The sequence below is a fragment of the Meles meles genome, chromosome 20 (assembly GCF_922984935.1).
Source record: "Meles meles chromosome 20, mMelMel3.1 paternal haplotype, whole genome shotgun sequence".
Lineage (NCBI taxonomy): Eukaryota > Metazoa > Chordata > Mammalia > Carnivora > Mustelidae > Meles > Meles meles.
Genome location: NC_060085.1, coordinates 8,526,359 through 8,648,254, shown reverse-complemented (window position 1 = coordinate 8,648,254; position 121,896 = coordinate 8,526,359). Strand labels below are relative to the sequence as shown.

Genomic DNA, 121,896 nt, shown 5'->3' with positions numbered 1-121,896 from the left:
CGGGGGCTCAGGTGCTGTCACTCTTGGGTCACTCTTGGGTCTTGGTAGCGCCTCCCGAGAAGTTTCTATGTCCTTTTGTGGAGCTCAGGACCACACAGAGGCTGAATGCACTCCCCCTCCCCCTCTGATGGCCCTAGCCATCCAGGGAGCCATCCAGCGAGTTCCAGACCCAGCCACGGTGACACGCAGGGTCCTAGTCATCACATATGCCACCGGAAATTGTTTCCAAGTCCTCCTCTAAAGGAAGGGAAGCAGCCCGCTGGGTGATGGGCCACTGGGGAGGGTGTGCTGGGCCCAGCAGCCTTCCTGTGCTGCGCTGCGTGGCTACATACGCTTCTCAACAATATTTTTAAGCCCTCTTGGGAGCGGGAAGACTGAGCTGAGATGGCCAGGGAGGCGTGGCCGGCCAGCTTCGGAGAGGGTCTAGTCACTGGGAGCATCTCCTGAAAACGTCTCAATTGTACTCTGGAAGCTGAGAGCAGCCTGGGAGCCCCCGGGAGTTCCGCGGATGGTGCCCTGGGCCCATCAGGCTCCTCCTCGGCTGCTGTGGGCCGAGATAACATCATTTGGGTGAGACCTACCCACGCAAGCTGGGTCCTGGTGGGTCCACGTTCATCCAGGTCGCGCTGGTTGAACTGCGCCACCTGGTGGCTGTTTTTATGTTGTCCCGGAGCTCGGCTGTGCGGGCCTGGGATGGGATCCCACCGTCAATAGCAAGGCCGAGTTCCAGGAAACTGGTGGCAGTGTCACCCTGGCTGCGACAGGCTCCCCTGAGATCGGCACTGCAATACAGAGGAGGGCGACATCCATGCGCGGATGGCCTGACCGGGGCCCAGCTGTCCCCTCCGCTCACGGGGACTCCCTTGAGACGTTGCAGGTAATGGGGTAGTGTCCTGGGCTTGGTCGTGCTCCCACCTGGTGCCTGGTTTCTAGATTCTCCCTCCTGAGGTCGGGATCATGGCCAGGCAGTCCTGGGGGGCGTTCCCCTCACCCGGCTGCAGTCCTGCATCCAGCCGGGTCCCTGGATGCGCACCCTGAAATTTCCCCTTCTGAGGAGGGGGCAGGGAGGCCTGGCGGGCAGCTGTCCTCAGTGGGTTCCAGTCACTCCCTAGCCCTTCTGAAAATGTTTCCCGAGGAAAGGCAGGCCCCGAGTCAACTCCCTGCGCAGCGGAAGAGCCGTCACGTGGGGGTTCATTGGCTGCACCTCCCGAAAATTTTTCTGTGTCTCCATGGTAACAAGCCAACCAGACAGGCCGAGGGAGCGTGCCCAGGTCCCGTCCACAGCCCAGATGGGGCCCACGGGTCCGGAGAAGTGTTTTCAGGGTGCCGGGGTCCTCCCTCCTGCACCCGGGAGAGGAGAGGCCTTCTAAACCAAGGGAGGAGAATCAGCCTGTCTAGAGTCCGTGGTGGCTGGGGAAGGCATCCAGGTCTGGCCACAGGGATTCAAGAGGTCACTGCTGACTCACGCACTTCCTGAAGGAGCGTCTGATTCCCCTTCCTGGAGGGGAGACGCCGTCTTGGGCCCATTAGGGACGCCCTGTGAGGGCACCCTGGACATGAAGGCCGATCTCTGAAATGTGTTCAGTCACCACCAGTGAAAGCAATGGTCTGTGTTGCCAGGCCCCAGGTTAGCTCGCAGAGATATTTCCAATTCCTGGACAGCCTGGCCGGCTCGCAGAGGGCACCCTGGCTAGGCCTCGGTCCACCATGGGTCATGGTCATAGAGGGTGCCTCCCAGAAGTCTTCTTAGTCCCTCTTTGGAGGCTGGGACTGGCTTGGGCTGGATGGGGAGGAATTGGAGGGGGACTCCAACCAGCCATGGTCCCACGTGAGGTCAACTTGAGCATGTTCCAAATTTTCTAAGTCTCCCACCTGAAAATGCGAAGGACACCCTGAGAAAGTTGACTGGGCCCAGCCATTATCCTGCACGAGGCCTTGTGGACTGATGGGCTTTCTGGAAATGTTTCTGAATCTCACTGGTGTCTGGGGCATGGGCCATGTCTGGCTGAGGAAGCCTGGGAAGATGTTTTGGGCAGAGCTGTGGTCTCGTGTGGCTTCCACGTGTTCCTTCAGGCTCTTCCAGACAGGTTAGGACAGACACACACAGTAATTTTGCAGATCAGGTTTGCTCTGCTCCCTTGGGTTCAAGGAAAGAACTGGGAACCAAGGTGTCATTGCTTCAAGATCAAGGCCACTTACATGCTGGGAAGACCAGGCAGCATTAAGTTAAAAAAAAAAAACCCAAACAACAACAACAAAAAAACCAAACATAAAACTTTCCTTCCATTTGAAGATAGCTCCTTTTGTTTCATTTTGTTTTTAAAGATTTTATTTATTTGAGAGAGAGCATGAGAGAGGAGAGGGTCAGCGGGAGAAGCAGACTCCCCGTGGAGCTGGGAGCCCGATGCAGGACTCGACCTGGGACTCCCGCATCACGACCTGAGCCAAAGGCGGCTGCCCAACCCACTGAGCCACCCAGGGGCCCCGAAGAGAGCTATTTCTTGCTCTGGTATTCACTTGGTTGCTGTAAAGCTCTGGCTGTTGACTATTGTCCAATGCTTCTGGGAGGGGGGGCGGCAAGGGCTTCGAGCTTCACAGCCACCATCCTGCTGACGTCGTTCTAATATTTTGCAACTCTGAGTCCTCTGTCCCATTCAGAGAGGACAATGGCAGAACTGAGTAGCTGTGACAGAGCTCAGAGACTGCTCAGGTGAGCGAATCTAGTAGCTGACTCTTTTGCAGAAAGTGTATCTACTTCTGAATGAGGACCCCGGCCCACAGGAGGCTTCAAAGTTAGAACTGCGTTTAGGGCACAGTCTCTGAGCCAAACGCTATGGGTTTGAATTCAATCTTTTATCATTTACTACCTTTTGTGACTAAAATTTATTGCCATCACTTGCTTTTTAAAGAGGAAATAGAGCTATTTTGCAGAATTTGCTCAAGGTTTACTGTATTAATTTGTGGGGACTGAGTAATTTCCGTGAGATGATGGACATGGTGTCTGCCAACGCACGGGCAAGGCGGGAGCTGGACAGATGGCGCTAGAGAGGCGTTGGTGTTGCTAGTTGCCGGCCTGTTGTAACAAGGCTACGTTGTTCTGATGTTGAACATGAACTATCTTCCAGACAAGCTAAATCCCACAGGTTCATTCTCTGACTGATGGAACAAGACCCATATGAGGCCACTATCTTGTCTGTAACTGGATTATACAACGAAATTGTCCAAGCCACAGAAATTACCAAATAGCTCACTATTCTGACACAAATGATTGACAATTACTTCTTTATCATTGGTTTTAGCCCCATTTCTAGATCTAATGATTAAGATTACCTGATTATAGGGGCGCCTGGGTGGCTCAGATGGTTAAGCGTCTGCCTTCGGCTCAGGTCATGATCCCGGGGGCCTGGGATCGAGCCCTACATTGGGCTCCCAAGCTCAGCGGGAAGCCTGCTCCTCCCTCTCCCACTCCCCCTGCTTGTGTTCCCTTTCTCGCTGTATCTCTTTCCGTCAAATAAAATAAATAAAATCTTTAAAAAATTACCTGATCATAGAATTACATTTACCTCCTATATCATTAATCAGAATCCCAATTTCGTGAACTCCCTCCCCCTGCCAACCAACCAGCGTAAGCCCAAATCACAGAATAGGTCCTCTCTTCCTATTACCGTCTACCGAGCTGCATCACGGTTCCTCACGGCGTATGGTCTCCACCACTGCAATGGGTCAGTAACTCAACTATGTTCTACTGTAGCTGTGTTCCTGGTCATCTCTGCCTGCACAGCACTGATGAAAGCAAGATATAAGTTTCTACTAAAATAATAAGTCATTTTCATGGAAAAGATGTTAAATATATGGAAATAAAAGAATTTAACCTTAAAAATTGCTTTGGATCCTCAAAGAAATCAAATAATTCAGACCACAAAAAAAAAAAAAACCCCAACAGATGAATGACATTCACAAACATAAAACCTCTTAATACTGACAAATGAAACATGGCAAGACATCTAAAGGTTTACACGCTATGACGAAGTGGAGTTTGTCCAAGAAGGTAAGAGTGGACTTAATTCTTGTCAAATGCTATTTAGAAGGAAACTTCAGTTTGATGAAACATGGAAAGTCTACAGCTAACACTCTACCCATGTAGAGGTGGAGGCTGAATGCGCTGCCCCTCACAACAGAGACAAAACAAGTGTCCTCTTCCACAACTTCCATTCAACATTGTCCCGGAACGCCTAGCGGATGCAAGGCAAGGAAGAACACTTGCAGGAACAAAGATAAGAAAGAAAGAAGCAAAACTCTTATTTGCAGATGACACAATCTTGTTTGTAAAAGTCACTGTTGACTCTAAGGGGAAAAGACTTAGAATGGCAAGATCGTGGGATCAAAGATCTAAGAACCCACTTTGCTATAAACTAGTAATGAAAAATCCCAAACTGAAATTAAGAAAATCCCATTCCCCACAGCACCAAAGGGAAAGACACTATTCTGGAATGGCAGCATGAGAGGCCAGCTCTGTGGACCCCTTCCCCAGCGAAACAAATATAAAGAGTCACTTTAAAAATGCAATTATTGGGGCTCCTGGATAGCTCAGTGGGTTGAACCTCTGCCTTTGGTTCAGGTCATGATCTCAGGGTCCTGGGATCGAGTCCCGCATCGGGCTCTCTGCTCAGCGGGGAGCCTGCTTCGCCCCTCCCCTGCCTCTCTGCCTACTTGTGATCTCTGTCAAATAAACAAACAAAATCTTAAAAAAATCCAATTATTGTAAGCTTCTGGAAAGTGTCATAATGGGATACAACAAATAAACATGTATTCAGTAAAACCCAAGTAAGAGTAAGGGGAGTGAGAGTCTGTGGCACTGAAACCACACCTTGCTTTCTGTCCCTCTCATGTCAATGATGCAAACCCCACTCCAGGCAGGGGCAGCCAAGAACACAAGGCATCCCCGAGTCCTGCTCTCAGTCCAGGGATCTATCTTCCCGGGAGGGGCAGGCACCAGCCTCTGTCATTCCCTCCCAGCTACAGACTGCCGGAGGCCATTTCCATCTGGCTGCCACTGATAGGCGCGGAGACCCCACTTCAGAAATGGCATGTTAAGAACATTGGAGGCCCAACTGCCCTCGCCCTAGCTCATTTACAGGGCAGAAATTCTATGCCAAAGGACAGGTCAGGAAGAGGTTGCCTCTCACACCTAGTCTTTCCCCTAAAAGGGGAACTGAGCCACCCAGGTGCCCCAAAAAAGGTTTTACTTATTTTTTAAAAGTAGTCTGTACGATGTGGGGCTCAAGCTCACAACCCTGAGATAAAGAATCACACGGTCCACCAACTGAGCCAGCCAGGTGCCCAATATCCATTGTTCTTTATGGTCTGTGGTCATCTTTAATAACTAAAATGCATTCCCCCTCTCTTTTTGACTACAGATGTCATTCTGGTAGTCTCTGGCAAGAAGGCACTGATAAAACCATGATGTAAGTTTTTGGAATTAAGGATGATGACAAACTTGTTTAATTGCCAAAAATTATAACTACAGAATAAAAAAGGTGAGGCAAAAAATACTTTAACTTGTATGCACATGATATTGGCCCAGAATGTATCATGAGGACAAAATTACAGTTGATTTGAAAACCCACAACCGCAACGGCATGTTTTAATATATCCTGTCAGGAAATGGAGAAAATAATATTTGTTAGTATATGGCAGTTAATAAGACACTTTAAAGGAACATGTACAGAAATGTTGGTTTGATTAAGAAAAAGTAAATCACATACAAACGTAACTGAAAATGTACTGAAGAATTAGGTTCAGTTGTGAGTAATGAGAAAAACCCACAGTCTGCCTGTAAGAGGAAGAGGTGTCTATTCTCACAAGGAAGGACTGGCTCACAGAAGTCACTGTACAACGCGGTAGAGAAACAAACTGCCACAGGGTTCCTTTTGACTGCATCGCTGTAGTTGTGCTGGTGGGGTGAGGAGCCCAGGACAAGAAGCTCACTACATGTATCAGACCTTGTGCAAACACAGACCAGAGAAGAAGGATGTCAGCGCTTTAAAGGACATTCTCAACCATGATAGTCTATGTGTGTCGCCTGGTGGACACATGATGGCTCGCAGGAAAATCCAAATGGCATCGATCTCTGCTGTGGAACTTGTGGACACATCTGTGGAAACCTGTGCTCCGAGAAAATGGAGGTCAAGTAGTTGGTGGTACTGAAGACACTCTTGACGGGCAAAGAATGGCCTGGAAGGTGTGTGGAAAAATGCCTCTGGTCTCTATCACTGCCTGTACTGTGACTCCAAAAGTGAAGGCCTTCTTCCCTTCTGCCTTCCAAATCTCATGCAAGTGAGGCTGTTAGTGAATTCGAATAGGAAACTATAAAGAGAACAGATTCTAGAAAATTAGGTCAAAACATTACCCGTGTTGACCTGGCACATTCCAGGAGAGCCATCTCCAATTCTACATTGTTTTTTGTTTGTTTGATCGATCACAGGTCTCTTAAAGTGTAATATCCAACCCACAGGAGAAATGACGGAGAATAAAAGGAAAGTAAGTAAACAGCAATTCTGAAGAGAGGATACTCTATGATAAACTCTGCGTACTTACAAATGCGTGCCAACCACTCATTGGCCAGGAAAATAAGTCTCTTCTGATGCAAGAAAAAGAAGGAAATCTTTTCTCCTATGAAAGGAAGAATATTTATAATGGATAAGGAATATCCAGTACCTGTGACAGGTCAATAGGAAAATCTCAACAAATACCAAAATTCCTTGGCCCCTTCACCTACTGAACAATTAAAAAAATATTAAAAAAATTGCCCTCCTTACATATTAGAAATACACCTTAACTCATCCATTGATCCAACAGACTTCAAAAGGGAAAGACAAAAATTTTATGACCTGATTCAAGGAAAAACACTACCTACGAAGCTTACATATGTACTATTGCTTAAACAGTGGTTACAGAATTGTCTCGACTCCATGTCCAGCTGAAAAGCAACAACTGGAAGGCACAGTCCGGAGACTGAGTTTCAGAATGAAATTCATCATTTTTAATTTTGAAGCATTTCTTTCATGTAGCGAATGCTCTGGGTATTATACTTGAATTATTTTATAGCAGACTTTCCCCTATTGCTATCATTTGTAGCACTTCTCTCCAGTGGTGTTCTTACGTGAGCTTGTATTTGTTAAGACTGAAAACGCTCCTGTATTTTTCAGTTATAATTTACCTATCTAGTGTGCATTCTCATCACATGTTTATGTAAGGATGTGGGCCAATTGAAGGCTTTCCCACAATGTTTACATTCCAGAAGTTTCTCTCCAGTGTGAATTCTTTCATGGCTTCTAAACGAGCTGGGTCGACTGAAGGCTTTCCCACACTCTTTACATTTATAGGGTTTCTCTCCAGTGTGCACTCTCATGTGTCCTCGAAAGGTTGTGCGATAAATAAAGGCTTTCCCACACTCCTTACATTCATAGGGCTTCTCTCCAGTGTGCGTTCTTTCGTGGACTTGAACGTAACTTGAACAGCTGAAGGCTTTGCCACATATTTTACATTCATAGGGCTTCTCTCCTGTGTGAGTCCTTTCGTGTATCCGAAAGGAACTGGGACAATTGAAGGCTTTCCCGCATTCCTTACATTTGTACGGTCCATCTCCAGTGTGCGTCATCATGTGTCTTCGAAAACTGGTGAGAGAAACAAAGGCTTTCCCACATTCCTCACATTTATAGGGCTTCTCTCCAGTGTGCGTTCTTCCATGTATCTGCAAACCTAGAGGGGAACTGAAGGTTTTCCCACACTGTTTACATTCATAGGGTTTCTCTGCAGTGTGAGTCCTTTCATGTCTTCGAAAGGAAGTGGGACAACTGAGGGCTTTCCCACACTGCTTACATATATAGGGCTTTTCTCCAGTGTGAGTTCTCACGTGCACTTGGAACGTGGTCAGCCAGTGGAAGGCTTTTCCACATTCTTTACACTGATAGGGTTTCTCTCCAGTGTGCGTCCTTTCGTGTGTTCGAAAGGAACTTGAACAACTAAAGGCTCTGCCACATTGTTTACATTCATAGGGTTTTTCTCCAGTGTGCGATCGTTCGTGTATTCGATATGAGCTGGGACAGCTGAAGGCTTTCCCACATTCCTTGCATTTGTACGGTCCAACTCCAGTATGTGTTATCATGTGTCTTTGAAAGCTTCCAAGAGAAATGAAGGCTTTCCCACATTCCTTACAGTCATAGGGTTTCTCTCCAGTGTGCGTTCTTTCATGTTTGCGAAGGGAACTGGGACAACTAAAGGCTTTACCACACTTTTTACATTCATAGGGTTTCTCCCCCGTGTGAGTTCTTTCATGACTTCGAAAGGAACTGGGACAACTTAGAGCTTTCCCACACTGCTTGCATTGATAGGGCTTCTCCCCAGTGTGAGTCCTTTCATGTGTCTGAAAGGTCTGATGATATCTGAAGGCTTTCCCACATTCTTTACACTGATAGGGTTTCTCTCCAGTGTGCGTCCTTTCGTGTTTGCGAACAGACTGGCGGTATCTAAAGGATTTCCCACACTCCGTACATTTATAAGATTTCTCTACACTGTGATTCCTTTCATGTTTTTGAAAAGGCTGGAGATAACTGAAAGCTTTTCCACATTCTTTACATTTATAAGGCTTTTTTCCATATTCCTGATACTTGTATGGTTTAGGCGAAGTGTGAGATCGCTTATGCCTATTAAGGGATGAATGGCGCATAAAGACTTTTCCACACACGCTGCATTCCCACGGTTTTACTTCAGTAGTTTTCTTGTTCAGATTAAGATTTGGAACAGGACTGAAGTTTCCTCCATATTGATTACCTTCTTTACTTTGGCAGAGCCTCTCTACCGTATGACTTCTGTAAAACAAAACCAAAAAAACAACCAGAAGTGTATTATTGTGATTTCCCATCTATTAGTAAGTACCAGAATTACATTGTTATCATTTACATATAGGGGAAAGGGTAGGTTTTTCTGTCTTGTCTGAATTGTTTGAAAATGAATATTCTGCAAGAGGGGCTCAACCATAACTATTATATGAAAACAGTGATAGTCGCATATGGAGTTTCTGGATAATATTTCCAAATTTTTGAAAACACTGAAGATGCGTCACATTTAAGAACACACTTTTGGTGAAAATTTTCTAGAAGAAAATACATCTGAAGCTAGGCTTGCTTTTGCATTTTCGTCACATACAAAGATTTCCCAGGATGCTGCTTTCTACCATGAGTGAAACTCACCTTAGTTTTCGTCCCTGGTTTTTGTACTCATCTTCAGTGTTATGGTCTTTCCATTTTTTCCCTACAATGAAAACCCAGAAAAAAAAAACAACAATAAATTACAGAAGAATTATTACAAGTCCATGATGAGTTCTGACCATGCCTGAGTTACCGGAGTATTCCTTTTCCCATTCCAAATCAAAGAATGCTGATGGGCGAGAAACACTTGTCCTCTAATTGACAAGGTGAAAGTAAGGTGTCGTCCTTACCTACTGAGGCCAGGTTCCTCAAGGTTTCGCGCATCACATCTCTGTAGAGTTTCTTCTGGGAAGGATCCAGCAGAGCCCACTCCTCCAGGGTAAAGTTTACAGCCACATCCTCAAAGGCCACTGGGTCCTGAAACATCCCACATATGTGCAGAGGAGGATGGATGAGACAGCACCAGGAATCTACAGTCAACTCGTAAGAAGCTCACATGATTCTGTCATCCCCCCAAATTCTATGACTTGGTCAGCAGACTTCTCACTCTCTGTAGGTAATCATTTCTCATAAATTTAGGAACATCATGAACACACGGAAGTTATTTCTACTTTTTTTTTTTAAAGATTTTATTTATTTATTTGATAGAGAGAGAGATCACAAGTAGGCAGAGAGGCAGGCAGAGAGAGAGGAGGAAGCAGGCTCCCTGCAGAGCAGAGAGCCCGATGCGGGGCTCGATCCCAGGACCCCGAGATCATGACCTGAGCTGAAGGCAGCGGCTTAATCCACTGAGCCACCCAGGCGCCCCTATTTCTACTTTTTTACTATGTTCGAATCTTATTGCGCTCTGACGGTAGCGTCCCAAGCACGGCAGAGAACGCGGGAAATGATTTACAAAGGAAAGAAACATTTGCATTTTGAACCCACCAATTCCTTGTGAGAAAAAAAACTCAGCTCCTTCCTTATTAGCCACCTTATCACACAGCACTCTGCGGAGCGCAGGGTCACATTCTCATGAAGTTTTAATGCGTAAAAACACAGTGAGACATGGGGCGCTTTTCCTTCTATGTCCATCGCCAGACATGTAAGGCCAGAGGGCCCGTGGGGATCCAATGCATAACCAGCACCGGCTGGCCATATTGTCCTGCAGTGCTCCAGGCCATGAGCAGTAGTCGGATGCCACTGGCTGAATGAACACATCTAGCAGAGACTATTAATTTTACCTTGTCTATAAGAAATTTTGTCAGAAACCGAGTTACTCCTTTCTATTTGTCCCGTTTCATGGGGCGAGGGAGTTACACAGAAACTGCAGCTCAAAAAGAAGGCATCACAACTTAGAACTCTACAAAAATCCCTATACTCATGGGCCTCAGAGCTGCTGCTCACCGACTTTTAGCATTTATATGCTCATCCACTGGGATGGTTAAGAGGCTGGAAGAGCTTTTCCAGAACCATTAACGGTGTACTCCAGGCCCTGCTGAGCGTGAACAGTGGGATAAAAGCTGCAACTTGCAAGGAAGTTCATTTGAAAGCCACAGTGCTTTGGTGGCAAGTGTGCCCACTGCTGTAAAACGCACACGGCTCAGCGGAGTTTTCCTCCAAGAGGACAGAGACCTCCCTTCTCCAATTTCAGGAGGCAGTGATTTTCAGCCAGCTGCTCTGGAGGTCGCCCTTCCATTTCTCTCACTTCTGTCCCCTCAGGTACGGCACAGGAGTCTGACTGCCTCACCTCCAGGCCTGCATAGCCCGCAGCTAATTCATTCCCCTAAATGCTGGTCTCTGAAAAAGATGACTGACCCACAGGTGTCTATACGCAGGGGATAACAGCTCCCACACAGTAATTTGGATGGCGGAGTTCACCCACTTGGTTAAGAAAAGAGAGGGGAAACTCACACTTCTTGGTAGATCCACAAAATAAAATGAGCTCCCAGATGGGCTCTAATGACTCTTTCTATAATGGACATGCGCACTGGCTCATAAAACGTCCTACGACCTAGTGTGCAGACGAGAGTGGACACGACTAGCAGGCATGCCACTGCTGATCCTCAGGAACGCCTGCCCACGGTATCTGTCCTTGGTTGGTGGCTGGGAGCCACCAAGAGGTAGGAGGGAGCCCACCAGCCTGATGACAGCGACTCCGTGTGCCATAAGCTGTTTCGGCAAAGAATGTGATACATCCCAAACTCTAGTTTTCGCTCTGGGAGTCTGAACTTCCCTTATGCACAGAAGGGGGTGCCGGTGTGACCCAGGCACTGAGTCTCTGAATAAGCTTCCTGGGAAGACAACATTGACATGTGCTCCCACAACATGGCGCTTGGGGGACCGAACCCTTCCGACAGGGGACAACAGGAGGCAACATCTCCTTAAAGCCTGCACCTGGTTTCCTCCAGAACAAATCTACTTATAGTTTTTAAAGTTTATTTGTTTTCAAGTAAGCTCGACACCCAGTGTGGGGCTCAGACTGATGACTCGGGATCAAGAGGCGCACGCTGTTCCAACTGAGCCAGCCAGGCGCTCCCGCCACCCCCCTGCCAAACCAATTTAATTAAATGCTGAACAAGACAAATGGATGATATTTAATGATCCTAATAGAAAAAGATTTACATTTTAAAAAAGATTTTATTTGACAAAAGAGAGAACAAGCAGGTGGAGAAGAAGGCTCCCCACTGAGCAGGGAGTCCAATGTGGGTCTCCATCCCAGGACCTTGGGACCATGACCTGAGCCAAAGGCAGAGGCTTAACCGACTGAGCCACCCAGGTGCCCAAAAAGATTTACATTTTTACTGAGCATCAAAGAATGAAAAAAGTGAAAATATGGTACATGTTCTTAGAAACAACTCCATTTCCCAAGATGTTTCCTTTCCCAAATGTTTTTTTATAAAATCCCATCAATCCCCAAAACAGACCTTTTAGGGGTCAACAAAAACTATTCCTCCAAACCTAGTATGAGGAAAAAAGGTCTTCCAAAGAACAAAGGGGTGGATTGCCTAATACACATGAAAGTTTCTCAAACTATAGCATTCCAGGCAACACAGTATTAGCAAAGGGAAAAACAGACCAAGAGAAAGGAAAAGCATCTTCCATGGGCCAGCATTAAATTCTGGAAGCTGATCAAGGGCAGATCAGTCATTGCAGTACAGTGGCAGACATCAGAAGCCCTTTTTATTTTTTTAAAGATTTTATTTATTTATTTAAAAGTGTGGGGGGGGGGGAGAGAATGAGCTGGGGGAGGAGCAGATGGAGAGGGAGAATCAGGCTCCCTGTTGAGCAGAGAGCCCAATGCGGGGCTTGATCCCAGGATCCTGGGATCATGACTTGAGCTGAAGGCAGAGGCTTTAACCCACTGAGCCACCCAGGCGCTCCCAGAAAGACAAACTGTTATCTACCTGGAAAAATGCATTGTATTCACTTCTATTCCATGGAAAATAGCCAATTCATTATAGATTTAAATGTTGAAAGATAAAACTAGGACACTTGTAGAAGTCATAGATAAATGCTTCACTGACCCAAAAATAGGGAGGATTTTCTCATAAGAGGGAAAGAGTAAGACCTGAAACAAGAGACTGAAAAATTCATAATCAAACTAAGGAAATTAAAAAACAAGGTAGAAGAAAATATCCATAATAACACGCAATACTAAAGAGGTAGGGGCGCCTGCGTGGCTCAGTTGGCTGGGTGTGTGGCTTCAGCTCAGGTCACGATCCCACGGTCCTGGGATCAAGCCCTGTATTAGGCTCCTTGTTCAGTGGGGAGCCTGCTTCTCCCTCGGCCTCCTGCTGCCCCCTGCTTGTGCTCTGTCAAATGGATAAATAAAATCTTAAAAAACTACATTAAAAATAGTTTGCAGGGCACCTGGGTGGCTCAGTGGTTTAAGCCTCTGCCTTCGGCTCAGGTCATGATCCCAGGGTCCTGGGATCGAGCCCCGCATCGGGTTCTCTGCTCGGCAGGGAGCCTGCTTCCTCCTCTCTCTCTCTCTCTCTGCCGGCCTCTCTGCCTACTTGTGATCTCTCTCTGTCAAATAAATAAATAAAATCTTAAAAATCTTAAAAAAATAGTTTGCAGAGTAAGACTGAAATAAATTGATTATTAGAAAATAATCAAAACATATTTAACAGGAAGAGGAAAGAAACATATATTAAAAAAAAAGTCCATCTGGGGGCGCCTCCATAGTACAGCTGGCTAAGCATCTGACTCTTGGTTTTGGCTCAGGTCGTGATCTTGGGGTCCTGGGATCGAGCCCCATGCAGGGCTCCACGCTCAGTGCGGAGTCTGCTTGGGATTCTCTTTCCTTCCCTCTCTCTGCCCCTGCCGCTTGTGCCATCTCTCTCTCAAAAAATAAGTCTAAAAAAAAAAAAAAGTCTTTCTGCTAAGTAATAAGGAAAAAAAAAAAAAGGCCAAGCACATTACATTTCCTACCGATTAGGATAAAAATTAGTCAATTTAACAACGCCGGGTGTGGACGAGCAGTCAACAAATACATAAATGATGCGCGGACCGAGGAAACCATCAACTGATACGCTCCACGGCCATTTCCTGTCAATCTGAATTTGATCACGAGCTACTATATTCCTCCAATGTCCAGAGAATTTATTGTGTACTTGCACTTGGCAGTCTGACACAAGAAAGAAAGGAGCTGTATTTTTAACGAGAGCAAAAATGAAATTTGAAAAAGTCCAAATACCAAAAGCAAAGCAGTGGGTGAGTGAGTTGGACGGCTCGCGGCCTCCAGATACAAGCGCTTACGAGACATACCATTGCAAAGAACCAACCAAAACACATTTTGAATGTGATTTCATTAATATCTATTTATTTATTTATCTAATAATCTATTATTTTTATTTATTTGACAGAGAGAGTGAGAGAGCACAAGCGGGGAGGCGGGGGATAGTAGAAGGAGGGAGAAGGAAGGAGAAGAATCAGGCTCGGCAGGAAGCCTGATGCGGGGCTCGATTGCAGGACCCTGAGACCATGACCCCAGGTGACACCCAACCATCTGAGCCACCCAGGCGCCCCTCTACTCATAGATCTAAAGGTAAAACTAAAAGAATGCCATTTAGTGGAGAAACAAAAAAGATGGCAAAGGTTAGGGAGAATAAAACATCGAGACAGAGGTCATTCATGGCGCAGGATGGAGAGAAGTCAGGTCAGGAGCCTGAGGAGACAAAACCTGTCCAAGGCCCACTTATAAATTATGATGATCACAAAGATGTTATTATTACTATTATATTGTTATTACTATAAAATCTTCTCATAAAGCATTATACATACCATTTTCTGAATATATTTGATAAACATTTAAAGAACTAAGTTTGGAGAAGTATGAAGTTCTTATTTTTTTTTTAAGATTTTACTTATTTACTTGACAGAAAGATCACAAGTAGGCAGAGAGGCAGGAAGAGAGAGAGAGAGAGAGGGAAGCAGGCCCCCTGCTGAGCAGAGAGCCCGATGTGGGACTCGATCCCAGGACCCTGAGATCATGACCTGAGCCGAAGGCAGAGGCTTAACCCACTGAGCCACCCAGGCGCCCCTGAAGTTCTTATTTTTTATTCCTGGCTCTGTAATATAGAAATCTGAATTCTAGATCACAGATTTGGGCAGCAAAAACTGGTAACAAGTGTTTATTTTGAAAGAATTGGTTACACAGCTCTTAAAAACAAAGGGTGAGACATACTGGTATGGAAAAATGTGAAGGATTTACCAACAGAATAAGTAAGTAAAATGCACTGCAATATATACACCAGGTTACCTTTTCTGTAGCTCTAATAGCCACCCGCAGAGGAAGGTAGATGTCCACCCACGATCTGACTCAGATCAGACTGACCACACACACAGGCCAAGAGGGTATGAAAAGATTTCTTCCATAATGCAAGTGCCCAGTGGAGGTAGGGCAGGACAGGCCTCTCGATCAGGGGAGAAATGCCTTGAGAGAGCAAGGAAAGGAACCTGGTTGGATTTTTTATGGAGGTTTGGGAGTCGGCTAGGGTGAGACTTCGGGTACAGGGACAGGGCCTTCGGTGAACTGAGTATCTTGCCAGCACCAAAGCAGTGAATAGTTAGGCTGTCTTGTCCCCTTGTACGGAGATGGAGTGCAAGGGGAGGAAAGGAGAGATGAAGGTTGAAAGCTGTCAGCAGACAAACATCAAAAAATGTCAGAGACTCCTGGTTTCGGGTCAGCCATGTAAGGAGTGTAGACGCTGGTATTCTTGTCCTCATAGGAAAAAAAAACCACTCATGTTAAAATCAACAACTCTTCTTAGATCCATCAGAGAACTGAGGTCACAGGGAAACTGCTGTTTCCAAAGTCAGAGAGACAAAAAGTAGCCAATTAAAAATATATCCAAAATATTCTGTTCTTTACCAGGCCTTTCCTCTCAAAATCTATTTTTTAAAAAGATTTTATTTATTTATTTGACAGAAAGACAGTGAGAGAGGGAACACAAGCAGTGGGAATGGGAGAGGGAGAAGCAGGCCTCCCACTGAACCGGGAGACCGATGCAGGGCTAGATCCTAGGATCCCAGAACCATGACCCGAGCCAAAGGCAGACGCTTAACGGCTGAGCCACCCAGGCACCCCTCGAAATCTATTTTATGAGAGCATGACTGACTGGGATTTTCTTGGCACCTGGTGGACCTGAGGAGGTGGAGGACAGAGAAATACTTGTGATAGTGACAGGATTCTTCCTTCCTGACATGAAGTACGTGACGGTTCCTCTAACACCATGGCTCCAACTCTGATTCCCCCAGTATGTGGCCATTAGTTCAACTCAGTACTAACACTAGGCGCCAGAGTCACAGCTTAAGCATTCACTACAGCAAAACTGCCCCATTTCAGATGCCAGCCTAAATGGGGTGCCTCATCTGCTGACATTTCCACCCAGATGACTACAAATTCACAGATGCCTTTGAAACCCCTGAGGTTTGATAATTTGTTAAAACAATTCTGAGAACTCAAGAAAGCAGTGACTGGGGAGCCTGGGTGGCTCAGGGGGTTAAGCCTTTGCTTTCAGCTCAGGTCATGATCCCAGAGTCCTGGGATCGAGCCCCAGAACAGGTTTTCTGTTCCGCAGGGAGCCTGCTTCCCCCCTCTCTCTGCCTACCTACTTGTGATAGAAAGATGTATGTATGTGTGTATACTTGTATACATGTATGTATACAAGTCAGATAAATCTGCCAAATAAATAAAATCTTTAAAAAAAAAACCTGACTTACAATTATTGGTTTATGACAAGAGATAACTTAACAGCCCAATGGAAGAGATACATGGGGAAAAGAATGGGAGCAGGGGTGAGGGGGGCAGGATCATTTGGAGCTTCCATGTTCTCTCCCCACAAGCTGTCCCCACCTCCCCTGCCTCCAGCACCTTCACGGGTTCACCAACCTGGAAGTTCTCAAAGTCCCATCTTTTTTTTTGTTTGTTTTTGTTTAAGATTTTATTTATTTATTTGAGAGAGAGAGAGAATGAAGCACGAGAGAGAGCATGAGAAGGGGAGGGTCAGAGGGTGAAGCAGATTCTCTGCTGAGTAGGGAGCCCAAAGCAGGACTCGATCGCAGGACTCCAGGATCACGACCTGAGCCAAAGGCAGTTGCTTAACCAACTGAGCCATCCAGGTGCCCCTCGAAGTCCCATCTTTAAGGGTTTTGACAGAAGTTTCATTATGTAGGCAGGAGTGATTAACTCATGGCCTTCAGTGATTAACTCAATCTGTAACCACTCTTCCCTTTCCAGAGGCTGGGAACTGGGGCTGAAAGTTCTAAACTTCCCATCGAGGCCTGGTGTTTCTGGTGTCCAATCCCCATCCTGAAGCTATGCAGGAGTCCACCAAGAAATGCCTCATTAGAACAAAACACGTTCTCTCACCCTTATCGCTCGGGATTCCAAGGGCTTCAAGAATCTTTGCCAGGAAGTGTGCTCAAGACCAAATGTCTTCCTTGTATTTACCCCAGGTGGCTCAGCTGGTTAAGCTTCCAACTCTTGATTTCAGCTCAGGTCATGGTCTCAGGGTTGTGAGACTGAGCCCCGCATCGGACTCCGTGCTGGGCGTGAGGCCTGCTTGGGATTCTCTCTCTCTCTCCCTCTGCCCATCCCCGCAACTCCCTCTGCTAACTCAGGCTCTCTCTTAAAAAAAAAAAAAAAGTCTCCAAGGAGACACAGCATTCCATGCTGCTTACGTGAATAATAACGTGGCAACGTACATGAGGGAAAATGGACAGAACAGCAAGGAGAAACTGACGAACCCACTATTAGAGGTGAATACGTCCACACCCGCTATTAGTAATCAGATCAGCAGGAAGAGTATCAGAGAAGTCGCAGTTTAACTGGGCAGCGCCATCACTGGATTTAGTTGAAAACTGTAGGATACGTCATCAAAGAGAATACATATTCCTCTCAAGTTCACATGGAAAATTCACAAAGACTGCAATGGTGCACTCTGGTCATCTGAATGGCCAAATATATTTTGCATACATATTTGGTCTTATTCCACAGTTCCGGCCTCAAAACCTACCCCAAACCTTGGAGTTTGCTAAGGGCTGGAAGTGATGAAAGGGCTGGTGCTGTGTTAGTGCAGGGACTTTGGGAAAGCACCTAAGGAAGGGGCTGGGTTGCCAATGCAGCGGAACATGTGACTGGAAAGTTGTAACTTTCAGTCCCCAGGGGGGCCAGGGGCTGGAACTGAATCAGTGGCCAATGGCCAGTGATTTAACCAATCAAGCCTATGTAAAGCAGTCTCCACAGAAACCCAAAAGGATGGGGGCATGAGAGCACATGAAGGTGACGGGATAATGGTGCATCCAGGCAACATGGAAGGTCTGAGCCCTTTCCCTATACTATACCTCACCCCCCTCCATCTGGCCATTCCTAGTTGTAACTTTTTATACTAAGTGGCAATCTAGTAAGTACAATGTTTCACTGAGTTCTGTGAGCTGCTCTAGCAAATTAGTATTCATCAAACCAGAGCCAAGGAGGAGGTGGTGGGAAGCTCTAATTTATCACCAGTCAGAAGAGGTCACAACCTGGACTTGTGCCAGCCCCCCTGAGCTGGAGGGGGTTGACAGAAATTCTAATCTGTAGGTCAGAAGCACGGGTAACAGCCTGGGTGTGTGCGTGCGGTCTCGGAGGACCTCAACCTCGACCTCTGGAAGAGGACACGATCTCTAGAAGTCAAAGCTAATATAAGGAGTCAAGAAAAAGAAATAAAAGGCATACAGGGGTGCCTGGGTGGCTCAGTGGGTTAAAGCCTCTGCCTTCAGCTCAGGTCATGATCTCAGGGTCCTGGGATTGAGCCCCGCATCGGGCTCTCTGCTCAGCGAGGAGCTTGCTTCCTCCTCTCTCTCTGCCTGCCTCCCTGCCTACTTGTGATCTCTCTCTGTCAAATAAAGAAAATCTTAAAAAAAAAAAAAGGCATACAGAATGGGAAGTAAAAAACAAAAACTGTCTTTGACACATATAAAAATGACTATCTAAGGAGCAAATGTCAAACAATCCACAACAACAAGGAAAGGCCTTTGAACTAGAAGACAGCAGAGTAAGGCTGAAGGGATAAAAGGTTAATATAGCGGGGCACTTGGGTGGCTCAGTTGGTTAAGCGACTGCCTTCAGCTCAGGTCACGATCCTGGAGTCCTGGGATCGAGTCCCACATTGGGGTCCCTGCTCCTCGGGGAGTCTGTTCTCCCCCTGACCTCTCTACTCTCAAGCTCGCTCTCTCTCTCAAATAAATAAATAAAAATTAAAAAAAAAGGTTAATATAGAAAAGGAAAAATTGTGCCTTCCTATAGATCAACAAATCTAGTCAACTGATCTATGACAAAAGACAAAGGCCATTCAATATAGAAGATAGTCTTTTCAACAAAAAGTGCCAGGAAAAGCAGAATCCATACGGAAAAAAAATCTATGGATACAGAGCTTACAGCTTTCGTAAAAATTAACTCGAAATGGACTCAGAGATATACAAAAATTCCCGTAAGATAACATAGGAGAAAATTTAGATGACCTGGGGTTTGGTAATTATTTCTCAGACAGAACATCAAAATCAAAATCCATGAAAGGAAAAAAAATAGTTGAGTTTAGCTTCGTTAAAATGAAAACCCAATCTGTGAAAATTAAGAGATGGAAAACAGAAGCCACAGACTGGGAGAAAATCTTCACAAAACATTTCTCTGATAAAGGGTTAGTATCCAAAATGTCCAAAGAACTCTTAAGACAAGAACAATAAGACAAGCAACACAATTAAAAAATGGGAGGAAGATGGGGCACCTGGGTGGCTCAGTGGGTTAAAGCCTCTGCCTTTGGCTCAGGTCACGATCCCAGGGTCCTGGGATCGAGCCCCGCATCGGGCTCTCTGCTCCGCGGGGAGCCTGCTTCCTCCTCTCTCTCTGCCTGCCTCTCTGCTTAGTTGTGATTTCTGTCAAATAAATAAAATATTAAAAAAAAAGAAATTGTGAATGAGAGAATGATTTACAGCCAGACATTTATTACAACAGCAAAAATTAGACATTGAAAAAAAAAAAACAAATACAAGTGAAGATGTGGGGCAATAGGAGCCTTCATTCATGGCCGATGGGAATGGAAAATATATGCCTATTTTGGGAGGTGGGCAGTTTCTTTTTTTTTTTTAATTTTATTTATTTATTTGACAGAGAGAGATCACAAGTAGGCAGAGGCAGGCAGAGAGAGGGGGGAAGCAGGCTCCCCGCTGAGCAGAGAGCCCAACCTACAGTTGCCAGGGATCTCGGGGGTGGGAAGGAGGAATGACTAAATGGATGACAGGGAGTGTTTAGGGAAGGGAAGGGAAAGTAGACTACATGATCCATAAATGACAGACACACACCATTTGATGCTGCCAAAGCCCAGAGACTGTGTGACACGGAGACTGGCTATTGTAAACCAAGGACTTTACTGCAGCCATACTGGCTCACAGAATGTAACAACTATACCACAGTGATGCGAGACATAAAAAACAGGGCAAACTATATGAAGGCAAGGGGGTTATGTGGGAACTCTGTCCTTTTTTTTTTTTTTTAAGATTTTATTTACTCATTTGGGAGAGAGAGAGAACGTGTGCATACACAAGCACACAAATGAGGAGAGGGGCAGAGGGAGAGGGAGAAGCAGGCTCCCCACCGAGCAGGGAGTCCCATGCAGGGCTCCATCCCAGGACCCCTGGACCATGACCTAAGCCGAAGGCAGATGCGTAACCGAAGGAGCCACCCAGACGCCCCCTCTCCGTACTTTCTGATTAAGTTTTCTATAAACCTAAAACTGCTGAAGAGAAGTCCGCCTGGGAAAAAAGAAAAAAGAAGACAGAAGTGTTCATATTCATCCCTGATGACGGACGACTGAAAGAGGCCATCGTTCATTCAACTGATCTGAATTTATTTCAGTGACCTATATGGCACCCTATGACGCCTAAACCCGGAGACGTGGGAGAACAGAAATTTCCACTGAATGCCTTCCGGACAGCCCACCACTGTGTGTTCGGAGAAGCGACATCAGTGCCTCCGTCGCTCTCAGCAGCGTTTAGGACTCTGGTGTGGTAAGGCGTGTCCAGGCAAGGACTCACACTGAGACCTCAGCGCACGTGGAGACGAATGTTACCTTGGCTGGTATGTTGGACAGGTCTGGGAGGAGAGTCCCCGAATTTTTACCATGAAGGAGCATCTCTTGACAATCACCCAGGAGTCTACAAACATAGCTGAAGCCATTGCTGGTCAGTGCTAAGGTGACAGACTGATGACGGACGGGCACACAGTTGGGGGCCTGGGGTTGCCCGTGACGGCCTGGCCTTGTCCGTGGGTCGTGAACAGTGTCGGGGGCACTCACAGGTGTGCCTGCTGTGTGGCAACTGGACCAGAGCCCAGAGCCTTCCACGTTGTCGTGGGGGTTCCTCGTCAGGGTGGACCGTTTTACAAGTAATAGCGGCAATGGGCCCAAGTAGAATTTTAAGCCAAGAGTACGTTGCAGCCACAGCACCAAAGGAATCTAGCCAGTGTGGTGGCTGCCGAGAGGGACAGCAGTTACTTCACGGTGTCAAGGAGGGAACAGGCTCCAGATTACCAAATAATTTTTTTTTAAAGATTTTATTTATTTATTTGACAGAGATCACAAGTAGGCAGAGAGACAAGCAGAGAGAGTGAGAGGGAAGCAGGCTCCCTGCCGAGCAGAGAGCCCGATGCGGGACTCGATCCCAGGACCCTGAGATCATGACCCGAGCCGAAGGCAGTGGCCTAAACCACTAAGCCACCCAGGCGCCCCTACCAAATAATTTTTAAGATTTTTAAAAAAAGATTTTATTTCTTTGAGAGACAGAGCACAAGGGGAGGGGCGACACGGGGCAGCACGGGTCACAGCACGCGCTCCCCAGCCCCGAGCGCCCGCGGAACATGCCGGCATCAGGCGTCAGCGCAGGTGAGCAGGTCAGAGCAAGAGAAGCGGACCCGCAGCCGAGCGGTCCTGCCCGGACGCGGCTGGCGGTGCCGGTGATTATGGTCACCTGCGCAGATGTGGTTCCCACGTCCAGACTGAGGTCCGTGTGGCACCGGGACACACAAACACAGAGCAAGAAGGTAGGAAAAGGTTTACAAATCACATAACGAAGGTCTCCGGGGAGCGGAGGGCCCTTCAAGCAGCTCTGATTGGGCTTTAGAAAGCAGTGAAAAGAGCCTGGTCTGGGGTTCGTTGTGGCTGGGGGGTGGGGCCGGGGCAAGAACTCTTGCCCGGGGCAAGGGCCTGTGTGATCTGAATCTCTTGCCATCTCCAGAGGAGATACCACTTAGACTTTCTCATCAGCCTGATCAAGTGGGAGGCATAAGACAAAGAGAGAGGGAGGAGGCTTAAACTGTGAGCAAACATCCAAAATATGGAACCTGACTGCTCCTACAAGGAGAAAATCGTGGTTGGGAAAAATCCGCAACTGCAAGAGCTTGTCTTCATGTAAAGACTATATGTATATTGTATACATATTACATATGTTATATATAGTCTTTATATATATTTTTATATATTTAAATTTATATAATATATTATAAACATAATACATAATATTTAAATAATATATTAAATAATATAAATATATATTATGTAAGTATAATATATTATATGTAATTTATATACTATAATATTTATAATATATATTTAAATTTAAACATATCTAAATATATAGAAAGACTATATATGTATATTTTATGTCATTTATATGTCATATAAAGACATATAAAGAAACACTAATAGGATGCTCAAGAAATGATCAACACTTATTTTTGGGGGTGGCTGAAGCCAGAGTTCCAGAGTGGACCAGGATGTTCTGGCACTGCATCTCCTTAGACTATATTTTACATATTTTTGCTAACCCTTGCATATATTATTATTTAAGGTAAATTTATTTAAGGTAAAAAATAAGGTAATATATATAAACCATAGTTTTTCTTTTTAATACCCTTTCTTTTGAGTAAGCTTACTATGCTTTTTAAAATTTAATGAAAAATTTTTTCTACATAGGAAACCATTCTAAGATTTCATCCTTTAAACATGAACACTTATAGGGTGTCTGGGGGGCTCAGTCAGCCGAGTGTCCGGTTCTTGATTTCAGCTCATGTAGTGATTTCCAGGCTGTGGGACTGAGCCCTGTGCTGGGCTCCGTGCTCAGCAGGGAGTCTGTTTGAGATTTTCTCTCTCCCTCTGCCCCTCCCCCCTGCTCGTGTGCGCCGGTGCTCTCCCTCTTTAAAATAAATACATATTAAAAAAATAAACATGGGGGCGCCTGGGTGGCTCAGTCGTCAAGCATCTGCCTTCAGCTCAGGTCATGATCTCAGGGTCCTGGGACTGAGCCCTGCATTGGGCTCCCTGCTCAGCTGGAAGCCTGCTTTCTCCTTCTCCCACTCCCCCTGCTTGTGTTCCCTCTCTTACTGCGTCTGTCAAATAAATAAATAAAATCTTAAAAAAAAAAAAAAACCACATGAACACTTACAAAAGTTAAAGCCATAAGAAACAAAGAATTTCAAATCTCTTTGCATAATAAAAGGCACCACAGTTGGTGGGAAAATTGGACAGCTATGTACAGAAGAATGAAACTTAACCATTCTCTTACACCATACACAAAGATAAACTCAAAATGGGTAAAAGACCTCAACATGAGGCAGGAATCTATCAGAACCCTATAGTAGAACATAGGCAGTAACCTCTTTGACATCAGCCACACCACATTCTTTAAAGACATGTCTCCAAAGGCAAAGGAAACAAAAGCGAAAATGAACTTTTGGGACTTCACCAAGATCAAAAGCTTCTGTACAGCAAAGGAAACAGTCAACAAAACAAAGAGACAACCCATGGAACGGGAGAAGATATTCGCAAATAACACTATAGACAAAGGGCTGATATCCAAGATCTATAAAGAACTCATCACTCAACACTCAAAAAACAGATAATCATGTCAAAAAATGGGCAGAAGACATGAACAGACACTTCTCCAATGAAGACATACAGATGGCTAATAGACGCATAAAAAAATGTTCATCATCATTAGCCATCAGGGAGATTCAAACCAAAACCACATTGAGATACCACCTCACACTAGTTAGAACGGCCAAAATTAACAAGCCAGTAAACAAGTGTTGGAGACGATGTGGAGAAAGGGGAACCCTCTTACACTGTTGGTGCAGCCAATTTGGAAAACAGTGTGGAGATACCTTAAAATTTCTTAAAATTAAAAATAGAGTTACCCTATGACCCTGCAATTGCACTACTGGGTATTTAACCCAAAGATACAGATGGAGTGAAAAGAAGGGCCATCTGTACCCCAATGTTCACAGCAGCAATAGCCATGATCTCCAAACTATGGAAAGAACCAAGATGCCCTTCAACGGACAAATGGATAAAGAAGATATGGTCCATACATACTATGCAGTATTATGCCTCCATCAGAAAGAATGAATACCCAACTTTTGTATCAACATGGATGGGACTGGAGGAGATTATGCTGAGTGAAATAAGTCAAGCAGAGAGAGTCAATTATCATATGGTTTCACTTACTTGTGGAGCATAAGGAATTACACGCAGGACATTGGAAGAAGGAGAGGAGAAGGGAGTTGGGGGAAATTAGAGGGGGGAGACGAACCATGAGAGACTGTGGACTCTGAGAAACAAACTGAGGGTTTTGGAGGGGAGGGGGTGGGGGCTGGGAGAGCCTGGTGGTGGGTATTAAGGAGGGCAGGTATTGCATGGAGCACTGGGTGTGATGCATAAACAATGAATCTTAGAACACTGAAAAAATAAAATAAAATTTTAAAAAATGAAAAAGAAAAAAAGGGCACCATAATTTTTCCTTTCAACTCTCACCAGGGGGTTAAGTTTAAGTAGCATATTATAATGCACTAGGGATTTGGCCTTCATCCATGAAATGTATTGGAATGATCAAAGATTTATGCAAGTTTTGAGTAGTTTTCCTTGTATAAATTAAAAGAGGAATTAATTTGCCCTAACCTTTAACAGTATTACAGCATTCAAATTTCCAAAGCTTCCTCTACACAAACACACAAAACCTACCCGAGAACCTCAAATACACCCATCTCGACTCTTGAGAACCTTTTGTCTAAAAGGAACAAACACTGCTTGGTTCAAGGATTCTTTGCATTACTTCCATTGTATCTTTAAATCGACCTGTTTATTCGAAGTCCAAGAACCAAAAATTTCATGCTCTCACAAAGCAAACAGTCTCACACATGTCTGAGGGAAGCTACCTAAAGTTAAAGGCTACAAAATGCAATATACAAACATATACAAGGAAAGAAATGCAAATATTTGAATCAGGTGAGATAAGCAGCCTGCTGCCACAGTTCAGAAGGAAAATTCGTATTCCCAGCTTGTGGTCCAGACGGCCCCTGTTGGAATACGACCTCGAGAGTCAGCGCGGATGTTTGGGGGGGAACACTTGGAGCCCCAGGAATGAAGTCTGGGAGCTACGTACACAGCTCTCTTAGGGCTTAATGGAAACATTCCTCTCTCAGGGTTCCATTCGCATAAGTTAGGAAACCACTGGCCAGATTTGGTATAAGGATCTATCCAAAAGAACTCCCCAATTCACAAACACTTGGTCCAGAAGACCTACCTCCTGACCTTCACAGACTTTCTCAATGTACAAAATTACTCTGAGTGCACCTCCACTGCACATGCAAAGCTCAAGCATACGTCTAGAAACAGGTGCAAGGAAACCACAATTTCTACCTCAGGAAGAGCAGCACTGCCCTGTCCTCTAATCCCACGCCCCATGTACACAGGCATCCCAGCTTTCCTTGGCTCTGTAGCTTCTCTCAGCTCTTTCTGTGGTGTCTTCCAGGAAAAACCAGCTGGGCCTTCAAATACCTCCCTTCTCAGGCTCAAGGGGGAGGCCTTACCTTAGAAACACTGACCTCAGGCTTTTGCTTCCTACCAAGTTGCTCTGAACCACCACTAATACCTCAAAAGTGATTAGCCCAGTGTTTGCACAAAATCAAACCCAGTATTTATGTGTAAGGGAGGAAAGAAAACTGTAAGGATTCTTTTAGTAAAACAAAAAGAACACACCAACATCTACTTCTTTCAAAAAATATAAATATGCCAGTTAATTACAATTTCCATGGCAAGAGACTGTTTGGAAACAATCATAATTGAACAGACTTCTAGGTACTGCAAGTCTAAGTCCTGATACTGCATTTCAAATCACCTAAAAGGACAAATCTCTGGGCCTTAACACACCCGCTCATGGGAAGGAAAAAAAAAGGAAACAAAATTTGTAATAAATGTAACAATGGGATTTTTCCCCCCTGAAATTCACCCCTTTCTTGCCTCTTTGTAAAATTTCATACTCTGGAGATCTACTGGTTAAATACGTTCTAACTTCACTGAAAATGAAGGCTTAAAGTTGAATAAAGTCACAAACTCATGGAGGGTCAATACTGACAGGAGACAACACTCAGGAAGTCTCCAAGGAGGAACCGCCAACCAAAAACGACTTCCCATAGGATGCCGATGCCCAGGGAAGACCCTGGGAGGAGAGGCAAAGGGATTTCATGTGACGTATTCCGGGTGGTTAGTCTTGGCTCTCCTCTTACGTAAAATATTCATAGGCCAAAAAGATAAATCTTTCAAAAGAGCCATCCATGGCTCTGTGGATAAATGGTAAAATACTGCGTAATACGAAATGCATCCCGGAGAACAAATAGTTAATAATGATGCTCTGAACCGGAGAGGAAAGATGGCGTTTCAGAAAACATGGAAAGATCTGGAAATTGAGGCATTTACTGCCAGTCCCATGAAGAGCTAGGCTGGGGGCACAGGGTCGTGGCTTTGAGACTCTACTCCCCAAATGTTTGCAAAAGTGTGGGGAAACGGGGTCCCCTCAGGGGGAGAGGGAAGGGGACCCCACAGACCTCCCGCGCACGAACCCGGGAGACTGAGGCATGACTGTCCCCTGATGACCCTCCCTGTGGTCATCGCCGGATCTGAGACGCGGCCACGCAGGGACCGGAGAGGATGGCACGGGTCCCGGCGGCCGGGCCGACCCCGCGCTACGTGCCGCGCCATCCGCGGCCTCGGGTCCCCAGACTCCGGAGTTCACCGCGGGAAGCCAGGTCCCCCCGCGGCCGGTTCCAGCCGGTCCACCGCCCCCCTTTCCCGAATCCCGGCCCCGCACACTCACCATTGCCCGCTCTCTCGGGTACCGGGTCGACCACCATGCGATTGCCGCGGCCGGCGGCGCTCACGGCGACAGAGGATGTGGCGGAAGCCCCCGAAGCCTTTCAGGACAGCGCGAGGTGATGCGAGCCTCGGCCGGACAGCGGCGACGGCACCCAGTCCCCGCCGTCCACAGCGCGTCGCCCGCACGTACGGTTCCAGCGACTCCCCCGATTGGACCGTTCGCGAGGCCCCGCCCCCGCCCGCCTGAGCGACAGCAGGCCGGAGGTCACGTCTTTGAGTCGACCTTGCTCGGGCGGCGGGCTGCAACCTGGTCTCTCCGAGGACGTCGCTCTGAACCGTGAGGCCGCCAGGCCACTCACGGAGCCGTGACCCTTCTTCACTAACACGGACCCGAGTGACCTCCCCGTAGGTAGTGCGGAGTCTGGTTCTGTTTGGATCCTGGACCATCTGCCATCAGGGAGTCTAATGCCCACCACGCCCCCCAACTGCACTCATTTGTATGGTAGCTTGCTGGGAGGTTTGAACCCCACAGGCCTAGACCAGCCCCAAGCCTCAGGGGCTCGCAGGTCAGAAACATACTGAGGCAAAAACCCACTGGAAAACCTTTCGGCGTCATTCCGTGGATACTTACCTGCTGAAAGGTCAAAGGAGGAAAACGGAAAGAACGCTGCTTAGGGAAAATAAGAGACGGTAAAGGTATCAACAAAGCAAGGGGACAACGGTCATCGAAGGGGCAGGACAGAGGTGAGCCAGGGAGGGGAACATGAGACTCTCACTACTGCCCACAGTTAGCAATCTGGATGACGACTTTGGGGATGTTTATATTATTAGCAAATCCTACCGCAAAACATTTTGTACGTTCTTTCCTCAATATATGTGATGATAAATAATTTTAAGAAGTAATTAAGGTTGAAAAAAGAACATAATTTGTATGTTTGTTTTTTCTGTAATGTGGCAATGTGAGCTTTCATTTCCAGCTTTAGCAGAAACCCCCACGGTTTGGTCGAAAAGTAGAAACTAAAACATACCTACTAGGAATATATGAAAGGGTTTATTACTTTCATAATGGAAGTTTCTGGGGAGGACAAGGCAGGCCTCTCAAGCAGGTGGGAATGCCTTGACAGAGCAAGGAAAGGAGACAGGCATGCATTTTTTTAAAAAAATTTCTTTTATTTATTTTTTTAAAAAGATTTTATTTATTTATTTGACAGAGATCACAAGGAGGCGGAGAGGCAGGTGGGGGGAGGGGGGGGAAGCAGTCTCCCCGCCAGGCAGAGAGCCTGATGCAGGGCTCTATCCCAGGACCCCGGGATCACAACCCAAGCCGAAGACAGAGGCTTAACCCACTGAGCCACCCAGGCGCCCCGACAGGCATGTTTTTACTGAAGGTGGTTGGAGGGTGGCTAGGTGAGAGTTTGTGCACACGGGTAGGGACTTACTGACTCTCTTGCCGGGGCCAAAGCTGAGCACCCAGGCTTTCTTATTACCTTGTACAGATGTGGAGCACAGAGGGGCGAGGGAGAGGTAAAACTCTAATGCAGTCAGCTGTCAGATAGTAGAAAATATATACATGTTGCTCTGTTCCAAGTTCCTGGAGCTTGTAAATTCCTAGATATAAGAGTACTAGGAGCCAGTCTTGTTCTAATATTTGGTCTTTGACTCTGTCCCTGACGTAGGGCTCCTGATACCATGTAAAGTCCCAAGTGATAAGAGCACTAGAAGCATCTTTTGTTCTAATGAGGTGACTCTGGGTGGGCTCCTGGGTGGGGACGGGTCATCAGAAAGTCCAAGCCATGCTTAGAAGTTTCGAATTTTTAGCTCAGCTCTTCATCCTCCAGAAGTGGGGGAGGAGCTAGAAATGAGTTAATAACTGATCAGGGCGCCTGGGTGGCTCAGTGGTTTAGGCCTCTGCCTTCCGCTCAGGTCATGGTCCCAGGGTCCTGGGATCGAGTCCCGCATCGGGCTCTCTGCTTGACGGGGAGCCTGCCTCCCTTCCTCTCTCTCTGCCTACTTGTGATCTCTCTCTGCCTACTTGTGATCTCTCTCTGTCAAATAAATAAATAAAATCTTAAAAAAAAATAACTGATCATGTTTAGGGAGGGATGCCTGGGTGGCTCAGCCCGTCAAACACCTGACTCTTGATTTCAACTCAGGTCATACTCTCAGGGTACTGGGATCAAGCCCCGCATTGTGCTCCATGCTTAGCAGGGAGTCTGGTTGAGGATTCTCTCTCTCCCTCTCCCCCTCCCCCACTTCTCTCTTTCTAAAAATAAAGAATTCAGTCTTTAAAAAAAAAACTATCATGTCTACTTTAGTAAGCCTCCATAAAATCCCAATGGTATGGGGTTTGGAGACTTTGCAGGTTGGGGAACACATCCACATACTAGGAGGGTAACACACCCCAACTCCATAGGGGCCCTTCAAGAACTCTCTCAACATATGTTTTCTTTTTTTATTTTTTTTAAGGATTTCATTTATTTCTTTGACAGACAGAGATCACAAGTAGTAAGAGAGGCAGACAGAAAGAGAGGGGGAAGCAGGCTCCCTGTGCAGCAGAGAGCCGGATGTAGAGCTCGGCCCAGGACCCTGGGATCATGACCTGAGCCCAGAGCAGAGGCTTTAACCCACTGAGCCACCCAGGCACCGCTCAACATATGTTTTCCTCTGGCTGTTTGTCTGTATCCTTTATCCCTTTAATAAACTAAAGTAAATCTATTAAGTAAGTGTTTCCCTGAGTTCTGGAACCTGCCGTAACAAATTAATTGAACCTAAGGAAGGGATTGCGGGAACCTCTGATTTGTAGCAGACTGAAGTTGTGGGTAACTTTATTGGCACCTACTACAAGTGATTGGCACCTGAAGGGGGGGTGGTCTGGTGGGACTGAGCCCTTAACCTGTGGGATCTGCACTATCTACAGGTAGATAGTGTAAGGACCGACACCCTGCTGGCATCACAGCTGTGGGGGAAAAAACCCTCACACGTTTGGAGACCAGAATTGTCAGAAGGAAAGTGTTCTGGGTGAATACAAAGGAGATACATGGAAGAAAAGAACTGGGTTCTCTCTACTCAGGAATAATACTGGATTTTCTCAACATATCAATAGTCAAATATTTAAAAATGGAGTCAGAGGCTTATGGTTTCTTCCCGGGCATGGAAGGAGTTTAGAAGGTGACATTTCTATCCTTACCAGAAAAAGCTATAGCCAAGTAAAGTCAACGATTCTTCTTAGACCTGTAGAAGAATTGAGATCACAGTACAAACTGCTGTCTCCAAAAATGGAGACATAGAATAGTTGCCATTTTGAAATATTCCTACAATATTCTGTTCTTCTGAACAAGATCTGTCCTCAAGATTGTTTCTCAAAAAAAAAAAAAAATTGTTTCTCAAGAATCCCATGGGGTCAGCGAAGGAAGTAGCCACTTGATTCCCCTCTGGCCTTCCTTTCTGCCTGACCTAAGTTGAGGGTGTGGGGGGAACTTAGATGCCCTCGTGGGATTCATAGGTCATTTTTCACTGCTCACAGTCAATGTGTTGGGTTTTCCAACGCATTGGAACAAAAAACAAAGTGGTTTTCCAAAACCATTTCTCCAACTCTCAACTGGGTGGCCTACAATTCAATTCAATTCTAACACTAACCAGATTTAACATCAGACTCTACAGTTTAAGGGTATACTCCCACTAAATGGTCCCCATGTTTGATGCCAGCTCCAAGTGGGAGACCCAGCCCTTGGAGGGTCCCTAGACACACTCCCATGTTTGTTAATTCAGTAGAAACACTATTAGAATAAAATTTACTTATTACTGATTTATTTTAAAAGGCACAAGTCAGAAACAGCCAAGTGGAAGGGGTGTACAAGACAAAGTAGGTGGGGGAGGAAGGGACCTTCCATGTCTTCACCAGATACAATACCCTCCTGCCACACTGATGTCTTCATCAACTTAGAATCTCTCTGAATCCTGAGGTGTCGGGGTTTTGATGGAGTTTCCTTACATAGATAGGCATGACTGATGAAATCATTGGCGGTTGGTGAATAACTCAATCTCTATCTAGCTCCTTCCCACTCCCCAGAGGTTGGGGGCTGGGCTGAAAATTCTAAGCCTCTAATCAGATCTTGGTCTTCCTGGTGACCAACCCCAATCTTGAAGCATTACAAATGCTTGAAGGCTTACAAATAGTGGCCTCTTTGAAAATAAGATGCTCCTATCACCTTTCTCACCCAGAAAGTCCAAGGGCTTTGATGGTATTTACCAGGAACTATGGACAAAACCCAGACATTTTGGGGGAGTGCCTGGCTGGCTCAGTCAGTGGAGCATGTGACTCTTGATCTCAGGGTCATGAGTTCAAGCCCCATGTTGGGTGTGGAGCCTACTTTAATTAAAACAAACAATAGGGGCGCCTGGGTGGCTCAGTGGGTTAAAGCCTCTACCTTCAGCTCAGGTCATGATTCCAGGGTCCTGGGATCAAGCCCCACATCGGGCTCTCTGCTCAGCAGGGAGCCTGCTTCCCCCTCTCTCTCTGCCGGCCTCTCTGCCTACTTGTGCTCTCTCTCTCTAAATAAATAAATAAATAAAAATCTTAAAAAAAAACCAAACAATAAACCAGACATTTTTCTTATTATACTAAAGGTCACAGCCCAGAGACACATGCTCATTAAAATACTGAGACCAACACCGAACACTTCCTCTCCATGCACAACATGCCATTACATCAGGATGACACCCATTTAATAACAGCGGAATAAACTGAAAGAAATATACATTTCAGAACTTATTGTAAGAAGTCTTTTCAGTACTCCCAAAAATGACATGGATGACAAAAGCAAGGACACCTTGGGTATTTTAGCCTTTGACAGCTACAGAGAGTAAACACAGACTAAACCCTCGTCATATAAACATGAACCCTCAAGCTAAGGACCTATTTATCCCAGTTCTTTTTTCACAGTACATCATGACTGGCATTCAACACCAACAACAAAAATATTAAAATACACAGTTTGAAGAAATAGTACAAGTGAAATAAAAAATAGTACAAGTAAAATTAAAAAAGTAAAAATAAAAATATTAAAATACACAGTTTGAAGAAATAGTAAAAGCACTTGATTCAGACGTAGCAGATATGTTGCAATTATTAGACAAGAGATGTAAAGCAATCACGATCAATATGCTAAGTACTTTAATGGATATAGTGGATAATGTGCAAAAACAGGTAGGTAATTTACCCAGAGATGGAAACTAAGAAAGAACCAAAAGAGATAGGCAAGAAATGAAAAAAACAATAGAAGAAAAATGAAGAATTCCTTTGGGGGGTCTCATCAATACAGTGAAAATACGTGACAAAAGATTCAGTGAGCTTGAGGAAATGTCAATAGAAACTTCCAAAACTGAGATGCAAAGAGAATAAACAAAAAAGGCAAAACAAATCTAAGAAATTTGGGCCAATCACACAAAGTGTAACATAATTGGGCTACACGGAGGAAAATAAAAACAAAAAGGAATAGGAGATATAAGTGAAAGAACAATGACTGAGATACTCCCAAATTAATGTTAGACACCGAACTACAGATCCAGGAAGCTCAAAGATCACCAAAGAAGATAAAAACCTACAAATGCACACCGAGCAATGTCATAGTCAAAGTTGAGGTAAAAAGACAAAGAAAATCTTGAAAGAAACTAGGGGGAGAAAATATAGTTATATAGAAAGAAAAAAAATGAAGTCAGGGTTCTTTTCAGAAACATATAAGCAGGAAGAGAGTTTTGTTAAATTGTAAAAGTGTTGAAAGAAAAAAACTCCAACTACAGTTTTGTGTTAAACAAAATAATCCTTCAAAAGTACGAGGAAAAAAAAGACTTTCGGAGACAAACAAAATTTGAGGGAATTTGTCACCAGTAAAACCTGCTTCCCAAGAAATGTTAAAAGAAACTCAGTAGGAGGAAGATAATAATCAAGAAAGGAAGAGTGTCAGAGAACAAAACAATGAAGGTAAAATACAATGATTTGTTTTTGGTATTTTTATTTAATCTGACAACACTTTGTTCAAAGTCATAATAGCAATGTTTTCAGTAATTGTAGCTTATAGATAAACAAAATGAATGACCGCAGTGTTACAAGGGACAGGGAGGGAGGAACTGTGAAATTCTTCACAATGAAAGAATCTGTGAACTTGAAGACCAATCATTTGAAATTATACAGATGAAATTATACAGATGAAGGAATAAAAAAGAAAAATGAATGAAAAGGAATGAAGAGGGGTGCCTGGGTGGCTCAGTTGGTTGGGCCTCTGCCTTCAGCTTGGATCATGATCTCAGGGTCCTGGCGTTGGGTCCTACATTGGGCTCTCTATTCAGTGGGGAGCCTGCTTCCCCACCGCCCAACCTGCCTCTCTGCCTGCTTGTATCTCTGTCAAATAAATAAATAAAATATTTTTTAAAAAAAAGGAACAAAGAAAGCTTATGAGAATTTGAAGACACCAGTAAAATAATAATGTGCACATTATAGAAATTCCAAAAGAAGAGAGAAAGGTAGAAAGGTTATTTAAAGAAATATTGGTTAGGGGTGCCTGGGTGGTGCAGTCAGTTAAGCATCTGACTCTTGGTTTTGGCTCTGGTCTTGGGGCTGTGGGATTGAGCCCCCCATCGTGCTCCATGCTCAGCAAGGAGTCTGCTCGAGATTCTCTCTTCTTCTCCCTCTGCCCCTCCCACTCATGCTCTCTCTAAAATAAGTTAATAAATCTTAAAAAAAATAATAAACAGGAACACTTGGGTGGCTCAGTCAATTAAGCCTCTGCCTTCTCCTCAGGTTGTGATCCCAGGGTTCTGGGATCAAGTCCCGCATTGGGCTCCTTGCTCAGTGGGGAGCCTGCTTCTCGCTCTGCCTGCCCCTCCCCCTGCTTGTGCTCTTTTTCTCACTCTCTGACAAGTAAATAAAATCTTTAAAAATTATAATTATTTAAATAAAAAATTTATTTAATTTTATTTAAATAAAAATTATTTAAAAAAAATAATAAACAAATAATGGCCAGAAACTTTCCAAATCTTAGGAGAGATGTGGACACTCAGGTACCTGAAACTCAAAAATCCCTAAATAGGTTGAACCTAAAGACCTCATGAAGATGCATTAACATTGGTTTATCAAAAATCAAAGACAGAGAATTTTGGAAGTAGCAAGAGGAAAGCAAAACATCACATACAAGGAAATCCCAGTTAGACTATTAGCCGATTTCTTGACAGAAACCTTGAGGACATGAGACAATGAAATTATTTATGCTAGGTGCTGAAAGAAACTGTCAACCAAGAATGCTTTACTTGGCGAAGCTATCCTTGAGAAAGAAAGGAAAGAGAAAGACTCCCTGATAAACAAAACTGAGGGAATTTCATCACCACTAGATCTTCCTTATAAGAAATGCTACTTGAGGGCGCCTGGGTGGCTCAGTGGGTTAAGCCACTGCCTTCGGCTCAGGTCATGATCTCGGGGTCCTGGGATCGAGTCCCGCATCGGGTTCTCTGCTCAGCAGGGAGCCTGCTTCCCTCTCTCTCTCTCTGCCTACCTCTCTGTCTACTTGTGATCTCTCTCTGTCAAATAAATAAATAAAATCTTTAAAAAAAAAAAAAAAAAGAAATGCTACTTGAGGGGGGGGCGGTGCTGGGTGCCACAATTGGTTAAGTGTCTGCCTTCGGCTCAGATCCTGGGACAGAGTCCCTTGTAGAGCTCCCCGCTCAGTGGGGAGTCTGCTTCTCCCTCTCCCTCTGCTCCTCCCCCCCACTTGTGCACACTCTCCCTCTCTCGAATAAATAAAATCTTAAAAAAAGGAAAGAAATGCTACAGGAATTTTATTAAGCTGAAATGAAAGGATACTAATTAGTAACATGAAAACATATGAAAGCATAAACTATCTGGTCAAAGCAACTAGGAGTTGGTTGTTTGAAAAGATAAACAAAACTGGCAAACCTTTACCTAGACTAAGAAAAAAGAGAAAGGATTAGGGACGCCTGGATGGCTTAGTTGGTTAAGCATCTGTCTTCAGCTCAGGTCATGATCCCAGGGTCCTGGGATCGAGTCCTACATCGGGCTCCTTGCTCAGCAGGGAGTCTGCTTCTCCCTCTGCCGGCCACTCCTCCTGCTGGAACTCTCATTCTCTCTCTCTCTCTTGCCCTCTCTCTAGCAAATAAATAAATAGAATCCTTAAAAAAGAGAGAAAAGATTAAATTAATAAAATCAGAAATTAAAAAGGACAAATGATAACTGATAGCACAGAAATATAAAGGATCATAAGAGATTACTATGAATAAATATATGTCAACTAATTTGATAACCTACAAGTACTGGATAAATTCTTATATATATATAACCTACCAAGACTGAATCATGAAATAGGAAATGAAAAGCTCAGTAATAAGTAAGGAAATTGAATCAGCAAACAGAAAACTCCCAACAAAGGAAAGCTCAGCACCAGATGGCTTCACTGGTGAATTCTACCAAACACTTAAAAAAAAAAATCCAAACCAATCCTTCTCAAATGCTTGCAACAAATCAGAGAGGAAGAAACACTTGCAAAACCATTTTATAAGGCCAGCATTACAATGATAACACAGTCAGACAAGCACACTCCAAGAAAAGAAAATTACAAGCCAATATCCCTGGGAAACATAGATGCAAAACTTTTCTACGAAATACTAGGACATCAAATTCAACAGCACATTACAAGGCTTAGACAACATGATCAAGTTAGCTTTATCCCTGGGATGCAAGGATGGTTCAACTTCTGCAAATCCAAAAATGGGTTACACCAAATTAACAAAAGGAAAGATAAAAGTCATATGATCATTTTGACAGGTGCAGAAGAGGCATTTGACAAAAATCCAACACCCTTTAATGATGAAAAGAAACAAATTAGGTATAGAAAGAATGTATCTCAATACAATAAAAGCCATAAACAACAAATGCATGGTTAACATCATACCAAATGCAGAAAAGTTACTTCTTGCAGAACAATGGTACCCAGCAAGAGACTGCGAAGAGCGTTAAGGTGAGGCATACCTATTTGTCCCCTATTTTATATTAACTACCTACATTATCAGGGGTAACTTGCTGAAATTTTCTGGAATCCCAATATAACTATGATTTGAACCCTTGTCTTATTTGCATGAAGGTTTCCGAATGAGTGCATTGAAACAGATAGCAAAATTAATTCAGAATCTCTGTTGTAGAGGCCCCAAATCCTTTGTCTTTTAAAGATTTTATTTATTCATTCAAGATGGAGAGAGGGTGCATGATCAGGGGGAGTGGCAGGCAGAGGGAGAGGGAGAGGGAGAAGCAAGTTCCCTGCTGAGCAGGGAACCCGATTCCAGGACCCTGGGATCATGACCTGAGCCAAAGGCAGAAACTTAACTGACTAAGCCACCCAGGTGCCCCTGGTTTTTAAAGGGTTTAAACAGTGTCCTGTACTCTTTTTCTGTTGTGTGGATTCCTTTAGTATATTTTGGATTTCCAGTTGGGTGAAATTGTGGACCTTTTTTTCAGTGTTTTTCTCTTTTCTTCTTTTCTTCCTGTCCTTCTCTATTTTGAGTTGTTTTGCTTCTTTTTGTTTTTGGTCACTGGATCAACTTCAGGGAAAGGAGTGTCCTTTCTACCTAGGTATTTATATATAATTTTTCCTTCAGTGAGCTTCAAATCAATGCCATCAGGGACAGGAGACTCTTCTTGACAAATGTTTTGCTTTATAGGATCTGAAGATCCCGGACTTAAGTCAGCTTAAACGAATACTTTTGCTGTGCTGTGTGTATTGGCCTCTGTGACCCTGAGGGTTAGAATCATTGCCACAGTCAGGCAGAGAAGCAGCCCCATAGGTATTTCAGGATCCTGATGGTCCTTTGGTATTTGGGGTCAGGACTCAGCCTGCATTCTAATGACCTGCCTTTCCCCTCTCTTCTCTTCTTCTTCTTCTTTTTTTAAAAGATTTTATTTATTTATTTGACAGACCGAGATCACAGGTAGGCAGAGAGGCAGCCAGAGAGAGAGGAAGGGAAGCAGGCTCCCCGCTGAGCAGAGAGCCAGATGCCAGGCTTGGGATCATGACCTGAGCGGAAAGCAGAGGCTTTAACCCACTGAGCCACCCAGGTGCCCCTCTTCCCTTCTTCTTTTAAAATGACAGCTGTTTCAGGGGTGACCCCTTGATACACCCTCCTCTTGTATAGTCCTCTCCCCCAGCCCCGCCCCTGGGCTATCTCAGGGCCAACCCAGCCTTTACTGCAGTTTCATTATAACACACAGATAAATCCCTGCAAATGTATCAACCCAGAACCACTGTAAGGAGGGCCCCAGTCCCATACTCTTGCTCTGAGAGGCCCAAGAATCCTAGAGCTACCACCTCTGGGCAATTGATTCTAGAACTTAGGCTTCGTAGGGTCCCCAGCACAGGGCTGCACAGCACACAACACAACACGAACTCCCGAGGACTGGGCAGCCCACAGTGCACCCCACCATCAGGCAGAGCAGGTGAGCAGGTCAGAGTAAAAGAAGACAGACCCATGGGTGGTGGCTTCGTCTGGACATGCTGTTCACAGATAAGAGTTAACGGTCACCAGCTGATATGTGGTTCCGGTGTTAAGACGGATGCCTCCTCCCCACCCCAACACACACCCCAAGTCGGGGGAGGAACTTGGTCAAATATCAAGGGTGATCAGATATGGAGGGAATGGGGAGGATTCTGGATCAATTGACTTAGCAGGGTTCTTGCTAAAACCGGATTTTACAAGGAGCCACCCTGACAGACTTAGGAGAAGGTTCAGGAGCCTGACTCCAGTTTGGCCAAGCAAAGAATCTCTGTCAGGGGTGGGGCCAGGGCAAGAATTCTGCACACAGGGGGCTTGTGTGCTGGGAATCTGAAGCCAGTACCATATAAGGGAGTCTCCAGACTTTCTTGTCTGTTTGTCTAAGTGTGGAGATAAGGGAAGGAGGGAGAGGTGAGGGGTAAGCTGCCAGCAAACATCAAAAGATGTGGAGTCTGGTGCTCGTTACAAGCACACGCATGGATAAGAAAAATATGCATTTGAAATGGCTTGGTTTCTATCTAAAGAAACACAAAAGCTGGCCGGAAGCTTACAGCTTATGAAATGATCAAGACTGTGGATTGGAAGATGGCTGGAGCTACGGCGCTGGAAGGGAGTGGGATGTGTGGGCAGTGAGTTTTCTTTCTTTCTTTCTTTTTTTTTAAAAAGATTTTATTTATTTATTTGACAGTCAGAGATCACAAGTAGGCAGAGAGGCAGACAGAGAGAGAGGAGGAAGCAGGCTCCCCACTGAGCAGAGAGCCCCATGCGGGGCTCAATTCTAGGACCCTGGGATCCCCACCCCAGCCAAAGGCAGAGGCTTAACCCACTGAGCCACCCAGGTGCCCCAGCAGTGAGTTTTCTTAAGTCAGACTTTCTATTTCATGGTTTTACTTCAAATCAACAGAAGTTTGTATATACCAAGTTTTACTATATAGCAATCTTTATTTAATTTTAACTTTTGTACATAGGAAACCATTCTCATATTTAATTCCTTTTTAAAAAAAGATCTTATTTTTAAGTAATCTCTACCCAGTATAGGGCTCGAACCCACAACCCTGAGATTGAGTCTCATGTTCCATGGATGGAGCCAGCCAAGTGTTCCAGATTTAATGCCTTTAAACACTAAGAGTTACAGGGGCGCCTGGGTGGCTCAGTGGTTTAAGCCTCTGCCTTTGGCTCAGGTCATGATCTCAGGGTCCTGGGATCGAGCCCCGCATCAGGCTCTCTGCTCAGTGGGGAGCCTGTTTCTCCCTCTCTCTCTGTCTGCCTCTCTGCCTACTTGTGACCTCTCTCTCTCTCTGTCAAATAAATAAATAAAATACTTAAAAAAAACACCAAGAGTTACAAAAGTGAAAACCATAGAAAGTGAATATTTTCAAATATTTTCTAACTAGAAGGACATGGGGCATCACAGTTTGCCCTTCCGAGTTCAACACTGGGGTATTTTCAGAAAGTGTTCTGCTGCAGTAGGGGTTTGAATTTAGCTCCTTAAATGGACTGGATTTTCAAGGACTTAATTAATAAGTTACAAGTACATTTCCTCATGTCAATCAAAATAGGAATTCACTTTCTTTACCCTTTCAAATGTCAGAGGCCTCTAGAGACATGCGCATAAAAGCACTGATGTAAAAATGAAAACATGTACCTGAAAACTGAAGCAAGTTCATCTCAAATCTTGAAGTTCTGTCGCCTAAAAGGAACAAAAATTCTACTGAGTTCCATAGTTTTCTTACCTTATGCCACCATCTTCCTCAATCAACTTACATTTGCAAGCCCGAGATACAAAAAATGTTATTTCTCCCACAGGGAATAAAATTACAAAGTACTGGGTCACCTGGGTGGCTCAGTTGGTTAAGCCTCCAACTCTTGATTTCGGCTCAGGTCATGAGCTCGGGGTTGTGAGATGGAGCCCTGGGTCAGGCGCCACTGGGGTCGGCTTGGATTCTCTCTCTCCCTCTGCACCTCCCCCACCTCCCTCCCTCTCTAAAAAAAATTTTAAAAAATTACAAAGTATAAGGGAGCCTAGTACCAAAGGGCTCTAGTACTCAATCCATAAAGGAATCCAGAGAAAAGAAATGTAAACATTGGATTCAGCACAGAGGAGAGGCCTGCTTCTCATAGGACATTAGGAGAGCCACGTTCAAATTGCTGAACACACTCCAGACTCTCCCAGTGGAGGGGCGCCTGGGTGGCTCAGTGGGATAAAGCCTCTGCCTTCGGCTTAGGTCATGATCTTGGGGTCTTGGGATCCTGCCCCAAATTGGGCTCTCTGGTCTGCTTCCTCCTCTCTCTCTGCCTGCCTCTCTGCCTGCTTGTGATCTCTGTCTATCAAATATATAAATAAAATCTTTTTTTAAAAAAATAGACTCTCCCAGTGGAGACAAAAGCCCTGGAGTTGGTAGATCCCCAAGAAAGTGGGGGAGGGGAGAAAGGGACACCTGAGCAGCCACAAGAATGAATCCTGGGAGCCCTGCACGCCCTCCCCTCCCTGGGGCACAATGGAACTCCTCTCTCCCTAAGCCTTCCATTCTCGTAAGCAGGGAAACCCTCCGCTGGATTCAGGTTTAGGCTGTTACCAAAATGAGCTCCCAAATTCGTGAGCCCTAACCCAGACATGGAACTCCTGACTTTCACAGACTTTTTCAATCCAAATTACACTGAGTGCACCTGCACAAGGATGCAAAACTCCAAACTATGTCCAGACACAGGCACAAGGTACCACAGTTGCCTCGGAAGGGGATGACCTCCCTTCCGCTTTGTGCACATGCATCCCTAGCTTTCCAGGCTCTGTAGTTTCTCTTCATATAAAGCCTCCTTCTGTGGTGGGTATGAGCAGGTAGGACACCTGCAGAGGCTCTCAAGAAGAACCATCTGGGGTCTTGAAGGTATTTCTTGTTGCAGGCTCAGTGGGGCAGAGAGTGGGGAGCCTAGCTTGGGTCACTAGTCATAGCCTTCTCTTCCCAGTCACATAGCTTTGGACTATATTGATATTTTTAATGACACAAACCCAGGCTATGAAGAATCTAGGAAAATAACACACACCCAATGTTTACGTAGAAAAGGTGGAAGAAAATTGTAAGGCCTTTTTATAGTTCAACAAGAAAATCCACAAGTATTTATTACTTTCAGAAATAAAGATAGTAAATAATTATTTCCATGGCAAGAAATTGTCTATAATCAATCACTGAATACACTAACTGGTGGAATTACATTGGAAATTGCTCCCCTTCACCCTCACACACACACACACTCACTTCAGAATATTACTACACCTTCTCAGGGATTAGAAAAATGAGAAATTTTAACACATACCATGTGATATTAGAGTTTTTTTCTTTCTCTTTCTCTTCCCTCTTTGGAAATATTTAATACTGTGTTTCTCAATCCATCGATTAAATACATTTCACATTTAATTGAAAACTGGAAACTAAAAATGAATAAATTTTATCAAGGTGACAAACCTAGGCATGGGCAGTGCTGGCAGGAGAGATCACCCAGGAAACTTTCCAGAGGAACCTCCCCCGAAAGGACTTCCCATTGGATGTCCGTGCCCAGGAAAAGATCCTGGGAGGAGAGGCACAGGATTTCATAAAAACGTAGTTCCAGCTTTGCGCAGTGGCAGTATCGTAGCCAATGAGGTTTATCCGAGGCGCGATTATTGCTAATTGAAAAACGTAGTTCCAGGTGGTTATTCTCTGCTTGCCTCTCATGTAAAATATCCAGACAAAAATTAAAAACGTTTAAAATGAGCCACCTATTGACTGTGTGAAAACGATAAAGAGTTAAAATACTGAGCTGTGTGAATTGCACCACCGAGGACAAATGGTTGCTACTGATGCTGTGAACTGAAGAGGGGAAGCTGGCGTCTGGGCAGGCGGGGCGGGATTTGGAAACAAGCATTTATTTCCAGGCCAAGGAAAGGATAGGCTGAGGGACAGGATCGTGGATTGGACCCTCTGCTTCCCAAATCCGAACCACAGCACCTCCTGCGCACGAATCCTGGAGACCGAGTCACGACTGTTCCCTGACGACCCTCCTGGTGGTCACCGCACGATTGGGGGAGACGCGGCCGCGCGCAGGGACGGGACAGGACGCCGGGGTCCCGACTGCCAGCCCAGCCCGCACACCGCGCGCGGGAGGGGACTGAGGTCGGAGAGGTGCCACCGGGGACTCGGCTCCGCAGACTCGGGGGCTCCCGCGGGAGGGTGGGTCCCCGCCACCGCCCGTCGCCAGCCCCTCCGCCCCTTCCTGGCACACCCGGCCCCGCACACTCACCATTTCCCGGCTTCTCGGTCCGCCGGCGTCGTCCCTATGGCTCCCGCAACCGGTGCAGCTCTCCGCGCTGTAGACGCTGCAGCAGAGCCACCAGGAACCGTTAAGCGCAGGTGAGACTTCACCTGGAGCAACATCACAAGCGTCCACTTGGCTGCGGAGCGTCGCCACACCCACCTGCCCTGGCGGCGCCCCTGATTGGACAGCTCGCAAGGACCCGCCCCTCCGCTCCTGAGTGACAGCAGGGCAGGAGGTCCAGATCTCCCAGGCGCTGGGGTCTCTGCTGGGGGTGGGGAACCCGCCCCCTCCTTGGACGTCGGCTTTTAGACAACACTTGGTCCAGGCCCTGGAGGGACAGTGGCGTCTTCCTGCAGCTCCTAAACGTGGGGACGCAGGTGTGTGCAGGGAGTTCGAGAGTCCGCTCCAGGGGAGCGACGCCCTTGCTCAGAGCAAGAGGGGCGCCCGACCAGGCTAGAACAGGCCAGGCCAGACGGGAACTAGAGGGTGTTCTGGGGTTGGCATGAGGCTGAGAAATCAATGTCAGAACTGGAATAAACGTCTAATTTTGAGATCACTTCCACGTTACCAAATGTCACTTTCTTCTCTGATTGACATTATTACCAACTATCTGTGCTCCGTGGGGTATTTCGAACAGACTCAGTGTTTTAATTGGGCAGGACAACATTCAATATCCTGGATGAAATCCATGTGACTTCTGTAAGTATTTCCTGGGCGCAGACATCCTATGGGAAGTCTTTTGGTAGAATTTCCTCTTTGAAACTTTCCCAGGGGAAGCTGTCCTGTTAGAACTGCCCCACGCAGGGTTTGTCACCTTGAAAAGATGCACTAATTTATTTATCTTTTTCCAATAAGGATAAAATTTAATTAATAGAACTTGGGGCGCCTGGGTGGCTCAGTGGGTTAAAGCCTCTGCCTTCAGCTTGGGTCATGATCCCGGGGTGCTGGGATACAGCCCCGCATTGGGCTCTCTGCTCAGCGGGGAGCCTGCTTCCCCCTCTCTCTCTGCCTGCCTCTCTGCCTACTTGTGATCTCTGTCTGTCAAATAAATAAATAAAATCTTTTTTAAAATAGAGCTTGAAAAAGTATGAAACGAGAAAGCGGTGAATTTCAGAAAAAAATAAGATATTCCAATATTACATTCCATTTGTTAAGGATTTTGATTTCACTTTGTCTTCTCCTGAGAGTGTCTTGTAACTTTCTGAAACCTATTCTTTAATTCTGGGTGATTTCAAATCTGCTTAGATTTGCAGAGTGAAAGTATTCAAGCAGGACTAATTATTTGTCTTGCCATAAAAAATAATTAGTTGATATTTTCCCCCAAAAGGAATAGATATTTGATGTTTTCTGGTTGAACTATTAAATGTGCATTACAGTTTCTTTACTCCTTTCCACATAAACACTGAGTTTGAGTGACTTTGTTCAAACACTTGGTTTGTATTGTTTAGAACATAGTATATAATGGTTGTGTTGTTTAGAACATAGAATATAAGCAACTCCAGTGGGGCATAGACCCCTGTGGTCAATGACCAAGTAAGGCTGTTTGAATCACTGCTTTCAATTCAATTCAATAGAGAGAATTCAATTTCAATTCAATTCAATAGAGAGAATTGCTAGCTTAGAAGATAACTCAGTTTGTAGTTTTGGGGGAATTGCCATGTTGTTTTTCATACCATCAACATGATCTTATATTCTCAACAATAGTATAACAGGAGTTCCAAAAGGTATTTTCGTTTCCCTGATAGTGTCCTTTAAGAATGAAAGTTATAGGGGCACCTGGGTGGCTCAGTGGGTTAAGCCTCTGCCTTCCCCTCAGATCATGATCCCAGGGTCCTGGGATAGAGCCCCGACTCAGGCTCTCTGCTCAGCAGGGAGCCTGCTTCCTCCTCTCTCTGCCTGCCTCCCTGCCTTCTTGTGATCTCTGTCAAATAAATAAATAAATCTTTAAAAAAAAGAATAAAAGTCATTAATTTGATGAGGTCCAAATTTGATAAAGCCCATTTCCTTCCCATTCTTGCTCTTGGTGCATTAGCTACCAAGTCTTTGCCAAATACAAGTTCAGAATTGTTTCCTATATTTTATGTAAATGTGTTATAATTTACTCTTATGTTTAGGTCTTTATCCTTTCCTTTAAATTATTGTATGTGGTGTCCTGTAAGGATAAAACCTCTTTCCTTTGCATATAGCTATCCAGTTGACCTAGCACAAATTTATGAAAAGAGTATTCTTTTTTTTTTTCTTTGTTAGAGAGGGAGAGGCAGGGAGGAGGGGCAGAGGGAGAAGGAGTGAAAGAATCTTAATCAGGCTCCATGCCCAGCACAGAGCCTGACACAGGGTGGATCTCACAACCCTGAGATCATGACGTGAGCTGAAATCAGGAGTCAGACACTAAACTGATTAAGCCCCCCAGGCACCCTTGAAAAGAATATTCTCGTTCTATTCTTGCCCCCCCCATCAGTTGATTATAGATGTATGGGTTTATTTCTCAAATATTTTTTAAAAAGATTTTATTAATTTATTTGAGAGAGAGAGAACGTGGGGAAGTGGAGAGGGAGATAGAGAAACAGACTCCCCACTGAACAGGGAGGCTGATATAGGGCTCAATCCCAGGACCCTGAGATCAGGAACTGAGGTGAAGGCAGAAACTTAAACAACTAAACCATCCAGGCACCCCTATTTCTCAAATCTTAATCTACTGTCAGTACCACATTCTCTCTCTTTTAAAAAAGATTTTATTTATTTGACAGAGAGAGAGCACAAGTGGGGGAGTAGCAGGCAGAGGGAGAGGGAAGAAGCAGGCTCCCCAGTGAGCAGAGCGCCTGATGTGGGTCTTAATCCCAGGGCCCTATGAGCATGAACTTAGCCAAAGGTGGACTTTTTTTTTTTTTTAAAGATTTTATTTATTTATTTGTCAGAGAGAGAGAGAGACAGAGAGAGAAAGATCACAAGGGGGCAGAGAGGTAGGCCGAGGCAGAGGGAGAATCAGGCTCCCTGCCGAGCAAGGAGCCCAATATGGGACTCGACCCCAGGACTCTAGGATCATGACCTGAGCCGAAGGCAGCCGCTTAACCAACTGAGCCACCCAGGCATCCCCCAAAGGTAGACTTTGGTTGAATGATTGAGCCACCCAGGTGCCCCAGTACCACATTCTTTTGATTACTACCGCATATTACAAAGTTGTGAAATCAAGAAATGTTAGTCCTACCACTTTGTTTTTCCTTTTCAAGAGTACTTTGGCTATTCTGGTTCCCTTGCAATTACATATAATTTAAAAAAACATCTTGACAATTGATATAAGGGAGATAAGCTGGGATCATGATAGGTATTGTGCCAAGTCTCTAGATCATTTAGGGGTTCATACTATTTCAACAATATTAAGTTTTCTGATTAATTTACCCATTTATTTACACATTAATTTCTTTCGCTCATGTTTTAGTTTTCTGAGTATTCATTTTGGACTTCTTTTTTAAAAATTTTATTTATTTATTTGACACAGAGAGAGAGATCACAAGTAGGCAGAGAGGCAGGCAGAGAGAGAGAGAGAGAGAGAGAAGCAGGCTCCCTGCTGAGCAGAGAGCCCGATGCAGGGCTCGATCCCAGGACCCTGGGATCATGACCTAAGCTGAAGGCAGAGGCTTTAACCCACTGAGCCACCCACACGCCCCTCATTTTGGACTTCTTTTGCTAAATTATCCCTAAGTATGTTATTCCTTTTGATTTCATTGGAAATGCATTTCTTAATTTCATTATCAGACTATTCCTTTTTTTAAAAAAAAGATTTTATTTGAGAGAGAGCAGGAGAGTGAGCACAAGCAGGGGGAGTGGCAGAGGGGGAGGGAGAACCAGGCTCCCTGCTGAGCAGGGAGCTGACATGGAGCTAGATCCGGAGACTCCCAGGATCATGACCAGAGCTGAAGGCAGACACCTAGCCAACTGAGCCACCAAGGTGCCCCCAGACTATTCCTTACAAGTGTATAAAAATACAATTGTAGGGTACCTGAGTTGCTCAGTCAGCTAAGTGTCTGACACTTGATTTCCACTCAGGTCATTGTCTCAGGGTCATGGGATCAAGCCTCAAGTCAGGCTCTGCACTGGACATGCAGCCTGTGTGGGATTCTCTGTTCCTCCTTCTGCCCCTTCCCTGTGCTCTCTCTCTCTCTCAAAAAATTTTTTAAAAATTTTTATACATTGGGGGCGCCTGAGTGGCTCAGTGGTTTAAGCCTCTGCCTTCGGCTCAGGTCGTGATCTCAGGGTCCTGGGATCAAGCCCCGCATCGGGCTCTCTGCTCAATGGGGAGCCTGTTTCTCCCTCTCTCTCTGCCTGCCTCTCTGCCTACTTGTGACCTCTCTCTCTGTCAAATAAATAAATAAAATATTTTAAAAAATTTTTTATACATTGATCTTGGATCCAACCAATTTGTTGAATTCAATTATTCAGGGTTTTTTTTAAAAAAAGATTAAAAAAAAAGATTTCATTTTTAAGTAATCTCTACACCCAATATGGGGCTTGAACTTACAACCCATGATCAAGAGTCCCATGCTCTACCAACTGAACCAGCTAGGCACCCCTCAATTATCAGTTTTAGGAGGGGTTTTTTTTAGTGGATTTTTTAGAATTTTCTAGAAATAAGATACCTCAGTGGGGAGGTGGTATAGTTTTACATCCTAACCAACCTTAATGTGTTTTGTTTCCTTTTCCTGCATAATAGTTTTAGCTAAAATAGCTGGTGCATCCAGAATATAAATGGCAAGAGCAGATATCTTTGCTTTGCTCCTTACTTCAGGGGAATGCATCCAGGTTTTCACAACTAAAAACAACATTAGTTTCGGTTTTCCATAGATGCTTTTTTTTTTAAGATTTTATTTATTTACTTATTTTACAGAGAGAGACACACTGAGAGAGGGAACACAAGCAGGGGGAGTAGGAGAGGGAGAAGCAGGCTTCCCACAGGGCAGGGAGTCCAATGTGGGGCTCGATCCCAGGACCCTGGGATCATGACCTGAGCCGAAGGCAGACGCTTAATGACTGAGCCACCCAGGTGCCCCTCCATAGATGCTCTTAATGAACTTAGTTAATTTCCTTTTACACCTGATATGCTGAGTGGTTTAATCACACAAGCATCTTGAATTTTGTCACGTATTTTCTCTGAGACAACTGAGATCTTGCTATTTTGTTTCTTACTGTATCGATGTCCTTCATTATTACATTAACAGATTTTGAGATATTAACCCAAGCTTCCATCCCTGGATTGCATCCTACTTAGTCATGGTATAGAATAGTATGTATTGCTGGATCAGGTTTGTGGGTTCACAAGACGAGTGTGAAGTGTTCTCCCCATTCTCGTTTGTTTCTACTTACACTCTTCTGGGAGGAATGTAACTCCATGCTGCCATTGTGGAAAATAGGAAAATAGTATGGCAGTTGTTTTTTTTAAATATACAGATTGTTATCACATGATCCAGCAATCCCACTTCTGAGTGTGTAGCCAAAAGAATTCAAAACATGGACTCAAACATATTTGTCCACCTGTGTTTGCAAGAGCATTATTTAAAGTAGCCATAAGGTGGAAGCAACCCAAATGTCCATCAGAGATGAACGGGTAAACAAAATTTGGTATACACATACAGCAAAATATTACTCAGCTTTAAAAGAAACGAAATTCTGACACATGCGACACCACGGGTGACCCTTGAGGACATAAGTGAAACAAGCCAGCCAAAAAGAGACAAAAACTGTAAGATTCCACTTATATGAAGTTCCTAGAGTAATCAAATTCATAGAGACAGAGAAGAATAGTGGTTCTCAGGGGTTAGGGTCCCAGGGCAGTGGGGATTTGTTGTTTAAGATGTATAGAGTTTCAGTTTTGCAATATGAAAACAGTTCTGGAGACTGGTTTCACAGTCAGTGTGGTTCACACTACTGGACTCTATGCTTAAAAATGGGTAAGAGCTTATAGAATGTGTATATTACCACCACTAGAAGTAAAAAGTTTAAGAGAATGAACACACAACCCAGAGAATGAAAGAAAATTTTGCAAATAATATAACTGAAAAGTACTTGTATCAAAATACAGAGGGACACCTCAGTGGCTCAATTCGTTGAGCATCTACCTCCTGATTACAGCTCAGGTCATGATCTCAGGGTCATGAGATCAAGCCCCATGTCAGGCTTCACACTTGGCATGGAGTCTACTTGGGATTTCTCTTTCCCTCTTCTTCTGCCCTCCCTCCCCCACTTGCATGTATTCTGGAAAACAATATGGGGGTTCCTCAAAAATTAAAAAGAGAACTACCATACAATTCAGGAGTCACACTACTGGGTATTTACCCAAAAATACAAAAACATGAATTCAAAGGAGTACATGCACCTCTATGTTTATGCAGCATTATTTATAATGGTGAAACTCTGGAAGCAGTCCAAGTGTCCATCAATAAACAAATTGATAAAGAAGTGGTATCTATCTATCTATCTATCTAACAGAATATTACTCAGCCATAAAAAAGAACGAGCTCTTGCCATTTACAACAACATAGATGGAACTAGAGTGTATAATGCTAAGTGAAATAAGTCAACCAGAGAAAGACAAATACCATATGATTTAATTTATATGTGGAATTTAAGAAACAAACAAGCAAAGGAAAAAGAGAAAGACAAACCAAGAAACAGACTCTTCGGTATTAATTAGAGCAAATTGATGTTTATCAGAGGGGAGATGGGTGGGGGCATGGGAGAAATAGGGGATGGAGTTAAAAGAGTACATTTATCATGATGAAAAATAATATAAAGTAAAATGATAAAAAAAAGAAATGCTCCCCCCAAAGTTCCTCAAATAAGTGGAAAATGCTTTAAGAGTTTTGCAATCCAATCTCTTAAGCGTATTAATACTTTCAAACAACATCCCTTATTTACATAACCTTTTCTTGTTTCTTATTATATGAGTCCAAACAGTAATCAAATTACCACATAGGTTTTATAACTTTTATCTAGCACAGTTCTCTCAGGATACATTCAAACAGTGATCTAAAATGTCTCTTCAGTGTAAAACGTATACCAGAGGGGCGCCTGGGTGGCTCAGTGGGTTAAAGCCTCTGCCTTCAGCTCAGGTCATGATCCGAGGGTCCTGGAATCGATCCCCGCGTTGGACTTTCTGCTCAGTGGGGAGCCTGCTTCCTCCTCTCTCTCTGCCTGCCTCTCTGCCTACTTGTGATCCCTGTTTGTCAAATAAATAAATAAAATCTTAAAACAAAACAAAAAACAAACAAACAAACAAACAAAAAAACCCCGTATAAGAGAATTTAGTCAATACAGTTTACAACTTGTGATTGGTTTTAGAAAAGTCCCTGCACCCACCCGGGACTGGGGTTCCAACTTCCCACCACAGCGCGGTGTTTGGAAGGCAATAGGATTTTTAAACTGTGAAGTAGGTAGGGATGAGGAAGTGTTGGGTGGAACACCCAACGCTTTCAAATAATTAAAGATCAAAATGGAGCCAGGTGACTCTTAAGAGTCTGTATTTGTAAGAAAGGGTCAAGCTCCACCCGTGGACGCTCCGCATTACCCTCCAAAGTAAAAATCCCTGGAGAGAACGAGTTTCAACCGCTGTTCCCCAGACATCTCTCCTCTGGCCAGCTGTCACTCCCGAGGGAGCGGGGGTGGGCCTCGCCACCTGTCCAATCAGGGGAGACGTCAGGGCAGGTGGGCGGGGCGATGCTCCGCAGTCGCTCCGCCGGAGGGTCGGGCTCCCGCCATTGCTGGGATCGCGGGGTCCCTGCCGTTAGAGCTTCCAGGTCGCCCTTCCCGTGTTTCTGTTTTTCTTAGACCTGTACCTTCCCCGAAATCGTAGGCAGAACGCCGGGAGACCCCGGAAAGCTGGAGATGGTGAGTGTGCCGGCCGGGGCTTCCAGACGGGGGTGCGGAGTACCGGGTGGAACCGCCCGGGGACGGCGGGGGGCGCGAGCTGGCCTCCCTGCGGAGAACTCTGAAGTCGTTGACTCGAGTCGGTCGGTGGCGCGGCTCGGACCTTAGTCCCCTCCCGCGCGCGGCCTGGGGCCTGGGCCCGCAGCTGGGACCCCGGCGTCCTATCCCGTCCCTGCGCCCGGCAACTTCGGCCCTGTGGACCGCTCTGCGCCGGCAGCCCCGCGTCTCCCCACATTGTGCGGTGACCCCCGGTGACCGGGGACGATCGTGACTGGCTCCCTGGAGTTCGTGCTCGGGAGGTGCCATGGTCTGTGGGGTCTTCAGCCCCTCCTTTCTTTTGAGAGGGGACCTCGTTTCTCTTGAGTTTCCCGAAATTGTGGGAAATCCACGATCCTGCAGCGGCACCCGCGCCCCCCTCCACCCCGCCCAGCTCTCCCTAGGACTGGCCGTCGTTGCGTAAATTTCCAGATCCCTCCTGGCCCACTTACCATCTCCAATTCACAGCGTCACTAGGAACTAGCTATTCATCCTTAATGGTGCATTTCAAACAGACCCAGTATTTCAATTATTTGTCATTTTTTCCTGCTCTCAGTGGATGGCGCTTGTATTTATTTATTTATTTTTTAAGATTTTACTTATTTATTTTGACAGAGATCACAAATAGGCAGAGAGACAGGCAGAGAGAGAGGAGGAAGCAGGCTCCCTGCTGAGCAGAGAGTCCGATGCGGGGCTCGATCCCAGGATACTGGAACCATGACCCGAGCCGAAGGCAGAGGCTTTAACCCACTGAGCCACCCAGGCGCCCCTGGATGGCGCCTTTAAACGGGGATGGAGTTTTTAAACGGGTTTAGTTTTTGTTCCTGGATATTTTACGGAAAAGAAAAATAGCGAATAATGACCTGGAACAATATTGTATGAAATCCTTGTGCCCCTCCTTCCAGGGTCGTTCCTGGGCACAGTCATCCTATGGAAAGTCCTTCGGCTGGAGGTTCCTCTTTGAAACTTTCCTGGGTGACCTGTCCTGTCAGCATGGTCCTTCCCTCGTTTTGTCACTTTTTTTTTTTTTTTAAAGATTTTATTTATTTATTTGACAGAGAGCGCGCTCGAGCGCACAAGCAGGCGGAGCAGTAGGCAGAGGGAGAAGCAGCCTCCCCGCTGAGCCGGGAGCCCGATGTGGGGATGGATCCCAGGACCCCAGGATCATTCCGAGCCAAAGGCAGATGTTTAACCGTCTGAGCCACCCAGGTGCCCCTTAGTTTGTCACCTTTAAACGATTTATTCAATTAACTTTAGTCTCAGATTTTTCAATGAATAAAAATTTATTTAATCCATACATCGTGAAAAACTAAAATATTTCCAAAGAGTCAAGAAAGGGGTGAGTTCAGGGAAAAAAAAAAATTCTAGTGTTACCCTGCAGGTATTATTATTTTTTACCTTTTCCTCCCTTGAGTGTGTTACTGAGATTCTGAGGTCTGCTCTTTCATTTGGAATGAGTTCAACCGGATTTCCAAGGCTTAGACTTGCAGACCTATTCAACTATGATTAGTAGTTGGTAAAACAAGTTGTTCTGTTAATAATTAACATCTTATTATTTATTTATTTTTGTAAATGCAGTCCATACTTGTGAGGTTTCTTGTTGAGCCAGTGAAGCGCCCTACATTTTTCCCCCCTTCCTTTCCACGTAAACACTGGGTTTGAGTGATTTGCTGGATTGTTCAGACATTGAGTTTATGTCATTTAAGATATCACGGGTGGTGCAAAGCAATGTCAGTGGCAGGCAGAGGCCTCAGGACAGTGTCTCTGAGGTCTGGCCCCCTTGAGCCTTCAAGGGGAAGTACGAAATGCCCAGTTTTTCTTCCCGGATTGCCTCCCCTGCATGGGTGTGAAGTTCCCAGAGTTCATTCCTGGGGCTGCTCACGTGTCTGTTATCATTCCTTCCATCTACTGACCCATGCCAGGGCTTCTGTCTCCACCAGGAGAGTCTAGAATTTGGATTTTTTTTTTTTTTTAAAGTAAGCTCTATGCCCAAGGTGGGGCTTGAGTTCACCATCCCAAGATCAGGAGTCAGATTCTCTACCCACTGAGTCAGCCAGGAGCCCCTAGAATGTGGAACTTTCTGAATGTGGCTTTCCTTCTGTCCTGTGGGAAGCAGGCCGCTCATATGTGCTGATCCTAATATTTCTTTACTTTGGGTTTCTTTAGTGATTAAATAGTACAGCACTTTGGCTCTAGTTTCTTTAAGCCCTTGGGCTCTGGACTTGTGAGTTGATTGAGAGATACAGTGGGAGGAAAGCAAGGAAGTTGTGGAACTAGGTAGAATTTGTGTTCTCTTTAGACAGGAGAACTTCAAGACGCAAGAGGCACTCAGTTAAGGTTTCTTAAGGTAATTTTTCATTTTTGGATCAGTTAGAGCATGTCCATGCCCCTAGAGAGTACTGACACTCGACAGGCTAGAGCAATTGAATTCCTATTTTTTTTAAAGATTTTATTTACTTATTTGACAGAGAGAGAGAGATCACAAGTAGGCAGAGAGGCAGGCAGAGAGAGAGAGGGGGAAGCAGGCTCCCTGCTGAGCAGAGAGCCTGATGTGGGGCTCGATCCCAGGACCCTGGGATCATGACCTGAGCTGAAGGCAGAGGCTTAACCCACTGAGCCACCCAGGTGCCCCTTGAATTCCTATTTTAATTGATGTAAGAAAAACTGCCCAAAGCTTAGGTAAACATTTGAAAACCCAGTGCATGTAAGGTCTCAACTCAAACCCCTAGTGTAAGTAATATGCTACTTATTCCTGGAAAATAGCCTGCATGTGATATAGGGGATGGACAAACTGGGGTGCCCCATGTCCTGCTAGTTAGATGTTTGACAATTTTCATAAACCATACAAATGGTTTACATTTTTGTAACCTTCAGTGTTTAAAGGAATTATATCTTAAAATGATTGCCTGTATACAAAGTTAAAATGAAACCAAAACTGTTAAATACTATAATATACATAAATTCATATATATATATTCTGTTAATAGTTAACAGAATATATATATATATATATATTTAAAGATTTTATTTTCCGGAGAGAGAGAGGGAGAGGGAAGGAGTGGAGGGAGAAGGACAAACCAGCTTCACGTTGAGCACAGAACCTGATGTGGGGCTAGGGCTAAGGACCATGAGACCATGATCTGAGCCAAAACCAAGAGTCAGATGCTCAAGTGACCGAGCCACCCAGGTGCCCCAAGTTTATATATATATTTACAATAAATTGGGGCACCTGGGTGGCTCAGTGGGTTAAGCCTCTGCCTTCAGCTCGGGTCATGATCCCAGGGTCCTGGGATCGGGCCCCGCATCGATTGGGCTCTCTGCTCAGTGGGGAGCCTACTTCCTCCTCTCTCTCTGCCTGCCTCTCTGCCTACTTGTGATCTTTGTGTCAAATAAAAAAAAAATAAAATCTTTAAAAAATAAAATAAAATAAATTTGTAATATAGGGAGTGTAACTTAAGAAAATCACCATGAACATATCTGAGTTCCTTCCAGCACTGTTAAGCCCAACCAGCCCCAAATACAGAGTTTTGATAATTTCTTAAGCCTCCTATATCCAAGAAGCAGTTGCAAGTGTATATTATTCTTATCAATGTTTGTCCTTGTCACTTAAAAGTTGTCTTCACAAAAATGAGACCTCTTGCACTGTACCCTCTAACAGAGTAGTTCTTATAACCCAATGTAAATCGCATAGGCCCTTGAAGGATTGAAACCATATACAAAACCTGTTCAGTGAAGGGTTGATTATTCCCAGTGCTTCTCCTTTGAAAAGCCGAATTTGACTTATTCTTACCTGGAACAACCAAATGACACCTCACAGTGGATTGCCACAACTGTGTAACTGTAACTGTGGTCACGCCCAATGGACCTCTATACCCAGTCCCCAACTTCAGGGAAATTATTGATTCAGCCAATCAACAACAGGGTAAATACCCTGCTGTCACAGACTGGGTGGTGCCTTCATCTTGGAGGGACACAGTACACCTTTCCTGGGTTATCCTCATGGATCTTCAACAGTTTTGCCTTCCCAAACAGTCATCTGAACTGCATCCGGGTTTCTCCAAGAACACGGGTGCCCCATTCATGATCTCCTTCCCTGAGGACATACTAGGGAGGCAAACATTGAGAAAAGGAGCTAGCAAAATGTGGGCGGGGCATTGTCATTCATAAATGGGGGGCCTGGTCAGCCTTGTTATTTTACTGGAAATTGTTTGATAAGGTGACACCTCCCCTCTCTAACATCACGAGGAAATAGCTGTTCTCCCAGCAGCACTCACATCTCCTGTGTTCCAGAGGAAACATATTTCTTGTTTACTAATTTTCCTTGAACCCATTTATGCTATTACAGTGGGTACCGGTACCTCAAAAGGATTGGTAGTGCCCACAGACTTCTTCACTTGGGTGCTTCCTTGACCTCCTTTCATGCCTCCTGGAGTTACCCATAATGGCCTTGAAAAAGGCTGCTCAGGGCACCTGGGTGGCTCAGTGGGTTAAAGCCTCTGCCTTCGGCTCAGGTCATGATCCCAGGGTCCTGGTATCGAGTCCCTCACTGGGCTCTCTGCTCAGCAGGGAGCCTGCTTCCCTCTCTCTCTCTGCCTGCCTCTCTGCCTACTTGTGATCTCTGTCTGTCAAATAAATAAATAAAATCTTAAAAAAAGAAAAAGTCTGCTCTTTTACCAGCTTGAGACATGGGGCAAACCGTGGACCTTTGGGATAGCCACATACAGGAAGGCACGGCCCACCCTCTCCTTAGTCTTTTGCTAGATGCCATGGTGTTGGAGGAAGTCCCCCCCTTTCCCAGACCCCTGGGCTCTCTGGGGAGCTCCATAGGAGTACCTGCGTGCAAAGCAATGGGAGTTCATAGACTTTAGGTATGACATCACCACATTTGTACATAATGGAGCTTAGGCAGAACAGCTGCCTCTTATGTCTGAATTGGATCAGACCAGAGGGTCATCACTTACTTACCGTACATCAGTCAGTCATCTTAGCACCAGGTGACGGCTGACACCGTCTTCACCTGTTCACTAGTCTTGAGTGACTCTCTGAGTTGCCCCGCTGGGGTGAAAGAACTCTAGGAATCCTGTGTCTCCACTACCCCCAGTATAAATCAAAGAAACACTTGTCTGTATGTATATTAAGGCCAGAACACAGGCTTTGCCGGGAGACATGTAATCGATGTCTCAGTCCAGATGTTAGCGATAGTAACAAAGGCACTCATTTCATTTCTCAAAATACACTGTGCTGGGCACTCTTACAGGCATTCACTGGAAGTTTCTCCTCTCTTCCAAGTCTCAGGATGCAGATTTCATAAAGCATCATAATGGCTTACTGAATAAGTTGAAATACATTGAATGAAAGATGGTCTGTGCCTCACATGGGTCAGTTATCAGGTGTGAATATTAATGTGTCTCTTTTTCTTTTCCTAGTAGACTTTTTTTTAAGAGACATTGGGTTTACAGAAAATTTAATTGCAAAGTACAGAGACTTCCCACAAAACCCCTCTGCCTGGACACAGTTTGTGCTATATTTTATATCTTGTATTGTTGTAATACATTTGTTACATTTGTTGAACCAACTTTAGTGCATGAAATCCATACATTAAGGTTGACTCTGTGTTGTATAATCCCAGGACCTCAGCTAATGTGAAATGACATGTCTCTGTCATTTTTTTTTTCAAGATTCTATTTATTTATCTGACACAGAGAGATCACAAGTAGGCAGAGCAGCAGCAGGTAGAGGTAGGGGGAAGCAGGCTCCCTGCTGAGCAGAGAGCCCGATGTGGGGCTTGATCCCAGGACCCTGAGATCATGACCCAGGCCAAAGGCAGAGGCTTAACCCACTGAGCCACCCAGGCGCCCCTGTCTGTCATTTTTGTATCCTATAGAATACTTTCACTCTATTGAAAATCTCCTGTTCTCTACCTGGTCATTCACCCCTCCCTCTCACCCCAAAGCCCAAGTAACCAAAGATCTTTTGATGCCTTTTAATTTTCCCTTCTCTGGGAAATGGCCCATCATTGGAACCGTAGTGTGTAGCCTTGTTATATGGTTTTCTTTCACTTAGAATATGATTTTTAACTGCCCTCGTGTCTTTTGTTTGATAACCTGGTTTCTCTCATCACTGTAAAATATTTCATCCAGTGGATTTACCAGTGATATTTTATCAGCTCACCTATTGAAATTATCTTGGTTCCACATGACAAGTGTCCATAAAGCTCCTGTAAACATTCACATGTAGGATTTTTATGAACATAAGTTTTAAATTCATTTGTGTACATTTGAAACACATAATTGCTGCATAGTATGGTAAATGTAGGCTTAGTGTTAAAAAACTGCCTTTCTTCCAATGTAGGTTTGCCATTTTCCGTTTCTACCAGCAATGAAGTTGGTTTGATGTTCTCATGATGTTTAGCCATTGTAATAAGCAACTGGTGATACCTCATTGTTCTTTTTTAATTTTTACTTTTTAATTTTTTTTAAAGATTTTTATTTATTTATTTGACAGAGATCACAAGTAGGCAGAGAGGCAGGCAGAGAGAGAGGAGGAAGCAGGCTCCCTGCTGAGCAGAGAGCCCAACATTCCTTGATCTCAGGGTTCTGGGATCGCAACCCAGGCTGAAGGCAGACACCTAACCAACTGAGCCACCTGCGTGTCCCTTAACTTTTTAAGTTTATTTATTTTTTTAAAGATTTTATTTATTTATTTGACAGACAGAGATCACAAGCAGGCAGAGAGGCAGGCAGAGACAGAGAGGGAAGCAGGCTTCCCACTGAGCAGAGGGCCTCTGCAGAAGGCAGAGACTTAACCCACTGAGCCCCCCAGGCACCCTGATTTATTTATTTTAGAGAGAGAGAGAGAGTGCAAGCAAGGGGAGGGGAAGGGCAGAGGGAGAAAAGAAGGCACCCTGCTGGGAGTGGAGCCCCATTGGCCTGATCCCATGACCCTGGGACCTGAGTGGAAACCAAAAGTTGGATGGACACTCATTCAATTGAGTCACTCAGGCTCCCCTAGCTTTTTATCTTTTATTTTTGCTCTTGGTTCATGGGGTTTTCTTTGTAATTTGGGATTTTTTTTTTCATTTTCTCAATTGACAATCTTTTTTTTTTTTTTTTTTAGATTTTATTTATTTATTTGACAGAGAGAGAGACAGCGAGAAAGGGGACACAAGCAGGGGGAGTGGGAGAGGGAGAAGCAAGCTTCCTGCTGAACAGGGAGCTGAATGTGGGGCTCGATCCCAGGAACCTGGGATCATGACCTGAGCCGAAGGCACATGCTTAACAACTGAGCCACCCAGGCGCCCCTCAATTGACAATCTTGTCATGATACAAAGACAGTTTTATTTCTTGCTTCCCCAAATGTTTACCTTTCACTTTTGTTATTTACCTTTTATTGCCCTTGTCTGAGTGTATTAGCTAAGAATTCCAGTATAATGTCATTTAAGTGTAGTGAGAGGGGACATTCTGGCCTTCACCCTGAGGTTACCAGAAAGCATGTCGTTTTTTTTTGTTTTCTTTTGTTTTGTTTTGTTTTTTCCAAATCGTGCACTTATATTAAATAAGATCCCACCCAGTTGATGTAGAGGTACGTGCGGCCAGTGGGGAGGTATTCTCTTACCTCAGTGATTTGCTGTCAGTCTTTTTAGTGGGCCCTTGTCCCTGGGCTTGCCCTACTATAATATAATGAGAAAGAAGTATGGTAAGTGTCCTCAGTTCCTAGCAAAATCCTCTTGAATCCCTTGAAATTACTTGAGTGTTAATGGTGAAAGAACATGTTTTGTTTAATGGAGCACATCTTGGCCACTTACTAGGTAGCTTTTATCATGGGGTTTTGGATACCTGAAATAGCAAGCTTTTTTTTGTTTTGTTTTTAAAAATATTATTTGAGAGGGAAAGAGAGAGAGAGAGAGCAAGCAGGGGAAAGAGCAGATGGAAAGGGAGAAGCAGACTCCACGCTGAGCAGGGAGCCTGAGTGGGGCTTGATCCTGGGACCCTGGGATCATGACCTGAGCTGGAAGCAGACACCCAACCAACTGAGCCACCCAGGTGCCCCCTAAAATAGCAAGCTTTGATGAAATGTTTAGAATGTTGAGCTGTAGCTCCCAGCTTCTGGGTATAGGACAGGAACTGGAGATTGGATTAATCACCAGTGGCCAGTGATTTAATAAATTGTGCCCATGTAATGAAACCTCCATCAAAATTCTTAAAGATGGAATTCTGACAGTTTGTGCATGGGTGAGTCCATCCAGATGCTGGGAGGTTGGTGTGTCCATGGTGAGGGAGGAGTTCTACACACCCTGTTTTCCATTCCCCTTACCCATACCACTGCCTTAACTTGTCCTATGCATTGCAACTTTTCTCTGTTCCTGGGTTTTATGCTTTACAGTAAACTGATAATGGTAAATAAAGCATTTTGCTAAGTTTCTCAAAATCATTTTGGTAAATTAACAGACAAGACAGAGTGTAGAGGAAATCTGTGAATTTGTAATTGGCTATTGAAATAGTAAACTTGGCTCCGCATTTGTAGCTGGTATCACAAGTAGAGGCAGTGTGTGGGACTGACTTCTTAAACTATGAATCTGACTTAAATTCTGGGTAGTTTAGATTAGAATTGAATTGTTGGACACCTGTTTGGTGACGTAGAATTGGAGAAGTGGCTGTGGAACAAATACCACATATTTGGTGTCAGAAGTGAGAAAACCCTATCATCCTTATAATGCCCCACCTTTGGAACGGGAAGGAAAGAAATACCTTTGCCTCTTAGGCTCTGGAAGTCATATGTAAACTGCTTATAAATTGAGTATAGATCTTCAGTGGTCCATCTCGCCCACCCTGTATACATATATGGGATTATTCAGGACTCAGTGGCCTTTGAGGATGTGACTGTGAAGTTCACCATGGAGGAGTGGGCTCTCCTGGATCCCTCCCAGAAGAAACTCTACAGAGATGTGATGCAGGAAACCTTCAGGAACCTGGCCTCAATAGGTAGGTGATGACATTCTTTCTTGCTAAATCAATTAGAGATTCAGTGTAACTTGCTCATCAGGGCTATTTCAGGGGAGAAAAATGGGATGGGAATATTTTCATTAATAAACCTGCTGTGGTCACAACTCATCATGGACCAAGAATCCTAACAGTTTTTCCATAAATTTTTGTAATTTATACTGCTTTTTCCTAGTGTGTAGTTCAGAAGAAAAATGGGATATCCATGACAGTGAAGATCAGAATGAAAACCATGGGACAAATCTAAGGTGAGTAGCATTCACACGAGAAAACAGAGTTTCATTAGAGAATCTAGAGATGTCATGAAATTTTAAAAACAAGCAGATGAATCACCCCAGCTTTAAATTCATTGATCCTTAAGATATTTTCACCAAAAGTTTTTTTTCCTCACGTGTAACTGAGACGTACAGTTTCTGAAAAACGGTGTATCTGAAAACTTCATGTAGAAATACCATTTATGAATATTACTGTTTTGATAATACTTAAGATAGAGGCCTGTTGCAAAGCTCTCAGTATGTTCATTTTCAAACAATCAAAATATGCAGAAAACCAACATTTTCCTTGAAGATGGTACAAAAGTCACTGTAATAATTAATAAGTATAAGATCATTAATAACCTATTAACAATATGCTTCTCATATTTTACAGCAGTCAAATGGTAGAAAGACTCTGTAAAAGCAAAGAATGTAGTCATTATGAAGAAATCTTCAGCCAGATTCCAAACCATAATCAGAAGAAGAAAAGTCCTACCAGAATAAAACTATGTAAATGTACTTTGTGTGGACAAGTGTTCATGTGTCATTCATCCTTTAACAAGCACTTGAGATCTCACACTGGACACAAACCATATGAGTATCAGGAATGTGAAGAGAAGCCTTATAAATGTAAGGAATGTGGGAAATCCTTCAAGCATCGGCAATCCATCAGAATGCATGAAAGGACACACACTGGACAGAGGCCCTATGAATGTAAACACTGCGGGAAAGCTTTCATTTGTCGCAATTACTTTCAAATTCATGAAAGGGCGCACAGTGGGGAAAAGCCCTACAAGTGTACAAAATGTGGCAAAACCTTCAGTTATTCAAGTAACTTACGTAAACATGAAAGGACTCATATTGGAGAGAAACCTAGCGAATGTAAGCAATGTGGTAAAGCTTTCCGTTGTCTCAGGTCCTTTCGAATACATGAAAGGATACACAGTGCAAAAAAGCCCAAGGAATGTACAAAATGTGGTAAAACCTTCAGTTATTCAAGTAATTTACATAAACACGAGAGAAGTCATAGTGGGGAGAAACCCTATGAATGTAAGGAAAGTGGGAAAGCCTTGCATTCTCTTACCAAATTTCGAAGATACATGATCAAGCAAAGTGGAGATGGACTCTATAAATGTAAGGAATGTGGGAAAGCCTTCAGGTGTCCCAAAAACTGTCGTAGTCATGAAATGACACACAGTGGAGTAAAGCCCTATGAATGTAAGGAATGTGGTAAAGCTTTCAGTTCTCCCAGGTCCCTTGGAAAACATAGAAGAATTCATACTTCAAGGAAGCCTCATGAATGTAAGGAATGTGGTAAAGCTTTCCGTTATCCCAGTTCCCTTCGAAATCATGAAAGAACTCATACTGGGGAGAAACCTTATAAGTGTAAGGAATGTGGGAAAGCTTTTAGTTGTCCCAATTACTTTCGAATTCATGAAAGAACTCACACCGGAGTCAAACCATATGAATGTAAGCAATGTGGAAAAGCTTTCGGTTGTCCCCAGTCCTTTCGAATACATGAAAAGACACACAGTGCAGAAAAACCCTATGAATGTACAAAATGCGGTAAAATCTTTGGATATTCAAGTAACTTACGCAAACATGAAAGATCGCATACTGATGATAAACGCTATGAATGTAAATTATGTGGTAAGGCCTTCAGCAGTCACTATTATGTTCAAAAACATGAAAGAACTCACACTGGAGAAAAGCCTTATGAATGTAAGGAATGTGGGAAAGGCTTCATTTTTCGGTCAGGTGTTCGATCACATATGGTGATCCATACTGGAGATGGACCTTATAAATGTAAGAAATGTCAGAAAGCATTTATTTCTCCCAGTTCGTTACAAACACATGAAAGAACTCACACTGGAGAGAAACCTTATCGATGTAAAATTTGTTGTAAAGCCTTCAGTCTTATTCATTCTTTACAAAATCATGAAAGAACTCATATGTGAGACAAAGTATAGAAATATGGAATATAAGAAAGTTGTCATTTGTTGCTTCGTCTTTCATGTACGCTGGAGAGAAATTATAGAAACGTATGGAATGTAGGAAAGCCTTCAGTTGTCCTCTTTCCTTCAGAACTTACCAGAAAAGTCAATAGAGAGAATTCCATTGATGGTAAACAATGTAGGAAGTCTTCACTTGTCCCACAACACTGAAAATCATGTTAGATTATTCCCTGGATTCATACTATAGACTAAAAAATAAAAACCTTTTACAGATATTTTAAAGGTAGTGTGAAAATTATGGGAAAGAAAGTAATATGGGTAAGCTGTGTGAACATGAATTCATGGAGAATACTTAGGAAAATTCACAACATTAAAGAAATATTATAAATGTTATACACAAATGGTCTTTATCAGATCTTCATTCTTTTTTAAAAAAAAGATTTTATTTATTTGTCAAAGAGAGAGAGCGAGAGAGCTCAAGCAGGCAGAGTGGCAGGCAGAGGCAGAGAGAGAAGCAGTCTCCCTGCTGAGCAAGGAGCCTGATGCGGGACTTAATACCAGGACCCCGGGATCATGACCTGAGCTGAAGACAGCAGCTTAACCAACTGAGCCACCCAGGCAGAATTTAGGAGAATTCTTAAAAGTAATTCTCTGTACTGTGGACTTCCACTTACTTTTACAGGCAGATACTGAAGTGAGATAATTATGTAGGTACTTTTTAAGCAAGTTCCCAAGTTTAATAAGTAAATTTTTCCTTAGTAACATTTTATATTCTTATTTTGAAGTCTGTTGGGTCCATGGGTGATTGAAGTGTATTTCTAATATGCAAGTAGGTTTAATTTTTATATTTAAAATTATGTAAGGAAAGGAATTTTGAAAAATAACACTTTCATATTTTCCTTTCCCTGGTGTCCTCCTATGGGGCAAGTACTCAGTATGCTTTAGTCATTATTTCTATATTCTGCACTTCTTTATTAACAGAAAGCTCCCGTCTCATTGGCCTGAAGAGCCTTATTCTGTTTTCCTAAATAGTTGCCATATAGTTGTGAATATGTAAAGTTCATCATACGTTATAGTCTTGTGAATTATTTTCTTCTTTTGTCCTTTGCTCTTTGTCATTGGTTATGGCTGGGACTTGGAGTATAGAGTTACATTAAGAATAGAGGCCCGTGTGAGATAGAAAAATAAATCTAGAGTTGGAAATGACCTTCCTTGAAGCTGTTAATGTCAAAGTCAGTCATGTGAACTACTGTTCCTAGAATCTGTTGCATTTATGGTTTCATGTTAGAATTTGCCAAAGCCTAAGTTACATAAATCTTGGAATTCAGAAGTGAAATAGGACTAGGCACATTTTTCAGCCACCTGTGTAGCGGTGGGTAGAAACATACACCTCCACAGACACGTGCTTCCAGCCTGTTTTCCTTATTCCTTTTTTGTTTTTTCCTGGCAACAAAGAATAATTTCAAAACCACCGCCAACTGCTTGACTTCCATTTGATCTGAGCAGTAGGCTTCTCCACTTGGCTCCAGAGTTCTACATCAAAGATCCAGCATGGGTTCAAATTTTCCTGCAAGTCCTCATGTATCCACAAATTTAGATTGTTATGGTTGAGAATGTTCTCTGAAGTGTTACTCTCCTCTTTTCTAGATTTTATTCATATAAAGTCTAATTTGTGTAGTAAACATATTTTCTGTTAATACCACTATTGACTGTGTTCTTTTGAGATGATGGAGTGTTCTCTACCTTGAGAGTGTTACAGTTACACATTTGTGAAAATACATAACTACTCTTAAATTACATGTGTATATTTACTAAAAGCAATTAATAGAAAATAGTAAAAATGTTGTCACATGCTAGGAGGATGTTAAAACCCTATCTTTGACTTCTGTGTGTGCCATATGTCCTCCAACGTGGGGTCCTTCCTAGGAAGTAGTCTAAGAAGTGGGGAAGAAGGCCACCAGAAACCTGTCTTGGAACCCAGCCTGACAGAGAAAACACCCTCCAGGGGCACACCTACCCTCATGTCATACACATTACTGGTGAGAAAGCTGTAAGGCTCCTGGTGCCACCTTTAACAGCAGGTTATAACTTAAGGATGCTGTTGTCTGGGGCGCCTGGGTGGCTCAGTGGGTTAAAGCCTCTGCCTTCGGCTCAGGTCATGATCCTAGAGTCCTGGGATCGAGCCCCGCATCCGGCTCTCTGCTCAGTGGGGAGCCTGTCTCTCTCTCTCTGTCTGCCTCTGCCTACTTGTGATCTCTGTCTGTCAAATAAATAAAATCTTTTTTTAAAAAATGCTGTTGTCTGAGACAAGGGTGCATCTAAGGGATGCTGGTGGGAGCTGCCTGGGTTTATCCTAATCTAATCTTTGGTTATCAGCATCAGGTCCTCTGAGAGCCTGTCTTGAGGCCATTTCCAGGTGTTAACATTTCTCATCTCTCACCTTCTTGCCTTCTCTGTGCCAGCTTGCTGAGAAACAAGTTTAAGTCGTATATATCTATTTAGTTATGTGTGTGTGTGTGTGTGTGTGTGTGTGTGTGTGTGTGTGTATTCTTTTTTTTTTAAGGGCGGGCAGGAGGGGCCAGGATAGAGAGAGACTCTTAAGCCGGCTCCATGCCCAGGGCTGAGCACCACCTAGGGCTCAATCTCACAACCCTGAGATGATCACCTCAGCGGCAATCAAGAGTCAGACACTTAACCCACCGAGCCACTCAGGTGCCCCCCAAAGTTTACGGTTAATGCAACACGTGTACTACTCTAGAAATGTTCTTGGTCGCAACTGCAGGTGACTGTGAAGTGAAGCTGTGGAAGAACCTGGAATGGTCAGGAGACACAGGCCCCTCAAGCAGAGTCACCCCTGCTGCCCCAGGAGCGTCAGCTAGGCACCAACCAGCGCAGCTTCACAATAGTCTCAAAACTTCTCGTGACGTCAAAAAAGAGAACCCTGCTTTGTTTTAGTCCCAAGAGGACTTCAGGGGCCCTGCTGTCCCTAAACTTCCCACCCTGAGTTTGTGGCACAGGCCACCTTGAGGTTTCAGCTGCCCATGTGCTGACTAAGCCCAGGTCCCCTTCCTTCAGAGCCTCCCTGCAGGGTGAGTTTGGAGGAAACCCCCCAAGGCCCAGGCCTACTCTCTTCTGGACTAGGACTCACCCTACAGAGTACCGGCCAGTGGTCTGTGGAAATGGAGATCTCTGACGGACCCTCCACAGCCCCAAGTTTCCCTTTGTAAACATGGCCCCCAGAATGCAATGGGGTCCAACGTTTAAAAAGTGGCAGAAACATGGCGGATTCCCTCCTTCCCGAAAGCACCCCATCACAGGAGGTGGTGCCCTCCTTTGTCAGAGGCCACACCACCTGATATCTTGAAGAGGCAGAAATGGGTTCTGGAATGTCTTAACGTGGTCTTGCAAAAGCATCCGGTGCTTTCCTGAGTCCACATAGTGATCTCTCTGTGGCTGTGAGACCTGGAGTCTAAAGTTGGGAGGCCGCCATGCTCCCCACCAGCAGACGTTAACTAGGATGGACATCCATCAAGGCCTCGGTGAGGACAGGCCAACATGGCTGACCAGAGTGAGGTCTGCGCACAGGTGAGACCTCAGGCGCACATGGATACCACACTGAGAAGAACACAGCAGAGGACATGGCAGCCGAGGGAGGAGACACCAGTCTGTGTTCCCCTCAGTGAATCCTCCACAGAGAAGCAAAATGTGGGGCAATGCGAGTCAGTCAGTTAAGTGTCTGACTCTTGGTTTCTGCTCAGGTCATGCTCTCAGGGTCATAGGATCATGTCTGGCATGGGGTTCTGTGCTCAGCAGAGAATCTGCTTGAGACTCTCTCTCTCTCCTTTTGCCCCTCCTGCCCTAAAATAAACAAGTAAATCTTAAAAAGAAAAGCAAAATGAGGACACATGATGTCACGAGGAGTGTGTCTCTAGATGCAGTTACAGCAGTGTGGGGGGCTGGCCCACAGTCATGGGCTCCAACTAACCTCTCGAGGCTCCTGAGTTGCGTTCTTTTAGACATGACCTTGTATGGTTTCTGCTCAGGAAGTGTGAAGTCACTGGGCCATCAGGAAGGGCACATGGATCCTCCTTTGGGAGTTGGTTTGTTTGGGGGCCGGACGACACCCCTCTGTCACATGGGAAGGAGATGAGAACAATTTACTCGGCTCTGATGAAGCCAAGCAGACATGGTTCCTGTGATGAGGTTGGGGTGCGTGAGTTTCTGTGAGGCCAGTTAGTCAACAAGGGTCGATCTCCAGCGTAACAGGAGCTCTAGTGGGTGCTGCAGTGAGTGACAGGGAGCAAATATCCTTGTCCCCTTGAGGTTGACATTCTAGGAGACCAGAAACAAGAACTACAAGAAAGATACCTAATGCATCTTAGGTGGTAGTCCTAAGGAGGGAGAGAAAACTTCAGGGGAATCCAGAGGGCCTGGGCTGGCCATTTCTGGGCCACTATCTCTGGGGTCTGTGAATTTGGGTATTTGTGTGTGTCCCCACAAATGTGTCATGACCGTCTGCAATTCCATATGTCAGCCTGGGAAGGTATGCATGTCTGTTCTCTGGAACCTGGGACGCTCTCATTTTTTATTCTTGCCTAATTACCCTTGTACCACCTCCATTACCACATCAAAATGAACTGGTGAGAGCAAACTTTTTTGTCTTTTTTTCCTGATCTTAGAAAGCTTTTATTTTTTCACCATCAAGTATTTGTTACCTCTGGGTTTTTCCTTGATTACTGATTTCATGCTGACGTAGGTTTTTGAGGTAGTTTTTTTCTTTTTAATTTATTTTCAGTGTAACAGTATTCATTGACTCTCCCATCTTTTTCTTCCACCAGTGTTTCTGTGTATTTGTGTTTGTCCTGATTGTATATAAATCTTATGCTTGGGGTTCTTTTTGACGAGGTTCTTCCTTTTTTTGCTTATATATATATATTTTTTTCTCTTGTCATATACTTTTATCAGTCTTTTTGTTTGTCTGTTTTTGTTTGTATACTTCATAAATCTTACCTAGGGGCCCATTTGGGCTGAGCCTTCTTTTTTATCTTCCTTTTTTCCTGTCTCTCTCTCTCTCTTTTTTCTTTTCCTTTTCTTTTTTCTCTCGTTTGGGTGGGGAATCCTGATTGCTCAGAAGCGTTCCAGGGTGCACCTTGACTGCACCACGGTCGATACATCCAGCTACATTCATTCAGCCATCTCTCACCAAAATGACTAGGAGGAGGAAAGCCCAACAGAAGAAAAATACAGAGGATGGGCCTTCTGCAACAGATCTAATGGCTATTGACATAGACAATATGTCGGGAAGGGAATTCAGGCTAACAATTATCCATGAAATAGGTAGGTTGGAGAAAGCCATGGATGACCAAACAGAATTGATTAGGGCAGAACTGAAAGCCACCAGGGATGATGTTCAAAATGCTCTCAATGAGTTCCAATCTAATATAAATTCTCTAAAAGCTAGGTTAACTGAGACAGAAGATAGAATTAGTGATCTGGAGGACAAACAGAGAGAAAGGATCAGGAGGAAGCCCGGAACAAACAGCTTAGAAGCCATGAAAACAGAATCAGGGAAATAAATGATGCCATGAAATGTTCCAACGTCAGAATTATTGGAATCCCTGAAGGGGAGGAGAAAGAAAGAAGTCTAGGAGATATAGTGGAACAAGTTATCCATGAAAATTTTCCCAATCTCACAAATGGAACCAGCATTCATGTACTAGAGGCAGAATGGTTTCCCCCCAAGATTATAGATTCTTGAAAGTCCTCGAGACACCTGATAGTAAGAATGAAGAATTATAATGTAGGCAGACCCTCTTGAAAGCAGCCAGGACAAAGAAGCTCCTTACGTACAGAGGAAAGCCCATTAGAATAACGTCAGACCTGTCCACAGAGACCTGGCAAGCCAGAAAGGGCTGGCAAGATATATTCAGGGCACTAAATGAGAAGAACATGCAGCCAAGAATACTTTATCCAGCAAGACTGACATTCAAAATGGATGGAGAGATAAAGAGTTTCCAAGACCGGCAAGGCTCAAAAGACTATGCAACCACCAAGCCGACAGTGCAGGAAATATTAAGGGGGGTTCTATAAAAGAGAAAAAATCCTAAAAATATCATTGAACAGAAATATTGAGGTAGTTTATCATAGTTAATTGAGTGTTTTCCTTGTGAGGGTGTGTTGAACTTTGTTAACTGCTTGTTTGTGTTTATTGAGATGATTCTCTAGTTTTTGACATTTATTCTATGAACGGTCTGTTACATTAATTCCTTTTCAGATGTAAAACCAACATTGCTTCCACGGTTTGAATCCCAAGTAGTCATGATGTTTAGATCATTTTATATATTGCTGGGATCAGCTGATTAGCATTTTATTGTGGCTTTTTTCATGTACAGTAAAAGGAAGTATTTGTGTACTGTATTATAATGTTGTATATAGTATAAAATCATCCAGTATGGTATGGCGTGTACTTTTAGAGACTAGGATCAGTCATAATGGGTATCATTACCATGTCTGTCCACAGAATTCTTCAAATAAGCCATTCACATACCCCTCACCAATTTGATTCTGCAAAGCCCACCTCCCTTTGCCCTCATTGGTTTTCTCTGCTCCAGAGTGGAACTGAAGTGTCAATATATGTTTCCAAAAATTGAAGTAATTTATTAGCCTGGGATTGAAATGAGTCTGTCCAGTTTGATTTTTATTATTATGCCAAGACATAGGGGATCGTCTTTTGTACTCAAGTCATTATGAGGCATGATTATCCTAGAGTGCTTTATCCCAAAGGGGTGACCTTGGATAAGGAGTTCTCCCAGGCAGCTAGATCATTGGCAATCGTAAAGGTCTGTAAAAATGTGGGGACTGTTGTAGTAGACTGTTGGCCAGGACCTCCACCAGCATGATTTTCTGGAGTATGATTAATCCTGCTGCCATGGGTCCTATCTTTGATCAGGGATGGCCTAGTTAAGGACAGAGCAGCAGCTCTCCCATGTTTTCCATCACATGTGCTGATGATAGGCTACCATGGATATTACAACAGGTGCAAGATATATTCTTTTTTTAAAATTTCTTTTCAGTGTAACAGTATTCATTGTTTTTGCACCACACCCAGTGCTCCATGCAATACGTGCCCTCCATAATACCCACCACCAGGTTCACCCAACCTCCCATCCCCCGCCCCTTCAAAGCCCTCGGGTTGTTTTTCAGAGTCCATAGTCCCTCAACTCCCTTCTCCTCTCCATCTCCCTATGTCCTCCATGTTCTTTGTTATGCTCCACAAATAAGTGAGACCATATGATACTTGACTCTCTCTGCTTGACTTATTTCACTCGGCATAATCTCCTCCAGTCCCGTCCATGTTGCTACAAAAGTTGGGTATTCATCTTTTCTGATAGAGGCATAATACTCCATAGTGTATATGGACCACATCTTCCTTATCCATTCATCTGTTGAAGGGCATCTTGGTTCTTTACAGAGTTTGGTGACCGTGGCCATTGCTGCAGTAAACATTGGGGTACAGATGGCTCTTCTTTTCACTACATCTGTGCAAGATATATTCTTAACAGGAGAGCAAAACTTATTTCAAAATGTAAACGACATTACCTTTGCAAATCAAAGAGAAGAAAAATTTGTACTCTAAATTGCTTCTTTTTACATAAGCACGGAAAAGATAAGAAACAAAAGATGTTGTTATCTAGAGGAGCGGGAGGAGACCAGATGACAATGCCAGAAGACAGGCTGGGAGTGCCTTTAGGCGCATTTCTACATCTCAGTCTAAGTTTTTGAACTTGATAATTATAATAAACAATTCATGATAAGAAATTTGTCTTACCCATGTATTTGTTCACATTACCCATATTGATTTATAGATCACTTATAGTTACATTTATTGGTTTATTGGTCACTTATCAATATAGATAAAAAGAGAAAAGATTCAAATTCATATGATCAGGAAGGGGGACATTCGGAGATACAAGGATGATGAAAGGATTTAATGAACAATTATCTAGCAACAAATTACATAACTCAGATGAAATGGACAAATTCCTTAAAACAACAAACTACTGAAACTACCTCAAGAATAAATGGGAAGGGGCGCCTGAGTGGCTCAGATGGTTGAGCCTTTGGCTCAGGTCATGATTCCCAGGTTCTGGGATCGAGCCCCATGTCAGGCTCCTGGCTTGCCCGGGAGTCTGCTTCTCCCTCTCCTTCTGTCTTCCCCCCCTGCTTGTGCTTGCTGTCTTTCTCTCTCTCGCTCTCAAATGAATGAATAAAATCTTTTAAAAAAAGAATAAATGGGAAATCTGAACATCTCTATAACAAGTAAGGGGGGTTGAATTAGTAAATAACCACCACAAATTAAGCCTAGGCCCAGATAGCTTCAATGCAGAATTCTCCAAAATATTAAAAAAGATTATTTAATACCAATCCTTCACAACTCTTTTAAAAATTAAAGTGAAGGGGTGCCTGGGTGGCTCAGTTGGTTAAGTGTCTGCCTTGGCATAGGTCATGATCTTAGGGTCCTAGGATAGAGCCCCACATTGGGCTTTCCTGCTCAGTGGAGAACCTACTTCTCCCTCTCCCTCTGATCCTCTCCCCTGATCATGCTCTTGTTCTCCCTCTCTCTCAAATGAATAAATAAAAGATCTTAAAAAATAATACAATAGCCAGAATATGGAAACAACTTAAGTGTCCTTCAATAGGTGAATGGATAAAGATGTGGTATATATACATGATGAAATAATACTCAGCCATAATAAAAGAATGAAATCTTGCCATTCATGACAACATGGATGGATACAGAGAACAATATCCTAAGTGAAATATGTCAGACAGAAAAAGACAAATCCCAGGGGTGCCTGGGTGGCTCAGTGGGTTAAGCCTCTGCCTTCGGCTCGGGTCATGATCTCAGGGTCCTGGGATAGAACCCTGCATCGGGTTCCCCACTCAGCGGGGAGCCTGCTTCCCTCTCTCTCTCTGCCTACCTATGATCTCTCTCTGTCAAATAAATAAATAAAACCTTTAAAAAAAAAAAGGAAAAGAAAAATCCCATATGTAAAATGTAAAAAAAAAAAAAAAGAACAGACAACATTTTTTTGGTTGAGAAACAGCCTCAAAAGAATAAACCAGTGGTTGCCAGAATGGAGGGGGTTGAGGGAACAGGTGAACTAAATGAAGAGGAGTAAGAGCTACAAACTTCCAGCTGCAGAAGGAGTAAATCAGTGGGATGAAAAGCACAGTGGTAGGAAATTAAGTAAATAACTTGTTATGGTGACACATAGTAACTACACCTTTCTGGGTGAGCGTTTTGATTGTATATAATTGTTGCATCACTGTGTTGTACACCTGAAGTTACATGTAAACCATCCTTCAATTTAAAAAATTGTACAAGGGGCACCTGGGTGCCACAGTGGGTTAAAGCCTCTGCTTTTTACTAATACTGGTGAAAATAGGAATTCAGTTGTGTTAGTGATACCACAGCCATTTACATCTCAAAATCTCTAGGCACACATTCAACAACTACCTAAAATAAACTTCCTTCTAGTGTAAAATGTACCCCCGTGAGTTCTACTGAATACAGCTTGCAACAGCCAGTGGGTCCGAGAAGAGTAGCTTATGACTGGTCATTGCAGAGTCCCAGTGCCAAGGCTCGGGCTGTGGGGTTCAAACTTGCCACCAGAGCCAAGTGCATGGGAGCCCATGGAATTCTTTAGCTGATGTACCGTACAGACCGTTTCTCTATGAGGTACATAAAACTGTTTTCATGAGATGTTTTGCAAGATCCCAATTCGGAAAAAAAAAAAAAAACACACGAAAGGTTTAAAAAGTCACTACAACCATTGGAAGAGGAAGTAACGTCACCTGCCCCAGGGAGAAAGCTAAGGCACAACCAGTTTGAGCCGGACCAGAACTGAAGCAGGAGCGGAAGTCCCCAGTGACTGCGTAACAGCTACCTTTAGCGCACTGCAGTACTGAAATCTTCCAGGGGCAGGGCATTCCACTGTTTTTTGAACTGCGATGTATGTACTAGCATGTGAACCCAGTAAGCATGCGTGATAAACCGAAAAAGCCTAAGTAATAGAATATGCATAAGTTCCCTAATGCATATGCATGCAAGCTTCCTGCCCCTGCCTCCTCACACACTAAATGAAAGCTAATTTCATTAACCCCAAGGGGAAACACCGCTTTGGGAAATAGTCCCAGTGTTCTCTTTATTTGCTGCAAGTACATGAAAGTCTTCTACACCGGACTGTACATCAGAGAAATGTGACCGCATCACACTCTCGGAGACAATGAACTCCTTGAGTTCCATAACAGTCCCGCGGGTGAGGGAGTAGAAAAGGGATCAAAGATCAAAATGGAACTAGACTATTGCATCAGTGAGGGGTTTTTTGTTTTTTAGATTTTATTTATTTTAGAGAGAGAGAGAAAGTAAGAGGAGGGACAAAGAGGGAGGTAGGGTGAGACTCTGAAGCACACCTGACCTGAGCGTGGAGCGGCCCCCCTCGCTGGATCTCGGGAACGCACCAAAGCCAAGAATCCCACCACTCAACCGACTGAGCCACCCTGGCGCCTCAAGGTGAGGTCTTTTTTAAATACGTTAGTAAGCAAGGGTCACAGGTCCATGTGTGATTTCTCAGTCTCGTGCCCGCCCCCCGCCCCCAGCACCCCCCCCCCCCCCCCCCCGCAAGGAAGGACCTCAGACCCTCTAGTTCCCGTCTGGCCTGGCCTGGGACCCTCTTGCTCTGAACAAGGGCGTCGCTCCCCTGGAACGGACTCTTGAACTCCCTGCACACATCTGCGTCCCCACGTCTAGGAGGAGCTGCAGGAAGACGCCACTGTCCCTCCAGGGCCTGGATCAAGTGTTGTCTAAAAGCTAACGTCCAAGGAGGGGGGCGGGTTCCCCACTCCCCAGCAGAGAACCCTGCGCCTGAGAGATCTGGAACTCCTACCCTGTTGTCACTCAGAAGCGGAGGGGCGGGTCCTTGTGACCTGTCCAATCAGGGGCGCCGCCGGGATAGGTGGGTGTGGCGACACTCCGCAGCCACGTGGACGCTTGTGATGTTGCTCGCGGTCAAGTCTCACCTGCGCTTAACGGTCCCGGGTGGCTCTGCTGCCGCGTCTACGGCGCGGAGACCTGCACTGGGTGCGCGAGCCGTAGAGACGACGCCGGCAGACCGAGAAGCCGGGAAATGGTGAGTGTGTGGGGCCGGGTGTGCCAGGAAGGGGCGGAGGGGCTGGCGACGGGCGGTGGCGGGGACCCAGCCTCCCGCGGGAGCCCCCGAGTCTGCGGAGCCGAGTCCGCGGTGGCGCCGCTCGAACCTCAGTCCCCTCGGGCGGGCTGGGCGGGCAGTCGGGACCCCGGCGTCCTGTCCCGTCCCTGCGCGCGGCCGCGTCTCCCCTGATCATGCGGTGACCACGGGGAGGGTCGTCAGGGGACAGTCGTGACTCGGCCTCCGGGGTTCCTGCGCGGGAGGTGCTGTGGTCCGGGACCCCAGTCCCTCCTTTCTGTCGAGGGGCACCCGTTTTCTCCTGAGTGTTCCCGATGTTTGGGAAGCAGAGGGTCCAATCCACGACCCTGCCTTTCAGCCTGTCCTTTCCTCGGACTGGCAATGACTGCTTGTTTCCCAATCCCGCCCGCCTGCCCCGACGCCAGCTTCCCCTCTTCAGTTCACAGCATCAGTAGCAACCATTTGTCCTCCGTGATGCAATTCACACAGCTCGGTATTTTAATTGATTATCGTTTCCACACTGCCGCTTCCAGTCCCAGTCCGCGACGACAGGAGAAGAATTAGACACAAACAAGTCAGCTTCAAGAGATTGGGAGCAAGGGGCAACAGTCGAAAAGACTGTGGCCTCGAACAACTCCACGGTCTCAACTTTATTAGAAACAATAGCCAACAGAAGAATCGAAAGTCAAACGCTAGTCACAGGTCTTGTGGACAACAAGCAAGGAGGAGGAGGATAAAGTTTATAGTTAACCAAGCACACACTCAAAGGACCCATCTAAAAGACAACGGGCGCTTCTGGGAAGAGAAAGGAGCGACAACGGAAAAGGGAAGCAGGCGGTATTTCGTTCCACCCTGAGCTGACCGGGCCTTCCCGGGTGCTCGGCTTCCCTGAAGCTGGCGGCGTTCCGCCCTGGGTGGGCCGGGCATTCCCGGAGGCCCAGCTTCTGGGAAGGGGCGACATTCTGCCCTGAGCGAGCCAGGCATCCCCAGCTGCCCAGCTTCACGGTCGTATATCGTCCTTCTCCCCAAAGACCTGTTGCCAACACATGTTTTTCTTAAGGCCATATCTAAATGTGCTTGACAACTAGTAAAATCCTCCAGGGGCTATAATTTAAGCAACAAATTGTTCTGAGGGGCAGTAGCACCACACAGTCAATGGATGATTCATTTCAGAAGGTTTATTTCTTTGTGGATGTTTTACGTGAGAGGAAGCAGAGAATGACCGCCTGGAACAACGTTGTATTAAGTCTTCATTTTTCAATAAACGTAAGATTTAGTTACTCAGTAGACCTTGAAAGGCAGTATGAAATATTTCCAAAGAGGCATGCATGAAAGAAGTGTATTTCAGAAAAGATAAAATATGCCATTATTACTTTGCAAGTATTTGTAGTTTCTCAATTTTCCTCTCCTGAGCAGGTTGTAGTAATATTTTTTTTCTAAAGATTTTTATTTATATATTTGACAGAGAGAGATCTGAGATCCCAAGTAGGCAGAGAGGCAGGTGTGGGGGGGGGGGAGCGGTTAGGCAACAGGCTCCCTGCTGAGCAGAGAGCCTGATGTGGGATTGATCCCAGGACCCTGAGACCATGACCTGAGCTGAAGGCAGAGGCTTAACCCACTGAGCCGCCCAGGTGCCCCTGTAGTAATATTTTGAGGTATTTATTTATTTATTTATGGAATGCAGGTAGGGGGGATTACAAATATCATTCCAGGGCTTAGACTTGAACTAGGGATTAATTGTTTAGAAAACAGTTTCTTGCCACGGAAATCATAGTTACTGTTTTGACTGTTTGACTGCAAAAAGTACTTGTGGATTTTCTTGTTGAACAAGAAAAATATCTTCATTTTCTTTCTTCCTTCCTTATCCCATAAACACTGAGTTTAGTGATTTTGCGGGATTCTTCATTACTGGGTTTATGCCATTTAAAATATTTCTGGTGGCCCAGAGCAACTCCAGTGGTGGTCAGAGACCCCAGGTCAGTGTCTCTAAGGTAAGGGCCCCCTTGAGCCTACAAAGAGAAGTATCTGAAGGCCCAGTAGGTTCTTCCTGGGGGGCCTCCCCCTGCTAGTGTCCCACCTGCTCACACCCACCTGAGAAGGAGCTTTTATGAGAGAAGCAACAGGGCCCTTCAAGGTGGGGTTGGGGGAGGGAGTGCAAGGCAGATGCCTTCTGAGATTTTAACTGGTTTGAGAGGGTTCTTTCTTTCTTTCTTTTTTTTTTTTTAAAGATTTTATTTATTTATCTGAGTAAGTGAGAGAGAGGACGAGAAGGGGGGAGAGGCTGAGGCAGAGGGAGAAGCCAACTCCCCCTGAGCAGGGATGAAAGAAGTGTATTTCAGAAAAAATAAAATATTCCAGTATCAATTCCCAATGTGGGACTCGATCCCAGGACTCTGGGATTATGACCTGAGCGGACAGATGCTTTACTGACTGAGTCACCTAAGTGCCCCGGGGGGCAGCTGGGATGGGGGGGGGTTCTAAACAAAGGATCTGAGTCTGACATCACATTGTTGGTGCACTCAGAGTGTAATTTATTTACAATTTACTACATTGAGAAAGTCGGAAAGTCAGGAGTTCTGTGATGCCTCATGTCCTGTTGGTTAGAAAGAGTTTTGAAAATTTTCCTTTTGTACGGTTTGCACATTGTAACCATTAATGTTTAAAGGAATGAGATCTTAGAATGGTTTCTTATGTACAAAACTTAAAATTAAATCAAGACTGTTAAATAGTAAAATTTCCGTATTTTTTCAATTTATTTATTTTAGAGATTTTATTTATTTATTTGACACAGACACAGCGAGAGAGGGAACACAAGCAGGAGGAGTGGGAGAGGGAGAAGCAGGCTTTCGACTGAGCAGGGAGCTGGAGGCGGGGCTCGATCCTAGGACCCTGAGATCCTGACCCGAGCTGAAGGCAGACAATGACTGAGCCACCCAGGCCCCCTATTTTATTTATTTATTTTTAAAGATTCACTTATTTGTGTGTGTGTGTGTGTGTGAGAGAGAGAGAGAGAGAGAGAGAGGGAGCAACCAGGGGCTTCTTACCAACCTTTGTCCTTGCAGTGAGCAGTCAGACTTTGCATTTTTGGGTGTTTGAGTGCTGACAGCTTAAGCCTCATCCAGCTCTCTGCTCCCCCTCCACCCCCCATCCCTGCCCTTGTGCTCCCACCTGCTGAACTGATGAGAAAGCCTGGGTAGTCTCTTCTCTAGAGCAGCGGTGGCGGTGTAGGGGGGTGGGGGGTGGGATTTCAGTCGGAAAAGCCCCGCCTGTGTGCAGATCTCTTGCCTCTGCCCCACACCCCAACCCCAGTGAACTCCATACGCAGCCAGGCTCCTTTCTGTTCTTTGGCCGGAGAGGTCTGCCCTGCTCTGAGACCTCTGTTATGTGAGTCCTAAGTTTTACCCTACTGTCTGGATGTCTATGTTGTATTGGGGTGGGGGGGGGGGCTACAAAGCTATATCCCTCAATTTATTCTTCTTCACTTTTTTAAAAAGATTTTATTTATTTATTTGACTGACCGAGATCACAAGTAGGCAGAGAGGCAGGCGGAGAGAGAGAAAGGAGGAAGCAGGCTCCCTGCTGAGCAGAGAGCCCCATGTGGGGCTCGATTCCAGGACCCTGGGATCATGACCTGAGCTGAAGGCAGAGGCTTTAACCCACTGAGCCACCCAGGTGCCCCTATTCTTCTTCATTTTTTAAAGATTTTATTTAATTATTTATTTATTTATTTATTTATTTATTTATTTATTTGAGAGAGGGAAAGAGGGAGAGAGAGCGAGCATGAGATGGGGCAGCGTCAGAAGGAGAAGCAGACTCCTTGCTCAGCAGGGAGCCTGATGTGGGACTGGATCCTGGGATTCCAGGATCATGACCTGAGCTGAAGGCAGTCCCTTAACAACTGAGCCACCCAAGTGCCCTCTTTTTTTTTTTTTTAAGATTTATTTATTTGAGAGAGAGAATAGGGGCTGGGGTGGAGGGGCAGAGGGAGAGAGACTCTCAAAGGAGACTGTGCTGCCCCACGGCTGTATCTAAGGGCCCTGAGATCACGACCTGAGCCGAAATCAAGAGTCGGCTCAGTCTACCGGGCCCCCAGGCACCGCTGCCCCTCAACTTCTGAACCACTCCCATGCACATGACCATGACAATGGACACTGTGAGCAGCATGTCCGCACGTGACCACATCCCATGGATCTGTCTGCTCTGGCTCTGCATTGCACACCCGCTCTGCTGCCTGGTGGTGGCAAGCACTGGTGGGTGCGGGGGAGCTCGTGCTTTGTGACCTGTGGCGCCTTATGTCACAGGGGTGGCCCTACCGCGTCCCCACTCTTCATGTGGCTGGCCATAGTTGACCATCAGAGAATTTGAGGCATGCCCACCTTTACCTGCAATGACTAAGCTCCCCTTTCTGAATATTCATCGTAAACCTGAAATGAAAAGAACCTGGTCACCCCCTGCTCAGGGAGGCATGGCTTTGGAAATTATCCCCCCAAGATCTCCTTATTTGCTGCAGATAGATGACCCTCTGTGTAACAACTCCACCTGTTGTGGTCTCTGTCTAGAACCCACCAAGGAGCGAACTCACATTACTTTGCCAACACACTCTTGTCTTAATGCATTAGCTCAGAATCCAGGACAGGACCGACTAGGATTGGTGAGAGAAGACATTCCTGCATTATTTTGGTGCTCCGGGAAAGCGTCTAATTCTGTCCGAATAGTGCATTTGTGTTAACCAAGAGCCCAGTTGATAGAGAAGCAGGTGGGGGCAGAGGGGAAGCGTCCTCTGCTCCAGGGTTTGCTCTCAGTCTTTTAGCGAGCCTGTGTCCCCAGGCTTGACATGCTGAGATATAATAAGAGATATCTGGAGGGCACCTGGGTGGCTCAGTCGGTTAAGCCCTTCAGCCCAGGTCATGATCCTGGGGTCCTGGGATCGAGCCCTGCATCCAGCTCTCTGCTCGTGGGGAGCCTGCTTCTCCTTCTCCTCCTGCTTGTGTGCTCTCTCTCTCTCTCCTTCTAATAAATAAATAAAATCTTTTAAAAAAGGAAAAAAGAATGATATTTGGTCTTTGTCCCTGGTTCCTAGCAAAAGCCTCTTGAAGCCCTCAGAATTCACTTGAGTGATAAGGGTAACAATATTTTTTGTTTTAATGAGGAAACTATTAGCCTTTAGATAGCTTCAGGATGGGGCTGGGCACTGGGAAAACCAAGCCTTGACTATGGGCTTGGAATGCTCAGCCCCAGCTCCCAGCCTCCGGAGAGAGGAGACGGATTAGAGATTGAGTTACTCACCAATGGCCAGTGACTCCCCATGAAAACCCTGAAATCCAGGATTCAGAGAGTTTCTGGGTTGGCAAGCACAGGCAGGGGCTGGCAGGGGGCAGTCTCTGTAACCCCCTTCTCCCCCTCCACCCCCCTCACCAGTATGCCCCCCTTACTTGGACCAATGCGTCACTACCTTTGTCCTGTTCCCGTGCTGTATCCTTTAGAGCACATCAGTGTAGTTCAGGGGAGTTCTTACTGTTGATCCGGGAACTTACCAGACGGGATGGCACGGGGAGGGAACCTGCGTGTGTAGGCGGCTGGGCACAGATGCCGGCAGCCTGGGCTCCCCGTCTGTGGCTGGCATCTGGAGTGGGGCCACCAGCGTGTGGGTCTGAGCTCTCCACCTGCGGAGTCGGACGTGAACTCTGGGTGTTAGTGTTGGACTTGAACTGAACCCGTGTGACCCCTGTTTGGTGACACAGAGTTGGAGAAATGACATCGAACAGTCACCGCGTATTGGGTATCAGGCAGGGGATAAAAACCCTGTCGTCCTCACAAGTATTCTACCTTGTAGAAAAGGCCGGACAAGCCTCAGGTTGGCTGTTTCCTTCCTCCCAGGTCAGAGAGGCTCTGGGAAAACCCCAGTCCGTGACTCTCTGCTGACATAGATTGTGTTGAGGCCAGAATATTTTGGACATATTTCGAAATAGCTAGTCTTTGGCCTCTCTCATTTTTGGAGACATTGCTTTACCCTGCTCCCTCAGTTCTGTAACAGAAGCATTGTTGGATCTTCAGTTTCTTGCTTTTGTCTTCCGAGGACTGGAAGCCACATTCTGAGCTCCTTACATGTCCAGCCGGAGGCGGGAAGTCTCTTGAGTCCTTCTTTTTTTGATGTTTGCTGACAGCTTTCAACCCTCATCTCTCCTTCCTCCCCCTGTGCCCACAACTGTATAAGGGGACCAGACAGCCTTTGGTTTTGGCAAATGATTCAATCCACAGGAGACCCTGCCCCTGTCCCCCAACTCTCACCATAGCTCACCCCCAAATCCAGGCCAGGCTGCTTTCCTTGCTCTCTCCAGGCATTTCCCACCTGCTTAAGAGGCCTGTCCTGTGATGCCCGCCCTGGACGCTTGCATTATGGAAGGCAGAAATGCTTTCAAGGGCTCCTGGGTGGCTCAGTTGGTTAAGCGTCTGCCTTCGGCTCAGGTCATGATCCCAGGGTCCCAGGATCGAGTCCCGCATCGGGCTCCCAGCTCCCTGGGGTGTCTGCTTCTCCCTCTGACCTTCTCCTCTCTTAGGCTCTCTCTCACTGTCTCTCTCTCTCAAATAAATAAGTAAAACCCTTAAAAAACAAAGCAAAACAATGCTTTCACACCCTGTAGGCATGTGTGTGTTGTTAGTGTCGACGATCTGAACCAAATCTCAGGTGGGTGGGTCCACCTGCCCGTGTGGTCAACCCTAACAGTCACACAGTGGGTAACCTGCTGCGTATTTGGCAGTCCTCTTTGCTTTCTTGTTCTATTGATCAATCCTCCAGATCTTTTCATATTACTGCATGCCATCCTTGTGTAAGTCTCCGAGTGCAAATGCACAAAAAAATTCTGTGACTGTTGATGTGGGACTGCCGAGCAAACAGTCAAGAAAGAATTCTTGAGATGTTTTTGGTGCAAAAGGGTAATTTTATTAAAGCATGGGGACAGAACCCATGGGCAGAAGGAGCTGCTGTGGGATTGTGAGGAGTCACTGATTATACACTTTTTAGTGAGCAGGGGTTAGGGATAATGTAAGGTCTGAGGAATTTGTGTATGCTGAAAGCAGGGTTTCTAGCACCTTGGAGGGCAGCTGTTGTTAAGATAAGGTGGTTCTTTTTAGTAAAATATTAGTCATGAGACGCTTCACATGTGTGTCAGTGGGCCACATGCTGAAAGATGATTGTTATCCTACCCGGGAGGTGGTGGTTATCAGAGTCAAGTGACACTAACCAGAGCAAAGCTACGACGGTGAAACGTTAAAAGAAATCTTTGAGGGGCGCCTGGGTGGTTCATTCAGTTAAGAGTCAGAGTCTTTTTTTAAAATTTTTTAATTTTTATTTTTTTTAAAGATTTTATTTATTTGACAAACAGATCACAAGTAGGCAGAGAGGCAGACAGAGAGAGAGGGGGAAGCTGGCTCCCCGCTGAGCAGAGAGCCCAAAGTGGGGCTCGATCCCAGGACCCTGAGATCATGACCTGAGCCGAAGGCAGAGGCTCAACCCACTGAGCCACCCAGGTGCCCCAAGAGTCAGTCTTGATTTCTGCTCAGGTCATGATCTCAGGGTTGTGAGATCGAGCCCCACATTGGGCTCTGTGCTGGGGGTGGAGCCTCCTTGAGATTTTTCTCTCTGCCCCTCCCTCCTCTCTAAAATAATAAATCTTTTTAAAGAATATTTTATTTATGTAACAGAGTGAGAGCACAAGCAGGGGGAGCAGCAGGCAGAGGGAGAGGGAGAAGCAGGCTCCCTGTTGAGCCGGAAGCCTGATGTGGGGCTCGATCCCGGGACCCTGGGATCATGACCTGAGCTGAAGGCAGATGCTTAACCAACTAAGCCACACAGGCGTCCCTGTTCATTCCCAATTTAACAGGCCAATTCAGCTGTTCAAAGGAGAGGTATGGGGAATAATCAACCCTTCACTCAGTAGGCTTGGTATAGAGTTTCAATCCTTCAAAGCCCTGTGCAATTTCCACGGGGCCATATTAGCTGCTTTATTTGAAGGATAAGGTTCATGGGGTCCCATCTTTTTCAAGACCATTTGTAAGTGGCAATGACTCACCTTAATTTTAGTTTACAAATCATTTGCTCAGAGCTTTTCAGCTCACTGGGGGATATTTTAGGACAATGGGTGCTTTGACCATGCGGGTTTAGACATGACCATATTTCTAATGGTCAAGGACAAACAGCAGGTCTTTTTGTCCCGTATATACTAGTCAGTAACAGCCCTGAGATCATCCAGGGCACCCTGCTTAAATGGAGTGGGATCCCAGGTTTACCTGTAAGTTAAGACCTAGTATTTTTATTTTATTTTATTTGGGAGGGGGGTGGAAACAGAAAACCTTAGGTAGCCTCATGCCCAGCATGGAGCCAGACACAGGCTTGATCTCATGACCCTGAGCTGAAACCAAGAGTTGGACGCTTAACCGACTGAGCCAGCCAGGCACCCTGAGACCTAGTATTGATTAACTGAAGGTTTCTGCATTAGTGCATTATGCCAGATTGCAAACTTAATCCAGAACTTACGTGGTAGAGATGAAAAGCCAAGCAGTGTACCTTTATCTGCTGGATTTACAATTTGGTCAAATTGGCATCTTTTGTTTCCATATTTTTTTTAAGGTTTTATTTTTTTGACAGAGACACAGTGAGAGAGGGAACACAAGCAGGGGGAGTGGGAGAGGGAGAAGCAGGCTTCCCTCTGAGCAGGGAGCCCGATACTGGGCTCGATCCCAGGACCCTGGGATCATGACCTGAGCTGAAGGCAGACGCTTAACAACTGAGCCACCCAGGCGCCCCTTGTTTCTGTATTTCATCTGAGCTCCTTACCCTTGCCCATCCCTGTTTTGATTTCTTTGTCACTGGATATACTTCAGGGGAGCGGGTGACCTCTCTACCCTGGTATTTATACATTTTTCCCCTGAGAGTCTCAGACCCCTCCAGCGGGGTTAGGAGCCTGCCTTACAGCAACCAATGGCTTTACTGCATTTATGGACCATGGGCTTATGTCAACTTTGAACTAATCCCTTTGCTGTGCCATGGGGTGTGGGGGGTGTCGCCTGCTGGAGCCAGAGGCTCCGATCTTTGCTGGGTAGAGGCCCCGCAGCAGAGGGACTGGAGTGTCCTGACCAGCTTCCTGATAGCAGGAGTGTGGACCCAACCCGCCATCTGCTGGCTGCCTTTGACCTTCTCTTTCTCTACATAAATGACTATTTCAGGAGCAACCACCTGATGGGCCCCGCCTCTTGCACAGGATAGAGTCCCCTCTGCCACCCCACCCTCGGGAATGTGGGGCCAGCCCAGCCCCGATCACAGTGTTGCCCTAATGCAGCGTCACCCTAAACCAGCAAACACATCGTCCTGGACCACTTTAAGGAGGGCCTCGCTCTCCACTCCTGCTCCCACATGCCTGGGGATTGTGTCAGCTGCCGAGTCTGGTAGGCGGAACCCAGAACTGAGGCGTGGGAGGGTCCGCCGTGCGACACGGGGCAGCACGGGTCACAGCACGCGCTCCCCAGCCCCGAGCGCCCGCGGAACAAGCCGGCATCAGGCGTCAGCGCAGGTGAGCAGGTCAGAGCAAGAGAAGCGGACCCGCAGCCCAGCGGTCCTGCCCGGACGCGGCTGGCGGTGCCGGTGATTATGGTCACTGCACAGGAGTGGTTCAAGTGTTGAGACAGATGATCGTGAACTCCCCACCCCATCACACACACACAGACGGTAGGAAGAAGCTTAGGACCCTAAGAACAGGAGTATCAGGGGAAGGAAGGCAGGCCTCTCTGGCAGCTCTGACACGGCTTCAGAAAGCAAGGAAGGAGGGGCACCTGGGTGGCCCAGTCTTTAAATGTCTGCCGTCAGCTCGGGTCATAATCCCAGGGTCCTGGGATCAGTCCCACATCGGCTGTCTGCTCAGCAGGGAGTCTCCTTCTCTCTCTCCTCCCCGCTTGTGCTCTATCTCTGTATTGCTCTCTCAAATAAATAAATAAAATCTTAAAAAAAAAAGCAAGGAAGGAGAGCTGGCTGAGTGTTCACTGTGTGGGGGGATGTGGGGGGTTGGGTGGGAGAGGAGACCATCCAGGCTTTCTCATCAGCTCCTCTAGCTGGGAGCACGGAGGGGGAGAAGGGTGTGGTATAGAGGGCAGGGTGCGGCTTAAGGTGTCAGCACCCAAACACCCAAAAATACAGAGTCTGATCACACATTACAAGGTCACATTGGTAAGAAAAACATGCATTCACAATTAGTTGATTTTATAAAAAGAAACCCAAACAGGAGCCAGTGTGAGTGTTCTCTGGAGACACATACAGACAAAAACTGATTGCACCTTGCAGGATGTCCCTGAGAACTTAAACACATTCGTCTCCCGTCTTGAGGTTCTCTTGCTTAAATGGGACACAAATTCTGTTTGGTTTCCCTAATGTTCTAGCTTTCCCCACACCCCATCCCGCAATCAACTTATAGTTTAGGAGCCCAAGTGCTGAGGGAAACCAGAGGCAAAGGACTGCACTGTTTGATCAGGAAAGGAATCCAGGAGGGATGCCTGGGCGGCTCAGTCGGTTAAGTGGCTGCCTTCAGGGTCTTGGGATCGAGCCCTGCATCAGGCTCCTTGCTCAATGGGGAGTCTGCTTCTCCCTCTGCCTGCCGCTTCCTCTGCTTGTTCTCTTTCTCTCTCTCTCTCTCAGACAAATAAACAAATGAAATCTTAAAGAGAGAGAGAGAGGAAGGAAAAAAGGAATCCAGGAAACAAACATGGTACTCAGCACAGAGGGGCAGCCCGCTTCCCCCAGGACAGAAGGGAAGGCACGTTCAGAAGGTTCCACATTCTAGACTCATCCCATGGGGACGAAGCCCCAGAGTGGGTCAGTCCCTGGTGAGGGAGGACAGGGACACCTGAGCAGCCACAGGCATGAACCCTGGGAGCCCGGCACACCCTCCCCTCCCCAGGGCATAACAGACCCCTTCCTCCCTCCCTCAGGTTTCCATTCTCCCAGGTGAGGAAACTCATAAGGATTCAGCCAAAGGGCACCTGGGTGGCTCAGTGGGTTAAGCTCTTGCCTTTGGCTCAGGTCATTATCTCAAGGTCTTGGGATGGAGCTCGGAATCCGGCTCCCTCCCTCCCTCTGTCTCTGCCTGCTGCTCACCCTCCTTATGTTCTACCTGTTGTGTGACAGGTAGATAGAGAGATAAACAAATATCTTTAAAAAAAAAAAGCATTCAGTTAAGCTTCTGACCCAAATAACCTCCCCAGTCACTGACCCTAATCAGGAACACAGAAGTGACTTTCGGACTTTTCAATGCGGGCAGTTTACACTCTGAGCCCCCCTGTTCTAACCCATGGGAGTTAGGAGGCTTAAGGGAACCTCAGAGGCAATTTCGGAAAAGGCTTAGGTGTCCTCCCACCCCCACCCCCCCTACAGGTGCATCCCCAGCCCCCCAGGACTCAGTAGCTTCTCTGTATAAAGGGCTCCTTCTCAGGTGGGCGTGAGCCCATAGGACACCTGCAGGGGGAGGCTCCCCAGGAAGAACAACTGGACCTTCAAGTACTTCCCTCTCTAGGCTCAAGGTGGGGGGGGTGCTCAGCTTAGAGCCGGAGGCTTCGGATCCCCCCCCAATAGCTTTGGACCATGAATGTTATTTTATTTTGTGAGATTTTAATTTTAAATAATCTCTACATCCAACATGGAGATGGAACTCAGAGCCCCAAGATCAAGAGTCATATGACAAGTGTCATTTTTAAATTTTTATTTATTTGTTTGCATATTTAAGATAGCCAGGAGGGGCATAGGGAGGGCGAGAAGGAAAAGTAGTCTCTGGGTAGAGCCCCACGAGGGATTTGATCCCAGGACCCTGGGATCGTGACCTGAGCCCTGAGCTGAAGGCAGCTGCTTAAGGACTCAGCCACTCAGGTGCCCTGATGAGTGCCATTTTAAATGACACTGAGCCAGTATTTGAACAATCCCGCACAATTTATGTGGAAAGAGGGAAGAAAATTGTAAGGCACTTTGCTAGCTCAACAAGAAAACCCCCAAGTATCTATCAAGTATCTACAGCATTCTAAAGGGAAAAATAAGTCACAGTATTATTCCACTGGGAGAAATTTTTATACACGGTTCACGGTCATATGTGAACGCTTATCCAAACCCTCTAAGTCCGCTTGAACTCACCCAGCTCTTCTGACCTCAGAACAGTTACCAACATGATCAATGGAAGAATAAAGGGAAATAAATAATATTTAATACATGCAATGTGATCTTGGGATTTTTTTTTTTCTGAAATTCACCTATTTGCCTCTTTGGAAGTGTTTTACACTGTTTTGAATTGTGATTAAATTTTTATTTATTGAAGAGCTGAGACTAAAGTTAATAAATTTTATAACTCAGGGGTGCCTGGGTGGCTCAGTCTGCCTTCCGCTCAGGTCATGATCTTGGGGTCTTGGGATCCAGCCCCCCATCAGGCTCCCTGCTCAGCGGGAAGCCTGCTTCTCCCTCTCCCTCTGCCTCTCCTCCCTACTTATGTTCCTGTTCAGTGTCTCTCTCCTCTCTCTCTCTCTCTCTCAAATAAATAAATAATCTTTTAAAAAAGGAAATAAATCTTATAATTCAGGTTGGGGCAGCACCAACAACACAAATCACCCGGGAAAGTGACAAAGACAAACTTCTACGTAGAGACTTTCCATAGGATGTCTGTGCCCTGGAAAGATCCTGTGGGGACAGGCGCAAGAACTTCATACAATGTAGTTCCTGGTGATTATTCTTCGCTTTTCTCTCCAGTAAAATATCCACAGACGGGGCACCTGGGTGGCTCAGTGGATTAAGCCGCTGCCTTCGGCTCAGGTCATGATCTCAGGGTCCTGGGATCGAGCCCCGCATCAGGCTCTCTGCTCCACAGGGAGCCTGCTTCCTTCTCTCTCTCTGCCTGCCTCTCTGCCTGCTTGTGATCTCTCTCTCCGTCAAATAAATAAATAAAATCTTTTAAAAAAAAATATCCACAGACAAAAAACAAAGACAAAAACCAAAACACAACAAAACAAAACCCAAACCTGTTAAGGAAAGCCATCCACTGACTGTGGGGAAATGATCAACAAAAGATTGGGACAGGGGTGCCTGGGTGGCTTGGCGGGTTAAAGCCTCTGCTTTCGGCTCAGGTCATGATCCCAGGGTCCTGGGATGGAGCCCCGCACTGGGCTCTCTGCTCAGCAGGGAGCCTGCTTCCTCCTCTCTCTCTCTCTCTCTCTCTCTCTCTCTGCCTGCCTGCCTCTCCACCAACTTGTGATCTCCGTCAAATAAATAAATAAAATATAAAAAAAAAAAAAGATTGGGATGGTTTGAAATGCACCCCGAAGGACAAGTAATTGATGCTACGAATCCGAGAGGGGAAACTGGCTCCTGGGAATGTGGGGAGACATCTGGGAATTTAGGGATTTATTGCCAGTCCGAAAGGATAGCTTGGGAGACAGGGTCGTGGATTTGACCCTCTGCTTCTCAAACATCTGGAACACTCAAGAGAAAACGGTAGTTTTCTCCCCCTTCGGGAGAGACTGGGGACCCCACAGACCACAGCACCTCCCGCACACGAACCCCAGAGAACGAGTCACGACTGTCCCCTGACGACCCTCCCCATGGTCACTGCGGCGGCGCGCAGGGACGGTACAGGACGTCCGGGTCCCCGCTGCCCGCCCAGCCCGCACGCCGCGCGGGGGAGGGGACTGAGGTCTGAGCGGCGCCACCGGGCACTCGGAGGCTTCTGCAGGAGATCGGGTCCCGCCACCGCCAGCTCAGGCCGTTTCAAACCCGCCCATCAACCCCTCCCTCGTCTTCTGGGCTCCCCAGGAAGCATGTTCTGCATTCACCATTTCTAGGTTTCCTGGGTCCCCCGGCGTCCCTCCCAGGTCTCCCACGACCAGTGCATGTCCCAGCCCTACGGGCGACGGCAGGGCAACTTGGGGTCCGTAAGGGCAGGCGATTCGCTGGGAGGCGTGAGGTAGGAGCGCTGCCAAGGGGCGGTTGCCGAGCGCCCCTCCACCCACCCGCAGCGCCCGGGCTCCTGATCCCACCATTTGCGACCTTGCCCCACCGCCCCGCCACCCCCGCGTGTGGCAGATGGTCTGGGATTACCTGTCTGAGCGCGGTGGGAGCCGGCAGTAGTCCTCTGCGGGGAGGTTTGCACCGAAAGGTAATGTTCCACGCCGCGATGCTTGTTTACAAACACAGACACTAGCGTGTCACCTCTCGAGATGCTGTCATTAGTCTAGCTCCAGTTCCATCTTTGTCAACAGAGTTGAGACCTCCGCCAGTGACTTCCCTACCCTCACTCATTTCGTACTTGGAAAAATCCTGTGGCCTCCCAAGCCTTGGGCTCTGCTGGGAAGTGGGAAGTTCGCCACCCGAAGCTGGTTGGAACCTGGACCCGGAACCGAAGGGCCGGGATGTCACCCTCTAACCACAAGGTAGGAGATGCGCTCGTTACATTCTTAGGTGGATGTTTTCCATTGGAAGGAACTTCATTTTAGATCATTTCTCATGGGTTCTTTTGTACTGACAGAAGAAAAAACACACACACACACAAAAGATTATGTAAATGTGAGATGTCCCTGGGAAATATTAATATGCACGAAAGGTTGGGTTGCTAGACACTTTTGCATTACAAAACTGAAAACACTGATCTGTTTCTGTGAACAAAGCGTTCTGTCTCTAGCCGAGCCTCTTCCTTCAGCTACCAAGCTTGCTAGAAAATGACTTTCAAACCACAAGGTAGAGGAGTCAGGGTCCATCAGGGCTTTCCTCCTCTAACAAGGGACAACACAGAAGCCACAGCAAAGGAGGGGTTGTGGGCACTTAAAATACATAAATAAACATTTAAGATGGACACAAACATGGGTATGTAGGGGAAGAAGAAATGTCCTTTCCTCTAAGCTTCTTCCACCTGGTTTAGGAATTAAATGGCTACAAGCAGATTCACAGGAGAAAAAAACAACAACACAGTTTTATTGTGTGTACATGCCCAGATCAAAACGAGACCTGAAGAAAACACGAATGCAGGCAGTTTTATACATTTCAGACAAAGACACAATACATTTGTGAGGAATTGACAGGATAAAGAAAACAGATACTTGGAAGTGTTAATTAGTAAGGAATTCTAGGGACACCTGGCTGGCTCGGTCAGTAGAACACGTGGCTCTTGATCTCCGGGTTGTGAGTTTGAGTCCCATGTTGGGTGTAGAGATTACATAAAAATAAATAAGTAAAATTTTTTAAAAAATAAGGAATTCTAGGGGCACCTGGGTGGCTCCATGGGTTAAAGCCTCTGCCTTCCGCCCAGGGTCCTGGAATGGAGCCCTGCATCAGCTCTCTGCCCAGCAGGGAGCCTGCTTCCTCCTCTCTCTCTGCCTGCCTCTCTGCCTACTTGTGATCTCTGTCAGATAAATAAATAAAATCTTGAAAAAAAAAATTCTAGGTGGAATTTGGACTCAGGTGGTAGATTAGGAAAAAAGAAACAAGGTTTGTTTCTATGGCTTTCTTACCCTTAAAGTCTGCATTTTTGGTGATAAGGATATCTTATGAATACAGGGAGATTTTTTTCCCCCATGGGAGATTTATTTCCTGTTTGTGGGGGACAAAGGAGAGGCTGGGTGACCTTGCGCTGTCGCTTTCCCAAGTAGTTCCAACTCAAAACAAGCAGTATGGCGTCATGGTGCATTGGGGGCAGGCTGCCCTGGGCCCCTGCCAGTGTGGGGACAGAAGACGAGTGCACAACCGTTACATGTTCTGACAAGGTAGAGAGGAGGTCACTGTGAGAGGAAAGGGGACATGGGGGATGGGGTTTTGATGTGGAGGTAATCCAAGGGAATTTAAAGGATCTAAAACCAAACCCGATAACCAGATGGCGACCAGGTAGATAAGGAAACAGAGAAAGGGTTTCAGGGGTAAATACAAAGAAAGCCACTAGAATAAAAATGGGAACTTTCTTTGCGGTGTCTCTCTTGATGGGATGGGGACCCCCAGATGTGGGGTGACAATTGGTTAGAAGCTGGTGGTGTGGGCTGTGACAAGAATTCACCTGCGGCAGAACAAAGGAGATGGAAGCTTACGGAATACACAGCAGGACAGAGGAGGAGAGGCATCTGCCAGGAGGCAGTGGGTGGGGTTGTTTCTAAAGGCGGAAGGGGAAGCGGTATGGGGACATGGAATTCTCCCTCTTCAGGGAACTGTGCCTGGTTGTAAGCAGCCCATTGCTGAGTTTGGGCCTGTGGATATTTTGAGGTGACCCAACTGACGAGCCTGTGTGTCTCCACCCTGTGGTCACTCTGGGCCCGCGTGCCTTGGTCAAGTTTCCATTGATCAAGCCTGTCGTCTAAAAGCAGTCTCTAGGGCATCTGGATGGCTCCGTCAGTTAAGCGTCTGATGCTGGATTTCGACTCAGGTCATGATCCTTGGGTGGTGGAATTGAGCCCAGTGAGGTTCCAGACTCAGCACCCCAGTCCCCTTGACATTCTCCCTCTCCCTTTCCACCTGACTTCTGTTCCGGTCATGAACTTCAGACTCCTTGCTCAGCGGGGAGTCCGGTTCTCCCTCTCCCTCTGTCTGCCGCTCCTCCTGCTTGTGCTCTCTCCCTCTCTCTCTATCAAATAAATAAAATTTTTTAAAAAAGTGTCCTCTACATTCTCAAATTGCAAAAAACAGCACAGAAAATACCTCATAGAGGGAAAAACAAAATTTAGGTAATTACAAGCCTTATGATATCTAGAGAAAATGACACCTAGGCACAAAAACACACCTAGTACCCACACTTCGGTACCCACTACTATTACTGTACTTTTTGCTATTTTTTAAAAAGCTCTTATTGAGGGGGTGCCTGGGTGGCTCAGTCGGTTAAACACCTGACTCTTAATTTTGGTTAAGGTCATGATCTCCGCCCGGTGGTGGGCACTGAGCCCAGAGTCAGACTTGGCGCTCAGCATAGAGTTCCCTTGACATTCTCTCTCTCCCTTTCTGCCCGCCTCTCCCCCTGCTTGCATGGGCCTTCTCTAAATAAATAAATAAAATCTTAAAAAAATAAAATCCTCTTTATTTATTTGACACACTGAGAGAGGCACGCACACAGCAAGAGAGGGAACACAAGAAGGGGGAGTGGGAGAGAGAGAAGCAGGCTTCCCGCTGAGCAGGAGCCCAATGTGGGGCTCCGTCCCAGGACCCTGGGATCATGACATGAGCCTAAGGCAGACGCTTAACCAACTGAGCCATCCAGGCATCCCTGTCTAATTCTACTTATAGGAGGTACTTATATTAGTCAAAATCACAAAAACAAAAAGTAAAATACTGGGTGCCCGGGCTGGGGGTGGGGAAGAAAGGGGAGTTAGGGTTTAATAAGTATGGAGTTTCGGAGTGACAAGATGACAGTGGTAACGGGGACAGATGGTGTTGGTGGCCACACAGCAATGGGGATGGGTCTGGTATCCGTGATCCTGCTGCTAAGAATGGCTAAGATGGTAAATGTTATGTGTATTTGAACACAGTGAAAAGGGAACAGAAATGGAATTGAGGTGGGAAACAAAGGCAGAAGAGAAATTATTAAATTGCCTTGCTACCTACAACCCATTGATAAGTCCTTGAAACAGGCAGAGTGACATTCCTCTAGGGACTCCACTGCCTCAATGTTAATGCTTTGCTAAGGGCAAAAGGCAATCTTAGCCCAACCCCCAGGATCCTGTAAGTCTACTTTAACATATAAAAATTCCTTTAGAAATTTCCTTTATCTCTAAACCCCCCAAGACGTGTGTTGGCAATCACCCCCCAGCATGTGGCCCACTGATAAACATCTGAAGGGTCTCATGACCAAGGTTTGATTAGACAGTAATAAATGACCTTTTCCCAGCAAGAGCTAGCCCCCTCAAGGTCCTGGAAACCTTGCTCCCAAAATTCCTTAGAGACTTACAGATCCCTAACCCCTTCCCAACTTGAAAGTATGTAATGGGCCACTCCTCATGACCCCGTGCGGCTCTTTCTGCCCAAGGGTCCTGTCCCCATGCTTTAATAAAAGCACCTTTTTGCACCAAAGATGTCTCGAGAATTATTTCTTGGCTGTCAGCTTCTAACTCCAGCGTCTTTTCCTACATCCGAAGCATGGCTTTTTAGAGAAATTGCTGAGTGTAGGAAGGAAATATAGTAGATGAGTCTGGAACAGCTTATAAAATTGGAAGCCAGGGGTGCCTGGGTGGCTCAGTGGGTTAAGCCTCTGCCTTTGGCTCAGGTCATGATCTCAGGGTCCTGGGATCAGGCCCTGCCTCAGGCTCTCTGCTCAGCAGGGGGCCTGCTTCCCCCTCTCTCTCTGTCTGCCTCTCTGCCTACTTGTAATCTCTCTTTCAAATAAATAAATTTAAAAATCTTTAAAAAAAAAAAAAAAGAAATATATATTTGGTCTTTGGTTCCCGGCAAGGGGCTCCTAAAATTCCTTGGAATTTTCTGTGCGAAGGCAATAAAGGTGTTTCTTGTTATGTTAATGAATGACTTTTGAAAAGCCCTTAAGTTACCTAAGCTTGGCAGCTGGTTGCCAGGGGAAACAATCACAAGAGTAGAGGGCTGTAATTTTCGGCCCCAGTCCCTGACCTCTAGGGAGGGGGGGAGGATTGGGGGTTGAATCTATATAGCCAAAGGCCAATGATTTAATCAATCAGGCCTGTGTGGTGAAGACTTCATAAAAACCCAAAAGGACAGGGCTTGGAGAGCTTCCGGGTTGGTGAACACGTGGAGATTTGAGGAGACTGTAGGGCTTGTAAGCTTCATGCCCCTTTCCCCATACCTTGCCCTTTGCATCTCTTCCATCTGGCTAGTCCTGAGTTCTAGCCTCTTACGGTAAGTCTTAGGGCGATGTTTCTCAGAGTCCTGTGAGCCACATTAGCAAATTAATCATTAACCTTTTGTTTGTTTATTTCCATAGAAATATCTCTTACCAACCTGATGCAACTACTCCCACCATATAGGGCTAAACTTGGGGACCCCCCCCTGCATCACTGCCTCCGGAAATGAGACACAGCTTTGAACCGATCTGAACCATTCTTTGGACCAAGAGACTGATTGAGTTCTGGAGCCATCTACCAACTCAGGACAGGTTCAAACCTACATTCTCCAGGTGGCCCAAGATGTTAAAATAGTCCACAATATCACTGAAATCTTTTTGAACAGATTCCTGGGGCCCCCAAGTTCTCTGACTTAGTTTTGTTGTGGGACCTTTCAAGTTTTGCACAAGGACTGGAACCAGACTTCAGACTATTGTCTCCATCAGTATCATGGGATTTGCTACGATAATCCTTTTTCTTTCTCTCTCTCTCTCTTTTTTTTTTTTTGATTTTTTATTTTTAAGTAATCTCTGTACCCAGCATGAGGCTCGAACTCACAACTCCGAGATCAAGAGTCACTTGCTCCACCAACTGAGCCAGCCAGGTGGCCCCATATCCTATTGAGACGTATGCTTTCTGGGTTACAGCATGTCCCAACCCTGATTCTTAGCGTTTCAGCTCCCATCAGCCGGTAATACCCTTCACCGTTGACTCTGATACCCTCGCCTGTCAGAGTGGGTTGTAGTGTAAGGAAGGACAGGTTTTTGGGTTTTGTTTTTCTTTTTTGTAATGCAAGTGCCTGATTCAGGTTTGGATTGCCAAGGTATCCACTTCAAAGAAGATTTCCAAAAAAAAAAAAACACAAAAAACAAAAAAAAAACAAAAACCACAGTGCCAGCCATGCAAGTAGGTAAAGAACCAGGACGCCTCCCCCCAACCCTGGCTCCTCTGTTTTAGAGATCCTGGTTGATTTCAGTAACCAACTCTTTGGGGGCACTTGCCTTTTATCTTCCTGAGCTTTAAATTCCTGCTCTTTTATTTTCATCTGTAAGGAGTGAGCCAGAGAAACCCCAGGCCCCCACCCCAACTCATAAAAGCAGACTCCCTGGTTTGCATTCTCTCTTTCTCGTTCTCCTGGTGACCTTGCTGTGTGGCCCCGGGTGTGCTGTGTAATTTCCAGGCCTTGCAAGTAAGCAACCTTTATTTCTTCCAAGTTTCCAAATCAGCGTTGACGAAGGGTATCTTGCAACTAATTACAGTAAGAACCACGGGATTCAGTCCAGTCATTACCTCGGTTTGGAAAGGGGAATGTCTGTGGGAAGCGCACCCGAGCCCAGGTGAGAGGCCCAGGGATTTATAATCAAGAGCATTGCTATCAGTGAGCTGAGACTGGCACCACTATTAGTGAAAGAAGACAGAGGAAGTCAAATACAGTACGATTTCACTTATACATGGAACCCACCCCCAAAATGAAAATAAACAATGCAACAAAAATTGAGGTCGGGGTGCCTGGGTTGCTCAGTGGGTGATCTCTGCCTGTCAAATAAATAAAATCTTTAAAAAAAAAATTGAGGTCATAGGGGTACCTGGGTGGCTCAGTCAGGTAAGCATCTGTCTTCCGCTCAGGTCATGATCTCAGGGTTGTGGGATTAAGTTGGCTTCTCCCTCTACCTCTGCCCCTCCTGTCCTCTCCCTACTTGTGTGTTCACACGCGCACATGCCCTCTCTGTCTCTCTCTCTCATAAATAAATAAAATCTTAAAAAACAAATTGATCTCATAGCTACAGAAGAAACACTGGCGGTGGCCAGGGAGATTTGGGGGAGGAGGAATGGGTGAAGAGGGTGAAAAGGTACGAACTTCTAGTTATAAAATGAGTAAGTGGGGCACCTGGGTGGCTCAGTCTGCTAAGCGTCTGCCTTCAGCTCAGGTCATGATCCCAGAGTCCTGGGATCAAGCCCCACATCGAGCCCCCAGATCGGGCTCCTGGCTAGGCGAGGAGTCTGCTATTCCCTCTTCCTCTCCAGGCTCATGCTTTCGTTCTTGTTCTCGCTTTCTCAAGTAAATAAAATTTTTTAAAAATAAAGTAAGTTATGGGGATGTGATGTACAACATAATGACTATAGTAAAAAAATACTGTGCTGCATATTTTATTTATTCATTTATTTTAAGATTTTATTTATAAGTAATTTCTACACCCAACATGGGGCTGGAACTCACGACCCCAGAATCAAGAGGTATGTGCTTTACCCACCTGAGCCAGGCAGGTTCCCCTGTACTGCATATTTTAAAGTTGCTAGAAGTAAATCTTCAAAGTACTCATCACAAGAAGAAATAACTGTGTGGTGAGGGCTGTTAACTACACTAACTGTGGTGATCATTCCACGATATATGCCAATAGCGAATAATTGTGTTGTACACCTGAAACTGGTTTTGGGACTTAGGGCAGGAAGCCGCTGCAGAGAAAGGACGGCCCCAGCTTTGGGGAAGTATGTCCTCCATGTGAAAGGTACCCTTTCCGCACTAGGAGGTAAAGAGACATTCTTATGTCTCAGTCCCCAGAGATGGGGAATTCAGAGCCAAGAAGACTGTATAAACAAACCTTGTTACTTCTTACCAATTTACTACCCCAGATTCTGTTTAGAATTCCTTACTAACTGGGGTGCCTGTGTGGCTCAGTGGGTTGGGCCTCTGCCTTCGGCTCAGGTCCTGATCGCAGGGTCCTGGGATGGAGCCCTGCATCCGGTTCTCTGCTCAGCAGGGAGCCTGCTTCCGCTCCTCTCTCTCTGTCTGCCTCTCTGCCTACTTGTGATCTCTGTCAAATAAATAAGTAATATCTTAAAAAAAAAAAAAGAATTCCATACTAACTGAAGCCCCCCAACGTAAGTGTTCTTTGTCTTGTCAATTCCTCTCAGACTTAATTGTCTAAAATGTGTAAAAACTTCCTGCCTTGGTCATTTCTTTAGGTCTCTAAAGATTTTATTCCAAACATAAGACTGTTTTCCTCCTCTTAATGGGTTTCATATCAATTTCATTCTTAGACCAGCTGAAAGAGCTTTGAAAGATAAAAGGACATTTTTCCTCTACACTAATACAATGTTCTATGTCAATTATACCTCAATTAAAAAATTCTTTTTAAAAAGTGCTTGTTTTCCCCAAAAGGCTCAGGCCCAGTCTATTTTCCCCCATTTTAAATATCATGCTGCTATTCTTTTTTTTTTTTAAGATTTTGTTCATTTATTTGACAGAGGAAGTGAGAGAACACAAGGGGAGTGGGAGAGAGAGAAGCAGGCCTCTCCCCTCCCAGCAGGGAGCCAGCGGCAGGGGTTGATCCCTTGACCCTGTGATCTTGACTTGAGCAGAAGGCAGACCCTTAAGGACTGAGCCATCCAAGTGCCCCCATGCTGCCATTCTTATGCAGTTTTATAGTTCGGTGGCCTAGATGACACCCAGTCAGTGATGGGCATTAAAGTGTTGCGGGTTTTTTTTGTTTATTTGTTTTTAATATGATCGATGGTGGTCACGAACTGTTCCTACCAGGACTCGGAGGTCAAGGCTGTTTTACAAATGGAGAAAAGTTTTCAGGAGAAGGTATGACCCCATTGTAAAGTTTTAGTTCAGCACTGTGATTATATTTGAGAGAAAGAAAGACAAAGATAACGACAGAGAGCATGAGTGGGGAGGAGAGGGAGAAGCAGGCTCCCTACTGAGCAGGGAGCCCAACACGGGGCTCCATCCCATGATCCTGAGATCATGACCTGAGCAGAAGGCAGATATTTAACCAACTGAGCCACTAAGGTGCCCCTGTATTTATCTTTTATCTACATTTTTTTTCCTTTGTATGCCATGACTTTCCCTGCCAAACCATACAAAAATACTTTTTAAAATTATTTTAAAGTTTTTATTTATTTGAGAGAAGGAGAGAGAGAGAACACAGGGGCAGGGTGAGGGGTGGAGGGGAAAAGCAGGCTCCCCACTGAGCAGAGAGCCCCATGCAGGACTGGATCCCCGGACCCTGGGATCATGACCTGAGCCCAAGGCAGAGGCTTTAACCCACTCCACCCAGGCGCCCCACAACTGACCTTTTTTAAATCAGCGAATGTTCCGGGCGCCTGGGTGGCTCAGTGGGTTAAAGCCTCTGCCTTTGGCTTAGGTCACGATCCCAGGGTCCTGGATCGAGCCCTGCATGGGGCTCTCTGCTCAGTGGGGAGCCTGTTTCTCCCTCTCTCTCTGTCTGCTTCTCTGCCTACTTGTGATCTCTGTCAAAAAAATAAAATCTTAAAAAAAAAAATCAGAGAATGTTCTTCGTCAAAGGGAACATGTGTTGTGTGCTCGAGGGTCCCTTGACGTCTGCAGCAGCACAACAACCTCCCAAGTCATGCACCCCAAAGGTGTGTCCAGCTGTTGCCAGATATCCCCGAGGTGCAGAATCCCATCCCTGTGCCATGACAGACAACCACTCAGTTCCTGAGGTGGCAACATACCGTTCAATGATCATTTCTCATTATTTTGGTACTTGGCGCATCTGATGAAACTTGAACTTCTTTATTTGCACTAATTTCCTTATTACCCTTTGGACTTACTTATAGACATATCATTTAGAATTATTGGCTTATGAGGCAGAAAAGAAGATCCTGAGGCAAATTCGACTGGAAATAGATTCTTCAAGTTTTGTGGCTGTGCTAGGGAGATCGGCATCGCCGAGTTCAGGGCTCTTCAACGCACCAAAGTCCACTTGGACGTGATGCTTCTGTGGCTTCATCAGGAACCACTTAGACTTCTCTCCACGTAGATCCTGCACATGGTGTAGACTGTGATCTCCAAATTTTATATATATTTTGCAAGGCATGATTTTTAGTCCAATAATCTATGTTATGCGTACGCTATGTATTTATACAATGTTCAGCCGCCCATCAGTGGTAGTAGATTTGCGGTTATTTCATCTTTAGTTTGCTAAGTAAGGAGTACCTTCCCCTCCAATGATAATCGCTTCTTCCATCCTATTCTTCATGCTGGTCATTGTGTTTTCGGACATGAAGTTCGAGATGAACGCTCTGATAAGTCACTGGAGTGTGGGTAAACATCTCTGGGATTTGGTTTGGTTCCTCCTTTCAGTGGGAGGCTGCCTACACACCGCTGCTTCGTCATGCTTGTGCTCCCGGACGTCGTGAATGAGTCCGAGGCTGCCTGGCACGCCGTGTGTCAAAGCGACCGCAAGAGCTGAGCACCAAAAAGTGACTGACAGTGGCACTGTCCTCAGATTTCGGCCAGGGGCAAGCAAAATCAATTCCATAGTGGGGCTTCTTAAATAAGGTTAGAGGGGAAGAATAAAGAAGTTTCTGGGTCACACAAGGGAGTCCCCCTAGGCAATGAGCCATTCGTCCCAATTTCCCCATCAGAGTGAAGTGTGTGCAGTGGCAAAGCTTGGTCTGGTGCTGAACCTGGGCAGCCCTACTGAGGGCCTTTGTGATGTGAGACTGGCCACTTGCCCTGCTGTGTCTCCCTTTCCTCCCTCATCAAATGGGATCTTAGTAGTACTTCCTTGCTAAGAAGTCTGGGAAGATGAAGAGAAATGAGCCGATCCACCTGTGAGTGGGATGCCTTACACTTAGTAAGCCTCCCTATGTGTCTATTACTAGTGTGAGCGCTCCTGTTACCACTCTCATTGTCATCGTCCTCGTTGTCTCTATAGACTTAAGATTAGAAAGCAAAACGTCTCTCAGTGGTGTCAGTCTAGGGGGATGTAGGTGGCCTGATTTGACATTTTACACTGCGGATGAGTCAGTGTCCCTGGACAGGTAAGCGTGCACTTGGCCTGTGAAACTCCTGGGAGGTGATGCCTTTAATGACATTCTGCGATGACTATTTTGGTTTCTTGTTTGGGTGGTACCTTCCCATACTTTGAAACCTTCACTGCTGTGATTGCTTGCTTTTGGTTATTTGTGCCTTCCCTGTCAGAACAGTTTGGTTGAGGGGGCGCCTGGGTGGCTCAGTCAGTTAGGCGTCTGCCTTCGGCTTGGGTCATGATCCCAGAATCCTGGGATCGAGTCTCTCATAAGGCTCCCTGCTCCCTGCAAGGAGTCTTCGTCTCCCTCTGCCCCTCCCCCATTCTCTCAATCTCTCAAATAAGTAAATAAAATCTTAAAAAAAAGAAAGAACAATTTGGTTGATTCTCCCTCCCACTACTACCTCAAACACCATGTCAGTATTTCAAACAGACCCATGAAGAACCAGTGTTTCGGAAAATGCACATCTATGTTCTGCCATTTAAATAAAGATAGTTCATGTTTTCCACTACAGGAAGGATCAACTGCTCCTTTGTCTTTCGTTCAGAGCCGAGACCAGCTTTTTGAACCTTGGGTGACCCATTCCATTAGGTGCCTGGTTCAAGGTCATAGAGAAAATATCTCCGTATGATCAAAGATCTCCTTGAGTTCCATAAGGGGAGCTCTTTATTCTGGGTTAGGACATCGTCTTATAGATGGGTCTTGAGTTTTTATGGACTTTCCTCAGTGCAGGTGGACGCAACAGCACTCTAGTACATTCTGGCAATAAATGTTGCCTTAACTAGAGATCAACACAATCATCCACTCTCCCAAGCACAACCTCAAGATAACATGTCCAGTTATGCCAACCACACTGATTAAAGGGCCTTTGAAAGCACCATGATGTGACCTCAGGACGACCTGACTGTCCCTGTTGCTACCTGTGAGAAGCAGAACAATCCGTGGCTATCTGCGGGAAGCACATCAGTGCTTCTGTCCCGACGGGGCCACTACGGGAACTGTACAATTCCTGCAAATGAAAGTAGGGCGGGGGAGCACGGAAATGAAATGTAGCTTTCTCAGCACCATCTTCTGGAGCTCGGCAGTGTGAGAGAGGGGAGCCAGACTTATGCATCTTTTCTGGGGAATGCACATTCTTAGCATGGTGGGTGTTTTATGAGGCAGCGATGAGAAGTTAGGAGAGAAAACCAAAAAAACCAGAGGTGTTCCTGACATTAGGAGGAAATCGTGACTTTCAAGAAACATGTTCCTACATGATTGTTTTCCAGATAGTTCTGAAAGGGGAGATGAAAAACAGATCCTGAAAAGGAAGTATCTTCTGAAACCATAAAAGGCCTGGAAGAAAGCTCAGGCAATAATTTCTCTGACATTGGCCGTAACAACATTTTCCTACATAGATCTCCTGAGGCAAAGGAAATAAAAGCAAAAATAAACAATTGGGACTACATCAGAATAAAAAGCTTGTGCACAGCAACAAAAGATAACCCACTGAATGGGAGAAGATATCTGCAAATGACATATCTGATAAATGGTTAGTATCCAAAAGGTATAAAGAATTTATAGAACTCAGAGCACCTGAGTGGCTCAGTCAGCTGAGCGTCTGACTCCTAGTTTCGGCTCAGGATATGATCTCAGGGTCGTGAGATTGGGCTCTGTACTCAGATTGGAGTTGGCTTGTCTCCCTTCTCCTCCTCTAACCACCCCTGCTCTCCTGGCTCATGCTCTCTCTCAAGTAAATAAAATCTTAAAATCAAGAATTTAGGGCACCTGGTAGCTCAGTTGGTTAAGCATCTGTGTTCGACTCATGTCATGATCCCAGGGTCCTGGGATAAGTCCCATGTAGGCACTCTGCTCAGTGGGGAGTCTGCTTCTCCCTCTCCCTCTGCCTTCCCTCCCACCCCCTTGCCCCTCATGTTCTCTCTTTTTCCTCTCTCAAATAAATAAGTAAAATCTTTATTTTTTTTTAAGGGAATGTTTTTGTTTTTGTTTTGTCTTTAAAGATTTTATTTATTAGGGTGCCTGGGTGGCTCAGTGGGTTGGGCCTCTGCCTTCGGCTCAGGTCATGATCTTAGGGTCCTGGGATAGAGCCCCTCATTGGGCTCTTTGCTCAGCAGGGAGCCTGCTTCCCTTCCTCTCTCTCTCTGCCTGCCTATCTGCCTATTTGTGCTCTCTCTCTGTGTGTCAAATAAAAAATCTTAAAAAAAAAAAGATTTTATTTATTTGACAGAGGGAGAGACAGCGAGAGAGGGAACATAAGCCAGGGGAGAGGGAGAGGGAGAATCAGGCTTCCCGGCAGAGTAGGGAGCCCAATGTGGGGCTCAATCCCAGGATCCCGGGACCATGACCTGAGCCGAAGGCAGACACCCCATGACTGAGCCACCCAGTTACCCCACAATAAATAAAATCTTTAAAAGAAAAAATTTGTAGAACTCAACACCAATCAAATAATCCAATTAAAAATGGGCAGAATATAGGAACAGACGTTTCTCCAAGGAAGATATCCAGATGGCCAACAGATACATGAAAAGATGCTAAATATCATTTGTCATCAGGGACATGCAAATCAAAACTGCAACGAGATATCCCCTCACGCCTGTCAGAATGGCGAGACTCTGAAACACGGGAAAACACAGATGTCGGTAAGGATGCGGAGAGAAAGGAATCTTCACGCGCTGTTGGTGGGAATGCAAACTGGTGTGGCCATGGTGGAAGATGGTATGGAGGTTTCCTGAAAAATTAAAAATAGATCCTGTGATCCAGTTAGCTCACTACTGGGCATTTACCCAAAGAGTACAAACACACGAATTCGAAAAGATATATGCACCCTGATGTTTATAGCAGCATTATCTACGATAGCCAAGTTATGGAAGCAGCCCAGGTGTCATTGATAGGTGACTGGATAACGATGTGGGGTGTTCCTGGGGGGTTCATTTGGGTAAGCATCTGGCTTCAGGTCAGGTCATAATCTCAGGATCCTGGGATGAGCCTTGGGTCCAGGATCAGTTCCCCTGCTCAGTGGGGAGTCTGCATGTCCCGCTCCCTCTGCCCCTCCCCTAGCATGTGCATATGTGTACGCGCGCTCTCTCTCCATCGACTAAATATATAAAATCTTATTTATTTATTTATATAAAATCTTTTTTAAAAAGATGTAGTATATATGTACAATGGAACACTATTCAGCCATAAAAAAAAGAAATCTTGCCATTCGGAATAATATGGATGGAGCCAGAGAGTATGATGCTAGGCGAAATAAGGCAGTAGAGAAAGACAAGTACCATGGGATTTTACTCCTGTGTGGAATTCAAGAAACAAAACAAATGAACAAACAAGGAGACAGACCAAAATCAAATTCTTAGCTACAGAGAAAAAACAGGTGGTTACCAAAGGAGGGGGGTGGATATGGGTGAAATAGGTGATGCGGATTAAGAGTGTCTGGGTGGCTCAGTCGGTTAAGCCTCCGCCTTCTGCTCAGGTCATGATCCAGGGTCCTGGGATGGAGCTCCTTGCTCAGTGGGGAGCCTGCATCTCCCCCTCCCTCTTCTTGCCACTCCCCCTGCTTGTACTCACTCTCTCTGTCGAATAAAATCTTTTTTTTTAAAGATTTTTTTATTTATCTATTTGACAGACAGAGATCACAAGTAGGCAGAGAGGCAGGCAGAGAGAGGGGGAAGCAGGCTGTCCGATGAGCAGAGAGCCCACTGCAGGGCTCGATCCCAGGACCCTGGGACCATGACCCAAGCCGAAGGCAGAGGCTTTAACCCACTGAGCCACCCAGGTGCCCCCAAATAAATAAAATCTTTAAAAAAAAGTACACTTGGGGCGCCTGGGTGGCTCAGTGGATTAAGCCGCTGCCTTCGGCTCAGGTCATGATCTCAGCGTCCTGGGATCGAGCCCCGCATCGGGCTCTCTGCTCTGCAGGGAGCCTTGTTCCTCCTCTCTCTCTGCCTGCCTCTCTGCCTACTTGTGATCTCTCTCTGTCAAATAAATAAATAAAATCTTAAAAAAAGTACACTTACCTTGATGAACAGTGAGCAACATATAGAGTTGTTGAACACTATGTTGTACACCTGAAACTGACACAACACTGTATGTTAACTACACTGGAGGAAAAAAAAATGGAAGTATCTTCTCCATCCCTCAATTTTTAAAAAGATTTTATTTATTTATCTGACACAGAACATGAGTGGAGGGAGGGGAGAAGAAGCAGGCTCTTCTCTGAGCAGGGCGCTGGGCATGGGGCTTGATGCCTGTCTGAGATCATAACTGGACTGGAGGGCAGCCGCTCAACTGACTGAGCCACCCAGGTGCCCCTCCACCTCTCACTTCTTGAAGCTGAATAACTTTTCTTCTGTTGTATGGGTGAATGAGGATGCGACTGCCTGCAGGGTTCCCTTTCTGTGAGACGCTCTGGTTGAAAACTGACCCTTCTTGTCCCTTTTCACTGAGATCAGTTACGGTTCCTTAGCTCTGCCCCACAGATGCCACCTGCTGGATGGCTCCGGGGAGGCTTCTCAGTCCCTGGGCAGGGCGGGGACACTGCCGCAGTCTAGGGGGATGTAGGTGGCCTGGTTTGACTCAGACGATCTTAACAGTGACCATGTCCTCGGAGAATTGAGAGGCAGCGATCTGTCGCAGAGTGATTCCATTATTGTCAGAACGAAGACTTCTGTCTAGTATCCCATCAGGGGGATTGTTGTTTTGATGAAGCGCAGTTTTCTGGTAGGTCTCGTTAGAGACGGGATTAACTCGTGTAATCACAAGAAAGAGCTGGATCATGACCACCGAGAGTGACTGGATCACTGCTGAGAAAGAGTTCCTGCCTTCTATTTTGCACGTCAGAAGCATTTTCTAAACTTAACCCATTCTAAACCCAGAAGTCGCTTTTCACCTGAAGAGATGCTTTGGTTTTGGTTCCCAGGATGTTTTTCGGAATCTGACCCAAGTTCTGGAAGGATGTCCGTCCCGGGTATCTGCCTGGGCATCTTTTTGCCAAAAGGGCCATGTCAGACTCTGGCTGTTCAACACTCAAAGACCAAAATGGAGCGAGACTCGTTATTGTGTCTGGAGAGTCACGTCTGTCTGTGTTTGCAGAGAAGGGTGAGAGTTTTGCGAACCGACTGGCAGCGCTAGGTTTCCAGGCGCGCGTTCGCGGGCCGAGCGCCTTCTGGCCCGCGTTAGGCTCAGACATCTAACCTCCGGCCCCGCTGTCACTCAGGCGTGAGGGGGCGAGGCCTTGCGAACTGTCCAATCAGAGGCGGCGGCGGCGAGGCGGTGGGTGGGGCGACGCGCCGCAACCACCCCGGACGTCGCTGCTCCTTTCAGCCTCCCTGGGGGATCGCGGGTCGCCTGTATTTAAAGGTGCCACGTTGCGCTGCCGCGGCTTCTTTCGCGCTGGGCGCTCTACCGTGCGACGTTTTTAAAGGGGGGGCCGCCGGGGGACCCAGGAAACCGAGAAATGGTGAGCGTGCCTGGTGGGGTGCGGAGACGGGCGCTGAGGGGCCGGTTGGAACCGGCCGGAACCGGCTGTGGCGGGACCCCCGCGGTCATCTCCGGAGTCTGCGGACCCGAGGCGTTGTTGGCGCCTCTGGGACCTCGGTCCCCTGCGGCGCGCAGGTTGCGCGCGGGCCGGGCCGCGGGGACCCTGGCGTCCGGGCTGCCCCGTCCTGTGCGCGGCGACTTCGGCCCTGGATCGTCAGGGCAGCTCTGCGCCCCGCAGCCGCGTCTCCTCCAGTTGTGCGGTGACCGTGGGGAGGGTCGTCGGGGGAGCGTCGTGACTCGTTCTCGTTCGTGCGTGGGAGGCGCTGTGGTCTCTGGGGTCCCCAGGCCCTTCTTTTCCCCCACGGGGGGCCCGTTTCCTCCTGAACTTCCAGATGTTTGGGAAGCAAGGGTCTGAAACCTCTGACCCTGTCCCCCCAGCCCGGCTGTCCCTTGGGCAGGCAATAAATACCTACTTTCCCAGTTCCTTCCCGCCTTCCCTAACGCCAGCTTCCCTTTCCCAGTTCACAGTGTCGTTGTCAGCCATCGATCCCACGGGTGTATTTCAAACAGACCCACTATTTTACTTGTTAAGTATTTAGCCACAGTCAGTGAATAGCTGTTGTTGTTTTTTTAAATTTTATTTTTCCTGTGTGGATACTTTACTTGAGAGAAACGCGGAGAATAAAACCTGGAACTGGTTTTGTATGAAATCCTCGTGCCTCTCCCCCCAGGATCTTTCCTGGGCACAGACATCCTGTGGGAAGTGCTTTGGGTGGCGGTGTACCTCTTTGAGACTTTCCGGGGTGTTCTGTCCTGTCAGCACCGTTCCAGGTCAGCGCTGCCCCTCTCTGAGTCAGTCACTTTTAAAAGATTTATTCAGGGGCGCCTGGGTGGCTCAGTGGGTTAGGCCGCTGCCTTCTGCTCAGGTCATGATCTCAGGGTCCTGGGATCGAGTCCCACGTCGGGCTCTCCGCTCAGCGGCGAGCCTGCTTCCCCTTCTCTCTCTCTGCCTGCCTCTCTGTCTACTTGTGATCTCTCTCTGTCAAATAAATAAATAAAATCTTTAAAAAAAAAAAAATAAAAGATTTATTCACTTCATTTTAGTCTTAGTTTTTCAATGTATAAAACTTGCGTGTACTCAGTAGAGCTTGAAACACAGTATGAAGTATTTCCAAAGAGGCAAGAGAGAGATAATTTCAGAAAAATAACGCCTGTACTGCATTACATGTGTTAAAAATTCTTGTCCCCGCCCCCCCCACCTTCTTTTCCCCTCCCAGCATGGCTAGTAATATTCTGAGATCTCTTATTTTGGTGAATTGAAATGGATTTTCAGGGCTTAGATTTGCAGACCAGAAGTGTTCAAGTATGATTAAATTCCTAAAGCAGTTACTTGCCACGGAAATAATAATTAACACCTCCCCCTGCCCCGCCCCAGGAATGCAAGAATTACTTGCGAGGGTTCTTGTTGAACTAGCAGAGGGCCTTTCAGTTTTCTTCTCTCTTTCCTACATAAACACTGGGTTTGAATGCTTTTGCTGGACTCTTCAAACTGTGGGTTCATGTGATTTAAAATACCAGTGGTTTCCAAGCCACTTTCAGGGAGAAGCAGAAATTGAGGTTGGTGTCTCTAAGCTAAGACCCCTTTTTAGATTCTGTTTTGTTTTGTTTTGTTGAGGTAATCTCTCTACCCACCCTGGGGCTTGAACTTATGACCCCCAAGATCAGGGGTTGCATGCTCTATGGACTGAGCCAGCCAGGTGCCCCTTAAACGAAGACCCCCTTAAGCTCACGAAGGCAAGTGCTTGAAGGCCCAGTTGTCCCCCTCACCACCCCTTCCCGCTTCTCCCTGCAGGTGTCCTGTTTGCTCACACCCTTCAGGAGTTGGGGAAATCTGGGATAGCACTTGGATCAGTGGGTGGGTGGGATGATGAGGCTGTGATGCCTTTCGGAAGCTGTAGCTCTGTAGGTGTGCTCTGAGTATAAATTAGGTATACCCAGAAAGTCTGGGAGTCTGGAGTTCTGTGTTCTGGGTTAGGATCAGTGAATGGCGAAATTGTTTGGCTGAGAACCTTGAGCTGAATCCTGATGAGAGTTTCCTCATTTGGGAGAATGGAAGCCACAGGGAGGGAGGGAGCAGTTCCATTTCACCCTGGGGAGGGGAGGGTGTGCAGGGCTCCCAGGGTTCATGCCTGCGCTGGGGCGTCTGTCTCCATCGGCTGAGTCTAGAAGGTGGAAGCTTCTGAGCGTGCCTTCCCTTCTGTCCCGGGGGAAGCGGGCTGCCCCTCTGTGCTGAGTCCCATGTTTGTTTCCTGGATTCCTTTCCTGATTCAACAGTGCAGCCCACTGGCTCTGGTTTTCCTCAGCACTTGGGCTCTCGGCTGTCAGTTGATTGCGAGACCAGGTAGAAAGCTAGAACGTTAGTGAAACCAAGTAGAAGGTTTGTGTTCCATTTAAGCAAGAGAACCTCAAGATTGGAGGTGAATGTATTTAAGTTCTCAGAGACATACTCCATTTTGGTATGAGGAAAGCTAGAAAATTAGGGAAACCTAGTAGAACTTGTGATTTGTTTAGCCAAGTGAACATCAAGATGGGAGAGGAATGTGCCTGTTTCCGTTCATCTTAACGTGTTAAGTCATTTTTCATTTTTAGTTTGTGTATGTGCTATGTAGCCTCAGGCTACATTGTGAAAAAAGATGAGATACCATGGTGCAGGAGGGTCCTCCTCCTTTCCTTGGCCGTCAGGCTCCCTGGGTTGCTCCTTGGGCATACCTGAGTGAAAATCAGTAGGAGTTCATCGAGTTTAGGGGCCACAGCACCGCGCTTGTACATATTGGGCTCAGTTTTTTATGCCTTCTCAGCGTTTGTGGAGCTGGGCTGTAGAACAAGGCTTTGAGTGGAAGTTCCTCCTTTCTTTCAAGTCTCAGGATGCAGGCCTCAAAGAGCATCATAGTGGGTTATTGAAATGAGTTCAGGTTAATTGAATGAAAGATGTTCTGTTTCTGTCATCAGGGATGAATGTTAAAGCATCTGTCTTCATCTTTTTTTTTTTTTTTTTTTGGCTGCCTTGCAGACTTGATTTCTTTTTAAAGAGCAGTTATGTTTACAGAAAACTTGATCAGAAAGTTCAGAGGAAAAAAAAAAGAGTGCAGAGATTTCCCATATAACCGTTCTACCTGGACACTGTCTCTCTGTCTCTCTCTCTCATACACACACACTTCTCTCTCTTTTTTTAAGAGCATTTTAAAAAAACGTTAATTTTTTTAGTAATCTCTAAACCCAACGTGAGGGTTGAACTCATGACCCTGGGATCAAGAGTCACGTGCTCTTTCAGCTGAGTCAGCCAGGCGCCCCTCTTGTTTTTTTTGATGTCTTGTATTACTTTCGTGCATTTGTTAAATTTGATGTGCCGACATGGATGTGGTTTACATTAGGGTTGACTCATACAATCTCGGGTCTTCAGCTAATACAAAAAGACATATTTTCATCACTTCTGTGATATATAGAATATTTTCATCGTCCTAAAAATCTCATGGGCTCCCTGATTCATGGCAACTAAGATCTTTTCGTGTCTTTTACTTTGATCTTTCCCAGATACTTGTCATAGTGGCATCTTTCACTTAGGAATATGATTTCAAGTTTTCTCCTTGTGTTGTTGGCTTTGTAATCTCATTTCTTTTTATAACTGAAGAACATATCATCCTATGGATTTACCAGTGATTGTATATCCATTTGCCTGTGTTTTGTTTGTTTGTTTGTTTTTTAAGTAAACTCTACCTCCAACATTGGACTTGAACTCAAAACCTCAAGATCAGGAGTTACATGCTTTACCATCCGGGCCAGCCAGGCCTCCCTGTTTACGTATAATTTGTGCTGGTCTCAGCTTGTTTGTACCAATTGTTGTATTTGGACTGGTCCTTGTGGCTCCTGTTATGCTTGCAAGACTCCCTTTAGCAATAACCACCAGGAAACTTTGAAAAAAATTTTCTTTGTAGAACCTAGAGGATCTAGGAAGTATACAGCACGCCCAGGGCTACACATCCTTGTCTCCAGTAGAGAGAGAAGCACACAGGCTTGTATTCTTATTTTACTTGGGTGGTGGCGGTGATGGGGTCTGTGGTTTGACTGGCTCCTCGTTATTGTTGAATTTAAAAACTTAAGAACAGGAATTTAAATCACAAGAGAAAAAAACGAGTAGCGGGAATGGTCAGTTATCATAATCAACCGAGATCTCTAAAACAAAGGAGGTGGTTTGGCTCTTTATCTAGTCATGTGGCTGGCAATGTGTTTATTCTAGATACAGTCTTTTGAAGTGGGTGCCTCTTTGAAGTGAATGCCTCTGCAATCAAAGCTTGGGTCAGGCACTTGCATTACAAAAAAGACAAAAACCCCAGACTGTCCTGCCCTACATTACAATCCCATCTTGTGATGCACAGGCAGCATTCACTGGGGAGGACCTTAACTAACTGCCTGGTTAGGTCGGGTTTCTCCAAACCCAGAAAATACAGCTCTGTGTAGGATTATAGTAGCAAATTCTGTACTAATCGAACAGGCAGTGATAGTCTGAAGTCCAGTCCATAACCATCGTCCCAAACTTGAAGAGTCCCACAGTAATACTACGTCAGTGATCCCAGGGGCCCTGGAAATCTGTATGAATTGGGTAATATTGTGGGATATTTTAACATCATGGGCCATCTGGTGTAAGTAGGTTTGAACTCGGCCTGAGTTGGTAGATGGCTCTTTACTTAGCTCGTTGATCTAGTTTCTTACTCCTGAGAATGGATCGGTTCTGTTAAAGGTTGTCTGTGTCACATTTCAGGAGGCAGCGATGCAGGTGGGCTCCCAAAGTTTGGCCTGCAAGGTGTACAAGTATTTGCAGCAGGTTTTAGTAAGAGGTATTTCTGTGGAAACAAGAAAAGCTGGTTAATATTGGAGCAGATTCGAATTCCAGTTTCTGAGTTCTGGAGGTAGCCGGTCAAGATGCCTGTAGGTGTTGGGATCGAAGCGTCTTGATAGACGGAGAGTGAGGGCAGGCAGGGGCAGGCTGATAGATTGTCTGGCTTTGTAGTTTGAATGTTAGATGATCTTTCTGAGTGGCCCGGCCCTCAGCACCGGTGTGGGTATTGACCATGCGCCTATGAGCTGTTGGAGTGGTTTCCATTAAGTTTATATCAAATTGTCCCATGTTAACTTGGCATGCATTTGGGGAAGGGACGTTTTAGTTCTCAGTGATTCCACGTCAGCCAAGTGGGAAAAAAGTGGGAAATGTTAGTTTGGAGAGTTGTAGCCAGGTATTGGAGGAAACGAAGAATTCAGCATCCAGTTCAGTTTATAGGTAGAAAACAAAACCTCAAAGACCATGAGCATAACTAGAATCTATAATATCTACAAAGGTTTATTAATGACTTAATTTTTCTCTGTGTAGTCACCCCCCATTGCTATCAATGGTAACCATAGTGAAACTAATTTGTTTGCAGATTAAGTCGAGTTTTAGTAAATTTGGCCTGATATTTACATAATGCAGTAGGAATAGTGATGGATCGTATAGAATGTCTTTGTTTTTTAAGATTTCATTTATTTATTTGACAGAGATCACAAGTAGACAGAGAGGCAGGCGGGGGTGGGGGAGGAAGCAGGCTCCCTGCTGAGCAGATGTTGTGTGCCACAGAAATAAATTTTCTGGGCAACTGCATTACAGTGAACTCTCATCAGAGCTTTAACCATGGCCATTCCTTTTTTTTTTTTAAGATTTTATTTACTTATTTGACAGACAGAGATCACAAATAGGCAGAGAGGCAGACAGAGAGAGAGAGAGAGAAGGAAGCAGGCTCCCCACGGAGCAGAAAGCCCGATGTGGGGCTCAATCCCAGGACCCTGGGATCATGAACTGAGCAGAAGGCAGAGGCTTTAACCCACTGAGCCACGCAGGCACCCCCTAGAATGTCTTTCTTAAAAGATTTTATTTATTTGAGAGAGGGAGCAGGAGCGAGCACATGAGCGGGGTGGGGAGGAGCAGAGGGACAAGCAGACTGCCTGCTGAGCTGGGGAACCCCACATGGGGCTTGAACCCAGGACCCTGTGATCATGACCTGAGCCCCCAGGCACCTAGAATGTCTTAAGTCTGCTCTGTTGGAACTTTTCATACAGAATCTCAGTTTGGACTTTCAAAAATCTCTTGCGGCTAGGAATCCAAGTCTAGGACTTAACTGTGGGACTTTGCCTGCAACACGTATTGACTTGGGTTAATTCCTCTCTTCTTGAGGTCCTCAAAATACCCCAAAGTACCTGCACCTGCCAGGAAGTGACCTTTCCTTTACCGGGAAAACAAAAAAATCCCAGTATTTGGGGGCACCTGGGTGACTCAGTGAGTAAAAGCCTCTGCCTTTAGCTCAGGTCATGATCTCAGGGTCCTGGGATTGAGCCCCGCATCGGGCTCTCTGCTCAGCAAGGAGCCTGCTTCCCTTCCTCTCTCTCTGGCTGCCTCTCTGCCTACCTGTGATGTATGTCTGTCAAATAAATAAATAAAATCTTTAAAAAAAATCCCAGTATTTTATTTTTCAAAAAAGATTTTCTTTATTTATTTGAAGAGAGAGAGTGAGAGAGAGAGAGCATGAGAGAGGAGCAGGTCATAGGAAGAAGCAGACTCGCCACTGAGCTGGGAGCTGAATGGGGGGACTTGATCCCGGGACTCCGGGATCAAGATCTGAGCTGAATGCAGTTGCTTAACCAACTGAGCCACACAAGCACCCAAAAAATCCCAGTGTTTTAAACAAAAGTCATAAAAATTATAATCATCTTTATCAGTTCACTCAGCCAGATGTAATTAATTCTTGCTCTTCGGCTTTGGTTAGTAGATTTCCGGATCCAGTTTTTTCTTTAGAGAACACTGTAAATTCTTACCCAGTTCAGTGCAGTGATCTGAAAGTTACCAGAAACCTGTATTTTAGAGTACTTGTCAGAGCCCTTTCCATGAATACCTCTGAGGGTGAAACACTTTTGCAAGTGCATCAGAATAAAACAGCTGCCTGTAAGTGACAAGAGGCTTAAGAATGGCCATGGTTGGGGCGCTTGGGTGGCTCAGTGGGTTAAAGCCTCTGCCTTAGGCTCAAGTCACAATCCCAGGGTCCTGGGATCAAGCCCCACATGGGGCTTTCTGCTCCGTGGGGAGCCTGCTTCCTCCTCTCTTTCTCTCTGCCTCCCTCTCTGCCTATTTTGTGATCTCTGTCTGTCAAATAAATAAATAAAATCTTAAGAAAAAAAAAAAAAAGAATGGCCATGGTTAAAGATCCAATGAGAGTTCATTGTAAAGCAGTTGTCCAGAAAATTTATTTCTGTGGCACACAACATTCCAGGGTAATAACTAGAATTACAGGTGATTACTTGATACCAAGGCATGGCAGATTTTTAGGAATTTCATGTAATTTCTAGAACATTTATTTTACAAACATTCACCTATACCTTGTGACCTGAGAAAGTTTGTCATCACTGGCTTGAAGGTGCTTTGTATGTAATTTAACACACTGGATAAGCCCAATTCGTGTCATCTCTCTCTCTTTCTCCTTCTCTCTGTTCTTTCTGCAAAAGAGGCTGGGCAGTTTTCGTTACCTCCTGGGGTGTTTACATTTCAAAGGCATGGTAAGATTTACATCTTCAAGGGACAGAGAAAGAAAATAAGAGCTTTCGCCTAGGAGTTTAGTGCCTTGTGGGTGGTTTTGACAGTTCCAATTAAAATGTGGTATATCCTATAATTAGGGGGAGCGCCCTGCAAGGAATAATTCTCTGGACTCAGGGTCAAAGGGGGACTGTTCGGGATTGGAAATGAAGAGTTTAGGTTGAGGAATTAGTAAACCCCGAGAACCAGACCGGTTTTGCACAGCAGGAGGTGGGCTCCTTTAATGTTTTCCGTTCGCTGTGAATCTTAGTGTGATCACTGTGATGTCAGGACGGACCTGGAGCGAGGCAACACATTCTCAAGCCGGGAGAAGGTCTCTAGTATGAATGTTGGTGACTCTGGGAGCCTTTGCCTTCCCCCTTCCCTCTTTCCTCCTCATCAGCAGCCTTGACAATCCTCTCGGGATTCTGTTGATGGCAGGGGATGTCCTGTGAGGCTTGGTTCTCGGTGTTGGGTGGGACGGAAGCTGAGGGAGCTTAGGATCTGTGGTATCTCAGTGGAAAGCAGCATAGAGCCCGGATGGATCTTGAAGAAACTTAATGGATTTTCGGGGCTTTGGAGATACGAGCCCGTTGATGTATTTTGGCAGCTGTGGGTAAAAGAATTCACCGCCTGTTCCAGATAATAAAAAACCTGCCATTAGCCAGTTAATTCCCCTGTCTCCTTCCTGCTGCACAAAATCTTCAAGAAAGATTTGAATTTTAGTTAAAAGTGTAGTTTTTTTTTTTAAGTGTAGTTTTTGATCTCAGTTTCTACTTCTTGATTTTTCTCCTGTGACCTCCATCTGGTGTGTGGTTGCGGGCACTTCGGGATGAAGTCACTGAGAGCCCTCACAGCTAGCAGTTTTCCTCTCCAGGGTATCCCAAGGGGTTTCTCTTGGATTGAGGTCGGCCTCCACCCGTGTGATAAGCACGGGAACTTTGAGAAAAGTCAAGCTGAGGCTTAAGAGGCCAGACTGTTGGCCTGTTGGTTTGCATGGCATTGAGTAACACTCAGGAAATGTCCATGGGCTTTTGCATTTATCCGGAGCTCTTAGGTGCTCCTGCCAGATGTTGATGACATTTCTATTTGTCCATTAATATTTTAGCAACATTATGCCAGGCGTGGGGCCTGTATCCCATCCGGTCAGGGGATGAAGAGCCACGGCGGTGAGTGAAGCTGTGACACAGAGCCCGTAGGCCCCTGTTGTATTTTTCCTCTGGTGGTGCCATTGGTTTCTGCCTGCAGGACTGTTTCCCCCCTGCCGGGTTTAGGTCCCATAGTCCGGGCTTGACACCCCCCACCCCCCACCCCGGACTCTGTGATCACAGCTGGAGTTTTCCCAAACCGCTCACACCTGGGAGTATTTTCCTCCTGCCTTTAGCCTAGAGCCTCTCCTTGGGATGTGACAATAGTCTTGTGATTCAGTTCCCGCGTCTTAGCTCTCCTGGGCTTGAGGCGTGGAGGACCCTAATGCATATTAATAGTCAATTAAGGCCTTTAGATTACTGGTCTGATTGTCTCATTAGCGCAGAAGGCCTCACTCACGCTGCTCCGGGGAGGTGATTTGATGAGTGTGGCAGCTGTGACCTTTCGGGTTGGCTACCAGCCGCACTGTGCACAACGGAGGCGGTGTGTAAGAGCACTCGCAGTATGACAGACTCCCAGCAAGCCATGCGCCCCTCCCAGATGGCGGAAGCTCCCAGAGTTAGGTGCTTAGTAAGCAAGCTGCAGGTGAAGGGCATTTCTCGCGAGGGCAGGCGTGCAGTCCGGCCAGCTACGCCGGCTGTTCTGTGCCTGTCTCAGCCTTTCAGTCCCCAGCGTTGTGGTTGGACTGGCCTTTGTGGTTCTTCGGATTGCAAGACACCTTGCAGCGCTAACCATGAGGGGACTTTGAGAAAAACGGATTTGTTACTTAGGGAACCTGTTAAATACACAGCACACCTGGGGCCACAGGGAGTGGGAGGTAGCTGGGGGGTGGGGAGCCAGGGACACACAAGGAACTGGGGTCTGCCTTCATTGGGGGTCAGGATGGGCACCTAGGGTTTCACAGGCTTGCTTTTGGTTGGTGAATTTCAAACACAGAAATTTAAAGTGTAGGAGGAGAAGAAACAAGTGGCCTAAATAGTTACTGAAATCAATCAAGATGTTTACAACAAAGGATCCTTCAGCGCTGGGCGGCCTGTTCTGTAGCTAGTGAAGCCGGGGCTGGCAGTGTGTTTGTTTGAAATGGCCATCTTTGAAGTGAATGCCTTAGCCGGCAGTGCTTAATGCAGGCACTTGCATTACAACAAACAGACAAGCCGAAAACAACTGTCTGGGTTTACACCAAGAACCTGGTCATAACTCTTTTCTGTGCAATTTCCCAATGACAGGGGATTTTCACATTGTTTTCCTGTGCTCCACGGCCATTTCTGTATCATCGCAGAAGTGCATGGTCAGATCCAGTACCCCCCCTTTTTTAAATTATTTTACTTATTTATTTGACAGACGGAGATCACAAGTAGGTAGAGAAGCAGGCAGAAAGAGAGGAAGGGAAGCAGGCTCCCTGCTGAGCAGAGAGCCCGATGCAGGGCTCATCCCAGGACCCTGGGATCATGACCTGAGCGGAAGGCAGAGTCTTTAACCCTCTGAGCCACCCAGGCCCCCCCCCCCCCCACCCAGTTCCCATCTTTAATTGGGCTGCTGTCTTCTGTTGAATTTTAAGAGTTCTTTGAATGTTTTAGATACCAGCCCTTTATTAGATAAGTGATTTACAAACTTTTTCCACCAGTCAGTGGCTTGTTTTCATCTTAATGGCCTTTCTCTGAGCAGGAGTTTTTCATTTAAATGGAAACAAGCTTATTTTTTTTCTTTCTTGGATCTTGCTTTCTTTGTTTTTTTTTTTTTTTAAGATTTTATTTATTTATTTGACAGACGAGAGATCACAAGTAGGCAGAGAGGCAGGCAGAGAGAGAGGAAGGGAAGCAGGCTCCCTGCTGAGCAGAGAGCCCGATTCGGGACTCGATCCCAGGACCCTGAGACATGACGTGAGCTGAAGGCAGAGGCTTTAACCCACTGAGCCACCCAGGCACCCCTTACATATGAACATTTTTTAAAAAAGATTTTATTTATTTGATAGAGAGAGAGGCATCACAAGTAGGCAGAGAGGCAGGCAGAGAGAGAGGGGAAGCAGGCTCCCTGTTGATCATGACCTGAGCTGAAGGCAGAGGCTTTAACCCACTGAACCACCCAGGTGCCCCTATATATGGACATTTTGTATATATGAATATTTTGTCCTTGAGCCTTTCCTTGCTGTCTTGGTGCAGTTGACCCTTCAACATGGGTTTGAACTCTGTGGGTGTGCGGATTTAAAAACATTTTTAAAAGAGGTGATAGCAAAAGCCACAGGTGTTTATTTACAGCTGTCCACACCAGTCTCCCCTGGACTGAACCGAGTGATAGGCACAGAGGTAGTGCTTGCTGCCTTCCGAGTACCAGTGCAGGGCTGTCAGGCTCTCAGAAGTCCCTGGGGACCCTGGGACTGGGGGGCTGCAGGTCACCTGTGTACTGACCGGGTGGTCAGGCGGAGTGCTTGGTGCCGGGCTTCAGGAGGCTGGACTGAAGTGGGGGAGCTTGCCCCGAGGCAGGGTCAGCCGTGCACCCCAAGGCCCATCCCAGTGCCCCACCCACTGAGTCCTAGACAAGCAAGTTGGCCTCTGGGGTTGCGGTCGGCGGCCGGACAGCTTCAGTCCTTGGGCCCCTCCCAGACCCAACTGGCAACCTTCCCTCTAGCACACCCGGTGGGCCTGGGCCTGTGGTGCAGCTCCGGGCAGGTGTGGCCACTGTTCTGTGCCTCCCGGTTGCTGTCAGGCCTGACCCATGGCTACCAGGCTGTGGAACAGGGCCATCCTGGGGCCGCTTATCCAACAGCCACTTATCCAGCCCCCCACCCCCACCCCAGGTCGGGGCTTGATCTGGCCTAGTCGGGCCTACCTCTTGGCAGATTTTTTTTTTTTCCCAGTAAGTTTTTCTTTATGATTTTATTCATGTTTACTCCAGCTTCCTTTAGTGGAAGATTATTTAGTACCTATGACATAAAAATTACATGTTAATTGATTTCATGTTGTCAGTAAGGCTTCTGGTCAACAGTAGGTTGTTAGTTACGTTTTTGGGCAATCAGAAGTTAAACCCAGATATTTGACTGCCTAAGGGGTCGGTGGCCCTAACTCCTGAGTTGTTCAAGGGTCAGCTATAGTTTAAAGGGTTTTTCTTGGGACGCCTGGGTGGCTCAATCAGTTGAGTGTCTGCCTTCAGCTCAGGTCATGATCCCAGGGTCCTGGGGTCGAGTCCCACATCGGGCTCCCTGCTCAACAGGGAGCCTGCTTCTCTTTCTGCCTGCTGCTTGCCCTGCCTGTGCACGCGCACTCTCTCTCTTTCTCTCTCTGACAGATAAATAACATCTTTTAAAAAAAAAAAAAAAAGGAAAAGAACAGGGATTTTCTTGTCACTTGGGACTCTTGGAGATTTTCTCTATACACTGGCTTGTCTTTTGCCACAAAAACTGATTGATTGGTTGATTGATTTTTTAAAAGATTTTATTTATTCATTTGATAGAGCATGAGCAGGCGGAGAGACAGAGGGAGGCAGAAGCAGACTCCCTGCTGAGTTGGGAGCCAGATGCTGGGCTTGACCCCAGGACCTGGAGATCACAACCCAAGCCATAGGCAGATGCTCAACCATCTGAGCTACCCTGGCACCCCACAAAACCAGTTTTATTTTGATTTACTTTTAAAAAGTTTTATTTCTTGCTTCCCAGTCTGCATACCGTCATTTTGTTTGTTTGTTTGTTTGTTTTTCCTTTTTGGGTCTAATTGCATTAGTTAAGAATTCTAGTACAAGGTTGTCTAGGATTGGTGAGAGGGGACATCCTTGCATTCTTCTTCTTCTTCATTTTTTTTAAGATTTTATTTATTTATTGGACAGAGAAAGAGATCACAGGTAAGCAGAGAGGCAGGCAGAGAGAGGAGGAAGCAGGCTCCCTGCTGAACAGAGAGTCTGATGGGGGGCTCGATCCTGGGATGCTGGGATCCTGACCCAAGCCTAAGGCAGATGCTTAACCCACTGAGCCACCCAGGCACCTCGCATTCTTCTTGATGTTACCAAAAACATCTCGTTCTTTCAGGGTAGTGTATTAAACAAGAGTTCAGTTGGTGGGGTGCCTGGGTAGCTTAGTCATTCAGTGTGTGCCTTTGGCTTAGGTCATGAGCCTGGCATCCTGGGATCGAGCCCCACATCGGGCTCCCTGCTCAGCGGAGAGCCTGCTTCTCCTTCCCAGCTCTCCAGTGCTTCTTGTGTTCCCTCTCTCATTCTGTCTCTGTAATTAATAATTAAAATCTTAAGAAAAAAAAGAGTCCAGTTGATGTAGAGGCTATGTGGGCAGAGAGGAAGAATTCTCCACTCCAGTGATTTGTTCTCAATCAATCTCTTGTGAACCTGTGTAGCTGTGGTATACCACTTCTGTGGTACAGTGAGAAAGGTATGTCATCTTGGTCCTTAGTTCTTAAGAAAAACCTCTTGAAGCCCTTGGCATTACTTCAGTGATAAGGGTGATTGTGTCCTTTTTTTTTTTTTTAAATAGGTAGCATCGGGCTCTCTGCTCAGCAGGGAGCCTGCTTCCTCCTCTCTCTCTGCCTGCCTCTCTGCCTGCTTGTGATCTCTGTCTGTCAAATAAATAAATAAAATCTTTAAAATAAAGAGGTAACTCTTGGCTATCTTCTAGATAGCTTCTGGATGGGGATTGGACACCAGGAACATGAAGCCTTAATTAGGGGCATGGGACTTGGAGCACCAGCTCCCAATCTCTGGAGAGAGGAGAGGAGCTGTAGAGTTGTTAATCATCAGTGGCCAGTGATCTAATAAATTATGTCCATTTAATAAGAAATCTCTATGAAAATCCTTAAAGACCCGAATCAGAGGGTCTCCAGGTTGGGGAACACATACATACCGGTGCTGGGAGGTTGGCGTGTCCAGAGAGCAGGTGGCCGCTCTATAGCCAGCACCCCCCTGCCAGCCCCCTCACCGGTATGACCCCCTTACTTTGATCTGTGCATCGCTGGCTTTGTTCCGTGCTGTATCCTTTAGAGCACATCAGTGTAGTTCAGGGGAGTTCTTACTGTTGATCCGGGAACTTACCAGACGGGGTGGCACGGGGAGGGAACCTGCGTGTGTAGGCGGCTGGGCACAGATGCCGGCAGCCTGGGCTCCCCGTCTGTGGCTGGCATCTGGAGTGGGGCCACCAGCGTGTGGGGCTGAGCTCTCCACCTGCGGAGTCGGACGTGAACTCTGGGTGTTAGTGTTGGACTTGAACTGAACCCGTGTGACCCCTGTTTGGTGACACAGAGTTGGAGAAATGACATCGAACAGTCACCGCGTATTGGGTATCAGGCAGGGGATAAAAACCCTGTCGTCCTCACAAGTATTCTACCTTGTAGAAAAGGCCGGACGAGCCTCAGGTTGGCTGTTTCCTTCCTCCCAGGTCAGAGAGGCTCTGGGAAAACCCCAGTCCGTGACCCTCTGCTGACATAGATTGTTTTGAAGTCAGGCTTTTTTGTTTCATGTTGTTTTGTTAAGATTTTTTTATTCATTTATTTGACAGCACAAACAGGGTAGCAGTAGAGGGAGAGGGAGAAGAAGGCTCCCCGCTGATCAGAGAGCCTCATTTGGGGCTGGATCCCAGAACCTTGGATCATGACCTGAGCCAAAGGCAGAAGCTTAACCCACTGAGCCACCCAGATGCCCCTTCCCGACGTATTTTTAAATGTCTACTTTTTTGTCTCTGATTTTGGAGACAGTGCTTTACCCTGGTCCCTCATTTCTGTGATGAAGGAGTTGTCGATTTCAGGTTTCTTGGCTTTTGTCTTCTGAGGTCTAGAAGCCAGCTTCTAAGACATGTCCAGCCGGAGACCAGAAGGCTCTGACTCCTCTTCTGATGTTTGACCGCTGACAGCTTTCAACCCTCATCTCTCCTTCCTCCCCTTCTGCCCCACATCTGTGCAAGGGGACTGGACAGCCTGGGTGCTCCTTCTTTTGGTTTTGGCAAATGATTCAACCCACTGCCTTGTCCCTGTCCCCCAACTCTCACCCTAGCCCACCCCAGCCCAGGCCAGGCGGCTTTCCTTGCTCTCTCCCCGCATTTCCTACCTGCTTAAGAGGCCTGTCCTGTGATGCCCTCCCTGGACGCTTGCATTATGGAAGGAAGAAATGCTTTCATACCCTGTAGGCATGTGTGTGTTGTCAGTGTCGACAATCTGAACCGAATCTCAGGCGGGGGCCCACCTGCCCCTGCGGTGACCCTAACAGTCACACAGTGGGTGACCTGCTGCATCTTTGGCAGTCCTCTTTGCTTTCTTGTTCTATTGATAAATCTTCCAGATCTTTGATATTAGTGCATGCCATCCTTATATAAGTCTCTGAGTGCAAATGCGTGAAAAATTCTGTGGACATTGTTGAAAAATTCTTGGGCTGTAGACAGTGATCAGATCAGACTTAGGGAAATAACAGTGGATTGAATCACTTGATCCTCCTGCTTTCTTGCATCATCGTGTATTAAGTAACAATTTAGAATTCATGATGGTCTTCAGCAGTTGGGATTATTAAATTGATTGGTTTCTTTTTGTTCACAAATTTTTGTTCTAATCACTGAAATGGGATCTACTGGATTTTTTTTTTTTTTAAGGAAACACCTGGGGATTTTTAAAAAAAGATTTTATTTATTTATCTGACAGACAGATCACAAGTAGGCAGAGAGGCAGGCAGAGGGAGACGGGGGAAGCAGGCACCCCGCTGAGCAGAGAGCCCGATGCAGGACTCGATCCCAGGACCCTGAGATCATAACCTGAGCCAAAGGCAGAGGCTTAACCTGCTGAGCCACCCAGGTGTCCCGAGATTTTTTTTTTTTTTAAGATTTTATTCATTTATTTGAGAGAGTGAGTGTGAGTAAGAGAGCATGAGCAGAGGGAGTAGAGGGAGAAGCAGACTCCCCACCAAGCCAATATGGGGCTTGATCCCAGGTCTCTGAGATCATGACTTAAGCTGAAGGTGGCCCTTTAGCCAACTGAGCCACCAGGCGCCCCTCTACTGAACATTGTATTTCCCTGTTACCTCATTACCGAGGTGATGGACATTTTTAATATACAGTATTTTATCTCCTGTTCAGTATGTTTGACTTCTTTGCCTTTTGAATATGTATCAGTTCATTTTCACTCCGCCAGCTGACCTTTTATATTGCAGGCGTTGCTGATACTTTTCCTTGTTTGTTTCCTTAATTATCTTCGTTTTAATATAGCAGAATTTGCCTGTTTCTAATTTTTTCTTTTAAAATTTTATTTATTGATTTGACACAGAGAGAGAGAGAGACAGAAAGAGACGGAGAGGGAGAAGTAGGCTTCCTGTTGAGCAGGAAGCCCAGCACAGGGCTCAGTCCCAGGACCCTGGGATCATGACCTGAGCTGAAGGCAGATGCTTAACGACTGAGCCACCCAGGCACCCCGGCTGTTTCTGATTTTATGGCTTACTCTTTTTCTTCTGGTAAAATTCTCCCTATTCCTGTGTCAGTAAAATCTCTCTGCGAATCTCGCACATTTAAATCTAGAATGAATTGGCTATTTTCCATGGAATGTTGGGGAATACAGTGCATTTTTCCAAGTCTTTAACAGTGTGAGCCTGCCTGTGTGTAAAGTGTTCGTGGTATTTGCCACTGTGCCTCAAGGACTGCTGTCCCTTGGTTGACTTTCATATTAAATACCAGCCTGTTGAAGGCACTTCCTGCCGTTGTCTGTCTGCTTATCGCTCTGCTGGTTAGTGCTGTGTTGTGCGGAACAGTATAGCTTAAAAATCCTTGATGGGTGTTAGGTAGACCACCACCTCGTTCTTCAGAAGACTGTCCTTTTCTTGACATTTGTTCTGTCTGTTGGGCTTGGAGGAGTACTTTTGTTGACTAGTAAAGAATCTGTTTGGGGGATTATGGAATTCTATAAAACTACTACTTGGGAGACTCTTGGGTGGCTCAGTCGGTTAAGCATTTGCCTTCGGCTCATGTCATGATCTCAAGGTCCTGGATCGAGCCCCGAGTCCCGAATCAGGCTCCGTTGCTCAGCAGGAAGCCTGTTTCTCCCTCTCTCTCGCTGTCTCTGTCAAATAAATAAAGTCTTTAAAAAAGTACTATTTGGGAGTGGTGACATCTGGATAACACTGAATTGTTGTTAAGAACAATTGGCATCAGTTCACTTACTTCTGCTTTGACATTAAGCAACAATTTTAACATTTTTCTTTTCTTTTTTTTTAAAGATTTTTATTTATTTATTTGATAGACAGAAATCACAAGTAGGCAGAGAGGCAGACAGAGAGGGGGGTAGGCAGGCTCCCTGCTGAGCAGAGAGCCGGATGCGAGGCTCGATCCCAGGACCATGGGATCATGACCTGAGCTGAAGGCAGAGGCTTCAACCCACTGAGCCACCCAGGCGCCCCTAACATTTTTCGATGAGGATCATTAAACGCACTTTAGTCTGCTTTGGTACTGAAATTGGTGTGGATAAATTAGGAACCAGCCTTCAAATGTCATCTCAGTGTAATCCCAAAGGATGGGCTCAGTTCTTCAACAAGGTGTGAGTACACATGCAAATTATTGTCTGGCAGGGCAGCTTGGTAGAGACTCAGTGTCTGGAGTGTTTGTTGGGGGCTGTGTTTGCCAAACCTGTAACAAATTACAGACTCTCAAAAGGAAGTTAGGAGTTTCATGTCCCGTAATGTTTGCATTAGTGCTTTAGGCACAGTGAGGCACACTTTCTTGTAGGGTTGGTGGGGTCACTGCCCAAATCCCAGTTCCCAGATACCAACGAAGGAAGAACTTTGACCTCCAGGATTTCTAAGGGTAAGCAATCTCAGGCCTGCTAATGTTCACTCTCATCGGCACACTGGCTAATAGGACTTTCTATGAACCTGGTCTACAGTTCCATTGTGGAAAGAGTTATTAGGACTGACCCAGGCACCTCATTACTCCCTGGACCCACAACAGGAGAGGGTTCCTCGTCTGCTGTCGCTCCACTAAGTCAGTTCTAGAATTAGAATTGCTGGGTGGGAGCTTTTCTCTGCTCCCTAGGCAAGGACACCATTGGATGACTGATCTCTTTCAGGGACCAGCATTTAGGGGAATGAATCCACTGAGGGATTCCCAGGCATGGGCTGGTCTATCCTGCTGCCTTCCCAGCAGAGGAGCTAGAAATGAGTGATGTAGGGAGGAGAGCCTCCAGAGTGGCTGGTTGGGGATCACTTGGACCAGGAATCAGAAAAAAGGGATTTGGTAGGGTTTTTGGAGGAAAGCACTGTTGAACTCTGTCTGTTTCACATTAATGTGCAAATTCACTCTCAGTAGTGTCGTGGAATTCCGTAAAACCCCTTGCAAATTCCACATGTTGCATGTTCCTTGACATGTTCCTCAAGGTCACCAAGGCCCTGGTTATAGTGACACGGTTCTGTCAGAAAGTCTCTTCTGGTATCTTACTATCTCAGTATGTGTGCCTTTGTGTGCTAAAAATTGGTGGGAGGCAACACTGGGACTCAGGAGTATATGGATTTGGGGGATGTCTATGTTCTCACCTTTTCCTCATGTCTCAGTTGTATGTTCTGAGTATCTTCCTGGTCCATGAAGTGAGACGGAGCATGGAAGCGAAAACTGATTCTGTGGTACAGATATACAACAAATTACAATTATACTCCTCTATGAAAATGTTGTTCATGCAGCTGGATCTGACTGTTTGTAGTGGCCTGGAGGACTTTAGGATATTGTGGCCAGCTGGAGCTTGTAACATTTTGGATTCTCCTGGCTCCTCATGTTTGGGGACAGGAATAGAAGAAAAGGCTTCCATTCCCCCCCCCACGCCCCGTTTCTGTTGATAAAACATCATGCATTTGTGACCCTGTGCATCATGGAGTTCTGTGTGCTGTGGTGGGTATTTAAGGAGGAGATGGAAGTTTTTCTCACAAAGAATTGATAGTCTTAAGATGGAACTGTTTTATCTGCATAGCATTTCTCCAAGGGGTTCTGTTCTCTGAGGGTAGAGAGGCATGGAGACTGGAAGTGATCACAGTAAAAATGTAGCAATAAAGTCCTGTGTTCCTGATGCTCTTACATTTATGAGGAAGTGAGTGTGGCCAGAGAGGACGGGTCTCATGACCCAGGCATAGAGTAAACGTTGAGGAATCAAAGTCCCGTGTGAGTTTCTTACGAACTGAGTAGAGATCGCCAGTGCCGTCCGTCTCCCCCACCCTCCTGTACACATACGTGGGATGTTTCAGGACTCAGTGGCCTTTGAGGATGTGACTGTGCACTTCAGCCTGGAGGAGTGGGCTCTTCTGAATCCATCCCAGAAGAAACTCTACAGAGACGTGATGCAAGAAACCCTCAGGAACCTGGCCTTAGTAGGTAAGCACGACGACATTCTTACTTACGAGTCCGTTAGTGAACCAGTGTGAGTTGCCTATCAGGGCTGTTCCAAGAGGCAAAACGTGGAAAGGGGAATATGTTGGTAAATAAATCAGCCATGGTGACCGTTCATCATGGATCTAGAATCTTAAAAACTTTCATATTCTTTTATAATTTGTGATTTTTTTTTCCTGGTCTGCATTTTAGGAGAAAAATGGGAAGACTGTAACAGTAAATGTCTGTACGAACATCATCAGACAAATCTAAGGTGAGTCCCACTTACATAAGAACATTGTCTCTGGGGGCGCCTGGGTGACCCAGTTGGTTAAGCGGCTGCCTTTGGCTCAGGTCGTGATCCCAGGGTTCTGGGATTGAGTCCCACATTGGGCTCCCTGCTCCTTGGGGAGCCTGCTTCTCCCTCTGACTCTCTCTGTCTTTCATGGATAAATAAATAAAATCTTTAAAAAAGAAAAAAAAAAAAAGAACAATGTCTCTGGGGGTGCCTGTCTGGTTTAGTTGCTAGAGTGTGTAACTCTTAATCTCAGGGTGGTGAGTTTCAAGCCCCAAGTAGGGTGTGGAGCCTACTTAAAGT

General features: G+C 45.8%; 3 protein-coding genes and 1 non-coding gene across 8 annotated transcripts in view; 3 read left to right on the top strand and 1 right to left on the bottom strand.

Moving 5' to 3' along the window:
* Positions 1-5,179: 5,179 nt before the first annotated feature.
* Positions 5,180-41,828, bottom strand: LOC123933266 (zinc finger protein 791-like). Of its 3 annotated transcripts, XM_045992360.1 has the most exons (5): positions 41,699-41,828; positions 39,069-39,113; positions 9,500-9,626; positions 9,252-9,312; positions 5,180-8,870 (listed from the first exon to the last, which is right to left on the bottom strand). In XM_045992360.1, the coding sequence occupies exons 3-5, from the start codon at positions 9,531-9,533 to the stop codon at positions 7,220-7,222; spliced, it is 1,746 nt and encodes a 581-aa protein (XP_045848316.1). In that variant the 5' UTR covers positions 9,534-9,626; positions 39,069-39,113; positions 41,699-41,828; the 3' UTR covers positions 5,180-7,219. The 3 variants fall into 3 exon arrangements, with proteins under 3 accessions (XP_045848316.1, XP_045848315.1, XP_045848317.1); XM_045992359.1 differs by lacking the exons at positions 39,069-39,113; positions 41,699-41,828 and adding an exon at positions 26,877-27,048; XM_045992361.1 differs by lacking the exons at positions 39,069-39,113; positions 41,699-41,828 and adding an exon at positions 14,956-15,042.
* Positions 41,028-41,171, top strand: LOC123933319. Its single transcript, XR_006816560.1, has one exon. It is a non-coding gene; the product is annotated as a U4 spliceosomal RNA (small nuclear RNA).
* Positions 41,829-49,429: 7,601 nt separating the features above from the next.
* LOC123932093 (zinc finger protein 709-like) lies at positions 49,430-61,331 on the top strand. 3 transcript variants are annotated; one of them, XM_045989758.1, is made up of 4 exons: positions 49,430-49,591; positions 58,521-58,647; positions 58,841-58,913; positions 59,317-61,331. In XM_045989758.1, exons 1-4 carry the CDS (start codon positions 49,589-49,591, stop codon positions 60,875-60,877), a joined length of 1,764 nt encoding a protein of 587 aa, XP_045845714.1. In that variant the 5' UTR covers positions 49,430-49,588; the 3' UTR covers positions 60,878-61,331. The 3 variants fall into 3 exon arrangements, with proteins under 3 accessions (XP_045845714.1, XP_045845713.1, XP_045845715.1); XM_045989757.1 differs by having other exon boundaries at positions 59,314-61,331; XM_045989759.1 differs by having other exon boundaries at positions 58,469-58,647; positions 59,314-61,331.
* A 58,021-nt stretch (positions 61,332-119,352) lies between these two features.
* LOC123932490 (zinc finger protein 709-like) overlaps positions 119,353-121,896 on the top strand; it is a 5,660-nt gene continuing 3,116 nt past the window's right edge. The window contains exons 1-2 of the mRNA XM_045990704.1: positions 119,353-121,304; positions 121,512-121,572. Of these exons, the coding sequence (XP_045846660.1) occupies positions 121,169-121,304; positions 121,512-121,572 (197 nt within the window). The 5' untranslated portion in view covers positions 119,353-121,168. The remainder of the gene's footprint in view (positions 121,305-121,511; positions 121,573-121,896) is intronic.

Coding starts and splice junctions, on each gene's coding strand:
- LOC123933266 (XM_045992359.1), bottom strand. Junction 9,313..9,499: donor GAGGAACCTGGCCTCAGTAG/GTAAGGACGACA, acceptor TTTTCATTGTAG/GGAAAAAATGGAAAGACCAT. Junction 8,871..9,251: donor AACCAGGGACGAAAACTAAG/GTGAGTTTCACT, acceptor TTTGTTTTACAG/AAGTCATACGGTAGAGAGGC.
- LOC123932093 (XM_045989757.1), top strand. Junction 58,648..58,840: donor CAGGAACCTGGCCTCAATAG/GTAGGTGATGAC, acceptor GCTTTTTCCTAG/TGTGTAGTTCAGAAGAAAAA. Junction 58,914..59,313: donor AACCATGGGACAAATCTAAG/GTGAGTAGCATT, acceptor CATATTTTACAG/CAGTCAAATGGTAGAAAGAC.